The following is a 144,179-nucleotide window of genomic DNA, read 5'->3' as shown; positions in this document are numbered from 1 at the left end:
TCGAAGAACGCAGGAGTTGGTGGAGTTGGAGCGTACACATTCGCAATCGTGACCGGTTGGTCATGAATCAAGCCGTCCAGGCGGAGGAAGCGGCCCTCAGAGTCCGAGATGGAATTAAGAACTCGGAAGTGCAGATTCTTGTGAATAAGGATAGATACACCATTGTGCTTTTCCGGCGCAGCGGAATGGAAATGTAGGGGGAACCGTGGATCCCAGAACTTGGGAACGTTCGCTTTACGAAAATGAGTCTCTTGCAGAAGGACAATGTCGGCTTTGGATCTAATATAGTGTCGAATCGCCATCCTACGTTTCTGCGGAGACAGCAAGCCCTTGACGTTATGAGATATGATCTTCAGTGCAGGAGAGGCCGGAGTTGCCATAGAGACAGAAAATAAAACAAATCAGGAGAGGGGGCAAAAGAAAACAGAAGGGGGAGGGAAGAAGAGAGTAGGGAAATGGAAAGAAGAGAGATGGAAAAGAGAGAAGGGAAGAACACTGATGGGACAGACCACCAGGAGAGAGAGAAAACAATGGAAATACAATAGACAGGAACAACCACGTCTACAACAGAACACCCAGGGGGTACTAGGTGGAGAAACGGAACAGGCTCCCCCCGGCAACAACCATATAATGCAATACAAATACATCCTACAGATCCCCCGAAACTGGGGCCGATACGTAGAACCAGGAGTGCGAGAGCCGTGGCGGACAGCCCAGAGGAAATTGGAGCATTAAAAAAGTACACCATGCTTACGTGCCCACATGCCGGCCCTCTAATGGAGTGAGAGAGAGAACAGCAAGAAACAATAAAATAAATAAAAAAAAAATAAATAAAATTCTGTGTGTGGAGGAGTGTATGTGTGTGTGGAGATACAGGTCCGGACAATCAGCCAGAAGAGGGGCACGACCCCCAAAAGAGTGTACATAAATGTGTGAAGTAAGCACCAAGGGGACAACGGCCAGGAGTAGAGAGTGGCCAACCCATCACAGGTAACGTGTCAACTATCATCCCGCATGGGGGAGGCTATCGCTACCCGAGTAGCGTAAAGGGCAAGGTACACACGCTACGGCCCTAGGTGGGGAACCTCGCTGATGTGAACGAACATAAAAAAAAAAAAAAAAAAAAAAAAAAGGGAAACGTGTAGAAGTGCATGGCCAGACGACCAACGTGTAGGAGGGTACAGCCCACGAAGGCGCGCAAGTGTGGATGTATGTGATGAGTATCAAAGAGGCAACTACCTCACGTGTAGTGTGGCCCACCCAACGCAAATAGAGTAACAGCTACTAGCCCGTACGGGAAAGGCTAGCACCACAGGAGGAGCACAAAGGACAGGGCGTACAAACCACGGCCCAACCAAAAGAACTCATCATTGACAGGATAATAATAAAAAATAAAGGCTAGAGGGAGGCGCTGCAAGGGCAACAAAGATGGCAAGGCACCCGTAGTTATCGCACCCAGCAGAAAACGCGAAAGGAAAAAAAAGAAAATAAATAAATAAATAAAAATAACAAAAATAATAACCATGTGTGTGGTGTTGTGTAAGGTCGCATGATCAGTATGTGTGTGTATGTGAGGTGCGAAGCGCCAACTTACACGTGGACCCATGGGTACACCTAAATGGACCACAGAGGCGCCAATGTTTAGAGATGGGGTAAGCATATATATGAAAAGTAGGCCCCAGTGCCACACTGGCCAGCGAATAGGTAGCACACTGCCCTCATCGTTAACGGCAAACACAACAGAAATAACAGATAAAGCAGGCATAATAACAACCCACAGAGGAGCCCAATATAACCGAGGCACTTAGCTGTCCAACGGACGGAGCTCAGTCAGTGGTATGGGCAATGGTCCGCCGCACCCAAACAAGAGGGAAAACAGCATGACTCGCGGAGTCAAACGAGGGCAGGAACATCAGGCAATGTCCGGAGATGGTGCCGGGCCAGCCTCTGCTCGGGGCGATGATCTGGGAGAGTCCGGGCGGAGCGGAGATCGATCCCGTGGCTTCGCAGGATGCGGAGTCTCGCCGACCCGTGGATCCAGAGCGCGGGGAACCTGGAGACCTAAGCGCCGGAGGAAGGAAGCGGCTCCATCCAGATCATGGAGTGTGAGAAGCGAGCCCCCATCTTGGACTAGGAGTTTGAAGGGGAACCCCCAGCGGTAAGAGATCCCCTTCTCCCGAAGGAGGTCTGTCACTGGCTTCAAGGCCCGTCGCTTGCGGAGGGTAGTCGGGGCTATGTGGGCATACCAAACAGGGGTTATACCCTCCATAGTTGGGGAGGCATTACGCGTCGCACGCAGGATGGCGTCCTTGGTCGGAGAGCCCGGTGGATCCGCTCAAGATGGAGTTCGGCCTCAGGTAAGTCCGGGAGGAGTTGCCGCAGGTAGCGGTGGAAAAAAGGTTTCAGGTCGACCAGGGATTCCGGGACACCTCGGACTCTCAGGTTAGACCGGCGGGAACGGTTGTCGAGGTCTTCCACGGTCTCCTGGAGAGCAGCGCACGTGGCCTCCAGTCTCACCATGTCCACATCTCGGTCGCGTTGAGCGGAGGTAAGTTCGTCGACCGCTTGTTCCAGGTGAACCGTCCTGGTAGCCAATGCCGTGAGGTCCGCCGATATTGCGGAAAGACCTGCCTTAAGGTCTGACTGCAGCTCTTTTTTAATGGAGAGGACACATGCCTTGAGAAAGCAATGTCACTCCTCGTGCAAGGCCCCGCTTCATCTGGTCCCTCTAGGCCAGGGGCGTCCAACATGCGGCCCGCGGGCCAAATGCGGCCCGCGAGACCTCAAGGTGCGGCCCGCGTAAGATCGGCAGCCAGGGCAACCGATCTTACGCGAGCCGCATCTCAAGCCCTGCTACTTACCTGTGGGAGGGTCTTCTGGACTGCACAGAGGAAGCGGAGTTCACGTGACATCCTACTTCCTCTGTGCTTTAGCAGAGAAGGCAGAGGGAGGCCGCGCCCCCTGCTGAAGTCTGTAAGCGGCATCGAGGAGCTGCAGTGCAGGTAAGGGGGTAGGGAGGGTGTTTGAATGAGTGTGTGTGATTGAGGGAATGAATCTGTGAATGAATGATTATATGAATAAATGAGTGTGTGTGATAGCATGGATGTGTAAGTGCTGGAACCTAGGCATGATGGGACTGTGATTGCTGTTAGCAATCACACTCCTATCATGTCAAGTCAGCCAGTACATGCTAAAAACCTGGCCAGCTGCCCCCCTTGTGTATTGATGCTGCCAGCAGTATGGGGTCTGCACTTACAGCCACCCTGTACCAGCATGTACTGGCTGACTTGGCATGATAGGAGTGTGATTGCTAACAGCAATCACAGTCCCATAATGCCTAGGTTCCAGCATTTACTGGATGGATGTGTAAGTGCTGGAACCTAGGCATGATGGGACTGTGATTGCTGTTAGCAATCACACTCCTATCATGCCAAGTCAGCCAGTACATGCTGAAACCTGGCTAGCTGCCCCCCTTGTGTATTGATGCTGCCAGCAGTATGGGGTCTGCACATCACTTACAGCCACCTTGTACCAGCATGTACTGGCTGACTTGGCATGATAGGAGTGTGATGGCTAACAGCAATTACAGCGAGCACAGTCCCATCATGCCTAGGTACCAGCATTTACTGGTTGCCTGGGTTGCCAGCATTTACTGGTTGCCAAGTCATATTGCTAATTTTGTCCAGTTGTGTGTTACCTACTTTTATTAAAAATGTGAGTTTTTATTATTATTTTTAAAGGTGGGGGCCATTTTCGGTTTTGTCTAAGTGAACCCTGAATGTTTTGGTCGAGAATTTTCATTTTAGTTCATCCCTAGAATAAATCTAGGGAATCCTGAATTTGTAGTCGCAAAACTTTCTAGAAATCAGTGAGAGGAAGAGTAAAGGTTTTGTGTCATTTTACTTTATTTTAATCTGCATATTTTATTAAAGGCCATATTTTTTGTCACAGTGAAAAATGAGTGCGGCCCGCGCACGTATACAATTCTGATGAAGTGGCCCACTGCAGAAAAAACTTGGACACCCCTGCTCTAGGCCGTCGCCGCGAGTGGTATCTTTTTTCTTAAAATAGTCCGGCACCTCGGAGGTAAGGCCCGGCTTGCCGGCCCTACAGGATGACATCTCGTCAGGCACCGAAAGAGAGCCCCCAGAATGCTGGTGGAATGGCTGTGAAAGCTGGAGTTGCCAGAGGTTGAGCAGGAGCTAGCTCAAAGTGCATCCATCTTCTCCAAGCACCAGGCCACGCCCCCCGCAGCTGCAGCAACCTCGGCCAGGGAAATGGGGCTATCCAAGAGCTCCCTAGCGTCGGACGTCAAAACTTGGGTAATGAATTTTGATAGTCAACGGTGGCTGCATCCGAGTCAGAGTGGGGAGCCCCCAGGTGAGGCAGATTGCATAAGGACATATAATACTGTCTAAAGCATTCAGCTATCTTGTCTGAGTGGAAGTGAAGCTGATTGGTATGATCCCTAATGCGAGCAATGAACACTTGTGCCCTTTTTGCTCTCAAAGCCCTCGCCAAAAGCCTGCCTGGCTTATCACCAAACTCATAAAATTTTCGCCGCACCAGCAAAAAGTTGCGCTTTGTCCTAGTATCAAGAAGGGAAGCCAAACGAGCCCGAAGGGCTGTAAGCTCAAGTTGAAGGGAGGGGAGCAAGGTTAATTTATGTCTGGTCTCTAAGCGAGCTATTTGTTGCTTAAGCTCCAGGATAGTAGCAGAATTCATTTGCTTAATGGATGCACCCAACTTAATAAGGTGACCCCGTAGAACAGCCTTATGAGCCTCCCAGACTACAGGGATGGGGACATCAGGGGAAATATTATCCTCAAAGTAGCGAGTGATATGGGACGACAATTGGGAGATATGATGAGGATTACTCAGCAAATTTTCATTCAGTCTCCAATGCCAGTTGGTTTTAGGTATATCAGTGAGCTTGAGTGTCAAAAAGACTGGGGCATGGTCGCTAAGAGAAGTTATCCCTATTCTAGCCGAATGCAGGACCGACAAGTGGAAATGGGAGATGAAGAAGGTGTTAATACGAGAATATCTACAGTGACTGGGGGGAAAATATGTATAGTCCCTCCCATCTGGATTAAGAGTTCTCCATGCGTCCATTACTTGTTTCAGTTTTAAATATTTAAGTACTTTCCGTATTGCGGAGAAAGGAATGTGAGAACTCCCCGAAGAAGTATCAACCCTAGGGTCAAAAACCATATTAAACTCGCCGCCTAAAATGGTGATACCCTCCTGGAAGTCAGCCAACCTATTCAGGATAGAAATGAAAAAACGAGCGTGGTTGCTATTGGGTGCGTATATATTTGCTAGAGTGATTTTTTGGGAACCCACATACCCCTTAAGAAAAATAGCACGGCCCTCGACATCCTTCCATGTTTCCAATAGTTGAAAACGAATCAACTTATGTAAGAGGATAACTACCCCTTTTGTCTTGGAGGAAGGAGAGCTAGAGAGAAATGATTGTGTGAAGTGTCTATTTAAAAGTGGGAATTCCCTATCGGCATTGTAATGAGTTTTCTGCACGAAGGCCACCTGTGACTTAGAAGCATGTAAAAACGCAAGAAGTTTAGAGCGTTGCTGGGGTTTATTAAGGCCTCTAATATTTAAAGAGACCAATTTAAGAGTATCACTGGACACTTGGAGGCGGACGAGAACTCAGCGCACAGAACTGCAGAACCTGGGACAAATAAAATAAACAACAAACCATAACAAAACCAGCACATAGTATAGAAGGTCCCTGGCGTAGTGACCTTATGTGCGTTGAAAAAGGGATGTCATCCCGGACGATGACAAAACATCGAATAAGAGGTTGAGCAGAGGGACTGCAAGCAGGCCCCATTATCACTGTCCACTACAGGACAGGATGGCTCTGAGGGGGGACGCCAGGGGAGGCAAGTAGGAAAAGGAACCTATACGGTTCAAATACCGAAGAAAACAGGGGGTACCGCGTCCTCGTCTACGGAACAAAAAGGTAACGAACAATATGTTGACCGCGTGGGGTCTATGTAACATAAAAGCATGTAAAAGACCGCAGCAAGGGCGGCTATGTGTATATGTGAAAATAATGAAAAACAACAAACTATTGTGACGGTGTAAGGGTGCATTGCAATATATTCTCCGTTCGATTAGAGGCAAAACACTGAAATAAAACAAAAGAAAAACTGACTACCAAAGTGTCCAGCTCAATCAGCCCGAAGCACCTCGCCGACATGGATCAGGAGTCCTGGGAGTAAGGCACAAGGTGAGTACAGCACAGCCCTCACTGAAGGGAGATCCAAATGCAGCAAGCAGTAAAGTAGAACTGAGTCACAGTGCAAGGCGAGCAGCTCCCAGGAGATCGAAGGCGAAACAATAGGTAAAAGAGGAAGCCCGTCGTACCAGGACGTCAGCCGGTCTGTTCCACAGCCACGGCTGCATGACGAATCCTCTTCCTGCGGTTCTTCGGCGTCGACCACGACCTGGACGGTTCCAGCAGCGGTTTCGGAGACGGTAGCGAAAGTTCCCAGTTCGGGACCGAAATCCCAGGTAAGTCGAGGTTTGCGAGAAAAGCTTCCGGGTCGCCTTGTTGGAGAAGTGTGAAAACCCTTCGTTATCCTTGCGAGCGATTAGGACAAACGGGAAACCCCATTGATACGGGATATTTGCGCCCCGTAATGCTGCCGTAATGGGCTTAAGAGCCCGTCGTTTTTGTAGGGTTATCGGGGAGAGATCCTGGAAAAAAGATATTTGCTCACCCTCGTATATCAAGTCTCCAGCATGTCGGCAAGCCTTCAGGACAGCTTCCTTAACCGAATAGTCATGAAAACAGCAGACCACGTCCCGCGGCGGTGCAGATGGAGGACCCTTCGGGCGAAGCGCCCTGTGGGCTCTGTCGAATTGTATTACTGTGTCACTAGGCTGTTGTAATATTTTGTTGAAAAGGGAGCACAGCGTTGAGCGGATGTCAGCTGCCGTAACCACTTCACATATGCCCCTTACTCGAAGATTGTTGCGTCGGCCCCGGTTGTCTAAATCCTCTAACTGGCGCTGTAGAGATTTGCAAAGGTCCGAGTGTTCCCGCGACATGGCGGATAAGGTGTCCACTGTTTCTCACGTTTTAACCTGGTCTTCCTCCAGCGCTGCTACCCGATCGCCAATATGTTGGACCTCCTGCTTGATGGACATGAGATCCGCTCTAACCCCCTGCAAGGCCTGGTCCAGTGCGGTATCAAGCACGGTGACCAATTCAGCTTTAGTCGGTAGGTTTTTCAACGCCTCCTGCCATGAGGAGGGAGCAGCAGAGAGGTCGTGAGATGCAGAGTCCTGATCGAGAGATGCGTGACACTAGCCTGACTGGAAGGGGAAGCCTCCGAGTCGCGTGAACCGCGGAAAAAGGGTCGAACCGAGGGAGCCAGGTGTTTTTCCTGCGTGCCCGGGGCTTAGGAGTGCCCGCAGACCGGTTGGATTTCCCCATCACGCGGTTGGTGAGTAGAAAGTTTAAGAAGTTCCGAGACGGTGAACGGAGCTGCGGACTCAAGCAGCCATCTTGCCTCGCCGCTGGCCCCGCCCCCTCTGTAATTTTCACCATAGGTACACTTCAACTATGAGAGACAGAAAAGGGGGAAAGAATACAGGAAATCACATTGTAGGATTTCTAATGAATTCATTGGTAAATTCCTTGGTAAAATAAGTATTTGGTCACCTACAAACAAGCAAGATATCTGGCTCTCACAGACCTGTAACATCTTCTTTAAGAGTCTCCTCTGTCACTCATTACCTGTATTAATGGCACCTGTTTGAGCTTGTTATTAGTATAAAAGACACCTGTCCACAACCTCAAACAGTCACACTCCAAACCCCACCATGGCCAAGACCAAAGAGCTGTCGAAGGATACCAGAAACAAAATTGTAGACCTGCACCAGGCTGGGAAGCCTGAATCTGCAATAGGCAAGCAGCTTGGTGTGAAGAAATCAACTGTGGGAGCAATTATTCGAAAATGGAAGACATACAGGACCACTGATAATCTCCCTCCATCTGGGGATCCACGCAAGATCTCACCCCGTGGTGTCAAAATGACCACAAGAACGGTGAGCAAAACTCCCAGAACCACACGGGGGACCTAGTGAATGACCTGCAGAGAGCTGGGACCAAAGTAACAAAGGCTACCATCAGTAGCACACTACGCCTCCAGGGACTCAAATCATGCAGTGCCAGACGTGTCCCCCTGCTTAAGCCAGTACATGTCCGGGCCCGTCTGAAGTTTGTTAGAGAGCATTTGGATGATCCAGAAGAGGATTGGGCGAATGTCATATGGTCAGATGAAACCAAGGTAGAACTTTTTGGTAGAACTCAACTCGTGGTGTTTGGAGGAGAAAGAATGCTGAGTTGCATCCAAAGAACACCATACCTATGGTGAAGCATGGTGGAGGAAACATCATGCTTTGGGGCTGTTTTTCTGCAAATGGACCTGGAGGACTCATCCGTGTAAAGAAAAGAATGAATGGGGCCATGTATCGTGAGATTTTGAGTGAAAACCTCCTTCCATCAGCAAGGGCATTGAAGATGAAACGTGGCTGCATCTTTCAGCATGACAATGATCCCAAACACACCGCCCGGGCAACGAAGGAGTGGCTTCGTAAGAAGCATTTCAAGGTCCTGGAGTGGCCTAGCCAGTCTCCAGATCTCAACCCCATAGAAAACCTTTGGAGGGAGTTGAAAGTTTGTGTTGCCCAGCGACAGCCCCAAAACATCACTGCTCTAGAGGAGATCTGCATGGAGGAATGGTCAAAAATACCAGCAACAGTGTGTGAAAACCTTGTGAAGACTTACAGAAAACGTTTGACCTCTGTCATTGCCAACAAAGGGTATATAACAAAGTATTGATATCAACTTTTTCTATTGACCAAATACTTATTTTCCACCATAATTTGCACATAAATTCTTTAAAAATCAGACAATGTGATTTATGGACTTTGTTGTCTCATTCTGTCTCTCATAGTTGAAGTGTACCTATGGTGAAAATTACAGGCCTCTCTCATCTTTCTGAGTGGGAGAACTTGCACAATTGGTGGCTGACTAAATACTTTTTTGCCCCACTGTATGTGTGCCACATTTGAGGGCAATGATGGCAAATACCAGCTGTTTGGGGCAAAGATGGCACAGACGAGCTGCTTGTGGGCACTGGCAAGGTGTGGGCAAAAATGGGACAACTTGACAACTATTAACTGAACGCTATCTAAGGGTGTCTGTAGTCTAATAAATGTACCTTTTGCAGTTGCACGTGGGCTAGTGGGGTATACATCTCATCTTATGGTCCTGTACTGTATCTCCATAATAGCTTACTGAATAAGGGTATACTACTTGCTATCAAAGTTTTAGTTGAATGATTAGTTGAATATGTTTCAAACAATACAATATTACCCAATTTTCAGCTATGTATCACTCTCAGCCAAGTACTTTCTTTTTCACACGGCTGTATCTACAGGAGACTCATTGTTGTGACAAATATATTACACACACTATGGATTAGTGTCTGTTATCCGGCTGTGTATACTAAAAAATCTCCAATTGTCGCACAACAAATTTGTCCTATGCGGTGGAGGTGACAGTCTAGGACCAGAGGGAAGTTATACTATCCTGAAAACCAAAATAGGAAATTTGGTATTTACTGTGGTCATATACACTCACTGGCTACTTTATTAGGTACATCTTTCTATTACCAAGTTGGACCCCCTTTTGCCTTCAGAACCGCCTTCATTCTTTGTGGCATACTTTCTACAAGGTGCTGGAAACATTCCTCAGAGATTTTGGTCCATATGGACATACAGGCAACGCTTAGAAGACCACACCAAGGTACTGAGATTGGGACATCTGGATTTTTAAATCCGGCACCAGCAGCAACTACACTCATGAGCAGCCCCTGCTGCTGCTGCTATAAACAGTGGCGTCTCCAGCTTTCATTTTGAGGGGGGGGCAATTATAAAACGCTACATATACACTATATATATATATATCTATATCTATATATATATATATATATACCGTATTTGCTTGATTATAAGACGACCCTGATTATAAGATGAATATTAATTTAGGAAAAAAAGAAAAAGCCTGAATATAAGATGACCCTATAGGAAAAAAGTTTTACCAGTAAATGTTAATTCATGTAAACTATTTTTTTTAATAAAAGCTATGATTGAGAAAAATATTTTGGTTTTATTTCCTTCTGTTTTCCAACCTGCCCCCCCCAGTTATGCACATCTGCCCCAGAAATGCCTTATACTCCCCCTATATGCCACTGTGCCCCATGATATGCCTTTTGACCCCCTATGTGCCATAGAGTGGCATATAGGGAGGTTTAGGGCATTTCAGGAGGCAGAGTGGCGTATAGAGAGTTAAAAAGGCATTTCTGGAGGCAGAGTGGCATTAAGGGGGTTAAAAGGCATTTCATAGAACACTCTGCCTCCAGAAATGCCTTATGTCCCCCATTTAACCCCCCCCCCAAAACTTACCGGTGCTTCTGACTCCCCTGTCATGCAGCTGGGGCAGCGTGTAGATGTATACGCGATTCGCGTAGACAACTTATGCTGCAGCCGGAAGGGGGTGTGGCTAGCAGCGGGGGTTGTCTGCGTCCATCGCGCAGACCTTCCCTGACTGTCAGAGAGAATTCCCCGCACCAGTGCCGTTCTCTGACAGCCGGGGAAGGTCTGCGCGATGGACGCAGCTGCTAGCCACACTTCCTTCCGGCTGCAGCATAAGTTGTCTACGTGAATCGCGTAGACATCTACACACTGCCCCAGCTGCACACCGGGGACTCAGAAGCACCGGTAAGTGGGGTGGGGGTTGACAGGAGGATCCAGGTCCCCTGCAGCTGCAGGGGATCTGGATCTAAGTCGTCTTATAGTCAGACCTATTTGAGGTCTGATTATAATCGAGCAAATACGGTATATATGCATTAGACATACATTTTTAACTGCATAAAATGTACTTATCTCTTTGAAGTAAAGACCGTGATTGAAATATTATTTAAAATTAACAGATATATATTAATATTAGCCCCTGCTGCCAATATATATATTGCTCGCTGGATATTTTCTCTTTTTCAGACCATTCTTTGTAAACCCTAGAGATGGTTGTGCTTGCAAATCCCAGTAAATCAGCAGTTTCTTAAATACTCAGACCAGCCGGTCTGGCACCAACAACCATGCCATGTTCAAAGTCACTTTAATTCCCTTTCTTCCCCATTCTGATGCTTGGTTTGAATTTAGCAAGTTGTTTTGAACACATCTACATGCCTAAATGCATTGAGTTGCTGCCATGTGATTGGCGGATTAGCTGTTTGTGTTAACAAGCAATCGAATAGGTGTACCTAGTAAAATAGCCAGTGAGTGTATATGCCCCAAACTAGGGTCAATTATCTTTTTAGCCAAACTCTACTCTATCCTAGCAGAAAAGTCTGCATCTAATATTATTCCAGGTAGCCGATACGCAATTAGAGATGTCCAAGCTGACTTCCTGATTTAGTAAATTCTCTTTGCCCAGCATTTTCCAATGATGCTTGGAGGCATTCACACCTGACTGACAAACGATTTACGTTTTATTTGCATTCCTATGACTCCTTCTCCAGATTAACTTACTTCATGATTCCTGATGCTTTATTGTATAGTATTAAGGATGTACAGATAAAGGCATGATCAGTAAAGGTGTAACTAGAAACCTCAAGGCCGCTCCAAGGTTTAGCAGCTGGGGATTTTTCCTCCAAACCCTGGGCCTCCATTATAGCTCTCTTTCCTGTGGCACTAAAGGTTCCAGAAAACTCAACAATCTTATCCACATACCCTGCAACTTCACCAGCCCTTCTTTTAACTTTGCGCTCTGGAAAGCAGGTTTTGTGTGTAAAAAATTAACAGCTATACATGACCACTTCACCTCTAGTTTCCTGCACCTTTTTGCTCTAATGAAACCTGGTTTACCTTTTGTAACACTGCCTCTCTCTCCTAGGGTGGCCTCCACCTCACTCATACTCCAAGATCTGATTACAGAAAAGGTAGTGAAGCTTCTTACTTTCCCCAACTTTCACTTTTCAACCTATTCCCTATTCTTCTATTACTCTCTTTCTCTTCATTTGAGGTCAAAGCTGTCTGGCTATTTAATCCCATCTCCTCACATATTGCTATTGCATACTGTCCCATTGGCGCTGACAATATTTTTGTCATCAGGAGTAGGGGAGTTAGTATGTTGTGTGAGAGCAAAGAGGAGGTAAGGGAAAGAAATGTCAAACCCATGTGACTCAAAGGGGTCTACTGGGATGTTAAAGTCTCCAAGGAAAAGCAAATGAATCAGGGGAGAGGATGTCATGCAACTCAGTTTGTTAACTCGAACTCCTTACTTGTCCCCCTTACTAAAGTTACTAATTACTTACTCTCTGCTAAATCCAAGGGTCACTACTACATGCTAATCCTACTGGATATTTCTGCTGCTTCTGACACTGTGGACCACCCTCTCCTCCTTCAAATGGTTCACATCCATAGTCCTGTGACTCTTCTCTCTCCTGATTCACATCCTACCTTTTTAATCGTACCTTCAGTGTCTCTCTCTCTCCAGTTTAATAGGCTAAATGATCATTAGAAAACTATTGCAATTATGGTAGCACAGCTAGAAACTCCCCTAGTTAAAGCATAAGCAGTGTATGTGGCAACTAAATGCACAATATAGCACAGGGTAGCCACATAATTGTGACACAAACTGTAAGTAGTATATACATATTAGACTTGCGCATTCGTCTTCGGGCGAACATGAAAACGAGCACGAAGAGGCCGTTTTTTTGTTCGTTCCGAAGACACGCCGAAGAGAATACAGTGCCGGCAAAACGTAGGAGAAGACGAAGACTCACAACCACGAAGAATCGAAGATTCTTCGTGATCGTCTTCGTTTTTGCCGCACAGCCGCCAAAATTTCAAACAGGAGTGAGCTGATCTCGTCTGTCCAATCAGCTCACTCTTGTGACGTCACGCTAAGGGTCTCGTCCAATGCCTGTGCTGCTGTTTTTTGAATTCTGAAGGCGCCTTTATAAGACCAGAGCTTGCCTGAGAGATCCATTCATTTTTCGCTGTGACTGCTTTGGCAACACTGCTGTGCTGCATCCGAGCGTTACAGAGAGAGATTGTTCTGTTCTGTGTGAGACTGGTAAGCCTTTCTCACAGTGTACTTCATCCTCACTTCAGTGCTACTTAATATAATTAATAATAATAATTTGATTAATTTTTTTTTTTTTAATTTAATTTGTCATCAACTGTACTGTAAGTGCTGTTGAGTTGACAGTGCACCCAGTGCCTCAGTGGCACTGGGGTGCCCTTGCCCTGGGCTGGCACTAGTGCCTATTGCCTGTCCTGCTTAAATAAATTAAATAGAATTTATAAATAATAATTTAATAGAATCTATAATTTAATAGTTCATTATATATATATATATATATATTTGTCAGTCATATATATATATATATATATATACTATATATACTATAGTATACTAGTGTAGAGTGTACTGTAGACATTCAAGACATCTACTAGTGTCTAATCTAAAATCAGTAATATCAATAATTCTATAATTCTTTCTTGTCTTAATAGTTAATTAAATTGGCTATAAATAAAAGTAATAATATTAATTAATTACTACTAGCGTATAGTTCAGCTAATCTTATTAGTACTGGTGCTGCAGCTCTATAGTTTGTGCTTTGTTTTAGCAACAGTAAGAGACCAAGTCAATTTTTCTTAATTAATCTTTCATTTTATTTCATTTGTTTTGCTCACCTCAGTCCATCAGTGAAGTGAACTTGTTGGGCTAGTGAGTGCAGCCGCATAAGTGCTGTGTTTTTTTTTGATCAGCAAGCAGTGACGTTAACTGTTTTGCAAAGATTTTCTCATTTATTTTACATTTTATTTCAATTTTATTAAAAGTACCCTTAGTGTTTTGCTCACCTCAGTCCATCAGTGAAGTGAACTTGTTGGGCTAGTGAGTGCAGCAAGCAGTAAAGCTAACTGTTTTGCTGTGACATTTTATTTTATTTCTAATTCTTTTCAAGAAAAATTGACTGTGACGAGCTGTACTAAGCAAAGCTTCAAACTACTAGCTGTAGTACTAAAATAATTCTAATCTTCTTTAATCTTAATCTATAATATATTATAAATAATATATAACAATATAAATTCTAATTCATAATCTATAATATAAGTAATTCTAATTCTAAATTCTAATTCATAATCTATATTCTTCTATCTATAATACATAATATATAAGTAAATTAGTTCTAATCTATTAATATTATATAACTTAATATTAATTAATAAATCATATACTGAATCTGATTTAACCTCACTTTATCTTAGTGGGTTTGAGAGCGTCTGCCTAGAGGTAGACTTATAGTAAGGAAATATAGCTTTAGGCTAGCATAGTAGTAGGCTAAGCTCTTAGGCCTGTGCAAATTCAAATTAAAAATAAAATACTGCTAGTTATTAAATAGTTAATCTTGAGTTAATAATTTAAATAACTTTAGCACTTTGGCAGATTGCACACAGCACAGTGCAGTAGTGCATAGTTTTACATTTTGAGCAGTAGCACTGAAGAGAACTTCCTCTAATTTTTTTGTCTTTAATTCGTTTTTCCTTTTTTTTATTTTTATTTTATTTTTATTTTTTTTTATAGTTTTTTAAACACTACACTACACTACACTACACACACAACACAAAATTTGAAATGGATCCTCCTTTTGGGACTAAGGAGGGACAAGCTCCATCTACCGCCACCAACACCACCAGCACCACCACCACCACCACCAGCACCACCACCACCACCACCAGCACCACCACCAGCACCACCACCAGTTCTAAGATGCAGCCTTTGCGTCAGTCTAGTCGGCCAAGTAGGCCAAGCTCTCGCTTATCATTTGGGGAAGCATTGCTTGAAGGATCATCAAGTAAAGGAAAGGCACCAAAAGCAGGCAGTAGTAGTGCGGCTAGGCCCACAAGCTCTATGGTTTTTTACGGAAAGCCTAAAGCACCAGAAGCACGTTCAAAGTTAAAGGGTAGCACAAGTAGTACCAGCCCAGTGACTAAAAAGAAGTGCCTTTTGCCCCAAGCAGCATCTTCCCCATCCACAAGCAGCATGCAAGGTACCAAGCAGAGCCAAATTAGCAGCAAGACTCAGAGGGGTCCCAAACCAAAGCGATCTCATTCCTTTGAAGGTCAATGCCCAAACAGCAGGCCAATAAAGTAACGCGACTGATTGGTCAGTTCATTGCTGTTGGAGGGGCATCCTTCTCTATGATCGAAGGGGAGCCTTTCAAACAATTGATGGCGGCTGTGGCTCCACAATATACAGTTCCGTCACGTTCCACTTTCAGCAGGAACATTGTCCCCTCATTGTATCGGTCCTGTGTTGCAGCAGTGAAAGAGGAGCTTTCCAAGGCTGCTGGTCAGTCTGTTCATTTCACTACAGATTTGTGGAGTGCACCTAGCGGCCAGCATGCCTTTCTTTCTTTGACAGCACACTGGTGGCAGCCCGGTGTGTCTAAGGAAGCTGCTGCAGCAGGCTACCGATCTTTCCTTCTCCATGCAGAAGTGTTGGATGAAAAGCACACTTCCCAAAACATTCTGCATGCGATGAGGAAAATGTTTAGCCTTTGGGTGGGAGCAGAGGCGGGCACCAATGTTGAAGTTGGTTTTGTGGTAACTGACGGAGGTGCCAATATGGTGAAAGCGGTGCAGCCCACATCATCCATCTTGTAGTGAAGGCAGCAGTGTCAGAAGGAACTAATGTGGCAGCAGTAGTTCTGTCCCGCTGCAGAAAGATCGCTGGGCACTTTCACCATAGTGTTAAGGCTAGCCAACTTTTGAGGGAAGAGCAAGAGAGGTCAGGTCTTCCCGTACACTGCCTACGTCAGGATGTCAGTACAGGGTGGAACTCCACGTTAGACATGCTGGAGAGGATTTTGGAGCAGCAGAGGGCAATCCATAATCTTGCCTCAGAGCACAATATTGGGATTACCTCTCCATTGAATAGGGAGGATTGGACAGTGATCGCCCAGCTAGTGGCAGTCCTTAAACCATTCAGGGATGCCACAGAAAATTTAAGCTCAAACACTGCCAGTCTGGCCCAGGTAATCCCAGTGTCCAAGATGGATGTGTTCCTTGGAAACCGTGAGGCTGTTCAAGGTGGCACTCTACATCCTGACGTAGCAGCCATAGTCAGGAAGCTGAAGGATCTGCTAAAAGTACACCTTTGCAAACGAATGGAAGAGAGTCCCAAAATGATGCTAGCGTGCCTTTGCGATCCAAGAATTAAGGGAAAGCTAGCTTTGAAATTTAATGTTCTCAATAGCTACTGGGAGCAATTGGTCAACAAGGTGCGTGACTGGCAGCGTAAAATGGGAATGCTGTCCGAGGAGGGAGAGGTGCAGGAGGAGGAAGAGATGATGTGGTCTGCTACTCCTAGCAGCAGCATCAGCAGCAGTGCCATAAGCAGCACAATACAGCTGAGTGGAGCAGCTGCGTTTTGGGAAGAGGCACTTGGGAGTATAGTTGGACCATCTGACAGAGCTAGCAGCAGAAAGGAGAGTAGTGCTGCTGAAATGGTCAAACTTTACCTCTGTGAAGTTCCTTCTGCGCCTAATGTTGATCCTCTTAGCTACTGGGATGAAAAGAAGAGTGTGTGGCCTGCACTCTCATGGGTTGCGCAGCATCTACTATCATGTCCGCCAACCACTGTTCAAAGTGAGCGCGTGTTTTCTATGACTGGAAACATACTGAGTCCACAGCGCTCACGCATGGCACCTCATCTGATGGAGCAGATTGCCTTCCTTAAATTCAATCTGCCCAAGTTGGGTTACCCAGGTCTTAGCTTGGAAAGTTAATTTTTTTTCTCTGTAATGTTTAAGGTAGTTTCTCCCCCTGGTTGCACGTGTTTGCGGTGTGGCAACGTCTGCTACCTCCGCCGGTGTAGCCAATTTACGCTAGGGCCTAGTGTCTGAGTTCTGGAAGTCCGCTCCCAAACGCCATGGACTGACAGACTTTCAGGTGAGCGGGTCGTCAATTGCCCACTCATTCGCCTTTTCCAATGCTGCTGCTGCTGGTGGTGGTGCCAGCGTCTCTTCTCTGCCAGTTCGCTTCCTGGCTAGTGTCATGCCTGAAATGTCCCTAATGGAGAGGGTAGTTTCTCCCCCCTGGTTGCACTTGCTGCGGTGTGGCAACGCCTGCTACCTCCGCCGGAGTGGCCAGCTTACGCTAGGGCCTTGTGTCTGAGCTCTGGAAGTCCGCTGCCAAACGTCTAGGACTGACAGTGTTTGGGTGCTTTGCCCTGGGGTGAAACAGGTGAGTGGGTCGCCAATTGCCCACTCATTCGCCTTTCCCAATTCTGCTGCTGCTGGTGGTGGTGCCAGTGTCTCTTCGATGCCAGTTCGCTTCCTGGCTAGTGTCATGCCTCAAATGTCCCTAATGGTAAGGGCAGTTTCTCCCCCCTGGCTGCCTCTGTCTGCGGTGTGGCAACGCCTGCTACCTCCGCCGGAGTGGCCAGCTTACGCTAGGGCCTTGTGTCTGAGCTCTGGAAGTCCGCTGCCAAACGTCTAGGACTGACAGTGTTTGGGTGCTTTGCCCTGGGGTGAAACAGGTGAGTGGGTCGCCAATTGCCCACTCATTCGCCTTTCCCAATTCTGCTGCTGCTGGTGGTGGTGCCAGTGTCTCTTCGATGCCAGTTCGCTTCCTGGCTAGTGTCATGCCTCAAATGTCCCTAATGGTAAGGGCAGTTTCTCCCCCCTGGCTGCCTCTGTCTGCGGTGTGGCAACGCCTGCTACCTCCGCCGGAGTGGCCAGCTTACGCTAGGGCCTTGTGTCTGAGCTCTGGAAGTCCGCTGCCAAACGTCTAGGACTGACAGTGTTTGGGTGCTTTGCCCTGGGGTGAAACAGGTGAGTGGGTCGCCAATTGCCCACTCATTCGCCTTTCCCAATTCTGCTGCTGCTGGTGGTGGTGCCAGTGTCTCTTCGATGCCAGTTCGCTTCCTGGCTAGTGTCATGCCTCAAATGTCCCTAATGGTAAGGGCAGTTTCTCCCCCCTGGCTGCCTCTGTCTGCGGTGTGGCAACGCCTGCTACCTCCGCCGGAGTGGCCAGCTTACGCTAGGGCCTTGTGTCTGAGCTCTGGAAGTCCGCTGCCAAACGTCTAGGACTGACAGTGTTTGGGTGCTTTGCCCTGGGGTGAAACAGGTGAGTGGGTCGCCAATTGCCCACTCATTCGCCTTTCCCAATTCTGCTGCTGCTGGTGGTGGTGCCAGTGTCTCTTCGATGCCAGTTCGCTTCCTGGCTAGTGTCATGCCTCAAATGTCCCTAATGGTAAGGGCAGTTTCTCCCCCCTGGCTGCCTCTGTCTGCGGTGTGGCAACGCCTGCTACCTCCGCCGGAGTGGCCAGCTTACGCTAGGGCCTTGTGTCTGAGCTCTGGAAGTTTGCTGCCAAACGTCTAAGACTGACAGTGTTTGGGTGCTTTGCCCTGGGGTAAAACAGGTGAGTGGGTCGCCAATTGCCCACTCATTCGCCTTTCCCATTTTTCAATGCTGCTGCTGGTGGTGGTGGGTGCCAGCATCTCTTCTCTGCCAGTTCGCTTCCTGGCTAGAGTCATGCCCAAAATGTCCCTAGTGGTAAGGGCAGTTTCTCCCCCCTGGCTGCGTCTGTTTGCGGTGTGGCAACGCCTGCTACCTCCGCCGGAGTGGCCAGCTTACGCTAGGGCCTTGTGTCTGAGATCTGGAAGTCCGCTGCCAAACGTCTAGGACTGACAGTGTTTGGATGCTTTGCCCTGGGGTGAAACAGGTGAGTGGGTCGCCAATTGCCCACTCATTCCCCTTTCCCATTTTTCAATGCTGCTGCTGGTGGTGGTGGTGCCAGCATCTCTTCTGTGCCAGTTCGCTTCCTGGCTAGAGTCATGCCCAAAATGTCCCTAGTGGTAAGGGCAGTTTCTCCCCCCTGGCTGCGTCTGTTTGCGGTGTGGCAACGCCTGCTACCTCCGCCGGAGTTGCCAGCTTACGCTAGGGCCTTGTGTCTGAGCTCTGGAAGTCTGCTGCCAAACGTCTAAGACTGACAGTGTTTGGGTGCTTTGCCCTGGGGTGAAACAGGTGAGTGGGTCGCCAATTGCCCACTCATTCGCCTTTCCCATTTTTCAATGCTGCTGCTGGTGGTGGTGCCAGCATCTCTTCTGTGCCAGTTCGCTTCCTGGCTAGAATCATGCCCAAAATGTCCCTAGTGGTAAGGGCAGTTTCTCCCCCCTGGCTGCGTCTGTTTGCGGTGTGGCAACGCCTGCTACCTCCGCCAGAGTGGCCAGCTTACGCTAGGGCCTTGTGTCTGAATTCTGGAAGTCCGCTACCAAACGTCTAGGACTGACAGTGTTTGGATGCTTTGCTCTGGGGTGAAATAGGTGAGTGGGTCGCCAATTGCCCACTCATTCGCCTTTTCCATTTCCATTTCATTATTTTCCTTCTGATACACAACCAACCAACCAAACATAACACACACAATAACACAAATAACACAGTGACAGAACACATAACACACATAACACATATAACACAGTGACAAGTGACAACACACATAACACATACACGTACAATGCACAAATCACAAGGACCTTTCCTCTTGTTATTTGTCCTGGCCTTCATTTCTACACTCACTAGCATTAACGCTATAACTCACACTTCATACTATAACATTTTTCCATCCACATACCTGCCAACAGACCCAACTTTTTCAGGGACAGTCCTGCTTTTTTCCAGTCCTGTCCCATCTAATTTAGCTAAACTAGGTATGCAAATACACGTTGGTAGTTATAGCTCGGTAGGTAGCCCTAGTATAAACATTAAATAAATATAATAAAGTACTAAATAATAAATCTAACTTTAAAATACATTTAAATAAACCCCTAATTTTTTTTTAAAACCCATTAAAATTAAAATTAAATTATTATTTAGACAGAATACATCTTTAACCAAAGCAGTGCACTGCTACTAATCTTAAACATAACCGTACATTAACCCTAAGCTATTTTTTAGTTCTTGTCCAACATTTTTCCATCCGCAAACCTGCCAACACACCCAAGATTTTGGTGGACAGTCCTGCTTTTTTCCAGTCCTGTCCAGTAAAAGTTGGGTTGTTGCAAAGTATGCCATTGTAAATAGGTAGCAAATGTTAGGCATGTATTACAAGTGGTCCAAAATCAATTTAAAAATGTAAAATAATCCCTATTCTTTTATTAAACATCTATGGATGTGTGATTGTGTATGATAAACGGAGGCCAAGTTCCTTGGAGCATTTGTCTCTAGGTCATTTTGTGTACAGTACACCTCAGTACGTGTGTGCAACTCTATTGGTCGTTTCGGCAGGGGGCTGGCCTGCCATCAACGAATGAAGTGCGTTCTGCAATTCACTAGTTGATGCCAGACCAGCCCCCTGCCGAAACGACCAATAGAGTTGCACACACGTTCCTTCACGGCAGCTGCTGCTGCTCCGATGTGTTGTTAACCCCGTATTAACCCCTGCTAGGCAACCGGGAAGGAAACGAAGATTAAACGAGCACGAAGAATGTCCTCGAATATTCGCCCGAAGAGAAGACAGGAACGGGCGAATATTCGCGGAATACGAAGGTTTTTTTTCCCCCGAAGACGAGCACGAAGACGAACACGAACAGCCCCCTGGTGCCCAAGTCTAATACATATGCCTTAAGCCTTATCACTTCTCGGAGCCCGAGGCGTCTTATTCAAGTCCCCAGAGTATTCCTGATTCGCCTTCACAACCTTGCACAAATTGTTGTCGAAGAGCACTAATGGCCCGCTACACAGCACCTTTTTTCACTCCTTGACCCTTATGGGCTTGTGTGTGCAAATACATTTTTTTGAATCCGGCCACAATGGTATGGCTAGGCACTATTTAATTATTTAATGCCCTCACGATTTGCACTAACTTAAGGGCACGTGTGACAATGAGTTTTGTTTTCTTCTGATTTCACGGCTTATTTTGAAAATGGTGAGAACACACTGACTTTTTTGGACACGGATTTGGTTTTTATGTTTGAGCACTGCACCGCAGTGGTGCTGGACTCAGGTTTTTGTTTTTGTTGGGAGAGGGGTTTGCATTTGAGGTGATAAATCTCGGAATCTATTTTTACTTTTTCCTTCACTTTGGTCAGAAGTAGGTAGTCTGCATACTTTGGGAAGAAGAGGGCCTAGGGCCAGTGGGGTCTGCTTATCTCTAATTCAGGAGCTCTGCCAGAACCGTAGACGATTGGAAAGCTATCCAGCATGCCCAAACCCCTGGACCCGGAAGTCATGTTCCAACAAGTATAGCTGGGAGTTCCCACAGTATAATATATGTGTAAGCTTCCATCCTATCAGAGGACAAGTGAACCAGCTCTTCCATCTCCCTCGTTTCCTCCACCTGGAATACCAAGTGACGAAAGATGGGGCCTCAGTATGTTTCCAGTATAAAGGAATTTGTAACGTTTCACCATGCGCTGGCTGGACTTGTTTATACTTTGCGTTATTCATTTCATGTTTCCAGCCACTAGTGGCCGCCCTTGCCACTCAGAACCACTCTGACTCATTATCAGGTCCACGGTTTCCTGCCGTGTGCCCCGCAAGTGGGCTTCCTGCCGTGTGCCCCGCAAGTGGGCTTCCTGCCGTGTGCCCCGCAAGTGGGCTTCCTGCCATGTGCCCCGCAAGTGGGCTTCCTGTCGAGTGACTTTCTTTGTAAATATTGTTGTACCACCATATACAATACAACTCTTAATCCTGATCTTCTGTCTGTGGTTTATTCCTGCGCCTGTCTGTAACAACCCCCAGGCCATCATGCATCGTGGGGTACAGACAGAGCCCCTCGTATCCCCTGCACCTGGGCTCCTAATAGACCTGCTCCCCCGGTTCGTGACAGAATTAGACAACAAGCAGCATTAAGCAGCGTTTTATAGACATCAAAGAGTGAAGAAGGAGGCCAAAACTCCGGGAAGGTGAGATGGTCTCTCCAGTCACCTCTTCTATACTGCAAAAAACTCCCATCCAAAAAGGCTGGAGCCAGCTGCAACTCCACCAGTATGAGCCAATTTCCTCAACACACCTCCAACAGGTCAGATCACTCCCAGGAAAAATCCTGTGAACAGCCACAGGCGTCTTATACCACATGCATAATACCTTGTAGGCCTCCTCCCAAGACCCCATAAATAATGGGAGAACAGAAGATGCATCCACCAATAGCATGCGGTAAGTAGGAGAAATCCCACCTCGAGCCATCTTCTCCTGTGGGGTAAGCTGCTCAAAAGCCCTTGTTAAATTATGTTTACCCAGAAGCGATGAAATGTAACTCACAAGTAGGGGAATGAATCCCTAACCGCCTGTGCATCGCTCGGGGATAAAGAGACGTCCAGGACCTCAGATTTATTGGTATTGATCTTGAAGTTAGGCCGCACCTTGAGTATGCTGTGCAATTTTGGGCACCTTTTCTAAAGAAGGATAAAGAAGGATAAAGAAGGATATCATAGCACTAGAAAGGGTGCAGAGGCGGGCAACAAAATTAATAAAAGGAATGGAGCACTATAGTTATGAAGAAAGGTTAACTAATTTAAATCTGTTTAGTTTAGAAAAACGTCACCTCAGAGGGGATATGATAACGTTATATAAATATATTCGGGGCCAATACAAACCATTGTGTGGAAATCTGTTCATAAACAGGACTATGCATAGGACACGTGGTCATGCATTTAGACTGGAAGAAAGGAGATTTAGACTAAAGCAGAGGAAAGGGTTTTTTACAGTAAGGACAATAAGGATGTGGAATTCTCTGCCTGCAGAGGTAGTTTTATCAGAGTCTGTACAGACGTTTAAACTGCAACTGGATGGATACCTGGAAAAACATAATATTCGGGGATATAATCTTTAATTATGGGGAAACAGCTTATTGATCCAAGGAGAAATCTGACTGCCATTTTGGGGTCAAGAAGGAATTTTTTTCCCTGGTTAGTGCAAAATTGGAAAGAGCGAAGCCGGGGTTTTTTGCCTTCTTTTGGATCAAACAGCAATAAATTAACAGATATAGGAAAGGCTGAACTTGATGGACGCATGTCTTTTTTCAGCCTATGTAACTATGTAACTATGTAACTATGAAGTTAGAGAGGGAGCCATAAATACGCAACTCTTCATGAATATGTGGTAGAGAGATGATGGGCTGTCATACCGCAAAGAGTAAATCATCCGCATATGCGGAGACTTTAAGTGAGCATTCAGAGCAAGCCAGTCCGTAGATGCTGTGGTTATCCCTGACAGTCTGCAGGAAAAGTTCGAGTGAAAGGGCAAACAGAAGGGGACATAGGGGACAACCCTGTCGCATACCATTTCGAATCGGAAAGGATTCTGTGAGAGCTCTGTTCAGACAAACGCTCACAGAAAGGGCGTTATAGAATATAGGGAGGAGATCCAGTGGAGCCAGAAATGACCAAAGCCCATTGTCCGGAGGGTCTGGAAGATGAAGTCCCATGCAACCCTATCGAACACCTTCTCTGCATCAGTCGTCTGGGCGAGATGTATGGTGTGCAAAGCTCTGTACCTCCCGTCTCGTCCCTCCCTCCCTGCAATAAAGCCTGACTGATCTGGGTGCACCAATGAACCCAGAACCTGTTGGAGCCTGGTTTCCAAAACTTTCGCAAAGATTTTCAGATCCGTGTTAAGGAGGGATATGGGTCTGTAACTCTGGCATAACAAAGGATCTTTGACATCTTTAGGCAGCATAGAGATCGTCGCCATCAATGAGTGAGGGTACAACTGCTCACCCTGCCTAATGGCATTGAACAGAGATGTAAAAGGTGCCTGCAAGTGCCTCCAAAAGACCCGATAATATCTAAGGGGGAGCCCATCTGGACCTGCAGCTTTCCCAGTAGCCATAGATTTCATGGTGGCCGACACGTCCTCAACCGTAATTTCACTCTCCAGATCCTCAGATTGTTTGTGATGCATATGTACATCCAAGTAGTCACTGATAAGAGAGCCCCTGAAGATTATATAATGAACTATAATATTGACAGAAGGAACCAGAAATGTCTGGGGGGCAGCAAGAAATCAGGCCTCCTGGCGTTTTAATTTTACTGGTATAGAGCGATTGTTGTTTAGCCAGCAGCACCTTCACCAGCAAGCGCCCGCTCTTGTTGCCATTCTCATAGTGCGCGTGAAAGATCGCTGTATGCCATAATTGAGCAGCGTACTCAGTCGCCGCGTCAGCGCAACTATGTCCAAGTATGTGTGTTCGTCAACGTCGTGGACCGACTCCAAGGACGCGATGCATGAGGTCCGAGAGTTCTCGGGTTCTTAGATGTTTCAAATGTGAGGCCCTACTAAGAAATCCTTGCTGTGCCAATGGAGCAGCCATCCAAAAACCCAAAACGATAATACTCCATCAAGAGGAGGTCAATTCTGGAGGATGACTTGTGAGGGGCAGAATAGCAAGTGTAATCTCTCCCTTCCGGGGGGAACGCCTTCCAACAGTCAACTAGCCTATACTTACGTAGGATAGAATTAAATCGCTTAATGTGAGAGGGTGGAGTGCTAGAGGACCCAGAAGTAGTGTCCACACGGGGGTCCGGAGGCAGGTTAAAGTCCCCTCCTAGAACTACAATTCCTTCCTGAAACTCTATAAGGGAGCGGAGGATGTGGGACAAGGCCGCACACTGCCCCTTATTGGGGAGATAAATGGAGGCGAAAGTAAACATATGGTCATGAATAGTACCCTTAACAAACGTAAATCTGCTGTCAGGATCGTCCCTAGCTGCGGTCAGAAGAAAAGGAATATGTCGTGAAAACAAAATGGCTGTCCCCCTAGATTTACAGTGAAATTGCTAGTAAATACCAGTGGAAAAGCGGAGTTACGAAAAGTTGGTGCATTAGTACCCTGAAAGTGAGTTTCTTGTAGAAGAACCATGGATGAATTAGCCTGTCAGAGTTCCCTGAACACCCGAGTTCTCTTCTCTGGAATATTAAGACCCTGGATATTGAGGCTCAAAACCCATCAGATTCGAAGGCTGAAGGGGTGAGCTGGGGCAAGGCATGGTAAGAGGAAGTAGAGGTAGGTAAAGAACAAAGAGAAAGTGAGGGGACAGGAGTGGGTGGGGCAATAAAGGGGAAGGAGAGGCAAAGCATACAGATTTGGGGGGAAAAATAAAAAATATAAAAAAAAGGGGGGTAGGAGAGCGGAGGGAGTGTCACCAAAAGAAAGGCTAGCCATGTTGGACCGAAGGGCTGGAGGAACACGGACGACACGCGTATCAGCAAAGGTCGGGATGGGCAAAAACCAATAGCTTCGATACAACACCGAAGCCAGGCACCCAGAAAAATCCAGAACTACAGGGGGATCAAATGGAAACCCTGCCACAGATGACAGCAAAACAGATGAAAAAGAACACACAAATAAAAAGGTATAAACATCAATACTCCACAGCTGCAGCCCACATTTATGAGAAAACACGACTGTGACCAAACAAGACTTTTGTCCCCAAAAGCAAACCAGTCAACCCTCCCACCAACAGCACATAAAATAAAATGCTTTTGTTATACACCCACAACACAGGAACTATCCACCCCCCCACCCCAAAATAAGCAATCCCAAAAGCTGCAAAAGATGAGGAGACAATTTAACAAATATCCCTCAGCGAGGCAACGTAAGAGTAACTTCAAGATTCAACACCACACCCCAAAATAAGCAACCACTAAATAGCAATAGAGGAAATGATAATTGTAACGGAACCTTCCATCACTGGGGCCACTGGAGAGACCCGACTGCCAGCCTCCTCCCTATTGACTATGGGCCCTGACATTGTAAAGACTTCTGTGGCTACCCCACCAGTATATCATCCCATCACTTGCTGAGTGGATTATCTCCAGCAGACAGCCCGGATCTGTAAGCAGTGAGTGACCGCCATTGTTTTAGTTTAATATCAAACCCCTCCACTCTATGATGCATTATTATGTTGCCCCCACCTTCCCCCCAGTTCCACTACTACAGACATTTACCCTGGAACTGATTTGGGCCAGTGATAGATAGTAGAGGTTGGGACCCTATTGTATTGTTAATCCCGTTACTGCTCCTGATGTCTCTGGGAGGCAGGTTAAGGGGGCGGTTTGTATCCCAATATCTTGTTTTATGTTCATGTGTGTTTTGCTGGATATATCCAGCACTGTGTGTGAGAAATAAATCAGTCTTCGTTTTGGTTTATACCCTACACTGAGTCTCGGCTAGTGCCTGGGAAACCGGGGAAATAGTATGTGTCCCAGGCTAAGAGAGCAGAAGTCAGCGAAGGTAGTCGGTCGGACTAGCCAGATCCGTGATAATAATATAACAGGCAACCTGCAGCTTAAGGTACTAGAACAAGCTCCAGTGTCCCGGTGCAGAAAAAGTTTGAGATCTACAGCCCTCGTAGCGAAGAGCTCAGGATTACAGCTGTGAATTCGACGTGAAGAAATGAGCATCTCCCTCATCCGGTGAACAAATGTAGCAGAGAAGAAAAAAGAATTATAAGTCGACTGGGAGAGCGTCTGACAAGTAAGGTGGCGTAAGATGATCGCAGAAATGCTTCCAAGAACCGACGCGGACTCCAGAGAAATGTCCACCAACAGTCCGCAGTGCCAATCCGCGTAAGGCCGTCCCAGCCGTACGCCAGGCGAAAACAAAGACGACCCAGGATAACCTAGAAGTGATGAGACAGCCATCCAGGAAGTCCAGAAGTCAGGTCCCAAGTCAGACAAGGTGGTTGGTGGAAAAAAAAGGTGTAATGTTCAAGTGAATGCGTGAGATGTGTCGGATTATGGATACCAGCTAGGGGATCAGAATTTGGCTACGGAGGAGGCATAACAAGGAGCTCAATAAGCCGTCAAGGAGGGGTCAGCCATGCACACAGCAGTCAAAACACAAAACAAAAAAAAAAAAACCAAAAAAAGGTTAAATAACAAATGTTAACCCCTTAAGGACAATACTGTTTCTTACTCGTAGTATATTGTGGGACAATGGCTCTTTTAACATTTTTCAATGTTGCTGTTTAGCTTCTCATTTTTTACTATAAAATTTACTATAAAAAATGATCAAATATGGTGATTTTTTTGTAGTTAATTTACCACTCCTGGTATATGTCCGTGTCAAACAACACCCCAATATGTGTTGTGCAACATCTCCTGAGCGCAGCGATACCCCAAATGCATGGGTTTTTTGGGTTATTGGGGAGGTAAAAAGCCACCTTTGTGAGGTGTGTATTTTTTTGCCATTTTTTTTGCCCACAAACCATATTTGGGACATCTTTGAAGCCGGCCAACAAAACTGAGCACACTGTGTTCTAAGGCTAGAATCTGTAGGTGATGAAACACACCTGTAGATAAAAGCTCTGTACTTGCCCTGCCCACATAAACAAATACAAGTTAAGGGGCTTCCGTCAGAAGAATTAGATGTGTCTCCCTTGTGTCATGCCAAAATTCACTTAAATTAGGTAATTAACTTATCTGGTTTAGGTGTGTTATTTTAAAACATTATATCGGTCTAGCACATCATCTGCGGTATTCCAAACAGTACCAATTTAGGTCACTAGATGTCAGTCTTTAACCATATATTGGTAGATACTTGGGGATTACTCTAACCTTGGTGTAGAGATAATCTAAATTTTATTAAAGACAGGAGGCGAAATATTTGCATCATCTTCTTCACTAAAACCTCCAGTAGCAAAGAAATGGCTAACATCAGAAAAAACAACCAATCAGAAACATGCAGAGCCCATAAGAAGTTCAGAAGTCTCTACTTCATCTTCTTTAATGTGCAGAACAGCAGTGGCGTCGGCAGGGGGGGCCAGAGGGGGCCATGCCCCCTACATGCTGTGCCCCACCGTGTGCCCCACCAATTTTTGCAGCCGCAAGGAAGAAGAAAGAGGGGAGCCAAGCAGTCGCTCATGAATAAGTTTTCAGCGACCGCTCGGCGCCCCTCACTCTCCTCCACGAGGCCTCTGCCTCTGTAAGGTAAGTGAACTACAAAGGGGAAAAGGGTAGATAATAAGAAGAGGGGGGTAGATAGTGAGAAAGGAGGGTAGTACGAATATTTAAATAAATAAAGAGTGAGAACGAGTATGAATTAATGTGTGTATGAATTGTGTGAATGAGTGAGAGTATAAATGAATGTGTGGATGAATTGTCTAAATGAGTGAGAGTATAAATTAATGTGTGGATGACTTTTCTGAATGAGTAAGTGTATGAATTAATGTGTGGAAGAATTGTTTGAATGAGTGAGAGAATCAATGAATTTGTGAGAATGCATTAATGAATATTTAAATGATTTGTGTGAAAAAGTGAGAGAACAAATTATTGTGCAAATGAATTATGTGAATAAAAGTATGAATTAGTGAGTGACTGTAAAAGTGTTTGTGTGTATCAAAAATGGCACAAGTAGGGTGTTTAAGCCTTGAGGACCAAGATGGCACAGGCAGGGTGTTTATGGGACAAAGATGGCACAGGTAGCGTGTTTATTGGACAAAGATGTTGTACGCTGGGCTCTTAGGGGCCAAAGTTTACTCATGCTGGGTTGTTTGGGGGTAAAGATGGCACATGATATGTGTGTAATTTGGGTGCTGGTCAGGTTCTATGTGGGCAGTGTGGATGCCAGGGCTGGCCTTTGGGGTGTGAAACCTGTGATCTTTGCCTGTAATTTCGGGAGTTTTATCTATACCTTTAATGTTGAGTTTTTATGTGAATTCCAATTGATCTACACCTTAAAAACTGGATTTTTGTGTTATTCTGCTGATCCATATCTGCTATGCTATGTGTCCATACATTATTTATGTATACTTGCAAATACAGGGTTTGTATGTCTTATTGAACTGATCAATACCTGCAATGCTGTTTCCATGTGTTGTTTATTTGACCTATACCTGAACTAGAGGGAGTAAGTAAAAGAAAGGTGTGGGTTAGTGAATGAGGGGACAAAGGGACTCTGGGGATGATTACGGGGGAGAGGACCTCTCAATGTCACGGTAGGGTCAGAACTCTTACAGTCTTCTCCTAATCTGCAGTCTGTGTGGCAGTGTGACCCTTCTTACAGTCCAGCTATTCCAGTTGTTGGGCTTCGTAATCAACGAGAAGAAATTGGAACTGACCCCAACTGAATCGGTTCAGTTCCTCGGATTCACGGTGGACCCGGTGGAGGCGGTCTAGCATCTACCTCAGGCAAAACTCTCAAAAGGGACATTCGGCGCCTCCTGCAGTGCTCATGCGTGTCTCTGCGGGATCGGCATCCATACAGGCTCTTCATTATCTGGCAGTGCAACGCCTAAAGGCCTTCTATCTCCGTCGCTCATGCTCCTACAACCAGGTAATTTAGCTGACCAACGAGGTACGTCTGGAATTGTGATGGCAGCTACACCACATGGAGGCGTGGAACGGTCGTGCCATCTTTGGGCATGCCCCAGATTTCTACCTGGAATCAGACGCCAGCCTCCTGAGGAGCAGACTGCGAGAATTCAGCCACGGGGGGCCTCTGGACAGAAGAGGAGAAGGGTTTCCACATCAATTGTTTGGAGGTAATAGCTGGGTCTTTCACCATCCGCAGCTTCACCAAAAACATGTCGTTCTGTTCCCTAATGCTCAGGATGGACAATGTGTCGGCCATCCAATACATCAATCGTCTGGGCGGATCAAGATCAAAGCTCCTGTCCGACCTGACCAAGGAGCTGTATCAATATTGCCTAGATCACCACCTCTCCATCAGGGCGGAATACATCCCGGTTGTACTAGGTTGCGGACAGGTTTTCCAGGCATTGTAGGGATACAAGCGACTGGCGCCGTGCCCTAGATCTAGCTCGGGGTCCATTGTCATTAGATCTATTAGCTTCCTGTCTCAATCGTCAGGTGAGATTTCTTCAGCTGGTTACCGGGCCCGCTGTCTCTGGCGATGGATGCATTTCTTCAGATGTGGCTAGCCTTGGGAGTGTATGCTTCTCCCCCATTTTTGGTGATACTCCGGACTTCCCATCAGGTTTGCAGACAACGGGTCACGATCCTGTTGATAGCCCCACTGTGGAGGACTCTGTTGGAGAGGTCATGTGCCGACCCACTGTTGCTGACTCCGGATTAGGATCTACTCTTGGATCCAGAGGGCAACCTATATCCGTTGATCCTGCTCGGTCAGCTGTCAATGGTGGCTTGGATGGTTTCAGGGAATCCTGGGATACGTCAGGCTTATCATCTGAGGCCCAAGACCTGCTCTGGGACTCCTGGGCTCCGGGCACTAGAAGATCCTATCTTCAGGCGTGGAATAACTGGTGAATGGAACGACGGATTGATCCCTTTACAGGAACATCGGTGATGGTACTGAATTTCCTAGCACATCGTTTTTCGTTAGGTAAGTCGTAACGTACTATTAATGTGGCCCACTCGTTTTGAATGTCGATTAAGGTTTTGTTTTGGAATGTGAGGGGAACGGGAGAACGTAAGAAGAGGGTAGCCATATTTGATCGCGTTCAGAAATATCTTCCGGCTATTATTTGTTTAGTTGAAACGCATACGATAGGAGAGACTCAGAGGAGGTTGTCAAGAAGATGGGCTCAGCTGGAATTACACTCCTCTCATTCTAATTATTCGGCTGGAGTTTCATTACTTTTCCATCGTAATATTCCATTAGAGATTAAGAACAAAAAAATTGATGGGAGAGGTAGATTCATTTTTGTACATTTGACAATATATAACCGAGAGATGATTATGGCCTTTTTTTATGTTCCTCCCCCTTTCTCCTCACAGCCAATAAATGAATTAGTTCAATTTATTCGAGATAAGGAACATCTCCCATTATTTTTGTTTGGGGATTTTAACTGTATATTGGATTCTGTGAAAGATGTGGTCCGAGTGGGTAATTCACGGAATATGAATGTAAATATCCAGACCCCATTAGCAAGATTAATCGAGGAACTAGGTTGGAATGATCCTTGGCGTTTAATGAATCCTGTTACACAAAGATTTTCATGTTTTTCTGCCTCGTATCAAACTGCATCTAGGATTGATTTAATTTTATGTAATGATTTGGGGACAAGGTTTATTCATAAGATCGTATATGACTCGAGGACAATCTCAGATCATGTACCATTAGTGGTCGATTTGTTATTGGGGGAGGGGAGGAAGAATGAAGGGAAACCTTTTAGGTTCAATCCCCATTGGCTAACACTATTGGACACTAAAGAGAGGAATATTCATACCCTAAAAGAGTTTTGGGAGATAAACAGAACATCCGCAACTTTAGGGGTGGTTTGGGACACACTAAAAGCATTCTTGCGGGGGCTGCTCCTTAGAGATGTGGTCATAAAGAAACGAAGTTTCTTCCAAAATGTGGCCCACTCGACCTTATCCGCTGCTCATGTTCCCGTTTCAGGTGTCATGAGAGATCCGACCATCTGCAGTCTTCTGCGTGGTATCCGGATTTCTAGACCTCCCTCTACAAGGTATTCTTCTTTCTGAGATGTTTCCCTTGTTCTTCGTTTTGTGGAGTCATGGCCGTCTAATGACCCTTTATCGCTTTGTTAGATTTCAGCAAAGCTGGCTGTCTTGTTCTGCTTGATTTCCTTTTGGAGAGTGTCCGATATTACGGCTTTCGGCACGGATTAATTTACCTTTTCTCCTGAAGGCGTTATTGTCTCTATTTCTCCTAGGACTAAATGCTTTTCCTTTTCGGTGTCGGAACCTTATTTTCCCGAGCACCCTAGGTTGTGTGTGGCGCGCTGTAGCCGTAGTTATCTCTCAGCCACGGGCTTGCGTTGGTTGTCTCAGGGTCCTTTATTCGTTTCCTATGTTTCTTCCTTTAAGCAGGTATCAGTCCCTACGGTGGCTAGATGGATCAAATGGATCTTTCCTTTGGCCGGTGTGGAAGGGTCTTTCGGGGCCATTCAGTTCGGGGTGCGGTGGCTTCAGCAACTCTTGATTTGGGCGGTTCCCTTTCTGATATTCTTTCCTCTGCTGATTGGTCCAGGGAATTTACTTTTTGCAAGTTTTATTATCGTGCTACTTCTGTGTTGGGTAGCTTCAAATTTGCAAATATGAATCCGCCTGTCTTGACAAGAAATTGGGGATTACTCTAACCTTGGTGGAGGCGAACATTTCCCTCCCTGGGTTTTCTCCCACCCTCTATTAATATGTCTTGGTTTTTGCAATGTATATTTTTCTTTATTGTTTTATATGAATTTATTAATTTGTGATTATGGATTCATTTGTGTTTTTAAGATGTGTTTTCTGCAGTTTACTTTCACAATGTTTTCTCTGTTTATTTGTATAGCCTGATTTTATATGGATTCCTGCTCGGATCAGATGGAAGTTCTGTCCTCCGGCTCTTGGACTGTTGCGGTTCCGGTTACTTGTTGGAGTTTTGTGCTACCTGTTCAGCAGTGGTGTCTCCAGCTTTCATATTTAGGGGGGCACATAGGGAGGACAGGAACACTACATATGTGTGTGTGTATATATATATATATATATATATATATTTTATGTCCTGTCTACCCATTGTACATGATGATAGCGCTATATAAAACAAATAATAAAAACAATATGGCCAGAGATATGCAGCAACATCATATTGTAACACCATACAATAACGTGCACATGCCAACACCATACGCATCTGTGACGGACCGACCAGGGACCTCAGGTTATCCCTCTCCGCCAAGAGACGACTTCTCCCGCTAGGATGACAAACCACCCCAATCCGTCGGCAATATCCCCAAGCAAAGTAAAGGGATATGGCTAGCCGGTACCCAAATAACCAGGCAAGACTAGTCTTTAGGTACAACAAGAGGAGAACTGATTTATTTTACACACAGAGGGCTGGATATATCCAGCAAAACACACATTAACATAAAACAAGATACTGGGATACAAATCTTCCTCTCAGAGACAACAGGGGCAATAACGGGATTAACAATACAAAAGGATACAGACGCCACCAAAATAACGAATACACATTGTCTTGATTAGAGTATCTCCCAGACTTTAGTGTGCTGTGTGTAAACAGTTAGGAAATAATAAAATACATTTTTATTAATAACACACAAAAGGGCTTCATGTCACTGGATAACATTAACTGAGGGGTAGGGTGATTCTAGGAACCGTCAGTCCCAAAATGCAGGAACCCCAGATCGGTTTCTGAGCTCCACAGTCTTTAGAGTCTCTTATGATTTGGATAACATGGCACTCCTTACCAGGGCCCATAGTCTGTAGTAAGGAGGCTGGCACTCAGTCCCTTCCAGGAGCCCATGACACGGAAGCTTCCGTGACAGCATGCATACACTCTCACTCTTACCTTGGGATGACGTGCACTTACTACTACGACCTCGTTATGTGACCTCACCGAGTACCTCAGGAATATGAGCAACTGCTAATTGGGTATAGTGCACCTTACAGTTGTCCCCTGAGTCATAGCAAAGACCAACCTTGAGAATTAGCAGAGCGAATACACAGTCTGTGATACAAAAGAGGAACTAGTGTTATAAAATAATTGCAGGTAGTGACTTTCATAAAAATGCTTTATAGTTTTATAACGGAAACATAGTAAATTCTATAGAAATAATAGAAAAATGTTATGTAATCAAAATATTGATTTAATATGGTACATGTATGTGCAAACACCATATTTTACCTGTTTTGATTGGCACTATCTGGGAATATATTTTTTAAACATGGGGATTATGGGTGGAATATTATAGTTACACATGCTAAGTAACGTATTTGACCTGTTTCTGATAAGAATATCGGTGTAATATTTTTTTACATGGGGATTATGGGTGGAATTTTATTGTTACACATGCTAAGAAACACATTTGACCTGTTTCTGATAAGAATATGTGAAAATTATTATTTTCAAATGGGGATTATGGGTGGACTATTATAGTTACACATGCTAATTAACATATTTGACCTGTTTTTGATAAGAATATGGGTATACTCATTTTTTACATGGGGATTATGGGTGGAATATCATGGTTACAGATGCCAAGGAACACATTTGACCTTTTTTGATAAGAATATAAGAATATTATTATTTTTACATTGGGATTATGGGTGGAATATTATAGTTACACATGCTAAGGAATACATTTGACCTGTTTCTGATAAGAATATGGGTATAATATATTTTTTACATGGGGATTATGGGTGGAATATTGTAATTACACATGCTAAGGAACATATTTGACTTGTTTCTGATAAGAATATGTGTATAATCATTTTTTACAATGGGATTTTGGGTGGAATATTATAGTTACACATGCTGAGGAACACATTTGACCTGTTTCTGATAAGAATATGGCTATAAATAATTTTTATATATGGTGATTATGGGTGTAATATCAAGGTTACACATGCCAAGGAACATAATTGACCTCTTTCTGATAAGAATACGAGTAAAATCATTTTTCTACATGGGGATTATGGGTGGAATATTATGGTTACACATGCCTAGTAATGTATTTCACTTGTTTCTGATAAGAAAATGGGTATGATTAAATGTTTTCATAGATATTATGGATAGAATGATATGACTGCACGTGCCATGTAACATATTTGATCTATTTCTGTTAAGAAAAAGGGTTATAAATGCTTTTCTACATGGGGATTATGGGTGAAATGTCTTGTTATACACCCCTAGTATTCCACCCATAATCGCAATGTAAAAATAATAATATTCCTATATTTTTATCAGAAACAGGTCAAATATGTTACTTAGCATGTGTAACTATAATATTCCACCCATAATCCCCATGTAAAAAAAATAATATTCCCATATTATTATCAGAAACAGATCAAATGTGTTCCTTAGCATGTGTAACTATAATATTCCTCCCATAATCCCATGTAAAAATAATAATATTCCCATATTCTTATCAGAAAAAGGTCAAATGTGTTCCTTAGTATGTGTAATTATAATATTCCACCCATAACCCCCATGTAAAAAAAATAATATTCCCATATTCTTATCAGAAACAGGTCAAATGTGTTCCTTAAAATCTGTAACAATGATATTCCACCCATAATCCCCATGCAAAAAAAAATATTATACCCATATTCTTATCAGAAACATGTCAAATATGTTAGTTAGCATGTGTAACTATAATATTCCACCCATAATCCCCATGCAAAAAAAGAGTATACCCAAATTCTTATCAGAAATGGGTCAAATGTGTTCCTTGGCATCTGTAACCATGATATTCCACCCATAATCCCCATGCAAAAAAAAATATTATACCCATATTATTATCAGAAACAGGTCAAATATGTGTAACTATAATATTCCACCCATAATCCCCATGTAAAGATAATAATACTCTCATATTCTTATCAGAAACAGGTCAAATGTATTACTTAGCATGTGAAACTATAATATTTCACCCATAATCCCCATGTAAAAAAAATATTTATAGCCATGTTCTTATCAGAAACATGTCAAATATGTTATTTAGCATGTGTAACTATAATATTCCTCCCATAATCCCCATGTACAAAATATTATACCCATATTCTTATCAGAAACAGGTCAAATGTGTTCCTTAGCATGTGTAACTATAATATTCCTCCCATAATCCCCATGTAAAAATAATAATATTCCCATATTCTTATCAGAAAAAAAAAGGTCAAATATGTTACTTAGCATGTGTAACTATAATATTCCACCCATAATCCCCATGTAAAAATAATCAAATTCCCATATTCTTATCAGAAACATGTGTTCTTTGGCATCTGTAACCATGATATTCCACCCATAATCCCCATGCAAAAAAACATATTTATAGCCATATTCTTATCAGAAATAGATCAAATACGTTACTTAGCATGTGTAACCATAATATTCCACCCATAATCCCCATGTTTAAAAAATATATTCCCATATTGTGCCAATCAAAACAGGTAAAATATGGTGTTTGCACATACATGTACCATATTAAATCGATATTTTGATTACATAACATTTTTCTATTATTTCTATAGAATTTACTGATTCCGTTATAAAACTGTATATATTTCAGCAAGTAAACATTTGCCGCTTCTTTTTGCAATGTATTCGTTGCAACTCAGTATCAAGAACTACCTAAAAGAACATACTTTAACCCCTTAATGACAATTGCCGGTCCTGGCACGGCACGGAAAAGCACGTGCTTTACGACAATTGACGTGCCAGGACCGGCACGTCTTTAAACGGGTGCAGAAAGCGATCTACTATCGCTTTCTGCACCCAAAAAGCGTTGCTGAATGCCTCGACCTCGAGGCATTCAGCAACGCCGCGATCGGCACGAAGGGGCCATCTCTGGCCCCTCCACGGGGCGTCAACATCCGCCATACTTTGTATGGCGGCGGACGCCCGTTTTAAAAGCGTTTAGGAGGCGATCGACGATCGCCTCCTAAACTTAAACCTTTTTTTAAACCTCCAAACACTAACCTTTTGATGGGGTGTGACCGCTCCGGAGAGCGGTCACAGCCGCAGCTGCCGGCAATCTTCGCCATCAAGGAAGATGGCCGCCGTCCTCTAACAGGAACCACAAATTTTAAAAGTTCGCTAGATGGTCCAGACCATCTAGAGAACTTTGGCTCCACTTGCAGGTTGAATATAGGTACTGCATTCACCATGCAAGTCAATGGAGCCCAGCTTTCTAATCACAGTGTGATTAGTAAAAATAAATTAAAAAATAAAATAAAATTAATAATAATTAGAAAAAAATAGTAAAAAAACAGTAAAATGTAAAAATCATTTCCCACTGATGTCACTATCAGGGGAACCTCCAAGTTGAAAAAAAATGTTAAATTTTTTTTTAAAAAAAATAATAATAAAAAAAAAATATATATATAAAAAATATATTTTTGTGAGCAAGTCCTAAAATTAGCATATTAGCTTAAAACAATTCTCGCATGGAAAGAGTTAAAATACTGGCATATTAAATGCCCGTGGGGTGTCTACTTTTAAAAAATGTATGATTTGATGGGGTAAATTGAATGGGCCAGGTTCAACAACGTCCCAATTAACACGGGGGGGAAGGATGGCCACACATCTAATTTCCAAATAGAAAAATGCACACGTACCAAATGTGGCCTTTTAGTTCCCCCAAAAAATGACACACCCATGCATGTGGGGTATCACTGCACTCAGGAGATGTTGCTGAACACATTATGGGGTGTCGTGTGACAGCGGCATATACCAGGAGCTGTAAATTCATACATAAAGTAGGTGTGTGTGGGAAAAATACACACACAAAAATATTACTGCAAACTTTGAAAAAATGCTGGTGGTAAAATGTGTGCATGCAAAGAGTTAAAATACCAGCATTTAAAATACCCTGTGGTGTCTAGTTTTGAAAAATATATGGTTTTGTTGGGCACACTGAAATGGCCCGGCTCAAAGATGTACCAAATAGGGCATGGGCAGTGGATCCCAAATGCCAAAGTTCAACATTGAAAAAAGCGCATGCCCCAAATGTGGCCCTTTTGCCCCAAAACAGCCAGGCAAAATCATTCATGTGAGGTATCGCTGTACTCAGGAGATGTTGCTGAACACATATTGGGGTGTTTTGTGATAGTGACATATACGAGAACATTTTAATTCATACCTGAATTAAAATGTGTGTGGAAAACCAAATGCAAAAAAATGACTACCACAAAGTTTGACAAAGACTGGTGGTAGATATGGTGCATGGAAAGAGTTAAAATACTAGCATTTGAAATACCCTGGGGTGTCTAGTTTTCCAAAATATATGGGTTTATTGGGCACACTGAAATGGCCCGGCTCAAAGATGTACCAAATAGGGCATGGGCAGTGGATCCCCAAATGCCAAAGTTCAACATTGAAAAATGCGCATGCCCCAAATGTGGCCCTTTTGCCCCCAAACAGCCAGGCAAAATCATTCATGTGGGGTATCGCTGCGCTCAGGAGATGTTGCTGAACACATATTGGGGTGTTTTGTGATAGTGACATAAACAAGAACATTTTAATTCATACCTGAAGTAAAATGTGTATGACAAAACAAATGCAAAAAAATGACTACCATAAAGTTTGACAAAGACTGGTGGTAGATATGGTGCATGGAAAGAGTTAAAATACTAGCATTTGGAATACCCTGGGCTGTCTAGTTTTCAAAAATATATGACTTGATGGGGTAAATTGCATTGGCCGGGTTCAAAGATACCCGAAATGGCACAAGGGGGGAAGAATTACCAGATTTGGAAAAAATGGCTTTGAAATAGCAAAACGCTACCTGTACTTATTGCCCCATAATGGGTAGAAAAAAGCAAAAAAACATAAAAACATTGGGTATTTCTAAACTCAGGACAAATAGTAGAATCTATTTAGCAGGTTTTTTCATTACCTTTTATAGATGAGTAAAAGATTTTTCAACTAAAAGTTAGAAAGTCATTTTTTTCTAAATTTTTCACCATATTTTATAATTTTTTTAATAGTAAATAATATGATACAATCAAAACAATGTCATCTAAAGAAAGCCCTTCTTGTCCTGAAAAAAACAATATCTAATGTGTGTGGGTTCAGTAAACGGGAAAGAAGAAAATTACAGCTAAACACAAGCAGCGCAGAAATGTTAAAAAGGCCATTGTCACAAAGGGTACAAAAAGTAAAATCAGCCTTTGTCTCGAAGGGGTTAATTTACCATGAGTGTAAAAAATGTACTGACGCCAAGTGAAAGTGTTGAGCATTGCAGCCCATCAGCCCAATATGCTGTTTAGTACGTCCCCACATCATTTTGGATTAACATATATACAATTCCGTATAAATAATGATTCATCAGAATAACCTCGGATCAGGTAAATAAATAGGTTATTTATCAACAACATCAACACACTCTTATGGATAACAGGTAAACCCTAATAACGAAATTCTAAACCTGAGAACGGCGGCAACCATTTTAGTTGGGGAAACGCCGGCCATTTTGTGTCTTTCGTTTAATACACGGGCTGTGAGAAGCAGCAAACGGCTGGAAGCGAATGGAAAATAAGGCAGAGTAAGGCGGCCTAAGAGGGAGGAAGCACCGGTAGTTACTAACGCCAAAACTAAGGGCGTAACCAAGGAGCAAGAAAACGGGTTTAATAGGGGTTAGGAGCATAGAAAAGAGACGATATTTTGTTTTCTATATCATCTGGATGTGATATCCATCCATAGCGTTTTTACCACTATTTGACGCATTCTAGTGTTTACCTTTGATTTACTGATCCTTAAATATATAATTTATATTGTTAGAAGCTCTTTCAAATACCGATATTGTTTGTATTCTTTTATAATTGTAGGAATACTCAGAACACAACAGGACCGTGGAAAGCTTCCTGTGTATTGCCCTTTCCTCTGATGTGATATGAATTCCTGGATGTAAAATATAACTCGGCTGCGGGAGATTCTTGTGATCGCGATAGGCGATTGGTATTTTTATACATCAGAAGCTTCTTCCTGTTTGTGCCAACACCCTCTTCTCCAAACGTCCCGCTCTGTTTATAGCACATTAGAGCCTGATCCTGAATTCTAAGAAGCGGACTGCTAGGTGTTTATTGCTGCAGACTATTGCACACGTCTTAGATTGAAACATGTCCCTGTTACAGTGCCCCAAGAGCAACCTTTAACCATCTGAGCGCCGGAAAGACCAGACAGTGGACTGTTCTACCCTATGATTACCGGTATTTGTGTGGTCAATTAAAACACATCCTAATCAACCTAAGGGTGAGACCACAAATACCAGATATACTAATATACATATCCTGCTGTTTTGAGGTTTACTTGGCTACTTGCAGTTTGGCGCTATGTTCATGCGTGGGTTATAGACCCCATTTACGCAATTTAAGTCGAAAACAAAACCTACCCAAGCCTGTTTAGGCGTGTTCTAGCAAATGTCTACCGGCTAAATGTGCCAAGAGGAAATAATCCTAAACATGTTTATGTAGATTTGGTTATAGCGATATGGCTGACACTGCCAAAAAAAAAAAAAAAAGCATTAGTGAAACCCTCTCTTTTAACCTGGAATGTATTTCCATTAACTGTACTGTGTATTCGTCTAAGGTATGCCATTTGAAAAAAATACATTGATTTACGCAGGTGGTCTTGGAGAAAAGATTACACGAAAATGTAACTATATTATTTGATTATTAAAAAAACGTTACAGGGACAGTCCAGTCATCAGACGCCGTTTAACCCTTTAGGTTCCCTTCTAGGGGCTGCGCCAACGTTCAAAGTTTTGCTATACTTCGATTTATGTGATAATCCTGTAAACATGTTATTACTATACTCTTGCATCCCTCTCTTCAGTTATTTTGGAACATGTATTTCCTATTGTTTGGGAGCTTTACTGGAATGGTATAACCTGACACCAATTCAGTTTTAAAGTACGTGTCTGGTGGCTCTAAACTGTTATACGTGTGGTGCATTTTTTTAGTGTAATTAGTGACATATCCCGCCTAGGACGACTGGACAAGGGTGGTGGCCGTCCTCATGGTACACAAAAACGGGAGCCTGAACAATAATAACCACGCTCTCGGTGAGCTAAACCCCCCTCCTCTCTGTCCTGAAGCAACATGGGTTAGCTGCAAGGGAGCTCTTCCCAGCCGGGCTTTGTACGCCAGTTTACTAGGTGCTGAGCCCCATTGCACGGCGGCATACGGTCTCATATCCTGGTGCTCGGTTTCTTAAATGCTTACGTTGCCTTTTGTTGTACCCGGGACGCTGACCAGAGGCAGGGGCCTGTGGTGGCAAACATACTTTCTTATGAACATATCAAGCACCTTCAGAATTTAATATGCCCTCCATGACATGTTTGCAAAAATGGTATTGGTCATCTCAAAAGAAGGTCATTTAAAACAAAAAACACAAGCACCGAATGATGGGAACAGCTCTATTTGTTTAAATATTTCATTATGTTTGCTAATTTGGACAGTCGTTATTTTATATATAATATAAAACACCTTAAGGTTTTTTTTCAACTTTTTATGTAACACATGGATCTCATCTTTTCCTCCGTAAGAGAAAAGTGAGGCGGTCCTGTGGGAGGGGCCAATTGCTTATATAAAGAAGGTGACTAAACTGCTTACGGCTAACTCATCGATAGCCGGCTGAGGTGGAGGAAGCGGGGCGGCGGAAACATATATTACTGCGCTTGTGAGCTGTGGTAGCTATAACAAAGCACACCGAAAGAAGGTACTTCTGTGCGACATTATTGTAGTTTAAACCGGGATGAGATTAACATGGACACTAATAACATGTGACGCTTGTCCACGATCAAATTATTTTTTAACATAATGTATTTTATTTATTCGTAGACATGACACAAGACACTGCTCTCGATATGAAGGATGTCGAGCTGAATGAGCTCGACCAGGAGAAGGTCCCAATGGCCGCTGGGGCAGGAGATCTGATTTCTGCAGGGGGAGAGAAGAATGGGGTAGTCAAAGTGAAACTGGAGGCTGATGGTGATCTGGGCACCGACAATAGCCAGAAATTCACAGGCCTCTCTAAAGAGGAACTTCTGAAAGTGGCTGGCACTCCTGGTTGGGTGAGGGTCCGTTGGATCCTTCTCATATTGTTCTGGGTGGGCTGGATTGGGATGTTGGCAGGAGCCGTGGTCATTATTGTTCAGGCTCCCCGGTGCCGACCCTTGCCGGAGATGCAGTGGTGGAACAAAGGCCCTCTTTACCTGATCGGGAACCCCGAGACCTTCCAAGACTCCAACGAGGATGCAGTCGGCGACATTAAAGGTGAGCAATGGAAATGGGGCTGTTTACCAGGATGAGGTCAGATGTAGATATTTTGCGTGGCAAAATAGACTGGAAACTGAGTGGATACTTACTCAGGAGAATGTTACTGACAGGGACAATTCCCACTGTCCACCAGTAGCAGAATTAACGTTGCTGGTTCAGACCATCTCCAAGCACTGCTTACGAGACTAGACCCTGCTGGCTGCTCACGAGCGTGACACAGCAAGACAGGATTGCATCAGACGTTGCATCACACACAGGAAGCTATATCGGTCTGAACATGTCTAAAGTTTAAAAACTTAAGTCGACTTTTGACCGAGGGCACTTTTTTCTGTAGTTTTGAGCAGCGTCATGCATTGAAGTGTTACAGAAATCTTGTCAACTAGATAATGAATGTATATGTATTGAATATGTATTAAGTACGAATTTGATATGATTAATATCTTGGATTACCTTGTCTCTGAAAGCCAGCTTTTTTTTATTGGGTTTTTTTTAATGGTATGTACAATGCTAAACCAGAAAGCTTATTTAGTGTATCTGTTTTGAAGGTTTGTATATGAACCATGGTGTTGGCAATAATATTTCTCTATTTCCAGGAATTGAGCAGCGTCTAGATTCTCTTAGCTCTCTCAAGGTAAAGGGTCTCGTTGTTGGTCCTTTACACGTCACCAAAGAAGACAGTCTTGCAGACACTCATCTTACTGAAATTGATCCCAAGTATGGGACCGAAGAACACTTCCGCCAACTACTTGAAGCGGCCCACAAGAAAAGTGAGTATAGCGTGACTCCACCGATCACTTTCATGCAGCCTTTGTTAAAAAGTCTGACAGCTATTTGTTTGCAATCTCCAGCCTTCTCCCAAACCCAAAGTTTGAATGAAGGATATAAATTGTATTCTTAAATGAGCTGGGCCACGATTGCTGAATGGTTTGGTTGATTGAAAGTCACGTTGTCATTCACTAGGTGGGCAGTATGGTAGAAGATTAAACCTCATTTCCTTTCAGGTATTGAGATCATTTTAGATCTCACACCGAACTACCAGGGTGACAATGTTTGGTTTAGTCAGGCTGGAAGTGCTACAGATGGGGACCTCCAGAAAAAAGTCAAGGTAAAGCAAGATTTAATTTGTAATGTTAACCAGTTTTGCAATGTGACAGTTGTTATTGAACTATAAAATGTGGTTATTCCCTGTGTAAATCTGAACACCCACAAACAGCAGTACATGGATATTTGAGCTAATTATTCAAAGCGAATGTAAAAGCATAACTACTACTGCCTCTTTGCTTGTAGGAAGCTATGGATTTTTGGCTGGAACAGGGTGCTGCTGGCATATATTTAAGTGGCATTGAAAAACTAGAAAATGTAAGTAATGTGTCTGCCACTTGACAACTGCCATTTAACTTGGTTTTCATTTGTGGTCATTTTAAAAACCCTTTCTCTTATTTCGTAGCCTACCGATCTTCTTGCTGAATTCAAAAACATTACTGCTAATCACAGCAAACAAGGGAAAGCCAGGTAAATACATCTAGCTGGTTATCATACAACCTCTTTAATGTTTTCAGTTCCTCTGACGCCTGTATTTAGGCCTGTTATAGCTCATGTCTAAACTTTCTGCCAGTACGCCTTGTGATGGTCATCTGACTACATGCCCAAAATGGGTACTCGCAGCCCATGTTGTGGACTAGTGTAAATATTGGCTTCTGTTCACTAAAACATGGAGTGGTTAAAGGAACGTTGTATTTTAACTTCTTGATGTTACTAGACCTTCATGAACATCCAACCTCCGAGCTTCTGCTGCAGGGAGTGCTTGATTTGGCCTGTCCCAGTTGTATTTCTTTATAGCCTCCTCACGCATTGCATTATGTGCGGCCAGTCCTTTATACTAGAGAAATTTGCTAGGGATTGCCATTCGTAATAAGTAGTGATGCAAGGGAATTAAAACTGCACCTATCCTGCAAACACTCCTGGTAATGCCCTCTTCTGCCCATGCCTCTGTGCTCGGAAATTAGTAGCAATTCCCTTATGTGTTCTCTAGGGTTTTGCTGGCATCCACAGATGAGCCCAACTACAACAGTGTGTTGAACCTCTTCAATGAGACAGCAGTGGGCTTGCTCTCTTCTCGCTACTTTGTTGAAGCAAACACTAGCCAAGGCTCTCTGGGAGATCGTATCAACCAATATATGATGAATGCAGACGATCAGTGGAATAGTTGGGCGGTAAGGATCCCCAATATGTAGTTGATGAGTGACCTATAATTAAGTTTGCATTTGGTTTGACCTGCATTCTCTTATTGGAGATTATTTTGAATGTTGTCATTACATTTTGCTGCATTAACAAAAGTACACTAAAATATCGGGGGGGGGGACACAAATCCTAGAGACTAGATATGAGTTTTTGTCTAGGACAAGGGAAGCCAACATCTTTCTGGCTGTGACTGAACCAAAGCTCACAATTTTCTGCAAGTCAATAGCAAGTTTATGGAGGCTGTAAGAATTCATATAATTTTTTTTTATTTTTTTTAAATCATTTTATTTCAGATTGGTGGGCCACGAGTGGGTCACATGGCCTCTCTGATACAAGAAAAGTTGCTGCATGTATACCAGCTTCTGTTGTTTACATTAAAGGGGACCCCAGTCACCCAGTATGGGGATGAAATTGGACTCAAAGATCTTCCTGGACAGGTAACTGTCTACTGTTGATTCTATTATGCATATCAAATTTTTTTTATTATTATGAATTCCAAAATTGGCCTATGTGCTGTGCAGTGTTTGAGGTTTGTTTTGATTTTTTTTTTTAACCAGCCTGCCCATTCTCAGGGCCCTTATATGCAATGGGATGATTCTACAAATTATGGATTCTCCAGTCATCCACTCGCACGACTGTCCATTATAAACATGAATGTGACCTTTAAGGTAAGCATTGAAAGTTCCCCCATCCAAAAGTCAGTGGTAATATAAAGTGATTTAGATCTATGAGTTGGGTCCCATCATAACCTAGCGGAAGGCATGCCATGGCAAGAGATGTATTTTCTTTTAGACACACTGGGGCAGAACAGAGTTACTTTGAGAAATATCTATTTACATTTAAATATTGGAGGGGCGTAAAATCCTAAATCTGCGTAACATTTGATCCCTATTACAGGTTGTAAGAAATACTTTCTGATAACTTGTTTTTCTACCACCAATACTAGTGTATAAGTACTCTTACACATTCTGCATGCAAGCTGATTTAATGTCTTGGACTTTAATTATTGCTGTAGTTAGAATTCCAGACTTGGGAATGCTTTTAATTCTCCTGATTTTTTTTTTTTTTTTTTTTTTTTTTTTTTTTTGTTTCAGCTGACTGGATTGTTCTAGCTTTGAGTAATCCGGTTTCAGCCAGCCTGATTAGACACAACCTTTGCCCTAGTTTGCAACATGTTTAACAAAAGTAACTGTTAGAAGTTTCCTCAATTTCTGATTGCTAAAGCATAAAATAGTATCTAGGACAACAAAAGTATTGTTGACGCAAAGGTTAAGTAACTGGCCACTAGCTAACAAGCTATGTTTGTTTTTTGCAGTGGGTTGAGAAGTCACTATGTGATGGCTGCTGCACTTTTTTTGTTTGTTTGCTACATATATTTGAAATACAATACAGGTCTTCTGACAAATGCTTGTTTTGTATATACATAGGCCCAGGAGGAAGACTCATCCTCATTGCTTAGCTGGTACAAGCGCCTGAGTGAACTACGTGGAAAAGAACGAGCACTACTTCATGGAGATTTTTACTTTCTGCACATCAGTGAGAATTCTCTGGCGTTCCTGCGTAGTTGGGACCAGAATGAAAGATTTGTGTCAGCACTGAACTTTGATCCAGACAGTGAGGTAGAGCTTATGCTGACAGTGTCTGATGTACCTGAACAGTGCTCTGTAGTACTGAGTTCAAACCCACAGAGGCAGGAAGGTAGCAATGTGTCAGTAAGAAAACTGAAGCTGGCTCCAGGTGAAGCTTTGCTCCTTAAATATCCATACAATGGTTAACCGGTATTTAAACAGGCAAAACGTGCACATTCCATATGGTGACACTACCTAGCATACAACGAGAAACATTAACTATGAATATAAAAGAATCCCTGCTACCCCCTTCTGTGTGTCTAGGTAGAAAATTGTTGAGGCAAAAATTACGTGGTTAACATTGAAACTTCCTACTAAAATAAAATTTGCACGTACAAGAATTTCTGATTTTGCTTGTTTTATTGGGGCTGAGTAACAACGCTCACCACAAAATACTGCACACAACCATGGTAACCGGCATATTTTCCCTTGCATTGGTGAAAGTTTCATGGGTACGTGGGTAGACCTGGCTGTTGTAGAAACCTTAACTTGATAGTATAAATATCTTAACTAGTGGCCTTTTTTGTTTTTAATTCCTATTTTTAAACACAGGCTCAAGTAACCCCCATCTGTCAGTTCCTGTGATAAATCTACATCAAGTCCTGTTGAGTTTTTACTCGGGTTAATATAACCTGGCTTGCACGCTCATGTTTAATGAAGGATTGGGCTGTCCACTATCTCCTATAACACGAATCGTATTTTTGAGAAGTCTTAAAACCGTTCTTTGCATTTAAGTTTATAGGTTATGTTTTACATTCAGCAAGGTGGGGAACTTGGTGCCCAAATTGATGGTCTCCTAAGCCCTTTAAAAAAAAAAAAAAAAAAAAAAAGCAGCTGTCTGCTGCCATAATATGTATGGCGGGTGTTGGCGCCCAGGAAAGAGACCACATGGGGCCCCTGCTGCAGTTATCAGTTCACGTCATCGGGGTCCTGTAGCAGCAGAGCAGCCCCAGACCATCAGACAATCACCACCATGGTTCGATGGAGTCCCAGAGTAGAGGACTGCATCGGGATGCGGGATCCGTCAAAAAACTTGCTGGTGGGGCGGTTTTTCCGGTGTTGTGGGCAGTCAGACGATGTACCTGCAGGTCCCAGTAATCCCACGAGCTCCTGCAAGGCTGCCTTCACGTTGCTCGTACACATTGTCTCTTGTCCCGCCCAGAAACCCAGCGCAGTCGTGTGAGTTTACATCGCATGACTCTACTCCGCTCCTGCTTCCCCTGGGCCGGAAAAGAGACTGGATGCTGTGTACGAGAAACGAGAAGGCAGTCTTGCAGGAGTGCGTGGGAAATCTGCAGTTCAGGTAAGGGGGTAGGGGAGTTTGTATGAACAAGTATGCGTGATTGAGGGAATGAGTATCTGCGGTAATGGTCAGAAATTCAGCAGGATTAAGAAAACAGTCCTGTGCAGGGTACTATCCCAGAGCCATAGAAATCTTTATTTTTTTTTAACCTTCCCAGACTGATGGATTTAATTATTATTTTTTATTTTTCTCCTCTATTCTTGAGATCACCGCATCTTGAGGTGGTTTTAAAGGCCCTTTAGCCTACATCACTTTGCACGACAAGCTCTATTTAATTGATGTTTAGATTCAGTTAGTGGATGATTTTGGTAATCAAGGGGGCAATTACTTTTTACCCAGGTAGGGTCGAATAGCTTTTTTTCCTCCTATAAAATCATTGTTGTATAGAAAGCTACATTTTATGTTTACTCTGATTATCTTTGTCTGATATCAAAGTTAGTTTGTTAACAATTTTCATTATTGATTAGCTGGTCGTTCAATTAGTTGGCCTGGGTACAGCATGCACTATTCTTTTTAAAGTTAAACTTACTACAGACAGATGTCTCTCTCACACACACACACACACACCTGGGAACGTGTGCCCCTTTTAGTCAAGCATTTGCAACATCAGGCACTGATGTTGGGTGAGAGGGCCTGGCTCACTTTAGGCAACCTTATGAGCCTGCCATATAGTAGACAAAGGGCAGGTGTTAGATTATCCCTGAAATAGTCTGCTATATGTGCTTGAAAATATTTGGGATTTCTGAGGGAATTAGACTTTAATTAACATTGGGTTAACCACCATAATGAACAGTACCGGACGTGAGCTTATTATGGCGCTGGCAGGAACACCTGGCCATTACAGCAACAGGGGCTTCTAAACATTAATATGTGGTTGGTCTCCCCTTTTGCAGGTAAAACAGCTTCCACGCTGCTGGGAAGGATTTTGAATTGTGTCTGTGGGAATTTTTCGCATTCGTTCAGTAGAGCATTTGTAAGGTCAGGCACTGATGTTGGATGAGAAGGCCTGACTCCAGTTCATCCCAAAGGTGGTTTGATGGGGTTGCGTTTAGGACTCTGCGGGCCAGTCAAGTTCTTCCACACCAAACTCATAACCATGTTTTTATTGATGTTGCTTTATACACTGGGGCACAGTCATGCTGGTATAGAAAAGGCCCTTCCCCAAATTGTTCCTACAAAGTTGGAAGCATAGCATTGTCCAAAATGTTTTGCACGTCCCCTTTTAGCATACGTCCCCTTCAAAGAGTTTTTTTGGTGATTGTAGAGAACTCCTTTGTTCTTTTGCTTTTAGAACTGCCTTCGTTCTTCTGGCATACTTTCTACAAGGTGCTGGAAACATTCAATAAGGACATGTCATTGCGCAGTTGCTGCAGATTTGTCAGCTGCACCTCCCGTTCCACAACATCCCAAAGGTGCTCTATTGGATTGAGATCTGGTGACTGTGGAGGCCATTGGAGTACAGTGAACTAACTCATTGTCATGTTCAAGAAACCAGTTTGAGATGATGTGAGCTTTGTGACATAGCTATTTGCAGCAGGATAATCAGAAGATGGGTACACTGTGGTCATAAAGGAATGGACATGGTCAGCAACAATACTCAGGTAGACTGCCGCGTTTAAACGATCCTCAATTGGTACTAAGGGGCCCAAAGTGTGCCAAGAAAATGTCCCCCACACCATTACACCGCCACCAGCCTGAACTGTTGATACAAGGCAGGGTGGATCCATGCTTTCATGTTGTTTACGCCAAATTCTGACCATGCCATCGGAATGTTGCAGCTGTAATCGAGACTCATCAGACTAGGCAAAGTTCTTCCAGTCTTCCATTGTCCAATTTTGGTAAAACTGTGCAAATTGTAGTCTCAGTTTTCTGTTCTTAGCTGACAGGAGTGGTCTTCTGCTGCTGTAGCCCATCTGCTTCATACGTGCTTTGTGTTCAGAGATGGTATTCTGCATACCTTGGTTATAACGAGTGGTTGTTTGAGTTACTGTTGCCTTTCTGTCATCTTGAACCAGTCTGCCCATTCTCCTCTGACATGAACAAGGCATTTTTGTCCACACAACTGGCACTCACTGGATATTTTCTCTATTTTGGACGATTCCCTGTAAACCCTAGAGATGGTTATGCATGAAAATCCCAGTAGATCAGCAGTTTCTGAAATACTCAGACCAGCCCGTCTGGTACCAACAACTAGGGCTGAAACAACTAATCGATAAAATCGATAATAATCAATAATGAAAATCGTTGTCAATGAATTTCATCATCGATTAATCGGATCGATTTTTATCGATTATAAAAAGAGGTTTTTTTCAGAGCAAATGCTCTGAAGAACACCTCTCCTTATATAATCCGACCTCAAACAGAGATTGGACTATATTACCGGAATCCAGATCCCCCGCTACGCTGCAGGGGACCTGGATTCCCCTCACTGTCGGCTGGTCTCTCCCTTCCGTCTCTCTCCGCCCTCCCATACATCACTCTGCCTCTCTACCCGGCACCGTTCCTGACAGGCACTTTCCCTGCAGCTTCATAGAAGCCTCAGTGTAAGTGAAGGTGAGTAACGGAGTCTGTCTGTGCGATGCAGACCCCCACCGGCTGACAGAGAATCATCCTCTCTGATAGCCGGTGAGGGTCTGCATCGCACAGACAGACTCCGTTACTGCCCTTCACTTACACTGTGGCTTCTATGAAGCTGCAATGAAAGTGCCTTCAGTAACGGAGCCGGGTAGAGAGGCAGAGCGGTGTATGGGAGGGGGGAGGAGTAAGAGGGGTGTATGGGAGCCACCCTCCAATACACCACTCTGGCTCCTCCCCCTCTCATACGCCACTCTGCCTCTCTACCCGACTCCCTGGTGTCTTGTCAGAAACGGAGGTTCACAGGAGGCAGAGTGGAGTATGGGAGGGGGGAGGAGGCAAAGTGATGTATGGGAGGAGGCAGAGTGGAGTATGGGAGGAGCCAGAGTGGTGTATGGGAGGAGGCAGAGTGGAGTATGGGAGGGGGAGGAGCCAAAGTGATGTATGGGAGGGGAGGAGGCAGAGTGGTATATGGGAGGGGGAGGAGGCAAAGTGATGTTTGGGAGGGGAGGATCCAAAGTGATGAATGGGCGAGGGGAGGAGGCAGAGTGGTGTATGGGAGGGGGGAGGAGGCAGAGTGGTGTATGGGAGGGGGGAGGAGGCAAAGTGATGTATGGGAGGGGAGGAGCCAAAGTGATGAATGGGCGGGGGAGGAGGCAGAGTGGTGTATGGGAGGGGGGAGGAGCCAGAGTGGTGTTTGGGAGGGGGAGGAGCCAGAGTGGTGTTTGGGAGGGGGAGGAGCCAGAATGGTGTATGGGAGGGGAGGAACCAGAGTGGTGTATGGGTGAGTTATAGTGGTGTATGGGGGGTATTATGAATTTTTAGGGCATATAGGGGGTATAAGGCATATGGATATTAGGCATATCAGGGGGGCATAAAACAAATCTGGGGGTAAAAGGTATATCAGGGGGCTCAGTTGCATATCACTGGCATATAAGGAGTATAAGGCATATCAGGGGCACAGTGGAATCTGGCATATAAGAGGTATAAGGCATATATGGGGGCAGAGTGGCAAGCTGGGGGTCAGATGTGCATAACTGGGGGCAGTTTGGTAAATAAAAAAATTTAAACAAGGCTTTTTTCTCAGTTTTTATTAAATATGAAAAATAGTTAACATATGAATTAATATTTACTAATAACTTTGTATTAAAACCTAGTTTGAGAAGCACTGTGTTTGGGTTCTTGTAGCTTTTATTATTATGTCAGTAAAATAAGAAGGTGAATAGAGAGAGGCCATTGCAATAAAGAGATGAAAGTGTAAATTGTACGTTTTTTATTGCAATTTTTCTTCAATTTAAAATAATGTATTTTTTTATCCGATTAATCGACAAAATAATCGGCCAACTAATCGATTATTAAAATAATCGTTAGTTGCAGCCCTACCAACAACCATGCCATATTCAAAGTCTCTTAAATCCCCTTTCTTTCCCATTCTGATTGAACTTCAGCAAGTTGTCTTGACTACGACTACATGCCTAAATCCATTGAGTTGCTGCCATATGATTGGCCAATTAGCTATTTAGGGGCAAGGGGCAAAAATACTACATAATAAAACCTACACTAAAACGTAAAAAATAACTTTGTCTGAGTCTCCATGCAGTATTTTAAACTGTGCTGAATACAAAAATAATTAAAAGCTCATGAACCTATTATTCAATTCCATAGAAATGAAAGAGGAAAGTAAACTCCCAATTTCTCTGATGAAGTATTGTTGAAATAAGCTTCTGGCTACATGCCAGATAACATAATTTACAGTTGTGCTCAAAAGTTTGCATGCCCTGGCAGAAATTGTGAAATGCTGGCATTGATTTAGAAAATACTACAGATCTTGCAAATTTGAGGCCTCAGAAACAACTATTACAAAAGACTGCATTCTATCACTGATGCTAAAGGGGACAATAAACAGTATTAAGAACTAAGGGTATGCAGACATTTGAGCAGGGGTCATTTCATTTTTTTCTTTGTTTGCCATGTTTCGTTTTATGATTGTGCATTTCTGTTATAACCTACAGTTGAATATGAATCCCATAAGACGTGTTTTGCCTGTTTTATTTAAAAATGGTACATATATTACCAATTCTCCAAGGGTATGCCAACTTTTGAGCACAATTGTAGCTCACCTAGGTTGTGGATAAGTGGTTTACAACACTAGCCACTCAATACAATAGTTTACTTTTATTTATCGGAATGTTTTTATTGGGAAATTTTGCCAATTTTGTGTTGCGACACAGCATGAAAGCAAGGATCAGACAGTTTTCCACTGTGTCAGTCAGTTGATCTAACTATTCCTGCTGGTAACGCGCAAGCACTTTTTTGGGAACTATTGATGGCACACTAGCAAGCAGGTAGTTTATGGTCTCTTTCTACGTAAAGTCGTCTGGAATACTCTGGCTTCTTGGAGTACTTCCGCCAAAGAGCCCTTTTCAGAAAGCGCTCTGGGAGGCCTGCATAACGGAAAAGAAAGAAGACAGAAGAACAAGAGGAGGTAAGAGAAGAAGCGGAGCTGCAGGAAAGAGTGATTGTATGAGAGAGTGAGTGTCATGACCCTGCTCGCTGGAATACTGGCTTGTTTTCATTGTTCCTGCCATGCAGCGATGCAGGGTATGGTTGTCTCTTATGAGAGTGACAGTGCAGCATTAACCCCTTCAATATGTTTTGTACAGGGCTCTGCTGCTGGTGGTCTCCCTGGAAGTCAAGGCAGACCAGCAACAGCAAAAAAGAGCCCCCACAAGCTCTTTGATCACTCCTGCTGGAGGCAGCTTCAGGAACAGGGGCCAAGGTTTCTTCGGTCTCCATGAGTGTGGAGACCAGCCCCAACCCTCCCCGCTGCCCTATCGTTCCATTAAGAGTGATCACGTAGTGTTGACCCCTTCAATGCCGCGATTGTGTATGACACGATTGCGGCATTGCAAGGGTAAATACTTGTTCCCACAAGCTTGTGGGGACTAAATATCAGTCAATACTGTGCTCCTATGGAGGATCAGAATTGAAAGAGTAAAAAAAAAAAAAAAAAAACCAGCACCGACCTTAACCCCTTAAGCTGCTCGTGTTTAGCTGTAAATTTTCTCTTCACCCATTTTGGATCATATCATCTAATTTCCTATAAAAAATTTTTTTAAAAAAAACTCACTTTTATTTGAAAAATCTTTTACTCATACAAAAAAGATAATGAAAAACCTGCAAAATAGATTCTACTATGTGTCCTGAGTTTAGAAATACCATTTTTATGGGTTTTTTTTTGCTTCTCTAATGCAAGTTATTGGGCAATAAGTACAAATAGCCCAATAGCCCAGTTTTCTTCCAAATCTGGTCGTTCTGCCCCATGTGCTATTTCGAGTATCTTTAAAGCCGGCCAACGTAAAGACACCTCAAGGTATTTCAAATGCTGGTATTTGACCCTTTCCATGCACTAATTCTACTACCACCTTTTGTCAAACTTTATTGTAGTAATTTACTTTCTGTTTTTTTTTAATCACAAAAAAATGCACTTCAGGTATGGATTTACAGCTCCTGGTGTATGTCACTGTCAAACAAGACTCCAATATGTGTTTCAGCAACATCTCCCAAGTACAGTGATACCCCACATGCATGTGTTTGTAGAGTTGTTTGGGAGGTAAAATGGGAGGAAAATTGTCAGGCGCTGGGTCCATACAGACGACTGTAAAGACCCAGAACGCCCAATGAAGGAATTGAGGAGATATTGTGCAGTAGTGTAGTTGGACAGGGCCTGGTGCAGGGCGACTGCACTCTCCCGAGTGTTGATCACCTAGGGTTGTGCGGCCACATACCCAGGGCCCTAACATGATGTCCAGAACAAAACAAAGTGATATCCTACAGGCACACTGGAGAGGGCATGAGACATAGCTCAACAGAGAAATGGTTGGGAGTAGGGAAGTTAAGTAGGGTAACAGCAGAAATATAGCAAGCATGGTTTATATATATATAATTATTTTGTCAATAGAAAGCCCTGACAGGGACTGAAAAATACTAGTCATTTGACTTATACATAGAACACTTATACATACATTGCAGTCTTTGGGTTTTGATGACATAATAGTTGAATGAATAAGGCAATAGTTGAATTATGGGAGGCAGAACTGTTTAGTTAATGGTGCATATTTAGAGCAAGGAACAGCGAGACTGAGCAAGAAACATTGCCAGACAAGACATACATGGTACAGGACACAACAAAAGGACAGGGAACAAGGCAAGGAACACAAGGGATGGAGTGAGGAGCCGAGATCCGCAGACGCTTCTCCTTTAAGCAAGCATAGGATATCTTAACTGGGACATGGAGAGAGGAACCAAGATCCTCAGATGATTCAGGGAAAAAAAGGCAAAGGTACATAATAAGACTGACACACATAAATACAGGACTAGCCTAGGACTATATGATAACAATTGGAGATTTAGTCGCATCTTATGGCCATAGTATGCTTAGCCCACCACTACGCCAAAGTACTCCAATATTCTGTGGGCCCTAGCGCTAAACCCTGCCTACTGAATTACTAATAAGCTGAAACTAAACATTGAATCTAAACACAGAATCGAGAAGGGCATACCTTTAGACTGCTGACAACCATAACAAACGGGTGGGGCACACCTTATAAAGGAAACAGAAGCTAAAGCTAAGAGCAGGACTGAAACAAAGTATCAGAAGTAAACAGCAGAGCACAGGGAAATCCAGGAATGGATTACATCAAAGGGGGAACTGTAGCAAGACAGGGGAAACTAGAGATAAGCATCTCCGCAGCCTGGATGGGGCCTGACATAAATGGTCATCTAAAGTAATAATACCCCCCCCCACAAATTATTAATAAAAAAAGACATTTATTACCTGTCGGTGACATTTTAATTCACTGAATATCCTTTTTCATTTGCACGGGTTATATATAGTTTTTATAGGTTAAAACAGTCAACATTTTTCCTTTTTTCCTAATTTCCCCCACATCGTTAGATATTTCTCATACTAAATGATGGTTTATATATATATAATTATTTTGTCAATAGAAAGCCCTGACAGGGACTGAAAAATACTAGTCATTTGACTTATACATAGAACACTTATACATACATTGCAGTCTTTGGGTTTTGATGACATAATAGTTGAATGAATAAGGCAATAGTTGAATTATGGGAGGCAGAACTGTTTAGTTAATGGTGCATATTTAGAGGAAGGACTTGTCACTAGTGGGGTACCTAAGGGATCAGTATTGAGACCTGTACTTTTTAATATTTCAGTAGGTCTTAATGGTATGCTATGTCTTTTTGCATGGGTATGCATGTTAGTGTCTGCCTGCATGAGAAATACAAATGTTATGGTGGGTAAAGGTGATGGAAAACCCTTCCACTTAAAATTAAGGGGTAGTAGAAGCATTATTAAACACTCATCTACAGAAATCTTGGTGCTGCCACAACCACAAGGGATTCTGGTTAGGGGCATGCAAATACCTTTTGTAATGGTATTTCTCATGCTCTCCCAAGCCTCAAGTAATAAGCCAGTATCATGACCTCATGCTGACGAGTCCCATTAAGGACGAAACAGCTGTCCATGAGTGGTGATCTGGCTACTGCACCTCTTTCCGAGTTTTGTCTAAAGGCTGTCTTGTATATCGGGCAATTACTTTCAAGGGTTCCATGTATAAAGTGGATATAAGGGCAAAAGGTGATTATTGTTGACCTTATTTGCATAGCCCTACCCAGAATCCCTTGTGGCAGCACCATGAGATTTCTGAGGGGAAAAAACAAGCCTTCTGGCTTGTCTGGTGTCTGTAGATGAGTGTTTAATAATGCTTCTATTACCCCCTTAATTTTAAGTGCAAGGGTTTTCCATCACCTTTAACCACCATAACTTTTGTATAGGTATGTTAATCTCTCTCTCCCAGGGCATGTATGTATGTCTGGGTATTTTAGTTTGTGTTGGCTCTGCATCTGCCCCTGGGTAAGCAGTGAATGTATGGTGATAACATCACATTTTAAAACTTTGTGGGGGTTTTCATAAATACAGAACTAATGTATTTTACCTATCTTTCCGGCATTAAATGTACTTCCTGCTTCTAGTTTATAATACTTGCCTCAGGTACTTCTGTGGTGGATTACATAAAGTAAAAATGACACAACTTTCCCATATTGCTAAATGTACCAATAATTACAGGGAAATAAAAGAAATTCCCTAGTACTGAGTAAAGAACAAAATCAGGATGGCAAGACTTATTAGTCAAATAGTATGGAAATAAGTTCCTTGTTCCCGTGGATGGTTATTGCCCAGTGGATATACAGCATCCTGGGTTTGTGGGGTTTTTTTTTGTTTTGTTTTTTTAGATCCTAAGAGATATTTAGAAGATGAGAGTAAAATATATAAAACAAATTTAACTAATTGAATGGTATACACTAGAGAGGATCTGCACTTTTTGAAGCAACGAGAATTCTAGAAATTAAAGAAAAATAGAAAAATAAAGGTTAGTATCATATTACATTGTAGATTAAGAAACACAATAATAATTACAGTTTATTAAGAGTAAGAAACTCCGGTAACTATTTTCGGAAGATATATATATCTATATATATATATATATATATATATATATATATATATATATACGCATTAGACATGCATTTTTAACTACATAATATGTACTTATCACTTTGAAGTAAAGGCCTTCATTGAAATTTGATTTCAAAATAACAGCTCAACTGGCAGTTTTCTTTCTTTAATATATATATATAAATATTAGACCCTGCTGCCAATACATTTTCTATTGAAGAAAGTGGACCCTAGGAAAGCATTTCCTGGGGCCCCGCTCAACGCTCCCTAGCATGCAATCACTCCCTCCACTGTGAGAGGTGCACTCTTCCCTCCTTCCTCCCAGACCGTGCCGTGACATTTAGAGGTCCTCTCCCCATAAACATCCCCAGAGTCCCATTGTCCCCTCATTCTCTTTTACTTACTCCCTGTAGTTCAGGTATAGATCAAATAAGCAACACATAAAACAGCACTTGCATGTATATATCAACTGAATAAGACATACAAAAACTATATTTGCAGGTATACATAAATAATGTCTGGAAACAGAGCATAACAGGTATAGATCAAGTGGAGATCAAATGTAAACTCAGCACTGAGGGTATAGATCAAATAAACAACACATGGAAACAACATTGCAAGTATTGATCAACTGAATAAGACATATAAACCCTGTATTTGCAGGTATACATAAATGATGTATGGAAACATAGCATGGCAACATGGATCAACAGAATAACATACAAACCCAGCTTTGCTGGTATAGATCAATTGGAATCCACATAAAAACTCAGCATTAAAGATATAGATAAATCCCCCTAAATTACAGGCATAGGTCACAGGTTGCACACCCCAAAGCCATTCTTCGTGTCCACAGAACCTGAGCAGCACCCAAATTACACGTAGGACTTGCCATCTTTGCCCCAAACGGCCCAACATGAGTCAATTTTGTCCCTAAACAGCCTGGCCTGTGCCATCTTTGTCCCATAAACACCCTGCTTGCGCCATCTTTCCCTTTTCACAAATTATACATCTATGATTGTAACGTTTCACCATGTGCTGGCTGGACTTGTTTATACTTTGCGTTATTCATTTCATGTTTCCAGCCACTAGTGGCCGCCCTTGCCACTCAGAACCACTCTGACTCATTATCAGGTCCAGCTGCAGTTGATTCCATGATCAAGACAGCCTTCATAAACCTGCCCAGCCCTGCAGTCTGGGCCTTGACATTAATGTTTGAGGACCACATGCTTTGCTTCCTGATTTGTTCCTGCTTTGCTTCCTGATTTGTTCCTGCTTTGCTTCCTGATTTGTTCCTGCTTTGTTTCCTGATTTATTCCTGAGTTGCGGCCAGCGCCCCACTAAGTGGACTCCCAAGTCGAGTGCCCTGCAAGTGGGCAACCTGCCGTGTGCCCTGCAAGTGGGCAACCTGCCGTGTGCCCTGCAGGTGGGCTTCCAGCCGTGTGCCCTGCAAGTGCGCTTCCAGACGTGTGCCCTGCAAGTGGGCTTCCTGCCGTGTGCCCTGCAAGTGGGCTTCCTGCCGTGTGTGCCCCAACCAGAGGGCTTCCTGTCGAGTGACTTTCTTTGTATATATTGTTGTACCACCATATACAATACAACTCTTAATCCTGATCTTCTGTCTGTGGTTTATTCCTGCGCCTGTCTGTAACAACCTCAGGCCATCATGCATCGTGGGGTACAGACAGAGCCCCTCGTATCCCCTGCACCTGGGCTCCTAATAGACCTGCTCCCCCGGTTCGTGACAATGATACACACAAACACTTTTACAGTCATTCACTAATTCACACAATCATTTATTCTCTCACTCATTTACAGAAATCATTTACATATTAACGCATCCTCACAAATTAATTCACGCTTTCACACAATTCATCCACACATTAATTCACACTCACTCATTCACACAATGCATCCACACAATGATTCATTCATTCTCTCACTCATTCATTCATTCTCTCATTCTTTATTTCAATATTCTTACTACCCCCATTTCTCGCTATCTACCCCCCCATTTCTCACTACCCCCCCATTTCTCGCCATCTATCTCCCCATTTCTCGCTATCTATCGCCCCATTTCTCGCTATCGCCCCATTTCTCGCTATCGCCCCATTTCTCGCTATCTACCCTCTTGCCCCCCCATTTCTCACTATCTACCCTCCCCCTTTGTAGTTCACTTACCTTGCAGAAGCCCTGCGGTGGGAGCGCAAGGCCTCTGTTAATTAATGTGGAATCCAGTTTTATGAGCTACTGTTTTAATTTATTTCATCTTGTACCTAAATGGTATATCTTTTTTGTAAAAAAAAAACAAAAAAAACCCTATTCATTAATAGAAATCTACCTGTGAAAATAACTTTAATAAAAAGAGTTAAAATTTAAACAGCTGTCCATAATCTGTGATCTGGCTATTATACCTCTTTCATGGGCTTTGTTTAAAGGCTAAACTAGAATAAATGTATAAGAGGTGGCCAGTGAATATATTCCCAATGGTAAAATAATAATAAACAATTTATGTGAAAATATATAAAATATATAATACATCTTGCAACAAGAGCAAATTAAGTGAAACACCAACTTCAAATAAATAAACTACAATGCATAACCTGTTCAATGATAATAACACCCAAACCAACAAAACAACCATAAAAAAGTAATAAACTTATTAATATAAAGAAAACATTAGACCAAGAAATGAAGACAAAAACGTATACAGTAAACACCTTCTCAATATTCTTCAAAGATTAACTAAAAAATAAAAATACAAACACACACAGTGTAAACTGATGGAAAATGGTTATTAAAAAATAAAGATGAAATGGCACTCACAAGAGATGCTCCAAAAACATGGAGCTACATATGCAGGTAGAATAAATGCACCTGTAACGCTGGCATTAGGTAAGGAACCCAGTATGCAGGGATCGGCAACGGGACGAGAATAACAGAACAGGTGCAACTGGAGATGCAGAGATCCACTTCAATGATCAAACTTTAATCAGCAGAGGGAATCCAATACAATAAGTAGAAACAACAGGATCGGAAATGCTGAGCTTCACTTAGTCAATCAGGCATTAATCAGAAACAAAGTCCAAATGAATAAATCAGGAACGCCAAAAAATCAGAAATGCTGAGCTTCACTTAGTTGATCAGACACTAAGCAGAAACAAAGTCCAAATGAAATTCAGGAATGTCAGAATCAGAAATGATGAGCTTCACTTAGTTGATCAGGCACTAATCAGAAGCAACTACTACAGGAGAAGTGAGCCTGACTGACACGACAACCAAGCACTGAATGAGAGTCAGTGCTTGGTTTTAAACTTGCCGCGCTCCCACGCCCCGCCCCCAACCTCTGACAACAATGGAGGTAAGTGTTGGGTAGCCGCTAGATGCGGGTACTCGGGCCAGGAGCTACGTTGGGGCCCGTAACAGCACCAAATAGGCAGCAAACGGGTGAACAAACAAAGAGCAAACTAAGAGCAAAAAACTTCTGTTGATAGATATAAACTTCTATATTAAAGCCAAAATACACCAGTCGGAAGCTCCAAAGACAGCGATGTAGGTGGAGGTAACGGATAGATGCTGCTCTACAGGCAAGAATGTAAGTCCAGAATCATTGGGGCGCACCAATTATGAAAATCGGCCACACCTCCCGAACACAATTACAAAGTCTATGGTAGCTCACAATGCTCAAACACCAAACTATTCGAGTTAGGCAGTGTGGGAGACTGAATGGGTGAATTAATAAATTAAGTAAGTGTGTTTGCACAGGCAGGCTGTTTCAGGGGCAGAGGTAGCACATGCAGGTGGCTTCAGGGGTAGAGGTGGCACAGGCAGGTTACTTCATGGGCAGAGGTGGCACAGATAAGCTGCTTCAGGGGAAGTGGTGGCACAGGCAGGCTTCTTTAGGGGCACAGGCGGCACAAGCAGTCTATTTTAGGGGCAGCAGTGGCACAGGCAGGCTGTTTTAGGGGCAGTGTCTGGCTTAGCGTATAGTGATAGGGGTTATTCTGCACTACCGTCAATGTCTGGCTCAGTTCATAGTGAAAGGAGTTATGCTGTTCCATATCTGTTTAGTAAATGTTATTTATTTAAACTTTTTCAATTAATGAATTTGTAAATTTTTTCAGATTATTTTTTTGCAGATCATATACAGTTTACAAATTTGTGAAATACCGTATTGGCTCGATTTTAGGCCGCACTTTTCCCCCCTAAGTTAAGTCTTTCAAGTGTGCGTGCAGCCTGTAATCGGGGTTTAGCGCAGGGATGCGCAATTCATATCGCCCAGGCGCTGCAGGGGACCTGGATCCTCCTCTCTGGCAGCTGGTGGACGTCTGCACGATCTGCACAGAAAACCTGCTCTGCTGGCACTTCCGCAGTGACATGATCTGCCGGCGCTCTGTCATAGAAGCCCCAACAGAGGTGCCGGGCAGCAGCAGTGGTTGTCCATGCGCATTGCGCAGACGTCCACCGGCTGCCCCTAGTAGACACCAAGTAGTATGGAGCATGGAGGTCAAGCCTCGGGATGCATTGTTAAGTCTGTGGAGGGCACAGTGGCATGTCTGGGGAGCAGAGTGGCATGTCTAGGGGCAGAATGACACATCTGTGTCATATTTGGGGGCAGAGTGGCATGTCTGGGGGCATAAAGCATACCAGGGGGCAGACAGAGGGGCATATCTAGAAGTCATTTACATTATGAATTAAAGGGGGCCTTAAAATGGCAATTGGTTCTCTAAATTTCTGTTTGTATAGAACATATCCTGTCCAAAGCAGTGTGACAGAGCAGGCCGCAGATGCTGGGACGGAGCCTGACTATTTGACACACACACACGCTCTATTACTCGATATAAATTATATACAAATAATAACTTTATTATGCAATACTTTACATAAAATAGACATCTCTGCACAGACACTGCCTTATACCGATATGTGCATAAATCCAAGCTGCTTCAAATAGTTTTAATAGTAATACATTGCTCTTATCATATATATACGACCAATTTCAGACGTGGTTTTCATTTCTTCTTTTATTTATATAACATCAACATTCATGCATTGCTTCTTATAGTATATTCAAGGGGTATGACAAAACAAGAACTGCTGCTTTCTGCTAATAGCCTTGTATTGTGACTCTGTCATTGGCCGACTGATCTGATGCTATTTGCAGTGCCCTGCCTAAAAGCTTTCAGTCAAGGGCCCTGTCCAAGGGCTATCCTGACAAGCACCCTGTCCAGGGGCCATCCTTCAATATGTCTTGTCCTTAGAACTATCCAGCTTCTGCCCATGAAGTTCATGAATTTTCACTCTTTTCTGTGAATATATATACTGGTATACTCACACTTCAAGCACCTCTTTCCCCCCGTCTTCCCTGTACAACTCACACCCAGGCACTTCCTCGTACATATTATGGCTGGAACTGCTGAATCTCTGAACGCCTTTCTACTTTTAGGTATCATGCATTGTGAGAAGAGAAGAGCTAGATGCCACACACCTACATTTTTCAGATCATCCAACTAACTGTAATATAAGACAAAGACAACACAAGTAAATACAAATGCAGCTTTTAAACGATCATTTACATTGAAGATTAAGAGTTAACCTATATCACCCATTTTAAAAAGTAATTGCCCTATAAACACAACTGGTTGTGCCCACCTTGGCAGCAACAGCTGCAATCCAACATGTGCGATAACTGGCAATTAGTCTTTTCCATGGCTGCGGAGGAATTTTGGACTGTTTATACTATGTTCTTATTGTGGAATGTTAGCTTTATGCCAGATGTAAAGAAACCCAGGTCCTTCAAAAACTTCCACTTTTGACTCTTAAGTCCACAGAATATTATTCCAAAAGTCTTGAGGGTCATCAAAACACAGTTTTTGGCAAATGTGAGACAATCCTTTGTGTTCTTTTTGGTCAGTGGTGTTTTTTTCCTTGCAACTCTCCAATGGATGCCATTTTTTGCATGGCCTTTTCTTTTTGTGGAATCATGAACACTGATCTTAACCGAGGCAAGCGAGGCCTGTAGTTCTTTACATGTTAATCTGGGTCGTTTGTGACCTCCTGGATGAGTCGTTTGTTGGCTCTCATAGTGGTTTTTTGAAGTCCTAGAGTCCTGCAAATGGCTTTATAACCCTTTCCAGACTGATTTTAATGACTTTGTTTCTTATCTGTTTTGAATACCATACATTGTGACATCATGTGCTGCTTTTTGAAACCATTTAGCCTACTACACTTTAAAAGACATGCTCTATTCAACTGATGTTTAGATTCAACAGGGCTGGCAGTAATCATGCCTGGGCGATTATCAATTAAATTATTTGTATTATTATTATTACTATATTTTTCATTTGGCGATGTTGTAGAGATAAGGTAGTTGTGTTGTAGGTTATTAAAGACATTTTACATAGTTTTTTCCTCCTTAAAAGTACAGTATCAAACGACCACAGCTGCACAGCATCATGAAGTTCAGCTAGATAATTTTCAATTGCATGATTGCAGTGATTTTAAGACGTCTGGTAGCAGTGGTGTAACAAACAGGGGAGGGCTAGAGTTGAATGACAGTGCTCTATCAAAAGTCTCTTATCAAAACTTTGCAGTTGTACAGAGATTAAGCCTAGTGTTAGTGGTCACTGCTTGTAGTATTTCTTATTATTTGCACCCCGCACACACACATACTATCATGCAAACCTGCCTTAACAACCACTCATTTTAACACCATACACTTACACATACATAACACAAAAGAATCCAACCACACTTTTCACAAATAACATAATGTTATAAATATTGTGGTATGTATAAGGATCTCATCCTCAAAACAGGGAAACTCCTGTAAACTTGTACACCTTGTAAGAAAAGAGTTCTACACAAGCCCTTATATAAAATATATTATTTTATTGTACAAAAACTTTTTAATAAAAAACATATAGAGTATTTCATCATATAGACAACAGAGGTTTTTTGGTGGAAGATAATCAGAGCATATAGAGGAAATATGGCTATGTATATATAAAGTGTCTCAAGTGCATGTAAACCATCAAAAGAATCATAAAGTGCTAGATCATTCAAGTGCTAGATTCATTCTCCTTGAAAAAGGAGAACCGAAACGGCGTAGGGGAAGTGGAGGACAATATGGGTAGGGAGCACATTGCTCTCAGGATACTGTTCTGATTATTGGAATTACCTGCATATTTATTATTGATGTCGATAGTGTTCTATATATTTGGTAAATTTAAAGGTGCACTCCACAGTGAGTAATATTAACCATGCACTTTTTGATGTTTATAAAATTGATAGGTGCACTCTATATAGAGTAAGATACAACTATACTTGAATGATCTAGCACTTTATGATTCTTTTGATGGTTTACATGCACTTTATATATACATAGCCATATTTCCTCTATATGCTCTGATTATCTTCCAAAAAACCTCTGTTGTCTATATGATGAAATACTCTATATGTTTTTTATTAAAAAGTTTTTGTACAATAAAATAATATATTTTATATAAGGGCTTGTGTAGAACTTACACATACATACTGTCTCCTACTACTAACCCTAGCCACTAACCCTGACACTCTACTACCAAACATTGACACCATAATAACATAACACACATACTCACACACCCCCTCATACCAACACCACACACTAACACAGTGACTTACTCTAATACCATATGCTCACACATACATACTCACACTAACACTTTCGACCACTGGGCTCCTTTGTTACAGGCACACCTCGTTGTCATGCACCCACCATAGCGTGCCACTGCCGTTTTAGGCAATATGGAGGACTGAGAAAAAGAAGTCAGATATGTTTTTGTTTCTCCCCTTTTTGTAAATGAGCACTTATCTCACGATGTTAAGATTGACCTTGGGTAAAACCGCACCTTTAATGTTAGCACCTTTCTAAGCATGCCCTATGTGTTTGAACCTTACGTATTAGCTTCTCAAAATGTGTATTTGCCACAGGTCTATCTGAAAGAATAAAGGGATGTAATTCATGTGGGCATAATACTATTATTCCCAAAATCATCTTTCTTGGCCATGGATAGAAGACACACAATGAACAGTATATTGATAAGTGACAGAAGCTTATCAGGGTGTTGTGACTCAATTCTATTGTGCACATCTTTTCCTGCAACACTGTGGTTGTATACCAAGCTTTTCTACCATATTAAAAAATACCACTTCAACATTTTAAATCCCTGAATAAGTAAAAATCTTAGCACATTAAGAGATAGGTGCATGGGCATATACATATCTTCACATAATACACACTGATTCCTACATACATGCAAACATTAATCCTAATGATACCGGCAGTATTTTTATGGGCAGGGGTGCCATAGGACCAACTGCTACCATATTCATGCCCCATTCATACTCATGAGCCATGCCCCATTCAGTGTCTATCACTGAGACTGGTGGTTTGGCATACTCACATCAGGCGTTTTCTGAGGGGACCTAGATTTAGGGGAGGGGGCTGGAGCTGCAACTGTGTATGACAAAGAGGAAGATGATGAGCCAGTGTGTGAGTCACTCCCTGTGTTGCACTGCTTCAGTTTGCGTCTTTTGGCAAGAGGAGCATTCTCCACGCTCTTTAAGAAAACACCTTCTCTTTTTCCACGGTTAAAAGCCTGCAAGAGTAATCAGAAAACATGTGAGTTTGTAGGTAAAAGAAAATCAAGTCTTTAACCAAACATGTCACATATGCTTAAGGGACCTAAGAGTTCTCTTCATTAGAGTCACATTTAGTTGGTCCCACCAGATTTCAGTTACAGTGTTATTCAACAGATTAATAAAATTAGCAGTGGAGAATTAAAACCTACAATTTGTCAGTTTATAAGAACATAGATCTCAAGCCATGGTAAATGTGGATGGGTCACAAATGTTTTTCTTTCAGACACAAACTAGATTTTTCAAAATGTATTTAGGTGGGGATCTGTATTTGCAGATTTTATCTATCTTTTGTGATGCCTTAAGACTGTGCAGTGGGTATAAAAGCTATAACCCATTCTACCACAGAACAAGTTTTCACAGACCAGATAAGGATGTAACAGTTTTCTGTTAGTTCAGAGACTATAAATCCATGGTGTAATCACCAGGCAACGTGTTTTTGTTTGCTTTATGTTTTACAGCATGGTTTTGTTTATACTGCCTCCTATGATCTAGGCCATTATTATTATTGTTACTGAATACACCACAATCTTGGGGCACCACTAGTGTATACCTTTTTTGCTTACACAACAGTGCTTTACACTGATAAACTATGTAACTACACTCACTGGCCACTTTAGTAGGTACACCTTGTTAGTAACGGGTTGGACACCCTTTTGCCTTCATTCTTCGTGGCATAATTTCTACAAGGTGCTGGAAACATTCCTCAGAGATTTTGATTAATATGGACGTGATGGCATCACGCAATTGCTGCAGATTTGTCAGCTGTACATCCATAATGCGAATCTCCCGTTCTACCACATCCTAAAGTTGCTCTATTGGATTAAGATCTTCTGGTGACTGTGAAGGCCTTTGGAGTACAGTGAACTCATTGTCATGTTCAGGAAACCAATTTGAGATGTGACATTTGTGACATGGTGCATTATCCTGCTGGAAGTAGCCATCAAAAGATGGGTATACTGTGGTCATAAAGGGATGGACATGGCCAGCAACAATACTCAGGTAAGTTGCCGAGTTTAAACAATGCTCAAGTGGTACTAAGTGCCCAAAGTGTGCCAAGGAAATGTGCCCCACATCTTAACACCACCAGCCTTAACCGTTGATATGAGGCAGGATGGATCCATGCTTTCATGTTGTTTATGCCAAAGTCTGACCCTGCCATCTGAATGTCGCAGCTGGAATCAAGACTCATCATCTTTCAGTCTTCCGTTGTTCAATTTTGGTGAGCCTGTTCGAATTGTAGTCTCAGTTTTCTGTTCTTTGCCGACAGGAGTCGTACCCAGTGTGGTGTTCTGCTGCTGTAGCCCGTCTGCTTTATGGTTTGACGTGTTGTGCATTCAGAGATGGTATTTTGCATACTTGAACCAGTCTGGCCATTCTCCTCTAACCTCTGACATTAACAAGGAATTTTTGCCGCACACTGGCTATTTTCGCTTTTTCAGACCATTCTCTGTAAACTAGATGGTTATGCATGAAAATCCCAGTAGATCAGCAGTTTCTGAAATACTCAGACCAGCCATGCCATATTCAAAGTCACTTAAATCTCCTTTCTTCCCCATTCTGATGCTGTGAGTCTATATTGTTGATACATGTATCACCATGGATGAATTGTATAACAGTTTTGTATGTTTTTTTCTTGTGAAAATGGATCGTCATGCGACTTTCCAAAACTAATTTTATTTTTTTTTCCTTTCTAAATATGAAGGTATTTTTTCTTGTATTTCTTCCACGCTTTTTCTTGGTTTTTCTTTTACTTGTTGGCAAAATATTGAAGCTCCATAGATCACTTGACACATAAGTGAAATCTTTCTTGTGACAATGTATATTTTTAGGGCTGCAACTAACGATTATTTTAATAATCGATTAGTTGGGCGATTATTTTTTTCGATTAATCGGATAAAAAATGCAATTTTTTTTAATTTAAAATAATGTAATAAAAAACGTACAATTTACACTTTCATCTCTTTATTGCAATGGCCTCTTGCTATTCACCTTCTTATTTTACTGACATAAAAGCTACAAGAACCCAAACACAGTGTTTCCCAAACTAGGTTTTAATACAAAGTTATTAGTAAATATTAATTCATATGTTAACTATTTTTCATATTTAATAAAAACTGAGAAAAAAGCCTTGTTTATATTTTCTTTTATTTACCAAACTGCCCCCAGTTATGCACATCTGACCCCCAGCTTGCCACTCTGCCCTATATATGCCTTATCTTATACCTCTTATATGCCAGTGATATCCAACTGAGCCCCCTGATATACCTTTTACCCCCAGATATGTCTTATGCCCCCCTGATATGCCTTATAACTTCCAATATGCCACTCGCCCCCATTTATGCCTTATATCTCCCTATATGCAACTGTGCACCCTGATATGCCACTCCGCTCCCCATAAATGCCCTGCACCACCCTGAAATTCATTATACTCCCGGATTCACCACTCTGCCTCCCCCAGATATGCCACTCTGAAATTCATTATACCCCCCATACACCACTCTACCTCCCCCTATACACCACTCTAACTCCCCCAGATTTGCCATTCTGCCTCCCTGAAATTCACTATACCCCCATACACCATTATAACTCACCCATACACCACTCTGCCCCCTCCCATACACCACTCTGCCTCCTCCCCATCCCATACTCCACTCTGCCTCCTCCCCCTCCCATACTCCACTCTGCCTCCTCCCCCTCCCATACTCCACTCTGCCTCCTCCTCCCTCCCATACTCCACCCTGCCTCCTCCCCCTCCCATAATCCACTCTGCCTCCTCCCCCCTCCCATACTCCACTCTGCCTCCTCCCCCTCCCATACTCCACTATGCCTCCTGTCAGCAACGGAGGTTCGCAAGACACAAGGGAACCGGGTAGAGAGTGTTATATTTATTATAATACATGCGATAAAGGTGTGAGGAGCATTTACTGAAGCCCATGTGACAGCTGCAGAAGTGTAGCAGACTGCCTAGGAAGCCAAGACTTTATATATGACTCTAACCTACTGAAAAATAATTATGTAATTAACCAATGACATTTAAAAGAAAAGGTATGTTCAAGAACATATTTTATTTTCACATTTTAATTTATAAACCAATTCCCTGCAGTTTCCATAAGTCCATGAGATAAATTACATTTAGGGTAAATCAATGTTTATTGAGCATTTTTTAGTAAAATCCAACAAAGGAAGGGGGGTACAGAAAAAGAAAAGGGAGGGAGGACCCGGAGGAGGGTACAGTCCAAAGCCATCACGACATATGCAGTAAGAATCAATATACAACACGAAGGGTGTACATTCGGGAACAACACATCTGGGTCAACAGCATGACAGCGGAAGCATCATGATGGACTTAGCAAAAATGGCACCCAGAGGAGTGACATCGACGTGGCCCGTGACACAACAGGATGTGGTATATGTGAAGGGCTCCGAGTGGAGCGGGGCCAACGAGCCCGGCAAATTATAGAGTCGGGGACATCCAGGAGCTAGTCCCATATGGGAGACGAAAAACGACAGACACCGGAAGGAAGTCGGGGCCTGGGTGCAACACAGCGAATGAGGCACCGCGAGCAACCAGCAAGTGGTATCGTGACGGACCGGGAAGAGGACAAGAAGACAAAGGAGCCAAGAAGGGGAAAGGAAGACAGAGGGCTGAGAATGGAAAAGGACAGGTGCGGGGAGAAGGAGGAAGAGAAAAAAAAAAAAAAATAAATAAAAAAAAATAAAAATAAATAAATAAATAAATAAAATAAATAAATAGAGAGGGGGGGTGGGGGAGGCAAGGTGGGGTTCTACGGAGCAGGAGTGGTCGCCAGGAGAGGGCGGACCTCGGGGCTCGAGAGGTACTGCACCCAATGATACCAGAGACGAAGATGTTTTTCAGACCTATCATCCGCCGAGCACATCAGTTCCTCAAGGACACGTCTCCGCTCCACCCGCAGGATCCACTCCCGAATCGAGGGCGGGGCAGGGTCACCCCAATGCAGGGGGATTATAGATTTGGCCGCCACCAGGAGATGACGGAGTATTGTAGATTTGTACCAAAAGACAGGATAGGGCATATGCAGCAATAGGAGGAACTCGGGGGTGAACGGCAGCTGTCTGTCAGAAAGGGCTTGGGCGATGGAATGGACCGTGGTCCAAAAAGAGAGCATCTGAGGGCAAGACCACCATAAGTGAAGGATCGAGCACGGGGAAGCTCCACATCTCCAGCATTCATCCCGTATGCCGGGATTGTATCGGGCTAACGTGGACGGAGGGCGGTACCAACCAGCCAAGAGCTTATAGGACATCTCCTGGTCCCGGTTATTGATGGAGCACTGGTGAGTGAGGATCGATATCTTATGCCATTGCCCCTCCGTAAGGGACAGACCCAGGGAACTCTCCCATCTCCCCACGTGGAGCGGAGCAGCGGGGTAAACAGCGGGCAGAAGAAGTCCATAGAGCAAAGACACACCATGAGCCGGGGTCTCGTCTCGCACACAAAGATTCTCGAAGACAGTAAGGTCCCGGAAGACCTCATGCTTACGGACCAGAGCCCGAAAGAAGTTGCCCAGCTGGGCATAGTGGAACCGGTCAAGAGGAGTCGGCGGATCAGCAGCCACCAGGTCCTCCAGCGGCTTCAAGCCACGGGAGGAGAGGAAGGCCCGAATCCCGGACACCCCCCCAGCCGTCACCGCAGGAAAAAGGTCTACTCCCAACCCCGGGGGAAAAGCAGGGTTGTCGCGAATCGGTGTAAGGGGGGAAGGAATGGTGGAGATGGTGGTAGCGCGGAGCAATGAGTGCCACACCCCGAGCGTTGCGGAAACAAAAGGGTGAGAAGCAGCGACGCGACGGGCACAGGCAGCGGAGAGCCAGGGCAAAGAACACGTCGGAACAGAAAGCGAAGCACTCTCAGCCCCCACCCACAGCTTTTGCCGCACCCCGCTTGACCATTCAAGGACACGCAGAAGATGACAGGCCCGATAGTATGTGCGGGGGCAGGGCAGCGCCAGACCACCCCTATCTTTCGGCAGGACGAGCACGCTATGTTTAATCCGTGGAGAGCCACGACCCCAAACGAAGCGGAGGAAGAGAGTGCGAAGTGAGGAGAAAAAAGAGGGTGGTACGCGGACGGGAAGGGTCTGAAACAGATAGAGAAGCCGGGGCATAGCATTCATTTTGATCGAGTTAATCCTACCCACCCAGGAGATAGTGAGGCGAGACCACCGAGCAAGGTCAGTGCGCAGCGCAGAAAGAATAGGCAGGAAGTTTATAGGGAACAGTTGGGAGAAATCCGCAGACAGCCAAACACCGAGATAGCGCAATTTCGCTTCGCACCAACGGAACGGGAACGCGGCCGCGAGCGAGATCCTTTCCGGCGCGGGGACATCTACCCCCAGAATTTCAGATTTTGCCATATTAATTTTGAAGTTAGAGAGGGAACCGTAGAGATCCAGTTCCTTCAAGAGGGATGGCAGAGACAACCGGGGTTTCGAGATGGAAAAAAGAAGGTCATCGGCATAGCCCAGGATCTTATGTTGGGTGGTGCCAACCGGTATACCGGAGATGTCAGGGTTCAGCCGGATAGCTTGTAGGAGAGGCTCGAGGGTGAGCACAAACAGCAACGGAGACAGGGGGCAGCCCTGTCTGGTGCCATTACGAATGGGGAAAGAGTCCGACAAGAGCCCATTGATACGAAGCCGTGCCGAAGGAGCGGAGTATAGCGAGCGGACCCAAGAGAGGTAGCCTGCGCCAAAGCCCATGTGCTCGAGAGTGGTCAACAAAAAGGTCCAGTCTACGCGATCGAACGCCTTCTCGGCGTCCGTGGAGAGGAAGGCAGAGGGTATGGAAGAGGACCTGGCCAAATGCATAAGGCTGAGGGCGCGGATAGTACAGTCCCTGGCCTCGCGGCCAGGGACAAAGCCCGACTGGTCCGGGTGTATCAAGGCAGGAAGAAAAGGCTTCAGTCTGTTCGCCAAGATTTTAGCGAACAGCTTAACATCCGCGTTAAGCAGGGAGATCGGGCGGTAGCTGCCGCAATGTTCCGGATCCTTGCCCTCCTTCGGGATAAGAGTGATGGACGCCAAAGTAGAGTGCGGGTGTATCCGGCCGCCATCCAAAATAGAATTAAAGGCGTCCACAAAATGCTGGCCAAGTTGTTCGTGGAAACGGGAATAATATTTCAAAGGGAATCCGTCAGGGCCGGGACATTTCCCAGGCCGAGAGGATTTGATGGCAAAGGAAAAGTCTGCGAGAGAGATAGGAGCATCTAGGCTCGCAGCCGCCTCAGTCGGTAGGCGCCGGGTCAGGGTGCGCGAGAGGTATTCGCGGATGCGTGGAACCCGAGAGGGTGAATTCCCCCTAGGAGTGGGGAGATTGTAGAGGTCAGTAAAATATTCGAGGAAGCCGGCCGAGATGTCGGAATGGAGGAGCCGCACTACTCCATCCGAGGAACGAATCTTGGGAATATAGGTGAGGCGGCGGGACTGCTGAAGAGCCCGCGCCAGAAATTTACCAGACTTATCCCCATGCTCATGAAAAAGCGCCCTATTCCGCAAATAGGATCTGTGGTGTCTGGCGTTCAAAAGAGAGGCCAGCTCCCTCCGAAGCAGCAATAAACGTTGCAGGTGCTCCCCAGACAGAGACTCCTTATGAGCGCGCTCCGCAGCAGCAATTTGGACACAGAGAGACGAGATCGACATGCCTGCCGCCTTTTTACGCTTTGAGCAGAGACTGATAAGGCGCCCCCTCAGAACACATTTATGGGCCTCCCATACAGTGAGGCGGGGGGTGTCCTCCGTGAGGTTATCACGGAAGTATTGGGAGATCGCGTCGGCCACGTCCGTACAGACGCTGGCGTCCGCCAGGAGGGACTCGTTGAAGCGCCAGGTGCGTTCGGATGAACGAAGGAGGGGAGAGCAAATGGAAACAGTCAGAGGGGCGTGGTCAGACCACGTAGTCAAGCCTATGCGGGCTCTGCGCAGCAGGGCAGCGTGTTGGTACGGGAGGAAAAAATAGTCGATTCGGGAGTAGGAGCCATGAGGCGCGGAGAAGAACGTGTAGTCCCGGTCGGTCGGGTGGAGGGCCCTCCAACAATCAACGAGACGATACCGGGAGAGGAGGGAGTGGATCTTGCGCAGCACATGTGTAGGGGAACGCGAGGTGCCAGTGGAGGTGTCAAAAGATGGGTGAAGGGCGATATTGAAATCGCCGCCCAGCACCAAGACACCGTCGCTAAAGTCGTGGAGGCGACCGAGGGCGGTCCGCAGGGCATCGTGTTGGCCCCGATTGGGCAGGTAGAGGTTAGCGAAGGTATAAGTCTGGGTAGCAATGAGGCACTTAAGAAACAGAAAGCGGCCACCGGGGTCCGCCAACACGGCCACCTCCCGGAAGGGGACAGTTTTCGATAGCAGGATGGCGGCACCTTTCGTTTTGGAGCCCGAGGTATTGCTAAAGTAGCCTGTAGGGTAATAATGGTTAGACAGGCGGGGCGCCGAACCCTCTCGAAAGTGTGTCTCCTGGATGAAGGCCACATCAACCCGCTCCCGTCGCAAGTCACAGAGCAAATGGGAACGCTTCTCTGGGATATTTAGGCCCCGGGCATTAAGAGAGAGAAACGTGAGCGGGCTCTCTCGGGCGGGGGAAGGCATAGCGGGCAGAGGAGACAAAGGGAGGGGGAGAAAAAAAAAAAAAAAAAAAAAAAAGGGGAGGGGGAGGCGAGGAGGAACAGACACAAAGGAAAAAGGAAGGGAGTAGAAGAGAGAAGGACAAGAGGGAAGGGGGAAGAAGGGGAGACAAGGAAGAACGAAGGGGGGGGGGAAGGGCACTAAGTGCGCCGGGAAGGGTGAAAGAAAAAAACAAACCTCACTGCGCCTTGGCGAGCAAGGGATCACCCAGCCCTTACAAAAGAGGGCGCAAAGTGACAGGGCCTGCACAGCCCCAGGGGAGAAACAACAGCGCAAGGAGTTAGCAAAACGTAACAATAACTACAGCGAAGGCATCCGCCATCGCCCAGCAGCTGTGAGAGCAATAGGGGAACACGTGAAGGTGCAACTGCGATAGCTAATAAAGGGTCCGGACATAGTACTAGAGGAGGTAGGGGCGTGCGTGGAGCGAAAAATCATGTTGTGTCAACGGTACACGGCCAATCGGTGCAGATAACCATAAAAAGGAGAACAGCCGGATAGGCAGTATAATACAGATCAAATACAATGAAATAACAACAGTCTCATAAGGCACAGTAAAGTGGTAAACAAGCCGCCACAGCGGGCGAAAGCACCGACGTAATCATGAGTGATGAACAGTGCAGCAAAACCGCAACACGGGGAGTACCCCAGAGCAAGTGGGCAACAACATAAGGCAAGGACGGCCCAATGGTATAACGAGAAAAAAAAAAAAAAAAAAAAAAGAAAAGAAAGGGGGGGGGTGCACGAGAAACCCGCCTAAGGAGGCAGGAAGGTGAGGTCAGCCGGACACGGGAGGCCTAGGGATGCTACATAATACAGAGCAAGGTATCGAAATAGCCGGACCGTAAGGCAGGTGGTAAAGAAGAAACTACAGTAGGTCAGGGCCCCGACAAAACGTGTTGCGTAAAGTAGTTATTCAACATTGCCATATTGCCATATGAAGACATCCAACACGCCAGTAAGTAAATAATAATGCCATACAAAAATTCAGGGACCAAATATTAGAAACTCGGCCATCAAGCAAGTACCCAGAGTACAGTAAATAGCACTAAAGCATGAGAAAGAAATGCCGAGTAATAGTACAGAGACGAATGACGCGAAAAACCCTGACTTCACGGACATGGAGGATAATATGTTTGTTGAAGGCACAGGTGTAATTGAGGGTGTCAGGCATGGCCGATGGGTCCACATGGCTAAAGAATGTTAGGTGTCGCAATAGACATCATTCTGGTGAGTGTCCGTGCACGTGTGTTGTAAAGACCACAGTGCCAAAAAAAAAAAAAAAAAAAAGAAATAAAATAAAAAAAAAAAAAAAAAAAAAAAAAAATAATAATAATAATTAAAATAAAATAAAGAACCATAAGGCAGGAACAGGCGGCATAAAAGCAACTACAGCAGGTCATGGCACCGACAAAACCTGCTTATGAAAGAAGTTATCCAATATTGCCATACGATGTCAGCCAGTGAGACTGGAAGTTATAATTCCATACAAAAAGTCGGGGACCATATGTGAGAGACAAGGGGGATAAGATGTTTGTTCAATCACCGGGTAACCTTGATTGTAAGTCATGGCCGAGGGAGTTATAAGGCAAAACAGTGTAAGTTAACACAGTAAAAATCGTGCTGGCGAGTCGGTGCCACCTTACTTCCCTCCCGTCCCTTAGAGACTACAGCGCTGATAAATAATAATAATAACTATAAAAAAAAAAAAAAAAAAAAAAAAAAAAAAAACCCAGGAGGGCGTGCGGAGCCGGATACATGAGTGCGAGATATCAGAGCATTGGGTGCGAACGGAAGCCGTAGAATGGCCATAACCCGCTCCATCGCCCGCCTGTCATGAGAAGTAGGTATGCGGCACACAGGGAAGACGGCCAATCGCCGCCAACCAAATCGCGGCGCCCCCCCCACTGAGGAGTAGCACGGGGCGCCCATAGTACAACAGAACCGTCACGGCACGGGGACGGCAACCATGTGTGATGAGCGGTAACATGTGCAATAACATACCGGAGAAAATAAAGATATATACAGAGTAATAATAAAAAAAAAAAAAAAAAAAAAAAAAAAAAGAGATAGAGTTCACGGCGCAGGTCCCACCAGTGTCGAAGCGGACAAAGGGCAGGACAAATAAATTAACAAAACAAAGAGGCCAACAGATCGAAATGCAGTAACCGGGCAACCCCTGGCACACACAGGCATACAGGGGGGGCACACAGTAATGAGGATACCAAAAGCTCCACGCAGCAGGAAAAACACGTCCTCTTATTCTTCGGCATCCCGAGGCAGCGGTGGTGGACGCTGAGAGGGAGCAGCCGCTGCGCGGTCAGGGAGCCGACGGGGGCGTTCAGAGCGCCTGGGCTGACGGGGTGGCATCGGTCTGGAGGGTTCCGCATCAGGGACGAGGCCCAGTAGGGACCAGTCCGGTATGGTGAGGTCCGAAAGTCCCAGGGCGGCTAAGACCGCAGGGAGGTCACGGTAGAAGCGCACATGGTGGGAGGTAGCTCCATGTCGGATAGTGAGCATAAAGGGGTGACCCCAGTGATACGGGATGCGCAGCCTGCTCAGCTCCGACGTAAGAGGGCGTAGAATCCGCCGCGCCTGGAGAGTGAGATCCGAGAGATCTTGATAGAAGGTGACAGTACAGCCCTGGTAGGGCCAGGAGCCAACCTCACGCGCCCTCGCCATAATGGCTTCTTTCATGGAGAAATCCACGAAGTGGCAAATAATATCCCGGGGCGGGCTGGTCGTGTTACCTCGGGGCCGGAGGGCCCGATGCGCCCTGTCCACCTCCCGCGATGAATCCACTCGGCGGCCCATGAGGTCGGTGAAGAGGGACGTGAGCAGGTCGGGTAAGCCCTCCGCAGATTCGCCCTCAGGCACTCCGCGTATGCGGATGTTGTGGCGGCGACCCCTGTTCTCGAGGTCCTCGAGGCGGCGTCGGAGGGAGATCAAGAGCCGGTGATGGTGGTCAGCAGTACGCTGGGTAAGTAGAGCGGCCTGATGTTGCGAGGTCGTAGTATCCTCCAGGGTCGTCACCCGGCGCTCCAGCACGGAGAGGTCGGTGCGTAAGGCCGCCACTTCATCGCGGACGACCTGTCTCAGCTCCACGATGAGATTCGAGAAGTCCGTCCGCCACGGAGCAGAGGAGAAAATTTGCAGCGCCTCAGACGTGGGAGGAGGGCGAGGCAGTGGAGGAGCAGGCTGAGAATCGTCGGCGGAAGACATACTGGCAGGGGAACCTGCCTCGTGGTCCTCAGAGGCCTGAGAGGCCAAGTCCGCCGGGGTGTGGAAATAGTCTCGCAAGGAGGCAGAGACCGGCCGAGACCGACCACCCGGGGTGGAAGGGTCCGAGGTAGGTTTCTTATTTCGACCCATAGCAGCACGTGGAGTCGGATTCTGCAAAAAACTGGCGAGCGACGGCGGAGCCAGTCAGTTAAGCAGCCATCTTCCCTGAAGGTCGGGCACGCCCCTCCGAGATAAATTACATTTAAACAAGATGTTAAAGAAGTATATTTATCAAAACAAATACCAAATAGCACAATACATCTGACATGTATCATGAATAAATAGAAATAAAATAATAATGCCACATCTAAAACTTTGCCCAAATGTTTTATTTTCACATTTTGTGAAAGTTTTTGAATTACTGAAAAAAGGTGAAAATATAACACAAAAAGTAGCATATACATGTATAAACCAAAAATGAATGACATTTTCTATTTAAAGGAGATTCATAAAAATAATGTCTACCAGAGGTACAGAAACTTGAAAATATATACACACATTGATACATACAGAACAGCTTAATCTTCTTAAGAAAGGGAAAAGACATAACATAACCACTAAAGAAAAATGCATTATTAAAAAACAGCAGAAAGGAGGTACACTTGAATATACGCATAAAATACACACCAAAATTTGTAGTATCAGGGCAGGAGTATATTTATGCCAAAGCCTTAAAAATAAAATACCGTATTTTCTCAATTATAAGACTAGTTTTTTCAGAAAAAAATCATCTTGGAAAAAACCCAACATTGTTTTATAATCCAGGTCTTCTTTTAGTCAGATCTCAGATCCACTGAATCAGCACTTCTGCTGACTACTGGATAGTTTGGGGAGTCATCTTATAATCAAGCAAATACGGTATATACCTGTTGTCTATAGCAGTCTCTCTGCTTTGGAACATTGTCATGCTACATTACAGTGGGAGGACCCTGAATCTGTTTCACAACAACAGATCCATCACACCATCAGTGGAAATTTCCACGCATCTGTTGTGTGTTGATGTTTAGATGTCAGCAGGCACCAGTGGACATGAAGCCAGCAAAGATTTTGGACAGGAAGTCGCTGTTCCATCCCCCCCTTTAACACAGCTCACTGTAACAGCAAAAATGCAAACATTTAGGCAAAGCTAATGATATACTGTTTCATCACACTATATATATATATATATATATATATATATATATATATATATATATATATATATATATATATAGTGTGATGAAACAGTATATCATTAGCTTTGCCTAAATGTTTTTGGACAGGAAGTCGCTGTTCCATCCCCCCCCCCCCTTTAACACAGCTCACTGTAACAGCAAAAATGCAAACTTTGCAAAATCAAGGCATTTTTCTAGCAAATACGATATATATATATATATATATATATATATATATATATCGTATTTGCTAGAAAAATGCTCTGAAAAAGACCCCTATAAAGTCTTATAATCGGGGTCGTCTTATAATCAGACCTCAAATAGGTCTGACTATGAGACTGCAGGGGACCTGGATCCTCCTGTCTTATGCCCCCCCCAGCAACTTACCGGTGCGGGAAATTCTCTCTGACAGCCGGGGAAGGTCTGCGCGATGGACGCAGAAACCCCCGCTGCTAACTGCACCTCCTTCCGGCTGCAGCAGAAGTTGCCTACGCGAATCTCGTAGACGTCTACACTATAATAATAATTGGTAGTTGCAGCCCTAACAGTGGGACACTGGTACATCTGGCCAGAAGTGGTCTTCACTGTGGCCAACCACCTCTGACGTGAAAACATGGCAAAATGACTCAACTATTCAGGAAAACACAGGAAATCGGGTGCAGAAAAATGACAGCAGAATGAATGGTTTCTTCAATGCTGAGAAGTACAGGCAGATACTTATTTACCATACATTACCATCAAGGAGGCACTCACAAATGTCTTCTGCAGCATGAGAACGACCCCAAACATGCAGAATTATCTTCAGGGTAAAGCATTACAAGGAGAACCCTGAGCTCATCATCATCAAGTCTGTCTGTGATTACATGAAGAGAGAGAAGCAACCGGGGCTGCCCAAATCCACAGAAGTATTGTGGTTAGTTCTCCAAGATGTTTGGAACAAGCTACCTACCAAACTGTGTGCAAGTGTGCCTAGAAGTGATGCTGTTTTGAAGGCAAATGGTAGTCACATGAAATACTGATTTCATTTAGATTTACCTTCTGTTCACTCAATTTGAATTTTGTTAAATGATAAAAATAATGTTTATAGTAATTTGACGAAATATAAAGTCATCACTTACCGGGCAACAAACACACATTTTCTTGAAAATAACTTTTGGCTTTGAAGATGCTAAACGTTAAAAAAAAAAAAAAAAAAAAAAAAAAAGAAATGGGATATTTTTTTCCTTTCATAAGTCATGTCTTACTGTATAAATAGCAGTGTATCCATATTTGCGACAATACTATGGGTTCCATTGCTTATGACCCCAGTTCCAACTAAGTACTGGCCCCAAGTGTCTATTGTCCAACTGGACTGCATTTGGACTGCATTTAAATCACACTGGAAACCAGAAAGTAGGGGATCCATTAGGAAATATATCCAGGTTTTCTTCAGTGTATTCCCCATGATCTGGCAACCTCCTGGAATTTGGAAGACAAAGTGATGACGGAAACTGCTCATTGATGAAAAGGGAGCAAATTGAGGCCTTATTTTCTGCAGTATGTGGCTTCACAGAAGGAAAGCCTGACAACTGAGTTCCATGGTCCAGCTGAAGGATATGGCATGGAGCCCTGTACCCATATTGGAAACAAGGAAATCTATGCTCACTAGCTAGGCCTGTGGGAGGCTGGGCCAATTTTTGTTTTTGTGCTATAGTTCCGTTGCAAGTTTTAATACTGATAGATACCTAATTCCAACCCAGAGTCAAAGTAACTAAAACTAAATAAGTGTCTGCTCTCCCATATGCAATATGGGAGAGCAGGCCTAATATATACTGCCTAACTCTCGTGGTGGTGATATTGATAAGAACAATCCAAACACAGGTAAGGTATAAACAGTTGCACGTATGTTTAAATAGAATATTACCAATTAATAAATAACCTATGTGTGATATGTCATCAGAAATTAACCTCATTGAACAAGCAGTGGTCTGTTTTTTGACCAAATTAGATTGGTCACTCTTTGCATAAACCACAGGAACTTTACTCGTCCCAACATGATGGTTGTAATGTAAATATGGTCATTAAATTATGTTAAAATAAAGAGCATGGAGATAAAAGCTAGAGTGTTATGGAACAATTACAATTCATTTTAAGGGAAATGAACTAATAACAAATATGATGCAACTTATCAAACTTGTTCGCATAAATTTGCAATCTTGATTAATGGCTGGGGTCCCTAGAGTACTGCTTGCCACTCACCAGGGACCCTCAAGGACCCTCTGCCAGAGCCAATATGCATGACACCTTGATCATCACTGACACCCCTACTAGCCCTGCCATTTCTAAGTTTGCCTGTAACGTGTAACTAATACCACTTTTTTAAAACGGCAATGCCTCTGTCAGTTAAAAAAAATGACTAAACAGAGATGCAGGATAGAGTGACAAAACAAAAGACCTGACATAAAAAATATTTAATATTTAATAAGAAACACAATGAGGAAAAATCTCAATATATGGACCCAAATACACTAGTGTGTTCCACTAGCCTGATCAAGATTATGAAGCAAAAAATGAGGATCACTCTCAAAATCAGGTATGAAATAATAGCACCTGGCATATATGACTGCCAAATAACACCCTATGTGTTCAGCAATATCTGCTGATACCACCCATACATAGGTTTTCTGGGTTTTTTTAGGTTAAAAGGCCACAGTTAGGAAGTATGCATTTTTCAACTTAGAATTTTGAAACCTTTCCTATTTAGGACATCTTTGAAGCTGGCAATTCAATTTACCCCCATCGAACTATATTTTTTCGAAAACTAGACACCCCGGGTATTTTATATGCTGGTGTTTAAACACTTTCCATGCGCTAATTCTACCACTAGCCTTTGAAACTTTGTGGTAGTAATTACAGCAATGTCTCACATACAGAGGTTTTGGAGAAGGTATGGGGCCAAAGATAAAACACTCCGCAGGTACTTCCCCCGGGGCTTCTATGGTGGAGCACCGGAAGGTCATGTTGGCAACGATTTTCATTATCGATTATTATCGATTTTATTGATTAGTTGTTGCAGCCCTACACTAATGTCTGCTAAATTTTGTAGGAAGTTTACTTTTCTCATTTTTTATTACTCATACATTTCAATGTTACTTTGAATTTCTTGCACAGCACATGTGCAATTGCAGAAAAACCTAACAATGTGTGTTCAGCATCATTTCCCAAGGCTCACATGCATAGTTCAGGCAAGTTGCTGGGAAGCTATGGGGCCAAAGCTGGAACATCCACATTAAAGTTTTCAAATGTGGAATTTTCCAAAATTGGTTTGCTGGGTAGACAACCCAAAAAATAGATTAATTTATAACATTAACCAAAAATGATAAAGAATCAGAAAGAAAATCAAAATGATAATACAATTAAATTAAATGGTTCAGAACGAATTATACATATATATCAGTATTCATGTATTCACAGTTCCATTACTGTTGTTACACGAGCTCAGGCACCTCTCAGTTAAGATAATATCATTCATCATCATTCTGTTGTGGAATTGTCAACACGTCTCGTGGTCTATACTTTTGCAATATGTATTACTATAATGAACTATGTAGTCCACTTACCATAAAAGTGGCTTGGACACATGTCTTGGTAGTCTGTCCACTTGATTCCAGAACATCAGGTGTCATGAGTGGAGTCGAGGAGAGTGGATGTCCCTTTCGCAACCAATCATTCTCATGGAGATCACTCAGATTCAGCCGGCTGCAGGGGTCTACAGTCAGTAAACCTATGAAAAGTATGAAAGATGGGACTCACGGTGTAAAAGAGAATTGGAAGCCAAGAATAAATACACTGATCAGCCATAACATTATGACCGCTAATAGGTAAAGTGAATAAGACTGATAATCTTGTTATTATGGCTCTTATTAGTGGGTGTGATATATTGGACAGCAATGTAACATTGTTTTCTCAAAGTTGATGTTTTAGAAGCAGGAAAAAGTGTAATGATCTGAGCGACTTTGACAAGGGGCAAATTGCGATGGCAAGGGGCAGAGCATCTCCAAAACTGCAGGAAAAAGTGTAATGATCTGAGCGACTTTGACAAGGGGCAAATTGCGATGGCAAGGGGCAGAGCATCTCCAAAACTGCAGCTCTTGTGGGGTGTCAGTACTTATCAAAAGTGGTCCAAGGAAGGAAAAGTGGTGAACCAGCGGCAAAGTCATGGGCGGCCAAGGCTCATTGATGTACATGGGGAGTGTGGCCCGTGTGGTCTAATCTGACGAGCTACTATAGCTCAAATTGCTGAAAAGGTTAATGCTTGTTCTGATAGAAAGGTGTCAAAACACACAGTGCATCACAGTTTGTTGTGTATGGGGCTGCATAGCTCCAGGGTGCCCATGCTGACCCCTATCCATTGCTGAAAGCGCCTACAATGGACACGCAAGCCTAAGAACTGGACCACAAAGAAATGGAAGAAGGTGGCTTGGTCTGATGAATTATGATTTCTTTTACATTACATGGATGGCCGGGTGCGTGCGCGTCACTTACCTAACACATGGCACCAGGATGCATCTATGGAGGCCACACCTCTCAACTTACAGGACTTAAAGGATATGCTGCTAACATCTTGGTGCCAGATGCCACAGCACACCTTCAGAGGTCTTGTGGAGTCCATGCCTTGACGTATCAGGGGTGTTCTGGTGGCAAAAGGGGGACCTACGCAATATTAAGCAGGTAGTCATAATGTTATGGCTGATCAGTGTATATAAAAATTTTCTGTATCCAACAGAAACCCATGAGTATTCTTTGAGAACACTATTTTCAAAATGATGGCAGCTATTTCAGTTTCTCAGTTAGGTAAGTGACGCGCACGCACCCGGCCATCCAGGTGGCAATAAATGGCAAAAAAAAGGCATTTAAGCTACTAAAACAGGAAGGCAGTGAGGAAGCACTAAGAAGCTATCGGGAAAAAAATAAAATATGTAAAAATCAGATAAAAGCAGCAAAAGTGGCGACAGAAAGACTCATTGCCAAAGAGAGTAAAACAAACCCCAAAATGTTCTTTAACTATATAAATAGTAAAAAGGTTAAAAATGAAAGCGTCGGCCCCTTAAAAAGTAATGAGGGAGACGTTATAGACGGGGATCAGGAAAAAGCGAATCTATTAAATATATTCTTCTCTGCTGTATTCACAGAGGAAAATGAAATGCCAGGTAATATACAGCAGGATGAGATAAATGCCCCAGTACATGTCGCCTGTCTAACCCAGGAAGAAGTGCAGTGCCGCCTAAAAAAAATCAAAATAGACAAATCACCAGGTCCAGATGGCATTCACCCCCGCGTTCTAAGGGAGTTAAGTAATGTAATAGACAGACCCCTATTTCTAATATTCAAGGACTCTATAGTGACCGGGTCTGTTCCCCAGGACTGGCGCATTGCAAATGTTGTGCCAATATTCAAAAAGGGGACAAAAAGTGACCCGGGGAATTATAGGCCTGTTAGTTTAACTTCTGTTGTATGTAAACTGTTTGAGGGTTTCCTAAGAGATGCTATTTTGGAGTATCTCAATGAAAATAAATGTATGACTCCATATCAGCATGGGTTTACAAGGGATCGGTCCTGTCAAACTAACCTGATCAGCTTTTATGAGGAGGTGAGCTCAAGACTGGATCGGGGAGAATCGCTGGATGTCGTATATCTTGATTTTTCCAAAGCATTTGATACGGTGCCACATAAAAGGCTGGTACATAAAATGAGAATGCTTGGGCTGGGGGAGAATGTGTGTATGTGGGTAAGTAACTGGCTCAGTGATAGGAAACAGAGGGTGGTTATTAATGGTACATACTCTGAGTGGGTGACTGTTACTAGTGGGGTACCACAGGGGTCAGTTTTGGGTCCTATTCTTTTTAATATATTTATTAATGACCTTGTAGAGGGATTGTATAGTAAAGTATCAATCTTTGCAGACGATACTAAGCTCTGTAGCGTGGTTAACACAATAGAGGACAGTGCACGATTACAAATGGATCTGCATAGGTTGGAGGCTTGGGCTGGGATGTGGCAGATGAGGTTCAACACGGATAAATGTAAGGTTATGCACATGGGGAAGAAAAATCCAGGCTGGGAATATGTATTAAATGGGAAAACACTGGGGACGACTGACATGGAAAAGGACTTAGGAGTCTTGGTTAACAGTAAATTTACCTGTAGCGACCAGTGTCGGGCAGCTGCTGCTAAGGCAAATAAAATCATGGGGTGCATCAAAAGGGGCATGGATGCCCATGACAAGGAAATAATTCTACCATTGTACAAGTCACTAGTCAGACCACACATGGAATACTGTGTACAGTACTGGGCACCAGTGTACAAGAAAGATATAGTGGAACTGGAGAGGGTTCAAAGACGGGCAACCAGAGTAATAAGGGGAATGGAAGGACTGCAGTACCCAGAAAGATTATCAGAATTAGGGTTATTTAGTTTGGAGAAAAGACGGCTTAGGGGGGACTTAATAACTATGTATAAATATATAAGGAGGCAGTACAGAGATCACTCCCAGGACCTATTTATACCCAGGACTGTATCTATAACAAGGGGACATCCTCTACGGCTGGAGGAAAGAAGGTTTCTACACCAGCACAGACGGGGGTTCTTTACAGTAAGAGCGGTGAGACTATGGAACTCTCTGCCAGAGGAAGTGGTAATGGTAAACTCAATAAAAGAGTTTAAAAGGAGCCTGGACGTGTTTCTTGAAAGCAATAATATCACAAGTTATGGATAGTAGATTAATAGGGACAGAACGTTGATCCAGGGATTTATTCTGATTGCCATATTTGGAGTCGGGAAGGAATTTTCCCCCTGGTATGGGGCAATTGGCATCTGCTTCATAAGGGTTTTTTGCCTTCCTCTGGATCAACACGGTAGGGACACAATATGTATATAGGTTGAACTTGATGGACTTTGGTCTTTTTTCAACCTTATGAACTATGAATATGTTTATGTCTTAACTTACAAGTTTGTACAGTGTGTCAATGGCTATTACCTTTCACAAGCTCCTTGGCATTGTTGCTTACATGTTCCCAATTCTCCCCTTCCATACTGAAGTCACCTTCCTTAATCTTACGGATGATGTCAGCAGCATGACTCTGTGGACACCCACCTTTTTCTGCCTGAAATGGTACTTGACCAGACAGCATGGTGTACTGCAAGACAGAAAGAGAGCTTAAAACATGGTGTACAACAAGACAGAACATTAAGCCACAGCATTTTCTATAAAAAGAACAAAATGGATACCTGTTCCTTATGCAAATAGACTAATTTATTCAGCAGAAAAAATAAAATGGTAACAACTCAGAGATTTATAACATTTTCTAAACTATGTTTATTACAAAAAAAACCCGGATTCCCAAATGAAAATCTTCCAAAATCTTTTTTTTTTTTTTTTAAAGATTTTATATATATTTTTTTAAATATTAAGGGCTTCATTGATCACCCTGGAAGAGCTCTTAAAAAGGTAAGTGATCCTTTTTTCTTAGTAACCGACTGGATGGATCTCAACCTCCCCCTACCAGGAGGACTCAGGGATAAGTAAGGTTTCTACTTTTTTCATTTAATGTCTGTCCCCTTCAAAGGGGGATTTTATTTATTCAGAATGGAGAAGGAGAATGATTAGAGAGACTGCATGGACTGCAATATAATTTCTAAATCGTAATAAAAATATAATTTAAAACATTCTATAAGCTTTTATAGTATAAACGACAATACCAGTGATAATGCCCTTACAAACACAGTCAGGCACAGTAACAGAGTGTACAGTAATACTACATTAACTCCTTCCTTACCATGGCTTTTAGTGCCATAAGTACCATTTTACCATATGTGGGTTTCCCAATTTCCATGTTTGAGGTATCCACACAAATTATACATCGATTTTTTTAAAAGAGACAATGGGCTTTCATTATAAACCATAGAAACATGCAAGTATGTAAAAAAAATCATACTTGTTTTGCAATTTTGCTTAGAATTTATTCTACGCAGTAGGTGCCACTGATGAACAAAGACCCAATTTATGTTTGACAGCATCCCCAAATACACCACACCTGTCACGACACAGCGTAGGAAGGAGACACCGAAGTCAGGTAGGACTGGTAAGGGATAGTCCAGGAAGCCGAGGTCAGGGAGCCAGAGATCAGGAACGTCGAAATACAAGCCAAGGTCAGGATACCGGAGAACAGGAACGTCGTGGGATACGGAAAGGACCGATGAAGCGAGGCGAAAGCTTCATAGAGGGTACCCTGAGCCGCAGGTATTTGGTCGATAACCACACCCTGTCGCCAGGAGTGTAAGCAGGATTACCAGAACGCCTCTTATTAGCTTGGAGTTCCTGTCTCCCACCAGCCAGCTCCAAGGCCCTTTGCACAGAAGTCCAGGTGAACCGGATAGTAGCCAGCCTCTCCTCCAGAGCCGGATCAGAAGAATTCGGAAAAGCACCAGGGAAGGTTTGCGGATGAAGACCGTAAACACAGTAGAATGAGGAAACTCCCGTAGACTCCTGCACAGCATTATTACGGGCGAATTCCGCTAAGGGTAACAAGTCAACCCAATCGTCCTGATGGTGGTTGCTAAAGATGCGCAGGTACTGTTCAAGATGTTGGTGGGCTCTCTCTGCTGCTCCGTTAGACTGTGGGTTATATGCAGAGGAGAACGCCAAGGAGACCCCCAAGGCCTTAGAAAACTCGCGCCAGAAGCGTGCTATGAATTGGGTACCACGATCAGAGCCAATCTCAGTAGGAACTCCATGAAGACTGACAAGTTCCCGCAGGAATATGTCTGCCAACACAGAAGCCGTAGGAAGTCTCTTCAGAGGAACCATGTGGGCCATTTTCGAGAAACAATAAATGATCATCAGGATTACGCTATGTCCTTTGGAGTTGGGTAAATCCACAATAAAATCCAGGGTGTCGAGGGACGAGGCAAAGGACGAAGCAACCCAGCGGGGGGTCTCCTGGAGGTTTTGTTGGCAGCACACTTGGCACAGGAGCGAACGAACAAGGCAGTGTCCTTAGTCCAGTCTGGCCACCAAAAAGTTCTGGACACGAGATCCTTAGTGCGAGCTAACCCCAGGTGTCCCGCCGTTCTGGAACCATGAGACAGACGGAGAACACGGGTTCTAAAGTGCGCGGGAACAAATAGCTTACCAGCCGGCAGGGAGGCTGGAGCTCGAGCTTGTAGTCCAGAAATGAGTTCCAATAAGGGGGTCTGGCAGTGGAGATGCAGAGCACCTAGGACCTTCGTAGCTGGCACAATAGGTTCAGGGGCACGAGTCTCCTCCTCTAGGCATGTATGCATTCGGGAGAGGGCATCCGCCTTGACGTTCTTGGAACCTGGACGATACGTTAAAATGAAGGGAAATCGGGAAAGAAATAAAGCCCATCTGGCCTGTCGAGGGTTAAGGCACTTGGCGGTTTCAATATACCGCAGGTTCTTGTGGTCTGTCAGAATCAATGTGGGAATCTGTACGCCCTCCAGAAGGTGACACCATTCCTCCAGTGCAAGGATGACAGCCAGAAGTTCCTTGTTCCCGATGTCATAGTTTCTTTTTCCGCCGGGGAGAATCTCCTGGAGAAATAGCCGCAGGGATGGAGTGGTCCACTGTAGGAAGCCCTTTGAGACAGAACAGCGCCAACCCCGGATTCAGAAGCGTCGACCTCTAGAACGTTTATCGTTTATAAATTCTTGGAAAACCGCTGGGGCACTGCACAGCCCGAACGGCATCACCGTATATTCATAATGACCGGGAAGGGGTGTTGAAGGCGGTCTTCCATTCTTCTTCGGCTCGGATGCGGACAAGGTTGCATGCTCCCCGGAGATCCAATTTGGTATAAATAGTGGCCCCGCGTAACCTGTCAAAAAGTTCAGAAATAAGTGGAATGGGGTACGTGTTGTGCCTCGTAATCTTGTTGAGACCTCTATAATCAATGCATGGACCCCGTTCTTCTTTTTAATGAAGAAGAATCCTGCACCAGCGGGCGATATCCACCGGCGAATAAATCCTCGGCGAAGGTTCTCCTCAATGTATGACTCCATAGCCTGGGTCTCCGGAATGGAGAGTGGATAAACCCGGCCTCTGGTTGGCATGGCCCCAGGCATCAATCGGACAGTCGTAAGGCCTGTGGGGCGATAGTTTCTCTGCCTCCTTCTTATCGAAGACATCAGAAAACTGTCGGTAAGGCTCAGGCAGAAGAGAGGTAATGTTCGAAGGTACAGTTACCGCGGCATTTCTCAAAGGAGTGAGACAATGACCCCTGCAGGAAGTACTCCAAGCGGTGATCTGAGTACTACTCGAGTCAATGGTAGGATTGTGGTCCCGTAGACAAGGAAATCCCGAAATGATGGGAATGGCGGGTGAGCGGATAACGAGCAGCTATAGGCGTTCGCTGTGGACGATGCCCACGGTGAGGTTGAGTAGAGCGGTGGAGAGGGTAATCCGATCCGGAAGAAGCGGTCTATCATCGATGGCCTCCACAGACAATGGGACGGACAAGGAAAGGGTGGGAATGCGTTGCTGGACACAGAAAACAGAGTCACTGAAGTTGCCGGCAGCGCCGGAATCCAGAAAGGCCTCCGTATCAATGAAACCAGTGGACCAAGCCAGACGAACCGGAACTGTCATACGGGTGGTGAAGAGGTTAGGGGAATGGTTCACTATACCTATGGTAGGTTCCCCTGGCCTACCTAGGTACTGGCGTTTCCCGGCCTGCTGGGACAGTGTCTGATGAGGTGACCAGAGAGACCACAGTAAAAACATAGTCCTTCCTGTCTCCTTCTGTTCCTCTCATGTTCAGACACTCGAGCTGCTCCCAACTGCATCAGATCCTCAGGAGGGTCAGAGGATGTAGCCGCAGGAGAAAAAAAAGTTGAGTGGAGCCTCCTCCCCTTTCGCGTAGTCTTAGACTCTCACGTTGTACTTGTCTTTTGCGGAGACGAAGATCAATTTGAGATATGTACGAAATCACAGAGTCCAGTTCAGTAGGTAAATCTCTGGCAGCAGTCTCATCCTTGAGGGTCTCGGATAGTCCATTAAGAAAGGACGGATGGTAAATAAGGAAGTTGACGCAGTGGTTCCTCTCCCAGGAACGTCAAATACGACTCGTAGACGTGACACAAATTCCGAATAGGAGCGGACCATAGAAGCGTCTCTCTCCCAGAGCGGCGAAGCCCATGTCAAGGCTTTATCAGTGAGGAGCGAAATTATGTACCCCATTGGTAACAGGACCTTACTCAGAGATAAACCCATGTTGTTTTTTTATCTTGAAACCCATGTGACTTTAGATGTTCAACAATCCTATCCTTTAACATTGTTTTCATTAATTTCCCCACTACTAATGTACGATTCACAGGCCTATTATGTTAATACAATAATACCGTATTTGCCCGAATATAGGCTGCACTCCCCCCCCCACTTTAAGTCTTCAAAATGGGGGTGTGGCCTATATTCAGGGTTTAGCGCAGGAATGCTCAATTCGTATCGCCCGATGCCCGGGACATGCAGTTTCAGGCGCCAGCAGGGTTAGGATACAGATCCCCCGCAGCGCTGCAGGAGACCTGCAGCATACTCTCTGATACGCTCAGACAGCCTCCCCTTTCCACGAGGGGAGTGCCGGCACGGGAGATTGTCTAAACGCATCGCGCAGACGTTCACCGGCTGCGGCGATGCGCGTAAACAACCTCCGCTGCCGGCACGTCTGCTCGATGTGCTTTAACAATCTCCCTTGCCGAGAATTCCCACGGGGGGAGTCCCGGCAAGGGAGATTGTTAAAGCACATGGTGCAGACGTGCCGGCAGCGGAGGTTGTTTACACCCGCATCGCCGCAGCCGGTGAACGTCTGCGCGATGCGCTTTAACAATCTTCCTTGCCGACGGAAGCGTCGGCACCAGAAGTTGTATACGCGTATTGCGTAGATGTCCCCCGTCGGGAGTCTGCACTGGTAAATCTAGGGGGGGCACATCTTGGGGGCAGAGTGGCAGCATATCTCGGGGGGGACAGAGTGGCAGCATATCTCGGGGGGGACAGAGTGGCAGCATATCTCGGGGACGGGACAGAGTGGCAGCATATCTCGGGGGAGGGCAGAGTGGCAGCATATCTATTACACTTAGAATTAAAATTTTTCTTTAAAAAAGCACCTAACTTTTAGGGTGCGGCCTATACTCTGGTGCGGCCTATAATTGAGCCAATACGGTAATAATGCATCATACTTATTTAATATATCAGCAGGTTAGAGTTATTTTAAGTATTATTTAAATATGGGTATATAAATAGCTTGAACTATGAAATGCAAGGGGGTTTTACTGTAGCAAAGTAGTTGGTTTCCAGCTAATGCGTGGAGCTCAGAACCACTGGTGCTAGGTGTAAGGACTTACCTGCCTCTCCGGTCCCGCTCCATGGCTGCTCCCGCAACGCTTCCTCCTCAGACGGCTTCCCGGGCTGCGAGTACCACCGCTACCTGGTCGGCGTCTTCACCGCATGGCCGACCACGCGGCAAACAGGTACCACGTTACATTTGTAACATGCCCTTTTAACCTCGGGTGACCTCTTCATGCAGGACACGCCTCTTCCTCTCCCTATTTAAACCCGAACTTCCTCTTCTGGATCACCCTTGGTTGGTGTATTTTTGCTACTTGCTTGCGCATTAGATTGTGACTGACTGCTCTGGGTTGACTTGGCTTGTTGACCTCGTTCCTGTCTCCTGATTCGGCTACTGATTCCTGCTCGTCTGGTATTGATTTGGCTTGTTGACCTCGTCTGTGGATTCTGATTTGGCTTATCCTGATTACCTGTCTGACCCGGTTGGTTCTCTGACTTTCTTTCTGGTTCCTGTTTGGCCTGGCCCACTCCGCCATCCGGTGTCCTACCTCACCATACCATTACACTAGGGTATTTACACGGATTTTAACATTTTAAATTGGATATACAACTCCCTGGACCACATCTACATTTAAATATTGTCAGTGTTTTTAAGGTGTTTTGGCAGTAATTAAAATGGAATGGAAAATTGTTTAGCTACAAATGGGTAACATCCTTTTCAAATCATGGCAAATATAAGATGTTATGCCTTCTGCTTACAACAAACAATCCAAAACCACCAAAATGCTACTTGCTCCAGGGCAAATCCCTCAACCGCTGCAACATCCAATTCATTTGCATCCCACAAAACATGAGTTAATGAAGCAATGCAAATGTACAGAACACTTACCAGAATAACACCAAGACTCCAGAGGTCACATGACTCATCATAACCTTGGTGAGAAAGTAACTCTGGGGCTGCATAGTGCAACGAAAAGCAGGGAGTGTGCAGAGGACGTATTCCTGGTGGACAAAGCCTTGCAAATCCAAAATCTATTACTTTCAGAACTGCATCATCCGCGGAAGACGAAAGGAGTAGATTCTAAGTGTGAGAGAAAAACTATAATTTTGTATTATTTTAACCCCCTCCTAAGCCTTTAAAATTACAATTGTCTTTGCTTACCTCTGGTTTGAGGTCTCTGTGCACCACTCCAGCCTCGTGCATGTGAGTAACAGCGCTCACCAGACTGCGCATAAGACTACTTGCCTCTACTTCACTAAAACATGACTGTTTTTTTATGCAATCCAGCAATTCACCGCCATCCAAAAGTTCCATAACAATATAAGAGTGGTACTGAAGTAGTAAGAACAGTAAAAATAAAAAGGTAAAAAGAAAAAAATAGTCAAATAGTAATAGTGATGGATACACAATAGAAAAAAGTTACACAATAGAAAAAAAAATATCATTTTATGACGCTCTATATATACCCACCATCTCCAAAAGTTGCCCTTGCACTGGTGAGCATCTTTGGAGGAAATCCAATTTACACAAGGTCTTCTTGCACATTTTAGGCTCCTTTCTGTTAACTCTGCTCTCAACTCACCTATTCAACCTCTTTTTACTGGCATTTTTTCATTCTTGTTTAAGCATGCCCTCATTTCTCCCATTTTTAAAAAACTTACAATATATCCTATATTAATATTTAAATATAGTCTCCCTTCTCCCCCTGGCCTCTATACTAATACAAAGTAACGTCTATACAGGGGCGTACCTAGAGTATTTGGCACCTGGGGCGGATCCTGCATGTGGCACCCCCCCACACACACACTTGCATAGCTTCTATCGTTAGGCAAACATTGACGGTGGTACAGCATAACACCTATCACTATATACTGTAGCACACATTGACTGGGGTGCAGCATAACACCTATTACTATATAGTGAGGCAGACATTGACGGTGTTACAGCATAACTGCTATCATTATATACTGAGGCAAACATTGACGGTGGTGCAGCATAACTGCTATCATTATATACTGAGGCAAACATTGACGGTGGTACAGCATAACTGCTATCATTATATACTGAGGAAAACATTGACGGTGGTAGAGCATAACTATGATTATATACCGAGGCAAACATTGACGGTGGTAGAGCATAACTATCATTATATACCGAGGCAAACATTGACGGTGGTAGAGTATAACTATCATTATATACCAAGGCAAACATTGACGGTGGTACAGCATAACACCTACCTATCACTATACATTAAGCCAAACATTGACAATAATCCAGCATAACCCCTATCACTATATACTAAGCCAAACATTGATGTATTGTAGGCCTACCACTTCAGTGTCTGGCTTAGTATATAGGGATGCACCAAAAGGAAAATTCTGGACCGAAACCTAAAATTCAGCATTCACTTGACCGAAACCGAAAATGATCCCCCCCACCTTTAAAAATAAAAACACTTTTATAAAAAGTAAGTTACACAACAAAATTAGCCAACAAAAACAATAACAATATCGATATATAAATATATATAGAGAGAGAGATTGTTAACAGCAATCACACTCCTATCAAGCCCAGGTTCTAGCATGTACTGGTTGCCTAGGCATGATAGGAGTGTGATTGCTGTTGGCAATTAATATTGTTATTTAATTTTTCTGTCCAATTTTGGAGTGTTACTTACCTTTAATAAAAGTGTGGTTAACACACCAAAATCGGACACAAAACATAAACAACAATATTTTATAAATACTCCTATCATGCCCAGGCAGCCAGTACATGCTGGAACCTGGGCATGATAGGAATGTGATTACACCCTCCCTATGCCATGCTATCCCCCCACTTACATTTCCATGCTATCACACATACTCATTCACAAACATTCAGCATAAACTACAGCATAACACCCACCACTCGCACACACTTACTGATCCCCTCTCACTGAATGTTTTCCTACCTTTCCTCTGTCACTGTCACTTTTCCTCCTCCTCTTCATTCTTCCTCTTGGCTCTTCTTCCTCCTCTTGGCTCTTCTTCCTCTGTGTCCCTCTCACCACCTGCGGCTTTCTTCTACTGTTGTTACCTCTTTCCACTCCCATATTCAGGATTTCACCCGCGCCGCTCCCCTCCTGTGGAATTCCCTTCCCCGTTCCGTCACACTTTCTGCCTCGTACGCGACTTTCAAAACCTCTCTGAAAACTCACTTGTTCAGGGAAGCGTACAACATTCCTTTACAGTGCTCCCAACCATCATCCTAATCAAAGCCATCAGAACAAACTACTTCAACACATCACCGCAACCAGATCAACTCATCCCCATCCAAGCAGTCCTCTCCTATTGTCTCCGACTGGATTGTAAGCTCGCAAGAGCAGGGCCCTCTTCTCCTTTGCACTAGTTTGTTATTGTATGTGTTTATAAAGTGTTCTAATGAATGTAACAGCGCTGCGGAATCAGCCGACGCTTTATAAATAAATAGAATCTAATGTAACGTTCTGTTCTTCCGGTGCAGTAAGTGCGGAAGGCGGTGGCGCGGCTTATGTGTTGTGCGCCAGGATGTGACATCAAATCCCGACGTACAGGATCAGTTGCGACGCGCATTGCAAGGTAGCAGGATCGGAGGTCCTGCATTAACAGACCTCCCGCTCCCTTGATTGTCTTTAAGCCGGTTAGAGGGAGATCCTTGATTTCCCCAACCAAGCCTGCTCCTCTAGCGGTGGACATTACTGTCCGTCTCTGGAGGGTGCCGGCGTGATGGCACCCCCTAATGAGCGGCACCAGGGGTGGACTGCCCCCCCTTGGTACGCTACTGTGTCTATAGTTATCTTACCCACTTTCTTGCCTCAAATTATCTTCTAGACACTCTACTATCTATCCCACAATTACTAATGACCTCCTTACCGCTAAAACAAATTTTTCTTACTCATCCTGTTGGACTCACTCATAAAAAAAACAAGAAGCATGCAACCTATTCTAGTTGTACCCTCAACCTACACTCACTTGCCACTTTATTAGGTACACCTTGCTAGTACCGGGTAGGACCCCCTTTTGCCTTCAGACCTGCCTTCATTCTTCATATTATACTTTCTACAAGGTGCTGGAAACATTCCTCAGAGATATTGGTCCATATGGACATGATGTCTTCACGCATTTGCTGCAGATTTGTCGGCAGCACATCCTTGATGCAAATTTCCCGTTCCACCACATCCCAAAGGATTGAGATCTGGTGACTGTGGAGGTCATTGGAGTACGGTGAATTTACCAGGAAACCAGTTTAGGATTATGTGAGCTTTGTGACATGGTGCATTATCCTGCTGGAAGTAGCCATGAGAAGATGGATCCATTGTGGTCATAAAGGGGTGGACATGGTTAGCAACAATACTCCGATAGGCGGTCACATTTAAGTAATGCTCAATTGGTACTAAGGGGCCCAAAGTGTGCCAATAAAATGTCCTTTACACCACCACCAGCCTGAACATGAAAGTCTGACCCTGCCACCTGAATATCACAGTCAGACCAGGCAATGTTCTTTCAGTCTTCCATTGTCCACTTTTGGCGAGCCTGTGCAAACTGTAGCCTCAGTTTCCTGTTCTTAGCTGACAGTAGTGGCACCCGGTGTGGTCTTTCTGCTTCAAGTATTGTGCGTGAGATGGTATTCTGCATACCTTGGTTGTAACGAGTTGTGCCTTTCTGTCATCTTGAACCAGTCTGCCATTCTCCTCTGACATCAACAAGGCATTTTCGTCCACACAACTGTCGCTCACTGGATATTTTCTCTTTTTTTGGACCATTCTCTATAAACCCTATAGAGATGGTTGTGCATGAAAATCCCAGTAGATTATTATTATTACTTTTATTTATATAGCGCCAACAGTTTATGCAGTGCTTAGTAGATCAGCAGTTTCTGAAATACTCAGACCAGCCTGTCTGGCACCAGCAACCATGCCATGCTCAAAGTCGCTTACATCCCCTTTCTTCCCCATTCCGATGCTCGGTTTGAACAGCAAGTTGTCTTGACCTAAATGCCTAAATGCATTGTGTTGCTGACATGTGGTTGGCTGATTTGTGTTAACAAGCAAGTGAACAGGTGTACCTAATAAAGTGATTGCATATTCTGACAGAAACCATCTATTCTCTGACCTTCGAGATCTCCAGACACCGACTTTTCCTCATACTTATTCATTCCTTACTACAATTAAATCATCTTCAACCACACAGTCCCTCACCTTTTGCCTCATTCCTATTCAACATCATAATAGACTGTCAGCTTGCAAGAGCAGGGTCCTCTTCTTCTCTTGTACCATTATGTTTTACTGTGTTGATGTAATTATTCATTTTGTATATTGTCAATTTGTATTCTCCCCATTGTAATAGTGATACAGACTCTACTGATAAATAATAGGGAACTTGCGTGTTTATATAAACATGAAGTTATTGGAAAAGAGACTTAAATGAGAGCAAAATGTATCTACTGCCGATCTACTAAACGATCCAAAGAGAAAAAGATTGGAGTTGCGGTGTTTTTTTTTTTGTTTAAGTAAAATGCTACTTTTATTAAATATGATCTAATAAAATAAAGCAAAATGAAAAAAGAACTCATATTTTTAAAAACATTGATCTTAGCTGCAAAGTATCAGCAATAATGTCTCTAGTAAATCATGTAAGAGACTGCTGCCGCCAAAGTAAGAAAGCACCTAACTCCCATTGATACATTTCTGAATGGCTATGCTCAATGTCAGAGAAACGCTAGTGATAGAACCATCCTAGTGATTATAATTGTCTAAAAGCTATGCATGACTGTGTGTTATCTCCCTATCCAACCCACCACAGACGGGTGGCTTTATCAGGGGTCATTCAGTTAACTTTAGTATTAAACCTACCCTGCCATGGATGTCTGTCTCATCTGTGCAGGGCTACTAATATTGCTCAATTGTTTTTCGAGGGCTGTCCTACAAAACATGGGTCATTACATGGGGGATTAAAGGAACAATCAAGCCATTTTTAGTGACTGTTCCTGTATGTTAGTGCTCGTTACATCATACATGGTAGTTTATTCAGTTTATTTAAAAAACAATGCTAACTTCACAGAGAATCAAAGCAAGGGAGTAGCTTGATCTTCCCCTTAATAATATTTTCCAATATTATACCATGGAGTAGTTAGCGAGCAGTCAGGTAGACAGAGAGGGTTCATACCTGATCGTGTAGAACTTCATGTAAAGTCACAATGTTGGGGTGTCCTTGACACAACTTCAGTGCTGTCACTTCCCGCTGAGTGTTAACTTCCATCCTGTCAGGAACAGAAATAAGATGGGGTAATTAAGTGAAAATGGAATAAAGCAATCAGTTATCAGCAACTGGAAGAAATTATTGAGGTGAGGGAATACGAAAAAAGACCTGAGAGAGGGAAGGCCCTTGGTGACAGAGGCATTCATATAAGATACTACCTAGGGAAGAGCTGGAAATACGAGTGAAAGACATATGAAGAATATTGTCACTCTTGGGGTTTCTCCTAGGCTCTTTTTGCGGGAGCATTGTATTTCTTGGCCTTGCATTATTGTGGATCCTGATTGTTTGGTTTATGTATTTTCTTTGGTTTTGACCACATGCCTCAAACTCAGGGTTCAATCCTGTTTTTGCCTTCTTGTACCCTAAATGTTTATTGTCATGGTAACCCCCTAAGGCTGAGGACACATGGGGGTATGTTTGAGTTTGGGAGGGGGGCACTGGTGGATTCCTGGGGATGCTTCTTACCTGCCTGTCTGCCCAGTCCCCTCTTATGTCTATGTAACCATGTGCTCATTGGGGACACAGGGTGAATGGGAAACCCTGTCTGGTGTGCCCTAACCAGACCCCCATGAACTAGCTGGCTATGGAGCCTCTACAAGCCAGGAAACACTTGATGTGCCTGACCATGACCTTGCCACAATTTCCGCCTGTCCTGAACCCATCAAACGATGTACGATAGAAACTGCGTCCTTGGCTGCACCCCACCCCCAAATTTCTATCTTTTTTAAAGATTGTCTTAAAAAGGGTAGAACTCCTGTCTTAGTGTATGTAAGAAGGCATTTTTTTGTCTACAGGTTTGTACCCTGCAAGATTATCAAGAAAAAACAGAGATGATTAAGAAAGGAAAACAAGGAAAGGGATGACAAGAAGCTGCTGATTTTTATGTCTGTTAAAACAATCGAACCATTAAAATAACATTAAATGAACAAGTAATTTGGTGGAGAGATATATATACACAATGCCAAAAAGCGTGGCATATGAATGTATGTATGGCTGAGCAAAACCAACTGAGGGAACAGGAATGGCAGACGTATAAACAAGTATATTAGAAAAAGAAAATTATGGACAAATACAATGCAGGCATTCAAGAAAAGACTGGATGTTTTTCTGAGGAAATTGAAGAAAATGATTTAAGGGAGAAGCTGTCCTATGCCATGTGTAGGATTGATACAAGCTGTGCTACATACTTTAGTGTAAGTGGTAGGGTCAACTTAGACAACCTTTTGCTCAGGATTTTCACAGCATACTCCTTCCTGGTCTGTCGATGTCGACATTTTCGGCAGACAGAAAAACTGCCAGAACCCAGGGCTAAGGCTTGCAGATCCATATCATACTGCTGGAAGAATGCAGAATCCTGAGGGCAAGTCCAATTAATTAGACAGAGGTTAATAGCCCAGCAGAAATGTAGAATTTAACTCTTTAAATGACACAGATCCAGACAAATATTTTCACCCTGGAAGGTCAGGAACATTTATTATGTAGTTTTATTTAGTTATATAACAACCCTATAAACTTAAAAAGGAAGTTCACCTATGAATGAAGCAAAACTATTTATTTTGCCCTGGTTTAAGGTAAACAGTGTGGAGGTAGCATTCAGACTATGCTAGGCACCTTAGGGAGCATGATAAAATATTTATGTTAAAAATATATCTTATGGTCATTATAGGTGTAAAAGGAGCTAAAGTGATCTGACCTAACAAAACAACATTTGGCCAGTTGATTTCACATGCTCACAAAAAACACAGGTGGAGACTTTTATTTAAGTACAAGGCAAATGTGCAAAGGTAAATAGTGTATTGCATTGTTTGTGAAAGCAGTTGTGTAAATAATACGTGAGGGGATCTGTAAAAAGAATGAAGCGTTTTGTTTTTTGTTAGGATGAGGTTTGTGGAGCTCTGTAAAGGTGATGTCATTGTCCCTATAAGAATTGTGTGTCTCCTCAATACTGCATTACATTATTTTTACATTCTTGTAGCAGTTAGTTATATCTATGCTAAAATAAATCTTTATTACCAATGTAATCCTGTGTGTGTTGGCCTTTCCACAATATTAAACCATCCATTTTCTTACCAATAAAGCATTTTTTTGTGATTATTCTCTCTACATGGAATTAAACTGTTTACCCCTAGATGGCTCCTATGTAAGCAGGAGATTGCAAAGAGGAGTTTATCCCAGTGACTAATGAGTTAACCCCTGGTCCCATTAACACAGGTGCCCCAGGTTTAAATCTGCACTGTGGGGTGGGGGAAACAGCCTCTCTCTCTGACTGAGAACATCCCACTGTATATTTTCCAACGTGCTAGAAGTTTACTCTCTGCTGTGGGGACCAACACCATTACTCTGTCTCCTTGTTGAAATCCCCTCATTGCAGCAGTCTGGTCATAAAGTAACTTCTGAGCCCCCTGCTTTTCCATGTATTGGCGAACAAGGGGAACAACGCTAGTGATACGCTTCTGTATCTGTTCTACATACTAGGGCTGCAACTAACGATTATTTTAATAATCGATTAGTTGGCCGATTATTTTTTCGATTAATCGGATAAAAAAATACATTTTAAATTGAAGAAAAATTGCAATAAAAAATGTACAATTTACACTTTCATCTCTTTATTGCAATGGCCTCTCTATTCACCTTCTTATTTTACTGACATAATAATAAAAGCTACAAGAACCCAAACACAGTGTTTCTCAAACTAGGTTTTAATACAAAGTTATTAGTAAATATTAATTCATATGTTAACTATTTTTCATATTTAATAAAAACTGAGAAAAAAGCCTTGTTTAAATTGTTTTTATTTACCAAACTGCCCCCAGTTATGCACATCTGACCCCCAGCTTGCCACTCTGCCCCCATATATGCCTTATACCTCTTATATGCCAGATTCCACTGTGCCCCCTGATATGCCACTGTGCCCCTAATATGCCACTGTGCCCCTGATATGCCTTGTACTCCTTATATGCCAGTGATATGCAACTGAGCCCCCTGATATACCTTTTACCCCCTGATATGCCTAATATCGATATGCCTTATACCCCCTATATGCCCTGAAATTCATAATACCCCCCATACACCAATATAACTCACCCATACACCACTCTGGCTCCTCCCTCTCCCATACACCACTCTGCCTCCTCCCCCTCCCATACACCACTCTGCCTCCCCCCTCCCATACAGCACTCTGGCTCCTCCCCCTCCCATACACCACTCTGGCTCCTCCCCCTCTCATACTCCACTCTGCCTCCTCCCCCTCCCATACACCACTCTGCCTCCTCCCATACATCACTTTGGCTCCTCCCCCTCCCATACATCACTTTGCCTCCTCCCCCTCCCATATACCACTCTGCCTCCTCCCCCTCCCATACTCCACTCTGCCTCCTCCCCCTCCCATACTCCACTCTGCCTCCTCCCCTCCCATACATCACTTTGGCCCCTCCCCCTCCCATACTCCACTCTGCCTCCTCCCATACACCACTCTGGCTCCTCCCCCCCACACACCACTCTGGCTCCTCCCATACTCCACTCTGCCTCCTCCCCCTCCCATACATCACTTTGGCTCCTCCCCCTCCCATACATCACTTTGCCTCCTGCCCCCTCCCATACTCCACTCTGCCTCCTCCCCCCTCCCATACACTGCTCTGCCTCTCTTCCTGGCTCCGTTACTGAGAGGCACTTTCACTGCAGCTTCATAGAAGCCTCAGTGTAAGTGAAGGGCAGTAACGGAGTCTGTCTGTGCGATGCAGACCCTCACCGGCTGACAGAGAGGATGATTCAATAATCAATAATCAATAATGAAAATCGATTAGTTGTTTCAGCCCTACTACATACTGTACAACACTAGTTTCTGGTACCCCATTGCCCTTCCCAATCATCTTTGAGTACATCCAACATCCATATCTACCATATAGGAGCTCAAACGGAAAAACATTTAAACTCTTGTATCGCAAATAATAGGTAAGTAGCATATCCCAGTGTTTTCCATCTCTACTAACCACTTTCCTTAACATCCCCTTGAGAGCACGATTAAACCTTGTTGGTTGAATTAATGGCCGAATTCTCCTCAGAAAAAGTTTTTTCTTTATTTAGATTATGCGCATAATCGAGACAAGGCACACAACACACAAAAGTCGAAGCGTTGTCTAATTACATATTTGGATTACATGGTTTATATAACTTCTTATACTTCTTATCTGCTTCTAATTGCATGCATCATTCTGATTGGTTACTTTTTAAGCAGGTTACGCCTCTTAGTAGATATGTTGGCGCAACTCGTGATATATCATAGACTAGACATTTTCTACTGTCTTTGTCAGCAATAATATTTATGATAACATAAGCATTTTTCTAACAAACCTTTCGACGAGTCTGTCCATCTGAGGGTGATACATGCCTTGAAAACCTTAGTGTATTTTAAACAGGTGACACAATTCCCTCATGAGTTGAGAAACAAAAGGGGTACCTTGATCAGCGAGTATCTCCTTTGGTATGACTACTCATGAAAATGCATGCACCAGTTCTTTAGCAATGTTTTTAGAGGTAGCCTGTCAGGACCGCGGACTGCCACCTACCTCGCGGGGACGATCGCCGTCGCGGCGGGACGGGTTCTGAGCGCCGCTTTCCTTGTGGCACGATCGCTTGTCCGCGGGGAAGGCCATATCCCTGGCCTCGATTTTGCCGCATGCCGCGCTTGGCAAAAGCGCGTGCTTTCCTCGTGGCAGGGGGCCGTGGCTTCATTCGAGAAGATGGAGGGAGGCAGGAGGGAACTGCCAGAATCCATTACCCCTATCCTTCTCATGCCAAGGAGAGGGCAAGAGGTGTGTGGAGAAGGGGAACAGGTGTGCAGAGGAGGTAATCAGGTATGAAGGGGAGGAGACCTCTAATCAATAATTATATTGGAACTGTGACTTCGGTTATGAACCTACGCTGCCTGCCTTTGACCTTGGAACTGTTTGATTAACTATGCTGCCGTTTTACCTTTTGTTGGGACTGTATGCTTATTATTTGTTGCTCATTAAAACCTTGCTTATTCAACCTGCACTACGCTAACCGGGAGTGAAATAAGGGGAGCCCTCAGCTAGGATCTCGGGGATGACAATTGGTATTCCAGGCAGGAAGCACAATATCTTTTTACTGCCTCTTGTACCCCTGGCCAAAAGAATCTCTGTAGGATCCTCTCCTGATTTTTCTCTACCCTTAGGTGTGTGTGGGCAAAATCTAGAACCTTTCTAGTATGATTAGAAGGAACCAATAACAGTTCAACCTCCTGCCTCTCTTTAATGGTTACTCTATACAGGAGATCTTTCTTAATAATAAAATATGGATATGTACTGGTTCGACTCTACAGGTACGCCATTTACTTCTATTACTCTACTGCATGCATTGGCCTGGTCTCGTCCAAAATTGCCACCAGAAAAGTCACAAGGAGCAGAACTGTTTTCTTAAGATTCACCCTCCTGGTTAAGATGTACCTATATAAAGCCACAACTAACTCACAGAGCTTGCTCACTTGAGTTGCTTCTGCACAGAGATAGTCTCTTTTGAAGTAGGCTATTTTAAGTAGGAGTTAAAAAGAAAACAGGAGTTTAAAAGACAAAATGAGATTAGACAAGCTACCGTTATATACCTATTTGGACTGTTGTTGTTTAACTTTTAGTTTTGTACTTTTTAACCGTTTTTGTTTTTCTTCTGGGTATATTTGTTTAACTGTTTATTTTTTAGATTGCCCGTTATTAATATATTTCTTCCTGTACTTGATAATTCTGTGTGTGGTTATGGGAGTTTGATGGTCTTATGCACATCTTGCTCCATGTATGCATGCCTGGATAAATCCGTCCAGGGTCCATACATCTGTGGCAGGTGTGAGCAAGTGGCTTCTCTGGAAGCTCATATTGGAGATCTGGAGAAGCAAATTGCAACTTTGAGACAGATTGACAATCTTGAAAGGAGTCTACTGCTTACTGAGTGTAGTGGGGGCAGGTAGTGAAGAGGGAGGAGACAAGTCAGCTGGGGAACAGGCACATAGCTGGGTGACCGTTACACATGATAGCAGAGGGGGAGGGAAGAGGAAAGGTTTAGCTAGCCCTGACCTTGTGCGGCCTAACAGATTTGCCCGCTTAAGTGAAGATGTTGGGTGTATCAGCTAAGGAGTAGCTGTACTGGAGGAAGTTCCTTCTTACAGCCGAGGGAACAGCCCCTCTAGTGCGGGTGGGGCTGAGTGTGTAAGAAAGGCTAGACAGGATGTGGTGGTAGGAGACTCTATTATTAAGAGAGTAGATAGGGTAATCTGCCTCTCTGATCGGCTCAACCGGACAGTTTGCTGTCTCCCGGGTGCTCAGGTCCGGCAGGTTTTGTCTTTTTAGAGCACTGGGCTGATTTTGTGCTTGGGTACAATCTTTATAGCCGCGATGGATTGCACCTAAATGGAAGAGGGTCTGCTGTGCTGGGGGACAGGATGGCTAGAAGGCTGGAGGGATTTTAAACTAGTTGAAGGGGAGGGGCAAAGAAATCTAGAAAAGGTAGATAGCACAGAAAGGAGAGGGGCTTTAGATTAGAACAAAGGGGGCAGGGGCAAGATCAGAACAGAGGAGGTATGTAATAATAAAAAAGCACATAAAACACAAGAGACTCGTGATAAATGTATGCTTACTAATGCAAGGAGTCTAAATAACAAAATGGTGGAACTAGAGGCAATAGCATACACTAAGCAATATGACATAATAGGCATTACGGAAACATGGTGGGATGAGACGCACGACTGGGCAGTTAACATAAATGGGTACACGTTATTTAGGAAAAATAGAAATAAACAGGAAGGGAGGTGGAGTATGTTTGTATGTTAGCAATGAGCTAAAATATAATATTAAGCAACTTGAATGTGACAAGGAAAATGTGGAAACTTTATGGGTAGATATCAGCTTGTGGCACAAAAAGGAAATCAACTACTGGTTGGGATATGTTATAAACCACCTAATGTTAATGCCAATGAGGAAGAACAGCTGTTAGAGCAATTTGAGAAAGCTGCACATTTGGGATAGAGGGACTAGTAGTTCTGCAATGGGAGTCAGGTTTTTGAGCCTGTTAAATGACACCTTCATGTCACAACTGGTACAAGCTCCAACTAGAAAGGATTCTTGTCTGGATCTTGTTATAGCAAACAATGTTGATCTACTGTCAAACATTCAAGTGGGGGAGCACTTGGGTAATAGTGATGACAATATGGTGTCTTTTGAAATAAACTCAAAAAAGGAATTGCACATGGGGAATACTAAAACATACAATTTTAAAAAGGACAATTTTAATAAGATAAGGGCAGCTTTACAACATATTGACTGGCATAAACACCGAGGGACAAATGGTAAAGAGGAAAATATTAGAAAGGTACACTTCTCAGTATGTACCATTGGATAATATATATAAAAGAAACAGATTGAAACTAATGTGGCTGAGTGGGAAAGTAAACCAAGAAATTAAAAGTAAGAAAAGGGCTTTTAAAGCATTTAAATCAGACAAATCAGAGGCATCCTATATAACATATAAATAAGCCAATATTACATGAAAAAAATTATATGATTAGATGGGCTAAACTAGAAAATGAGAGAGGGATAGCCAAAGAGAGCAAAACCAACCCCAAAAAGTTATTTAAGTACATAAATTCTTAAAAAAACAAAAAAGGAAAGTGTACACTAGAAACAGAGATGAGAGTGTTAGACTTGCTTTTGGGACTTGTACGACCCCATGAAGAGAACTTAGAGTGAACTGGGGTGTATTTCGACAAATCTTTAGCGGACTGGTATCTTTCCACTTGTGCCACCATGGAGTCATACGTGGTGGGATTCCCTTGGCCAACCCATTTTCTTAGGCCACGCCAGAATTCCCGTAGTAATCTATCAAGTACCAGAGTCTCCACAATCTGTGCAGGGGTTTGAGCCTCTAGTCTGAGCCACTTCCTTGCTAGATTAATAAAATCAAACAACTGTGATCTAGGTGCTTTTTCCTCATGGAACCGCCAAGCCCAGAGGCGCTGGGCTCTTACTGTTACCGTCACCCCCATCCTTGCCAGAATTTCTGCTTTAACCGAGTGTAATCAGCACCCTCTTCTTTCAGGTCCAGGTCTCCCAGCAAAAAGGGAGCAACAATTCCTGCCCACTGATCATGGGGCCAGGCATCCCAGGTCGCTATGCCTCCACATCATCCTCAGAAGTCATTTTCTGGAGACAACTGCTTGCCCTTATCTGAGAAACACTGCTACCTTGTGCAGGTATTCCCCGGACGGCAAGATGTTGTTATACCTCTAAGTATAGCATGGTCCGCGTTTTGCGCTTCAACCAGGATCCCAATTTGTGCTGCCAAAACACTGTTGTGTTGCTACCGAGGCCACAGCTTGGCGATTAGTCTCTTGTTGCACTGTTGTAGCCTGAAGCAGGGCCCGTACAACATCCTTTTAGCCTTTAACTGTAGTAAGGTTAGGAACATGGCATCCCACATGTAGTAAGGTACCTGCTAGGACACTTCTAGTGCAGCCCACCTTGTAGCACACTGGAACTTAACCCTGGGGCACCTGTGTTAATGGGACCAGCAGTTAACCCATTAGTCACTGGGAAACTGCTTTTTCCAATCTGCTGCTTACATAGAAGCCATCTTTCATCCCGTCACAACACATTTCACATGAAGACCATGCAGTTAACAGTCCGCAATATATTTCAGGGTAAACATTCCTAAGATAAGGTAAAATGGCATAGTAGTAAAGAAACACAACATGTGGACAAACTATACATTTCTATAAGTCTAACATGCCTTTTGAACCTCTGGTATACTTTAGTGTAATAAAACTCCCATAACCCTTATCATAATTCTGGCGGTTACAAAAGTTATATTTCACAAACCATACCTGCATCTTTAAATTAACAAAATTATAAAATATTATTGGATTATTGGAATATATTTGCGTACTTTTTAAAGAGAATATTTACGGGGGTTGACAGGTTTTGGGTGCCTCCTTTATACATTGATTCCCGATTTTAAGCCGGGACCATATACCAAACAAAAGGCTATTAATTGCTCAGTAACTGATTGGAAGCCTTCTGTGCAACATTTTGTATATTTATATCCAGTGTCCACATGGTTAGCCATGTATCTCATGTAGTTGCTACTAATAGGGCTAAACATAACAATCGGGAAACCAGGGCATATAACCAATGGAGTTCACTAAGGAGGGCAACAAGGAATACCATAGGAACTTGGAAGTGCTACTATACTGGTCTATTGTGTTCTCCAAGTACCATCTCCACAATTCAATTGTTCTTTTTCTCAATTTTCTCTATTGTCAATAGAATTTTTATCTCCTTCCAGTCACCCGCACCACCATACTATATCTGTATCTTGCTCATTATTTTCTTTCCCCCTTCTATCATCAAAGGTACTTTTTACTGTCACCAGCTCCCTCTCCCCCTCCTAACATTTTCTTTGTTCCCAAGTCCTATTTCCACCTTCTCTCACTCTCTCTTCTTCTACTTTTAGCAGCTGGGCATATCTCCCCAAATCCCGGTTCTCTCTTATTGCTTCCTTTCCTTTTCACTGCCACTCAAGGTTCCAGAAACCTCTATAATCTCATCCATACTCCTTGCCCCTTTTACTATTGCTCTATTGAATGCACGTTCTGTGTATAACAAACTAACAGCAATACATGACTACTTTTAGTTCCCTGCACCTCCTCGTTTTAACTGAAACCTGGCTAACCACTTGAAACACGATCTATCCTGCGGCTCTCTCCTATGGAGGCCTCCAACTCACTCACACTTCCAGAACTGACAAGAAGGGTGGTGATGTAGGCTTCTCACTCTTCCCAACTTGCACTTTTCAACCTATCCCTTATGTTTCATCACTATATTTCTCCTCATTTGAGGTCCAGCTATTTAATTCCATCTCTTTACACATTGCTATTGTGTACTGTTCCCCTGGCCCTGCTAATATCTTGCTTGACCACTTCTATCCCGCTTCCTCTCCTTTGATGTCTCTTTTGTTATCCTTGGAGACTTCAGCATCACAGTAGACTCCCATTTAAGTCCAGTGGCTTCAAAATTTCTTTCCATTATCATCTCCTTTGATCTCATACAGCATGCTAACTCCCCTACTCAAGATGATAGTCGCACCCTGTCCGTGATTTTTTCTAGCATGTGCTCTCTCACTAACTTCTAATTCCCCTTTGCTCCCAGTCCTTCGATTTTCTTCCAACAATCTTGTCTAACCAGAGACATTAGCTCTCAATCTTCAGAAATCCCCATCCAATTTACTCCCTGCTACCTCTTTTTCTTAACTCCACTCCATCTGCTCATGAGAATATAGCCCAAACTATTATTCACTCTTCACAATGCTCAGGTTTCCAACCCTGGCACACAACAGTAACCCAACACCTTCGATATTGCTCCAGCACTGCTGAACATAGCTGGTGGAAGTCTCATTCTATGTATTACTTCCTACACAATAAATTCATGTTTCGTTCCTACTACTCTGCTCATACTCTTGCTAAGGAAACCTACTTTACCTTCCTTATCTTCCTTATCTCACAACCCTAAACAGTGGCGTCGCTACAGGGGGGCAAGGGGGGGCAATTGCCCCCCCAGGTTATTCCTTGCCCCCCCTGTTGCCCCCCCGCCGAATTTGTAACCCCTTGACTGCTAACGACGGCATGGTGGCGCCGCTAGCAGTCCCAGTCAGGTGCTAACGATGGCACCATGCCGTCACTAGCACTACCTTACCTTGATGGAAGTCTGTGGACCTCCATCACCACCTACCCCGGCGATCTGCCCCTCAAACTGAAGGGCATCACCAGGGCCACCCGATCTGCCCGGTGACTTCTCGCGCAATGACGCGATGACGTCACCGCGCAACTTTATTAACAACTGACAATTGTCAGTTAAAGAGGTATGGGGGCATGCTGCTTAGATGCCTGTTTCTCAGGCATCTAAGCAGCTACATACCCCCAACATATACCGTTGGAAAGGTAATCACCTCGCCTTTCCAACGGTATATAGATTGTAAAAAAATAATAAAAAATATTAAGTTAAAATAAAAATGTGAAAAAAATGATTTGGGGGTCAGATAAAAAAGATCAAAATTGCCTAGAGACCCCCAAATTAAATTATTTAAACAAAGTAGTTTAACTTTAAAAAAAAAAAAAAAAAGTTTAAGTATTCTAGCTAAATGATCACTGTGGTAGCCAATGTTACCACAGCGATCATATAGCTATAAAAAGTCGCATTCCCTTTTAAAAAATGGCCGATACTAATTTTTAATCCTATGATCCCTTTGATCATGGGGTTAAATTTAGCCAACGGTAGAGGGAGGCAATTTTTGAAATCCTGATGAACTGCAAATATTATTAAAATCAGCCATTTAGCCTGTGCGGTACGTGAGTAACCATCTCATCCCTGGAGCGCCTTGCATTTTTACTGCAAAACTTATTTTTGCTGTAAAAGTGATTTTTTTTCTCCCTTTACCATCATTTCTTTGGGATTGTAAGGGGAAAGAATGGTGTGTGCTTCTGTGAGTGAATGTATTTAAAGTATGGTGTGTGTGCTTCTGCGATTGAATGGAGATATGAAAGGCATGTGAATGGTCAGTAATTAGGGTTGAAGCCTTGACGTGGCATTACTGCTCACGTAGGAAGTTAAATTATGGCACAAAAAGTACACATTTGCAAAGAAGACATCCCTTGGCGCATCAAATGAGGGGCTGTATGTGTTTCTAGTACAAACCTGGAGTGCGCAAGACACAAATGAACATGTCGCTATGGTTAGAAAAAACATATTTTCTAGCCAAAGCGACATATTCCATCATTATTTGTGCACTCAACTTTTGTCCTAGAAATACATGTAGCCCCTCATTTGAAGCTCCAAGGGGTGTAGTTTCTTAAAATGGATGAATTGTCTGAGTGAGGGAGAGCATGAGTTAATATGTGGATGAATTGTCTGAATGAGGGAGAGCATGAGTTAATATGTGGATGAATTGTCTGAATAAGGGAGAGCATGAGTTAATATGTGGATGAATTGTCTGAATGAGGAAGAGCATGCGTTCATATGTGGATGATTTGTCTGAATGAGGGAGAGCATGAGTTAATGTGATTGTGCGTATCATAGATGTATAATTGTGGAAGGGCAAAGATGGCACTAGCAGGACGTTTGAGCCTTGGGGACCAAGATGGCACAGGCAGGGTGTATATGGGACAAAGATGGCAAATTGTATGTGTGTTATCTGGGTGTGCAACCTGTGATCTATCCCTGTAATTTAGGGGGTTTTAAATATACCATTAATGCCGTGTTTTTATGTGAATTCCAATTGATCTATACCTGCAAAGCTGGGTTTGTGTGTTCTTCTGTAGATCCATATCTGCTATGCTATGTTTCCATACATTATTTATGTATACCTGCAAATACAGGGTTTGTATGTCTTGTTCAGTTGATTAATACCTGCAATGCTGTTTCCAAGTATTAATTTGATCTATACCTGCGATGCTACGTTTCATATATTATTATTGTATACCTGCAAATACAGGATTTGTATGTCTCATTCTGTTTATTTGATATATACCTTCAGTGCTGAGATCATGCAAAGCTGATACATGCAAAGCTGGGTTTGTGTGTTAATGTGTTGATCTATACCTGCTATCGGCAGCAGGGTCTAATATTTATATATATATTTATATATATATCGGCAGCAGGGACTAATATTAATATATATATCGGCAACTGGGGCTAATAGTAATATATTTGGGCAGCAGGGGCTAATATATATATATCAGCAGCAGGATCTAATATTAGGCCCTGAAATCATTTAGTGCAAAAGTTAAGGTATTGTGTTGTTTAAAGGATTTCAAGGATTAGTCGTACTAAATTGTGGCTTCAGGCTTCCCATGTTGAATGATCAAGTATTGTATTGTCCAATAAGAAAAGTATCATTCCATAGCACATTACTTTTGGCAATATATATATATATATATATATATATATATATATATATATATATATATATATATATGTGTGTGTTTTTTCAGTGGTATGATTTAATGGTGGAAATTATTAATGCCCCCCCAGTTTGACTGTGGTATCTTGTGTGCCACCCCTATATATTGTTTCTAGAGTCGCCACTGACCCTAAACACCTCTTCAGTTCTTCCAATTCCCTTCTTCACATTATCATAACTACCCCCTTTGACTAACCTTACTTTGGCACATACTTTAATAGTAAAACTGAAACTGTCAGATGTGATACATCTGAACAGTCCCCCTCTAGCCCTTGCCCTCTCTTTGACTCTGCTTCCTCATCTACATTAAACTGTCTATCTCTTGTCACTGAAGATGAGGTTCATGCTCTCCTTCTTCCCTCTTGTCCAACCACATGCCCCTTTGATTCAGTCCCTTCTCATCTTACCAAATCTCTCTCATGTAGCTTATAGCTTCAACTTCTCTCTCTTTACTGGATCCACCCCATCCTTCTTCAATCATTATACCATAACTCCTATCTTGAAAAACCCCTCCCTGGACACAACTGATCTGTCCAACTAATGTCCCCTCTTCCCAACTTCCTCTCACCTCCAAACTTCTTGAAAGAATTGTTTACACTTAACGAAGTTTCTTGACTCGAACTCCTTACTTGACCCTTTTCAATCTGGATTCTGCTCTCAACTCTACTAAGACTGCCTTTACTAAAGGTTACTAATGATCTCCTCACTGCTAAATTCAAGAACAACTCAGTGCTAATCCTACTTGACCTTTCTGCTGCTTTTAACACAGGACCACCCTCTTCTCCTAAAAACTCTTTGAAATCTTGGTCTCCATAACACTGCTCTCTTCTGGTTTACATCCTACCTTCCTGGACATACCTTTGCCTCTCCCGCTCCAGAAACACTTCCCCCCTCTCCATTAGGGTACCCCAAGGCTCAGTTCTAGGACCCCTTCTATCCTCACTTTCCATTACCTCACTTGGAAAACAAATCTCAACCCTTGGCTTTCAATACCACCAACAGTGGCAGTTTCACCTCTTGCGTAATACACCATAACTCCCTCTAGATTGCAAACTGGTTTGAGCGGGGCCTCTCTCACCTGCTGTTTCTGTAACTCAAATTGTTATGTTATATATTACTTATGTTCTGTTTACCCATTGTACATTGCTGTGTAATAATGTAAAAATCTATAATAATAATATGCCTAATGTTAAAATTTGTTTAAATTACCTTCATAGCAGCACTTAGAGCCAATGTAAGGCTACCAGGTTTGTCATCTGATGGAGCAGGTGTATCTGTCATTATTGCATTCAAGCTGAACAGAACCGAAGGTGCAACAAAGGAGTAACCCTGGGCCACAGGAGACAAAAATACATTGGTTAAGAAGTTTGAGAAAGCAGAAAGATTAGTATAGCCAAATAAAATATCAGCCATTTGTAGACACAGAAGGGAAACAACGTAGTACGGACCAGAAGGTCTAGGATAAAAAATATAAAAGGTAACAGAGACCTGGAACACATGAGCACCAGATGGTGGAGTGTCAGCTGGGGAGTATACAGGATCAAGGCTGGTAAATTCATCAGAGAAATTGCTGACATCTGTCTCACTTCGAAGAGTGGGTCGAAAGGGGGGAGAGACCTTGCGTTGGGCTAGTGCATCCCAATCTAGTCCCTACAATGAAGAAACAAAACAGCCGATCCATAATTGGGCCAAAAAGCGCTGTGGTAGAGGAGACCATGCCATTTTGGCAAACATGGCACAATTATTAAGATTAATTAAAGGGAAGTAACACAAGAAAGTAAGAACAGTACACACCATCAAGATTTTCAATAAACAGACACTAATTATACAGAAGAACAAAATCCTCACTTTGAAAAAGGGATGATCCTTAATTGGGCAGGCACCTGTGGCTCCAAGGCGTTTTTTAGGGTCCTTCAACAGCAACTTTTGCAAAAGGTCCCGAGCTTCTGCACTCAACGTTGATGGATATGATGGATCCATCTTTAGGATCCGCCTGTTGGCAAAACCAGTACTCATTACACACCTCCACTCCCATTTTTTTGTTTTAAAGTAAGATAAACTTTACCTTTCTGTTAATTTTGGCTCTTTGTTCTAACTTGACAAACTCTTACCTTGAAACATCGCTTTGTGTGTTCTTTTCTCCTTCCAGAGTGAAGGGAGATGCTCCTGTTAGAAGTTCATATATTAGGATTCCCAAACTCCACCAGTCCACGGACTGTTTAATGAGACAACACCCCCAAAATCATCATAAAGTTCTTCGCGCCTCACAAAAAATCTATTGTTTGATCTCAGTCTCTTCTCTTTTGTATCAAAGCACTTACCTTGCCATGACCACCCTGTCCACATATAATTTCTGGTGCCATATACTCTGTAGTCCCACAAAATGAATAGGTGCGATCAATCTTTAGAAGACATGTCCAAAGAAAGAGAAAGCAAAAGAGAAAAAGTGTGAAGTGTACAAAAAAATCGGTAGGTAAAGTCGGTACAGAGTAGGTAATTAGAAAGTAGAAATTATTACACCCCCACCAAGTCTCACCAGTGATATATACACTTAGGAGTTAAAGGAAAACAATCACCTGAAAGTCAAGGTCCTACCTCACATGAAGGAAGGTGTCTGAAAGCACTGGATTTGTTTTCAAGTGGATTTGGCAGCTGCCTGGAGGATCATTTTACAGGGATACTATGGGAGGCATTTGGGTATGACTAAATGGTAGCCCCTTTCAGATTCTAACAGGGACAGAGGGAACATATTATGTATGGAAATAAAGTCTGAATTCTTAATGAGAGTATGCTTTCTGTGTAGTTCATTATTTTTTCAATTACTCGATTAATCGGATAAAAAAATAAATGTACATTTTTCATTTAATTAAAATAATTTAATAAACAAACAGGATGTTTAAAAACAAACAGCAGAATAAAAAAAAGTTTGAGAAAAATGTATTTCTTGTTTTTATTTCTTAGTCTGCTCCCCCAGGTATGCACATTTGAGCCCAGGCTTGCCACACTGCCTCCCAGATATGCCTCTCTGCCCCCCAGATATGCCACTCTGTCCCACCAGATATGCCTTATACCTCCTATATACCACTGTGCCCTTGAAATGAGGATGTGCGTAGACAACCTCTGCTTCTGACTGGCACTTTCGATGGAGGTTCTATGACTGAGCACTGGAAGGTCATGTGACACCGGTGCTCCATCATAGAAGCCCCAGTGGAAGTGCGGCAGTAGCAGAGGATGTCCGAGGGTCTTCCGAGGGTCAGCTGGAGTGATGTAAAGCAAACAGCCACTGGACTCTGAAGTAAAATGTGTGGAAACTTGTTCTCTAGAGCGGTGAATCACAATTCACTGTTAAGGAAAGCTTGATGGATAAATCTGGGTTTGGCAGATGCCAAGAAAAACGCATAATGCCTAGTGTAAAGTTCCAGCATGACTGTGTGTCTGTGCACAAAAGGAGGTCAATAAAAACATGGTTTAGTGTGGGCGGAACCCACACAATCTGCACACGGCCCTAACCCTTAACCTCACTGAATTCCCTTGGTATAAATTGTATGCCCATATTCGTTTGGTCATATAGTGCACGTTATAACTTAAAAATGGCTCCCTTTAAGCCAGGGCATCTCTTTCAAGTAACTAATCAGCTGTGCTCAAGAAAAAAAAAATGTTCTCTTAGGTAGCAATCAGATTTATATGTTGTTACATCCAACGCTTTACTACCATAAGAAGAACATCTCAATAAGATGATCACTCATTGATGTACTGCAGTTCTGCAGAGAAAGCCTGCCTTTTTTCCACCTCTGGGATACGGACGAATGCTAAGGCTAACAAACCCTTTTTGCCAAAATCACATTTCCAAGATATGGTCAAGCTTGCTTTGAGTATCGTCTGCCTGTTTTTGAAGGCAACTCATAAAGAACCTTAGCAGCGCCAAATTATTTTATGGCATATTATCTTCTTTTAAAAACGCTGAAAATCTCTTTCCCATCACAGTGTAGCTAAAACATAACCTTTATTATTTAAATTTGGAAATAAAAGTAAAAACACCTTGATGAAAACGGCCTGTCAAAGCGCACAGGCCTTTCTTTCTGTGATACTTTTTTTGTATGGTTAATGCAGATTAGCTCAGTAGCTCAGGGTTATGATACACTGCTCTTAGAATTTCATCTTAGACCTCATAGAAGATGATAACATCTCTCAGAAGATTTTGCTGTAGTCATTTGAGTTTTAGTACCTAATAAACCTTGTTCAGGAAGATTTCTAAAGTACCCATATATATAACTGAAATTACAAGCCTTTTTTTACTAGTAGTAACCTAGAACTCTCACCTCTTGAGACAAGAATTCCTTGCTCAGGCCAAAGTCTGTCAGCACCACATGACCATCACTGTCTAGTAAGATGTTCTCCAGCTTGATGTCCCGATATACGATGCCCAACTGGAGACAAGAGTTTTACAATCAGTAGAGCCCCTATTCCCATGCCTAATTCGTTGAACAATGAAGAGGAGGAGTCACATGATCTGTGGGTAGGGATTCCTTTGTATAAAATGAGGTGTGTAGTTCTCACCTTGTGCAGGTGCTCCAGTGCCAGAATAATTTCTCCAGAATAAAACCGCACAGCATCTTCAGAGAAGTTGTCCCGCTGAAAGAGGTGCGTGAAAAGCTCCCCACCGCTAACATAGTCTAATGGATGCAGAGTCAGCCATATAAAATGTAAACTAAATGGACTGTAAAAAAGTAATCTACACTTCAAGTGACACACATTAAAGAGTTAACTATTTTTGCTGCATGAGGGACAAAATGTGTTTTGGTATCTGTCCAAGCAGAAGATCAAAAGATAAAGGCAGACAAGTGCTATAAGTCTGTCCCCTTGTGCCAAAATTACACAATGCCATGTGTACAAAAATGTTTGTAACTACAGCGTCCTAGAAAAAATAAGTATGAGCCTGTTCCTAATACTAACCAATACACAGAGCACACTCACCTAATATAAGGTGGAGTTTGGCTTCTGTCTGGAAAGCATAATGAAGGGTCACGAGGAAAGGGCTTTGTCTTACATGTTCCAACACAGTTCGCTCTGTCCGTGTGTGCTCAGCAGTTTTCTCCTTCTGAACAAGAGATGCTTTGCGCAATACCTTCATAGCATAAAGATTCTTAGCATCTGGGCCAGTCACTTTACGTACAAGAAAGACTTTTCCATATGCTGCAGTAGTATAAGCAGAAAAAATGGTATCGAGGGAGTAAAAGCAAACATCCTTAGTGAAAGAATAAACTAAGAAGGAAGGTTGGATTGAGGAGATGTCTTACCCCCAGTTCCCAGGATTTTCAACAGCTCAAAGTCTTCCATTCCAACTTTATCTTCATGTCCAGTTTCATTTACTGATGGATGAGAGATGTTAACAGGATTAAAAACAAAACACAGGTCTACGTGCATCACACTAATTTCATGAAAAAACTCCATTAAAGCAAATATGACAAAATAAACAAAACACCTTAAGCAAAATATTTATCTTTTTCAGTTTTTTCTTGCATTACTCTATCCACAATTCCTTAATTATTCAACCTCCCTTTTCTTACTCATTGGTCTCTTCTTTAACCTTTTTCTCACTAATATTCCATTCTCTTTGTCCTCGTCATCATTGTCTCCATACACTTCCTTTATTGTCCCATTTAAGGCTACAACCAAATCTTCTGGAGTCTCTGCAAAAAGGTCAGTAAACTCCCATGGTACATTTTATTTTCAATGCATTGCTTGCAAATGTACGTAATGTAACACATTGGTTCTCTAACAGTTTATGTTTGAGAGAACATCTAAAGACAGATGTTTGCCTGATTTCTAAAACTGAACTTATTTTCTTCACTGTTGCCATTACTTTGACAGCCTCTCTCAATTTCAGTTGCAACTAATGTTTTCGTTTCCAAAAATGAAAACATTGTTCAGTCACCCTCTTTCTAAAATAAGACAACTAAAAAACTTGTTCATGCAGTTGCCTTTTTTCCAGATTGACTATTGCAACTCTTTGCTGGTCTCCCTTGTATCTGACATTACCCTCTTAAAGTTGACTATGAATTCTGCTGCCAGGTGTATCTTTCCTAACCATCACTCTACTAATAAACATTCACAAAACAAAAACTTTTTTAAAAAAATGAACCAACTAACTGATTAACTCCAATCCTCTCACCTAAACTACTACACTTTTTCTTGTCTCAGTCTTACTCTTTAGTCAGTAGGGTATTAATGTAATTTATTAAAACAACGTTTACCCTGGGAGGGAAGAGTAAACTGGTATGTGTTCCAAAATAATAAAATAAACAGTTTAGTAGTCTCACCAAAATTGAATTTAAAAGAAAAAACCTGTGACAGGTTTAGGCTACTGACATTGATCAGTGAGACTGATCAATAATCAGTGAACTAAAGCGTCCCTAAAAATTGATCAGCTACCGGAGCAGATTTCAGGAGGGCAGCATGTTAATGTCCAGCAAGCCGCATTTGGTACATGGGCTGCATGTTGCACTCCCACGCAATAACAAATATCAATCTTAACTAAAATCTATAAAGGTCTAGTTAGATATTAGACTAGGTATCTAACATTGTAATATGTGTAGCATATTGTGTGTATAACAGAAGGCATCCCTTCCTCTTCCAAATTGATGATATCATCATTGGCACCTACAAGATATGATAGCCCCAAGAGCAAAATCAAAACTTGCCCCAGTACCATTTTCCCCACCATAAGAGGTAGACTTATTAAATTATTGCGCCAAATAAAACATATAGTACTACAGGACATTATTACTGTAATCAGGGAAAGTTACCAAAAATAAATTTGGTTATTGTTCAGCAATGGTACTTACTATGGAATATCATTAAAAATGTTTTTATTAGATAAAAGCACTAACAATTATATTTTGTGTGTTTTCATGGCTTCAAAAGAGGGCCCAATGGATGGGTACATCAAACATGGAAAAGGGGAATTATGGTAAAAATAGCAAAAATGCTCCAGTATTTAGGGTATGTAAAAAAAAACCAAAAAAAACCCATACACACAAATTAATTAAAAAAATGTAAGACATAATTATAACCTAATAATTTTAGGTCACTAATTATTGATCGGCCTCCCTGATCAATGTCACTGGCCTAAATTTGTCACTTAGAAGTGATCTTATAGTGATCTATTCTTATGTTTGCTTTTGCAATACATATTTAACCTAATAAAATCCATATCACTAACACTACACAGTACTGTAACCTAACCCTAAAATCTAGCCTTACCTATAACTATCCACTAGCAGGACCCTGGTGTTACCCCTTATGCTGTTTGCCAACCCCTAACACCTAGGGTATTTTCAGCTGTTATGTTATTTGCGTGGTAGTTGGTTCTGAGACACATTTGGAAAAATTAAGAAAAACACAAAATCTTTAGGAGAGAAACAAAAAAGCCATTCCAAAAAAAAGTCCCAAAACCCATGGAACAAGGAGACACCAATAAACCCTGCCATGTGGAAATCCTGATATTCATCTACATACGTGCAACAAATATTATTAAAAGGTAGAAGAAAAAACCTCAATCAGTTCCTGTTAGATTTGAGGTAGTGTCTCCCCGCATAGAAAGTTAAGGGGGAGACTTTGAGGTCATTGGGCTTTGTGCTTTCAGGGAACATATAGTCTATGAGATTATTTTTGTTCTTAGTAGCTGTGCATGAGGTTTAGCGGTTTAAACCTGGTTAAGCTGTTTAAACCTCTTTGCAATCATGATTTGGTGGTCTCTTGTGACAGTGTACTGTAAGGGCCGCTCTAAGGCAGGCCCCATTCAGGCTGCGGTGCTGCTCATCTCTGGTTTCCACGTCTTACTTTATTTCAGGTTACCCAATGTGAAGCATCTATCCCAAAATGTGCATGGCATATGAAAAGGTAGAACAAAAACCTCACCCCCCCCGTTCAATTTGTGGTTGCTGTGGGCCACCTAGAAATCTAAGTACAGTGTCTTTGAAATCTTTAAAGGGTGTGCTTCGAGGAAATATTTATATTCCCTCAAAGGGTTTAATTGATATTTGGGACCTCTAATGTGTCTCAAATGAGACATGGGCCAAGTAAAGTGAGCTGTCAAAATTCCAGACCCCACAATGTCTGAGAAACATGACTTATCCATGCTTGTGGGGTATTGCTGTACTTGAGGCTTGTTATTGAATACAAATCAACAACCGTTTTTGTTCTCACATATCCACATTGCAAAGTAGATGTGACAATGCTTTTTTTTGGTTTCACCAACTTGGAAAGGTGCTGGTATGCAATAGGATAGGCCAATATGCCCAGAGAAAAAGCGAGGTGCAACTGCAAAGTGGATGTCAAAAATATTCCAACTTTGGTAGGTGCTGGTATGGAATCAGCCACGTTGGACTAGTCAACATGCACCTAATCAGATTACCTGCACTGTCTAGTTTTTGAAAATATATAGATTTATTGGGTGACATTGAAATATGGGACCGCTACTGTGTCTCAAGTGAGACATGGACCTAGCAAACCAATCTGTCAAAAATCCATTTTTTAAAACTATGTTTCAATTTTGAATATTTAGAGAACAAAAGTGACTTAACTGGAAGATTGTTCTAGGCACAAAAATATCCGCCTTAGAGGCATTACAGAATCAATTCAACACAACCAGATGGAAATATATATGAAGAGGGATCACAATACATTGAAAGTTTTCATAGATTACAAAGACCAACGGGGGTGGATAAAAATTATTATTGTCCAAACCTCTAGGAAAAGAATAACTCTTAGAAGAAATGAAATTAGATACAGATGGACATTTTCAACTGCAATCCTAAAAGGAAAAGATTACATCATGGGATCTATTTTTTTTGCACTTTATTCATTATAGTTACATCTTATCATATATTGTTAATAATGCACTTAATTTACATATTAGCTATTTATGCATTTAATATTAAAACAACACATGATTAGCATAATTTCATGAAATTACACGATTAATATATGAATTGTAATTTATATTAGATTTTACTAATTAGTAAAACTACTGACTTAAGCATTTTATATTATATGGGTTAAATTATCATATTTTATATAATCAGATATTGAATAAAATGTATTATGTAAATTTAGGTTTGCGAAACTAAATGATTGGAGCACCAGAGTTTATTAGTGGAAATTCACTAAATATTCTGAAATATGTTTTTGGGTCAAAAGAAAAGAGGAGCTGCATTACTATTTTTGAGTAAACTAAAATTGCAACTAATACATGCGTTAGCTCACTCAAATGTAAGATACCAAATTGTAACTATAAAACTGAATGATGTACAGTACACATTTTTAAATATATATGCTCCAAATCAGTCACCTAATAGATTTATAAAAGAAATATTTACTAAATTGGAGAATTTCTCAATTAGTATTCTCATTTGTGGAGGTGACTTCAATTGTGTGACTGACCCCAAAATCAATAAAAAGTTATAGGCAGTAAAGGGAACCAGATTCACATCTTCAAGACACTTCCTCTGCCCTACAAAAAATATCACAATATGTACTATATGACTGCTGGAGGGTCTTTCACCCAACTGAAAGAGACTATTCATTTTATTCAAATGTACACCAAACATATTCCCCATAGATACACTACTAATGAGACCACCGATATTAAATAAAGTTATTAAGATAAATATAGGCCTGATTACTTGGTCTGATCATGCTTCTGTTATCCTTGAATTAAAAAATAACGATGAATATAAATGACGGACAAATTGGAGGCTCAATGAAAGTAGCTTGAATATTCAAACTTACTTAGATTATTTTCTTACTGAGGCAGAACATGGGATGTTGTGGTATACTTTTAAATGCTATCTGAGAGGTTTCATAATAAAGTTAGGGGCTGAACAAAAGAAAAAGAATAACCCAACTATAAATGAACTCCACATTATGTTTTCTAAACTAGAGAGGATAAACAAAGTACAATTTTATAAAAAAATGTCCAGAGAACATTCTTAAAATTAGAGCAGAAATACAGATTTAAACCTATGAGAAAATCAATATAGCGATTACTAAACTGAAACAATGAAGGGTACTATGGAAATAGGACTGGTAAATTGTCAAACATAAAATTAAAATAAAAAAACAAACAAACAAACAAAAAAAAAAAGTCGTCGACAAACAATATCTAGATCCAAAGAGCATTGCAAAAGCCTTTGGTGAATTCTATAGTGCATTATACAAGTGCAGATACTAAATGTGATAGTTCAAAGGATATTGTGGAATTCTTAGATGGCCTATTACTGCCTAAATTATCTGAATTTGATAAGACAATATATATATATATCAAATCTCGGCATACTGATCAGGCCAGTATTGTTCCTGGAAGAAATACGGTGGATAATACTCGTAGAATGTTAAATATAATTCATAAAAGTAAGATACATCAAATTGGATCAGTACTGATGGCGATCGATGCTGAAAGAGCATTTGACCGCGTCAGATGGGCCTTTCTTGATAAAAGTACTAGATAAATATGGAATAGTGGGTAATGTTAAAAATAATATCATGAACCTCTCTACTAATCCAAATACCAGGGCTCTCGGCTCGTTATTTCAATCTGAATATTTTCAAATAAATATCATTATTTATTTGAAAATATTCAGATTGAAATAACGAGCCGAGAGCCCTGGTATTTGGATTAGTATCATTAGTATCATTACTTGCCAGGGATGTCCTTTGGCTACATTATTGTACATATTGACAATCGAACGATTAGCTATCATGATTAGACAAAATAATGATATTATGGGTATATCAATATCACATTATACACTGATGACATTCTCCTGTCATTAACAAAGCCGTCCTCTTCGATTCCAGCTTTATTACATACAATTGAAATCTATAGTAGATATACCAAAATATATCGACTAACTGGTGACAAAAACCCCTATGGGAATCCCATCGCCACTGACTAGACCTAAGCCCCTGGGAAACAAATGAAGAATTAATGTGGTAATTTAGTAAATGAATACTATACGATATGATTTTCTCTTTTGGTAGAATTATCCAATTCATGAAATTATACGTATGATATGATATGCAACAATGAAACATCATTGGTATTTTATGGTACGATAAACAATATATTTATGGAAATATGTATATTTTGATGGATATAAATGAAATGAAGACGTTAATCATAACAATTTATAATAAAATATATCTGTTAAAATTAGGCAATTGGAGAAGATAGCAAATATGAAGATTATTAGATAATCAACGTAATCATAAGAGTAAAAATCTGGTCCACAATGTCAAAAGCCTTAAATCAATTTTTTTGTTTAAGCATAAATTTTTAACCCCTTAAGGACCGGGCTCGTTTTTTCTTTTAGTACCCTGTGGGACCGAGGCTGTATTATCACTTTTTTGGTGCATGTGTTCAGCTGTAATTTTCTCCTCACCCATTTAGTGTACCCACATAAGTTATATATTGTTTTTTCAGGGCAAGATGGGCTTTCTTCAGATACCATTATTTTGATCGTATCATCTTATTTACTATAAAAAAAATTAAAATTGAAAAAAAAACATTTTTTATTTGAAAAATCTTTAACTCACCTAAAAAAGCAAGTAAAAAAACTAGCTAAATAGATTCTACTACTTGTCCTGAGTTTAGAAATACCCAATGTTTTTATGTTTTTTTTGCTGTTTTTTGTAAGTTATAGGGCAATAAGCACAAGCAGCGTTTTATGATTTCCAAACCTTTTTTAACAAATCTGGTCAGTCTGCCTCCATCTCCTCTTTTGAACATCTTTGAAGCCGGTTAACTCAATTTAACGCATTCAAACCATATATTTTTGAAAACTAGACACCCCAGGGTATTTCAAATGCTGTTATTTTAACCCTTTCCATGCAACAGTTATACAACCACACTTTGTCAAAATTTGTAATAGTAATTTTTTAAATTTTTTTCCCACACAAATTGTACTTTAGTTATAGATATACAGGTTCTGGTATATGTCACTGTCAAACAACACCCCAATGTGTGTTCAGGAACATCTCCTGAGTACAGCGATGCCCCACATGCATGGGTTTGTCAGATTGTTTGGCTGGTAAAAGGCTACTTTTGGGGCATGCGTAATTTAGGTGGTCATTTGGTCATTCTGCCTCCATCTCCTCTTTGGAAGATCTTTGAAGCCAGTTAACTCAATTTAACCCCGTCAAACCATATATTTTTGAAAACTAGACACCCCAGGGTATTCCAAATGCTGTTATTTTAACCCTTTCCATGCACCAATTATACAACTACACTTTGTCAAACTTTGTAATAGTAATTCTTTTTATTTTTTTTTTCACACAAATTGTACTTTAGTTATAGATATACAGGTTCTGGTATATGTCACTGTCAAACAACACCCCAATGTGTGTTCAGGAACATCTCCTGAGTGCAGTGATACCCGACATGCATGGGTTTGTCATGTTGTTTGAGATTTAAAATGCCACATTTGGGAAGTGAGCTTTTTTTCTCCATTTTGGCCAGTCTGTACCTATGCCCTATCTTTGAGCTCAGGCACTCAAATTTACCCCATCAGCCATTTTTTTTTATATATTAGACACCCCTTGGGTATTTGAAGTGCTTTTATTTTAACTCTCTGTTGAGATTTTTGAAAAATTTTAGCACTTGCTCAAAATAATAAACTTTAATTTAATTTTATTTTTTTAATATTTTTTTTATATTTTTTTCACACATTTTGCTGGTACTGGATGGTTTATCTAGTCACATCACTGCATAATTATTTTTAAATGTTAGCACATTTTTTTTTATTATTATTATTATTTGAATATTTTACTAATCACATTGTGATTAGAAAGCTGGGCTCCATTGACTTGCATGGTTGAATGCAGTACCTGTATTCAACCTGCAAGTGGAGCCAGAGTTCTCTAGAGCAAACTCTTTCATCTTTATTGTTTTTTTTCCCGGACCGCCACCATCTTGCTGATGGCGAAGATCACCGGCAGTCCATCCTCAGGTAAGTGTTTGGTGTCGCTGGATGCCTCCTGATTGAGGCATTCCAGCGACACCATTTAAGTTTAGGAGGCGATCGTTGATCGCCTCCTAAACGCTTTTAAAACGGGCGTCCGCCGCCATACAATGTATGGCGGCTGTTGACGCCCCGGGGAGGGGCCAGACATGGCCCCCGATGCCGATCTCGGCCTTGCTGTAATGCCTCGACATCGAGGCATTACAGCAACGCCGTTTAAGCGAAGAAAGTGATCGTTGATCACTTTCTAAGCTTATTTAATATTTTGACGGTTCAGGACCGTCAAAGGTCATTAAGTGACCATTTTTCCATGACGGTCCTGAACCGGCAAAAGTCGTTAAGGGGTTAAAGACCATAATCTCCACCTATTGATTAAAAACTCCAATCAGAATTATGGATATCACTTATTGTAATTAGAAACTTTATAGCATATTTACACAATTTTATTTCCATTATTCACTGCTGAGAGACACTCCAATCTAAGGAATAATTTTAAGAAACCACCTGCTGTTTATCCTTGACCAGATACCTGCTTACCTGTAGTAGAGAATACAAGGGGAGGGAGGAGAGAGAAATATTTATATGGATTAAAAGCAAATAAGATGGCTCTGACTCCATTTTGTGTTTGTGTGGGTGTAATATGATAAAATATAATACACTTACTTTCCAGCCTAAAATATCTGACAGAACTGAGTTTATTGGGAACAGCACAGATATTTAAACACACAGCAATGCCCACACAGAGTCACTTTTTCGGTGCAATACAGAGGGTGTGGCGTAAATCCCTGGGTCCCAATGGATAGCTCAGGGCCCAATGTTATGTTTCAATATGTGACTTGATCCGTTGTCGGGAACCTGAGCCACAGCGCTGGAAGCGTCCCCGGGAATAGTCTGCACAATAGCCGGGCCAGAGTTCCAAAGCCATGACTAGGTAAACCTCAGTTCCGAACATAGGTAATAAAAACAGGTTTCCCAAATAAGCTTCCTCTTCGTAACCACCTGCAATTGTGGCCCACCAGGAACACAGGAGTTTTTCTGCTCAACATTTTTGTATATCAGGCATTCTTTGGTATATATGCTACACGCTGGGCTGCCTGGAAAAAGAAAACACAAATTTAATCTTCCGCTTCTATTTAACACACAGATAACACATATGTGTGGTATGTCAGTGTTACGCAGTCAGAGGAAGCCCTCAAATCATGAGAAATTTGCACAATGAACATAAGATGTGTACCTCATGATTTTGATAACTACCCCAATACACCAAAATAAACCAAACTAATTATTCCTTAAATCAACCCACCAGGATTTCAAAGACACCTCACATACTTCTGTTGGTGGCTCACTGCAACCATAAATCTAACAGGAATTTTACTTTTTTACTCTACTTTTCCACATGCCAGGCATGTTTTGGTATGGATGCAACAAGCTTGGCTACCTGAAACAAGAAAAAAAACAATTAAACGCCCATTTCTCCTGAACGGTTGAACCAGCAAGGTGCACTACATGGTTTGGAGGAGGAGGTAAAAACTACCTTTACACACCAAAATAACCCTCACAAATTATACTTTCTGAAACTACAATCTATGAAGATTCCAAAGACATCCTACTTACCTTTCTAGGAGGTCCACAGGAAATTTTAATACATAATAGTTACTCCAGAATCAATTTTTATTTTTGTGAATAAGTTTACATTGTGGGATGTGCAGAATTCTGCAATTGGCCATATCACGTGGTTAGATCACAAGCCAATTTCCATCACCCTCTATGAGATTATGGCAGTTAGAGGGTATGGTGTTTGGAGACTAAATGAGGCACTGCTAAATAACTCTTAACCCCTTAAGGACCGGGCTCATTTTTCGTTTTCTACCCTGTGGGACCGAGGCTGTTTTGACACTTTTGTGGTGCTTGTGTTCAGGTGTAATTTTCTCCTCACCCATTTAGTGTACCCACATAAGTTATATATTGTTTTTTTCAGGACAAGATGGGCTTTCTTCAGATACCATTATTTTGATCGTATCATCTTATTTACTATAAAAAAAAATAAAAAAAACATGGTGAAAAATTGAAAAAAAAAGACATTTTATGACTTTTATTTGAAAAATCTTTTACTCACCTAAAAAAGCAAGTAAAAAAACTAGCTAAATAGATTCTACTACTTGTCCTGAGTTTAGAGATACCCAATGTTTTTATGTTTTTTTGCTGTTTTTTGTACGTTATAGGGCAATAAGTACAAGCAGCGTTTTATGATTTCCAAATCTTTTTTAACAAATCTGGTCAGTCTGCCTACATCTCCTCTTTGGAACATCTTTGAAGCCGGTTAACTCAATTTAACCCATTCAAACCATATATTTTTGAAAACTAGACACCCCAGGGTATTCCAAATGCTGTTATTTTAACCCTTTCCATACACCAATTATACAACTACACTTTGTCAAACTTTGTAATAGTAATTTTTTTTATTTTTTTTTCCACACAAATTGCACTTTAGTTATAGATATACAGGTTCTGGTATATGTCACTATCAAACAACACCCCAATGTGTGTTCAGGAACATCTCCTGAGTACAGCGATACCCCACATGCATGGGTTTGTCAGATTGTTTGGCTGGTAAAAGGCTACTTTTGGGGCATGCGTAATTCAGGTGGTCATTTGGTCATTCTGCCTCCATCTCCTCTTTGGAATATCTTTGAAGCCGGTTAACTCAATTTAACCCATTCAAACCATATATTTTGGAAAACTAGACACCCCAGGGTATTCCGAATGCTGTTATTTTAACCCTTTCCATGCACCAATTATAGAACTACACTTTGTCAAACTTTGTAATAGTAATTTTTTTCACACAAATTGTACTTTAGTTATAGATATACAGGTTCTGGTATATGTCACTGTCAAACAACCCCCCAATATGTGTTCAGGAACATCTCCTGAGTGCAGTGATACCCGACATGCATGGGTTTGTCGGGTTGTTTCAGATTTAAAATGCCACATTTGGGAAGTGCGCTTTTTTTCTCCATTTTGGTCAGTCTGTACCTATGCCCTATCTGTGAGCTAGGCCACTCCAATTTACCCCATCAGCCATTTTTTTTATATATTAGACACTCCTTGGGTATTTGAAGTGCTTTTATTTTAACTCTTTGAGATTTTTGAGAAATTTTAGCACTTGCTCAAAATAATAAACTTTATTTTTTTATTTTTTTTTATTTTTTTAATACTTTTTTTATATTTTTTTTACACATTTTGCTGGTACTGGATGGTTCATCTAGTGACATCACTGCATAATTATTTTTAAATGTTAGCACATTTTTTTTAAAAAAATTTTTCCATTTTTTTTTTTTATTTTTTTTTGAATATTTTACTAATCACATAGTGATTAGAAAGCTGGGCTCCATTGACTTGCATGGTTGAATGCAGTACCTGTATTCAACCAGCAAGTGGAGCCAGTTCTCTAGAGGGTCTGGAGACCATCTAGCAAACTTTTTCTTGTTTGTTTTTTTACAGAGCGGCGGCCATCTTACTTGATGGCGAAGATCACCGGCAGCTGCGGCTGTGACCGCTCTCCGGAGCGGTCACAGCCCACCTAAAGGTAAGTGTTTGGTGTCGCTGGATGCCTCCTGATCGAGGCATTCCAGCGACACCATTTAAGTTTAGGAGGCGATCGTTGATCGCCTCCTAAACGCTTTTAAAACGGGCGTCCGCCGCCATACAATGTATGGCGGCTGTTGACGCCCCGGGGAGGGGCCAGACATGGCCCCCGATGCCGATCTCGGCCTTGCTGAATGCCTCGACATCGAGGCATTGCAGCAAGGCCATTTAAGCGAAGAAAGTGATCCTTGATCACTTTCTAAGCTTATTTAACTTTTTGACGGTTCAGGACCGTCAAAGGTCATTTAGTGACCTTCTTGTCATGACGGTCCTGAACCGGCAAAGGTCGCGAAGGGGTTAAGAAAGCAAAGCAGAATGCATATTTTAACTTTTAGGCTGAATGGGTAAGTAAAATATTGCCATCACTAATACCCCCAGATCAAGTGGTGTTTGTACCAGGATGTTAAGTTAATAGCTAATTCATGAAGATGTGTCAGTCTTTTTTCAAGTGCACAGTAAAGAGAGACAACACTGTTACTATTATCACCTAAAAAGACTTTCTATTTTTAGCCTCTAGTGTAGACACCCACGCGGGACTGTTTTCTTAATCCCTCTCCGGCTGAATTTTTGACCATTACCACCCGCTCCCGCAACATGCATCCAATCCCGTCCGCTCCGACAATGGGTGTCCAATCCCACCCACTTCTGCAAACATTCTGTCACAGATAGTTAAGAGTTCACACAAATGTTAGGGCTATGCTAAACGTTCAAAATAACAGACATAAAACATTGCATTCCATTAAACGGACCATAAGATAAATGAGGCTGAATATTAAAGTGAGGTTAGGACTAGAGGACTGCATTGGGATCTGTGAGACGCTGTGAGGGAGCAACTCGAAGGCAGCCTTGCGGGACTGCACGGGAAATCTAAAGTTCAGGTAAGGAGGTGGACGTGATTGGCCACATTTGTGGCGGGAGCAGAACACACACATTGCTGGAGCGGATGGGACTGGACAAAAAAAAAAAAATCAGCGGGATTAAAAAAGCAGTCCCAAGCAAGTTTTTTTTACAGGTTTTTTAGAGGACTGATGTAGTCCTCTACTCTAGTGTGTCAGTTATGTATATCATAGATGGTTGGTAAAGTGTGCATCCACAACTAGCTATCAATGTCTGACAGTGTCAATTCTTCTCCTTTCCAGCACAATTAGTCTCTTAGCCACTTCAAAACACTGCCCTTCACACAGCAGGAAAGGGTGAGAGCAATCAAGCAGTGTTAACCTCTACAATGCCATGATTGCATCAATGCTGCGTTATGCAGTTCAGAGGCTGCGACCGTGGGTGTCTTTGGTCGCAGCAGCATTTAAATAGTTAAGAAAAACAATTAAATCTTCCTCAACCCACATACATACATATATATATATATACCGTATTGGCTCGGATATAGGCCGCACCCGAATATAGGCCGCAGCCTAAAAGTTAGGTGCTTTTCTAAGGAAAAAAATTTCTTAGTTAAAAAAAAACGTAGAATAGATCTGCTGCCATTCTGCCCTCCACCCGATATATACTGCCACTCTGACCGACCCCCCCGAGTTACGCTGCCACTCTGCCCCCAACCCCTCCCCCCCGACTTACCAAAGAAGACTCCCATGTGTCTTGCGTGGCCGGCAGGGGACTCCTACGCAATACGCGTAGACAACTTCCGGTGCCGGCACTTCCGCCGGCATGGGAGATTGTCTCAGCGCATCGTGTAGACGTTCACCGGCTGCGGCGATGCGCGTAAACGACCTCCGCTGCCGGCACGTCTGCACGATGTGCTTTAACAATCTCCCTTGCCGTGACTCCCCCCCGTGGGAATTCCTGGCAAGGGAGATTGTTAAAGCACACCGAGCAGATGTGCCAGCAGCGGAGGTCGTTCACGCGCATTACCGCTGCCGGTGAACGTCTACACGATGCGCTTAGACAGCCTCCCCTGCCGGCACTTTCCACGGGGGGAGTGCCGGCAGGGGAGGCTGTCAGAGCAGAGAGTAGGATGCAGGTCCCCTGCACCACTACGGGAATCTGTATCCTAACCCTGCTGCCTGCCCGGCGCCCGGAACTGCAGGTCCCGGGCGTCGGGCGCTAGACCCCGAATATAGGCTGCACCCCCACTTTAAAGATTTAAAGTGAGGGAAAAAAGTGCGGCCTATATACGGGCCAATAAGGTATATATATATCCAGTAGAACTTAATAACAACATGGTAACGTGTTTTCCTCTCTTAGGGTTTGTGGATATCAATACTAGAGCCCAAAGACAGATTTAGATTCTGAATATTTTAACAAAAAGACAAAGATTACACAGTGCCACAATTACAAAAAAACAAGACATACAGAAGAAAAATAAAACAGCAAACCGTTCTTAAAACCAATGGGACCCTCACTCACGAGTTTCTCCAATAAGTAGGCCTGTGGGAACTCCTTAAGTCGAGACGGTTTCTTATTATGTTGTTCCGATCAGAGTATATTATGGAGTTCTGCTTTGAGGTGGCTGCATTGCCCCTAAATCAGACTATTTTGCAAGAAAACACCCCTCTGACCACATGGCCAATTATATGACACCTTCCCCAAGAATTGGTTCCCATCTTTGATCTGCCAATAGGTTATGGTGGGGTAAAGGTGATGGAAAACCCCTCCACTTAAGATAGGAATGGAATTCCTATAACTAAGGGTCCTTATCAGTTAGGCCATGAATCACCACAGGGGTCCTGGGAAGGTGACACCTCTTGCCAGAACAGATACAGAGGGCATGCACAAAGAAATACATTTAAATTAACCTCAGGTTAACTCATTGAATGCTTAAACAAAGAAACTAACCTCTGCTGGGTTACCCTTCCATGCATCCACTACATTATATGAGTTAATCATGACACCTTCCACTAGTGACAGCTGTCAGAGAGGATCATCCAGGTCATAAAGGTAAAACAATAAGAAATACACATTTTAATATTTTTTATGTATTATTAATCTTATCACTGATTAGTAACGTTTAAGGTCACTGATTATCGATTGAACTCACTGATGAATAGCCAGTGACCTAATCTAATTATCACCAGTATAATTAACACTATACACCAACTCTAACATCTACCACTACTAGAGTGGCAATGGACAAATAGCCCAGACACTGAGGCTGCACATGCGTGACTGTAAGCTACTTTTTTCTGCTCCTATAGCTTGCGGCCGGGAATATCCAGTGCATGTAGTGATGTCAGCCAAGCAACCAATCAGGCATGCCAGATGGCAAATCAGGGCCTAGTATCCATTAAAAGCACCTCAATACTACCCATTATACTATTCACTAGAGCAATAGCTTAATATAAATCACTAAATGCTTTCTTAATGGTTTGTATTCTAGTTAGAACACCAAAAAGGGCATTTAAAAATGGCATTTAGACCCATGTATGCCAGAAAACGTAGGGGCTCCAGCATGAAACACTGATCCTGAAATATACATAAAATGTGAAAAGGAGAAGGGGAAAAAAAAATCAAAATCCTGTGTTAGATTTGTGGTTGCCGAGGTCCACTTAGAGAGGGAAGTTGGGTGTCCCTGAAGACATAGATTGTGGGGGTTAAGCGGTAGTTCCTTCCTCTCCAAAAATATGAAGTGTGTAGTCCAGGCTTAACTGTAAAAAGCTGAAACTTTGCATACATATGATCATGAGGGTCCCTTGTGACTGAGTTACATTGACATACCACATATATGTGGTATCCATGTTCTCAGGACTAGCAGGAGATTTATTTGTAATTTCTTTTTTGTAGCTAAATAAGGATCATCATCACAAAATGTACGACCCGTTTTGGAAGTTTTATCAAATAAAAAGTACAAAAATGAAAAGATGAATTTCTGAAAATGTCCCAAAGGGAAAAATCTGTCCATACATATGGCACGCAAAGGGTTAAATATGGTCAAGACCTTAAACATATATACAAAAATTCCAGATCATTTCCTTAAGGTAACCCTTACGTTAGAGTCCAAGTTGCATGCTATTCCAATGGGACATGACAAGGCTCCTTGTCCTACTAAATTTTTGTATCGGCTCTTAAACCTTTAGCCAAGGTCCAAGGATACTATTATTCAACCACTTACACACAGCAAAAGTATAGAGCCTAAAACTGTCCTTTTTTAACATGGATGGTCTTTTGGCGTTTTATTGCCACTATAAATACAGCTGCAGGAATATGAGGAAAATATATATGTATACATTATAAAAATAACCAAACTAAATCCGCACAGCTTCCAGTACAGATGTAGTTCCGTGTAAACACAACTATCTAGATTAATATATTCTAATAAGTAAAAATTGCAAGGCATAATTCAGTACCATGCCTAGGCACTCAACAGAATAAAGGACCACATTAGGAAGAGTAAGAAATGCACAGATTAGTTCAATTTTTGCCTAGGGGTAGCAAACAATTCACTCACCAGCTGATTTGCTTAACCAGTACAAAGCAAGCAAGTGGGAGGCAAACAAGCATTGGACAGCCTTCACTTGCTCTCAGTGGTTCGCACTTTTTATGGATTTTGGAGAAAAAGGTTTCTCATGTGTTGCTATAGTGGCCACATGCAACAACGTTTAATAAAATGAGCTTGGTATATTTAGCCTAGGGTTACTAGGCCTATGTCAGAAAATCAGGTAGCAGCATCCTGCTGCAACCAGTATCCCCAGTGCTGTATAACTACAACAACAAGGTAAATGCAAGGGGATGCTTATCATTTGTATATAAAAAAAAAATTAGATTCTTAGTATTTAATAGTGGTAAGTGTTGCTGCATGACAAGCATTATATATAATTTCAAATATTTAGTAATGTGATTACATATACTGACTGTTCCCTATATAGTATATTTATATATCTTAAGTTTGTATATCATCTCTATATGCTTTACGGAAATGGAGACAATATATTTGTATACCTAGGTACACATACACTGTGTAAATATAATTCTAAACCGTATATAATGGGCGTGCTAGATAAAATTATACATAATTCCTTATAGCACACACCACACATTTACAAGATACCTTAACAGATGGCAGTTACGCAATCCTAGGCACAGGGCAGACAGACTCGCATAAAAGAAACAAATCATAGCATTAACACAAACCCTGCACATTGACACACAGACTCCGGGATTCATAACGCTGATGTGCGAGCCGCTGAGCATTTTTACAGCAGTACGTTTCTTTTTTGCTACTGTGTACTGAGCGTATATGTGGTTTTCGTGGACCTGGGTGGTTTATTCAGGGCGCCCTGACTATATCGCTGTATCTACTACCTTGGATCGATTTGTCGGTGTCGGTCCTATCCGGATTCCCCATGTCCGGCGCAGATCCCTGTTAGAATTGGCCGCTTCCTCGGATTTATAATATGATTTATATGGTACAAAGCAAAGAAAGAGGAACTTCCTGTGTGTGAGCGCGCTCTGTCAGCTATTAATGCGATACAGAGGCTCTCCCCTGTCGTTGGGTGTGTCAGAATGCATGCCAGTGCTACAGAAAGGGTGCAGTCGTGTTTCTAGGTGTACTCTGCATACACACGGGTTAAACTGAGTATGCGTTAAATGATAGAACGCATTATGCGCCCCGCACAATATCCATATGTCAAAAAGAGAAAAGAAGTCCAATATGCCGGAGGAATGACGGAATTTAAATTTGGATGTATGCCTCATTATGTAAAGAGAAATTCCCAGCAAAATGCATTATTAGTTTTTGGCAAAGACAAACGTTTTTGCTTACTGTTACATTTTTTTTCCAATCATTTTTAGTCATTTCTATGTGCTACTAATACAAAGCTTTTTCAATGGCCGATGTTATTTTTTGTACCCTTTGTTTTAACATTTCTCCGGTGCTTGTGTTTAGCTGTAATTTTCTTCTTTCCCATTTACTGAACCCACGCAAGTTATGTATTGTTTTTTCAGGACAAAAGGGGGTTTCTTTAGATGCCATTATTTTGATGGTATCATCTAATTTACTATTAAAAAAAGTATAAAATATGGAGAAATATTGAGAAAAAAGTTGACTTTTTCCTGCTAAATTTATTCTAATATTGGTCCTGAATTTAGAAATACTCAATGTTTTTGTTTTTTCCCATGTTATAGGGCAATTAGTACAAGTAGCATATTGCTATTTCAAAGCTTTTTTTTCTCTTCAAATATGGTCATACTACCCATGTTCTATTTGGGACACCTTTGAAGCTGGCCACTTCAATTTACCCCATCAAACCATATATGTTTGAAAACTAGACACCCCAGGGTATTTCAAATTCTAGTATTTTAATGCTTTCCATGCACTAATTCTACCACCAGCATTTTGTGGTAGTAAAATGTTATAGGGTTCTTTCCCACACACATTTTACTTCTGGTATGAATTTACACCACCTGGTATATGTCACTGCCAAGCAACACTAATATGTGTTCAACAAAATCGCCTCAGTACTAGTGATGTCCGGATCATGAACGAATCGTTCATTTGATCCGAATCTTTTCAGTGATCCGGTAGACTCAGTTCAGTTCAATCATGCAGTTGTAACCTGATCCTAGAGCGAGTCATCTGCAGAGCACTCAGACACAGACTCTGGGTTCAGGTTACAGCTTATTAATTCACAGAGGAACGATGACTCATAGAGTCAGAGAGTCGTTCAATGATTCATGTGATTCATATGATTCAAATGAGTCATATGATTCAATGATTCGAATCTTACAAGGATCCGGATCTTACAGGGATCCGAATCTTACAGGGATTCGAATCATTCAGAGAATATCACCATACTTTTATAAATAAATACATGAATAATTACTGCCCCCAGGATTTACATTCCCCTTTACCTCTAACTGCATCTTAAGTTAACTTTATTAAATTAAATTAACCCATAACACCCCATCAACCATGACTGCCCCTAAAATTAACCCTTAACACCCCATTAAGTATAACTGCCCCTAAATTAACCCTAAACACCCCGTTAAGCATAACTGCCCCTAAATTAACCCTAAACACCCCATCAACCATAACTGCCCCTAAATTAACCCTAAACACCCCATTAACCATAACTGCCCCCAAATTTACACTAAAGACCCCATCAACCATACCAATGTATTAGGTAATTTATTATTATTATTATTATTATCCTTTATTTATATAGCGCCAACAGTTTACGCAGCGCTTAATACAATACATAAATTCAAGGGATATGACAAGACAAGAATTGACAGACTAAGACAAACCGATACATTTGGTGGAGAGAGCCCTGCTCGCAAGCTTACAATCTAGAGGGAAATGGGGTGACAAACATAAGGCATAGAGAAAGGGTGAGAGGTATTGTGGTGGTTGTATCGATGACAAGGAAGTTCTAGCAGCTAAGATGGTATGCTTCTCTGAAGAAGTGGGTTTTTAGATGTTTCTTGAATGTTGGGAGGGAGGGTGAATGCTGAAGGTTCCTTGGGAGTAGATTCCAGAGATATGGGGCAGCTCGAGTGAAATCTTGTAGACGGGAAAAGGAAGAGGTGATGAGTGAGGAGGAGAGCCTTAGCCCATGGGAGGAACGTAGGGATCGAGTAGGAGAGTATTTGCTAATGAGGTCAGAAATGTACGGAGGAGCAGTATTATGGATGGCCTTATACGTCAGTACCAGGATCTTAAATTTAATTCTAAAGGTAATTGGGAGCCAGTGGAGGGTTTCACAGAGGGGGGAAGCAGAAGAGGAGCGACGTGCAAGGAAGATGAGCCTAGCAGCGGCATTTAGGATAGACTGTAGAGGAGAGAGTCGAGACAGTGGAGTGCCAACCAGAAGAGTATTGCAGTAGTCAAGACGGGAAATGATAAGGGAATGAACCAGGGTTTTTGTTCTTGGGTGAGGAATGGGCGGATACGAGAGATGTTTTTTAGGTGCAAGCGGCAGGATCTGGCGAGAGACTGAATGTGAGGGATGAAGGAGAGGTTTGAGTCAAGGATGACCCCAAGGCATCGGGCCTGGTTAGTAGGAGAGATAGTCGTGTTGTTAATGGTGATAGAGAATTCAGGTAGTGGAGTGGAGATGGAGGGAGGGAAGATAATGAGTTCAGTTTTAGAAAGATTAAGTTTCAGGTAGTGTTGTGACATCCATGAAGAAATAGCAGACAAGCAATTGGTAATACAGGACAGGAGAGATGGAGAGAGATCAGGAGAAGACAGGTAGATTTGGGTATCATCTGCATATAGGTGATACTGGAAGCCAAATGAGTTGATTAGTTTGCCAAGAGAGGAAGTATAAAGAGAGAACAGCAGATGGCCAAGGACTGAACCTTGGGGGACACCAACGGAAAGTGGAAGGGGTGATGATGTCTTGCCAGAGAAGTTGACAGAGAAGGAACGGTTAGACAGATATGAGGAGATCCAGGAGAGAGCTGTATCTCGAATGCCTATAGAAGCAAGTGAGTCTAGAAGAAGGTGGTGATCAACAGTATCGAAAGCAGCAGAGAGATCCAGTAGAATTAGAATAGAGTAGTGACCTTTTGCTTTGGCAGAGAGCAAGTCATTGGAGACTTTTGTTAGAGCTGTTTCAGTAGAGTGAAGGGGTTTGAAACCAGACTGTAGAGGGTCAAGGAGGGAATTAGAGGAGAGGAAGTTAGTGAGGCGATTGTACACAATCCGTTCAAGGAGCTTAGAGGTAAAAGGAAGCAGAGAGATAGGACGGTAGTTAGTCAAACAGACGGGATCTGAGGAAGGATTCTTTAGAATGGGTGTGATTAGCCCATGCTTGAAGGCAGATGGTACAGTTCCAGATGATAGAGAAAGATTAAATAGGTGGGATAATAAGTGATGGACCAAGGGATGGACATAGAGACTTTGTGAGGTGTATCTGGAGTACATGCAATTAGTTTAGGGGCAGTTGTGGTTAATGGGGTATTTAGGGTTAATTTAGGGGCAGTTATGGTTGATGGGGTGTTTAGGGTTAATTTAGGGGCAGTTATGCTTAACGGGGTGTTTAGGGTTAATTTAGGGGCAGTTATGCTTAATGGGGTGTTAAGGGTTAATTTTAGGGGCAGTCATGGTTGATGGGGTGTTAAGGGTTAATTTAATGCTAAGGGCTAATTTAATTAATTTAATAAAGTTAACTTAAGGTGCAGTTCGAGGTAAAGGGGAATGTAAATCCTGGGGGCAGTGATTATTAATGTATTTATTTATAAAAGTATGGTGATATTCTCTGAATGTTTCAAATCCCAATGAAGGCAGAGAGTCGTTCAAAGATTCGGATCTTATAGTGATCCGGATCTTACAGTGATCCAGATCACTGTAAGATTCAGATCCCTGTAAGATCCGAATCTTTGAACGACTCTCTGCCTTCATTGACATCACTCGAGTAGGCAGGCAGAAGGGTTCATTGACTAATGAAAGGGGCGGGGCCAATCGTTAGTGTGCCTGCACGGAGGGACTGGGAAACAGTAACTTTGTGAGTCACACTGAGTGTGAGATTTGGATCATGAATCAGATCATTTCAGTGAACGAGGCGAAATGATCCGATTCACTTTAACGATCCGAACTTCCCATCACTACTCACTACAGTGATACCACCCATGCATGGATTTGTCAGGTTGCTTGGATGGTAAACTGCCACATTTGGGAAGTGTGCATTTTTCAATTTGGAATTTTGACAGGTGGTTATCCCCCCCATGTGTTATTTGGGACATCTGTGAAGCCAGCCAATTCAAATTACCCCATTAAATCATATATTTATGAAAACAAGACACCCCAGGGTATTTCATATGCTGCTATTTTAACTCTTTCCATGCAATACTTTTTGTGAAGATAGAGTGCTAATTTTAGGACATACTAAAAAAAACGTATGTACTGTATATATATACATATACTCAATGGCCACTTTATGAGGTACACCTTGCTAGTACCAGGTACACTGTGCTCATAAAGGGATAGACATTGTCAGCAACAATACTCAGGTAGGCTGCTGCATTTAAATGATGCTCAGTTGGTACTAAGGGGCCCAAAGTGTGTCCCCCACACCATTACACCACTACCCCCAGCCTGAACTGTTGACACAAGGCAGGATGGATTCATGCTTTCATGTTGTTTACACCAAAGTCTGACCCTGTCATCTTAATGTTGTGCGTTCAGAGATGGTATTCTGTATAACTAGGTTGTGCCATTCCTGTCAGCTAAGAGGAAACTGAGGCTACAATTCCCATGTATGTTACTGTATGTGCCTGTATGTTACTGTGTGTGCGAATATATGAGTAAGTATGTTGCTGTGTGTGTGTCTTTGCTACGCGTGTATTTTACAGTGTGAGTATGTCCAACAGGGGCGTAACTAGACGCCTCAGGGCCCGGGTGCGAGAATCTGTTAACTTACACATCCATCCAGTAAATGCTGGAACCTAGGCATTATGGGACTGTGATTGCTGTTAGCAATCACACTCCTATCATGCCAAGTCAGCCAGTACATGCTGGTACAGGGTGGCTGTAAGTGCAGACCCCATACTGCTGGCAGCATCACTACACAAGGGGGGCAGCTGGCCAGGTTTCAGCATGTACTGGCTGACTTGGCATGATAGGAGTGTGATTGCTAACAGCAATCACAGTCCCATCATGCCTAGGTTCCAGCACTTACACATCCATGCTATCACACACACACACACACTCATTTATTCATATAATCATTCACTCACAGATTCATTCCCTCAATCACACACACTCATTCAAACACCCTCCCCACCCCCTTACCTGCACTGCAGCTCCTCGATGCCGCTCACAGACTTCAGCAGGGGGCGCGGCCTCCCTCTGCCTTCTCTGCTAAAGCACAGAGGAAGTAGGATGTCACGTGAACTCCACTTCCTCTGTGCAGTCCAGAAGACCCTCCCACAAGTAAGTAGCAGGGCTTGAGGTGCACCTCGAGGTCTCGCGGGCCGCATTTGGCCCGCGGGCCGCATGTTGGACGCCCCTGCCCGATTTCGGGGCGGCCCCTTGGCTTGGGCCCCCCTGCCCCCCTGCGACCCCGGTAGTTCCGCCACTGATGTCCAAGTATGTTACTGTGTGTGTACGTTACTATGTGTATGACAGTATGTGTACATACGTACATTATGTGTGTGTGCATGTGTGTAAGTAAAGTTAGTAAGTGTTTACATATGTCACTAGACTTCCACCGCCTGTGCCAACAAAGATAGAGGTGTGTGTGTTTCTGTGGTTTTACTTTTTTGTTTGTTATAGTTATTACGGATGATTGTGATGAATGTAGTAAATTTCTCATTATAGTTGGGTATCATTATGAGGAAAACAAATCATTATGTTTATATTAATTTTTATTGTATACTTAAGTATTCAATTCTGGGATTTATTGAGTTAATATACAATTACTTTCATCTGTGTGGCTATTAGCTCTGCCGCTATACTGGATTGGCTGACATGAAGGTAGTACCTCTGCCTCTGTGACAACCGCCTCTGTTTGGGGCCTGTAGGTTGTTAGTATGTGGCTATTTAATACTTTGTGTGGGAGTTAACCATACTCATTTAAAACCCCTGCTTAAGCAATGTTTACAGCAACACTGTTCAAACCAATTCTGAGAGACTCTGTCAAGTTTGTGTGCCCACCATTTGGTTTCTTGGAACTGCCCCTGGTAGGTGTCTGGGGAGATAGCATACTAGACAAGCAACTGTCCCCTGTATAGTCACTGCTCCATTTACCAGAATGCCTCTGTACGTCTCTCCTCCTCACTCAAATAGTTTCCTGGCTACAATGGTGAACCACACCTGGCTATCAATTCTGTATAACCTACACATCATTTCAAAGTCTTGTCATGAGTGATGGGCCAACTTTATGAATCTGACTTAAGATTGACTTCCTACAAATAAACCTCTATCAACAGAATATGCAAATGATAACCTCAGGCTCAACTCAGCCATCTTATCCTTGGACACCACCTTGTTCACCTCAGTGACTATTTCAGATGTAGGATTGGCTCCCTGTAGTTGCCTTCTGGAGATCCTAGTAACATAATCATCAAATTTAGGGCTTTCTTGTTTTGCTAGGAGGACTCGGGTCCCCAAATGACTCAGGGTATCATATGGGTCCTCACTGCTATTATCTTGACTGGAGCCATACCTCTCAAAAGACACAATTATCAGATATTGTCCCAGGGATCTGATGCAGTGTAGGATGTTCTAAAGCTCACATTTCAGCCATCCTCAAATAAAGAGAACTGTCTAGGATCCCACATTTACTTCTTTATGTGGCTGTTTATGCTGGGCTGATGACTTATGTTAGTCTACTGTTTATTCTGCAGAAAAAAGACAGAGTGACACTGGGCAACCAAAATATTCTTTTTTTTTTTTTTTTTGTGTAAATATATGTTTATTGTTTTATCATAACAACAGAACAGGAGATAAGTGGGAAGGGAAGACAAAAAAAAAAGGGGGGGGGAGAGGGGTCCATAAGTCCACAGAATACAGGCAGATGTAAAGCCCAACGCAGTGGGCCATCGTCGAACACAGGGCACATACAGCGGCAAGAATAATGCAGGAAATATAACACATTGACATACCAAAAGTAAGGCAACAAAAATCGTGTCAGCATATATCCGCCCAGGCATAAACAGTAGGCCGAATAGGGGGCCTCAGGGGCCGATCAAAATAGGACAAGATGGGGGTAAGTGTGGAGGCGCAGAGATGTAACATCCCTGACATAACAAGGGAAGGACACGGGGAAGGATGGCACACAAGAGGGAGACGAGAAGACAAACAGGAAGGAGAGAGAGAAGAAAGAAAGAGAGAGAAAAAAAAACAGCACAGCGCCCCACCCCGGAAACGACCCCTCACACCTGCAACAGGGCCCGAACGTCGGAGCTCCCAACATATTCCATCCAATAATACCACGTCTTCCGATACCTCTCACTTTGATCATCAGAGGACATGGCCAACTCCTCCAGAGACCTGATATGTTCCACTTTCAGGATCCACTCCCGAAACGAAGGTGGCAGAGGATCCTTCTAGTGAAGCGGGATTAAGGCTTTCGCTGCGTTTAGAAGGTGAGGCACTATCGACTTCCTATAGCTAGAGACCAATTGGTCAGTATGATGCAAAAGGAAAAAAGCAGGCGAAAACGGTACCTGACGGTCCGTGAACCGGGGCAAGAACGAATGGATCTGACGCCAGAATGGAACAATCCTCGGGCACTCCCACCATAAATTAAAAATTGTCCCTACCGCGGAGCCACACCTCCAACACGTATCTGGCACATCCGGGAAGGCAGCATGGAGAACATCAGGGGACCTATACCAGCGGGTCAGGAGTTTGTACGAGGTTTCTTGCAACTTAGTACTACGTGAGCTTTTATGGGTGAGGAGAAAAATTTTGTCCCAGTCTTTCGAGCTTAGAGAGACTTGCAGTAGCTGCTCCCAGAAGCCTTGAAAGCGCAACGGGACAGTGAGTTGCGTCCGTAAAAGAAGTTGATATAATAGCGAAACACCATGCGGAGGGAGGGATGGGCCAGTGCATAAGAGCTCAAAATTAGTAAGAGCACGCGTCATGGTATGTTTGCGAGCCGATTTAGTGAAGAAACTCAGCAATTGACAGTAGTGAAATTTATCGAGAATGGTGGGCAACCTGCCCGGTATAATCTTATCTAATGGTCTCAACCTGCCATCAAGTAAGAAGTCGGAAATAGGAGCCCTGTCCGTCAACGTGGTAGACAAAAAAGGGCCAGCAGCCTGTCCCTGCGGGAAGTCAGGATTATTTCTAATGGGCGTCAGGGATGAGGGATACGTCGTCAGAGAGTGCGATAAATGCAGCGAGTGCAGCGTGAGAAGCGTAGCCTTCACAAACGGGTGGGTGCGGGCGAAAGCTCGGGAGTGGTGGCGCGGCAACCACAAGAGATGGTGCAGGGGCACAGAATTCGCCTGGGCCTCAATGCCAACCCACAATTTGTGTACAGGACGGTGGAACCACTCCAGGGCTCGCAAGAGGTGGCAAGCCTGAAAGTACAGGCGGGGGTCCGGCAGACCCGCGCCTCCACATTATTTAGGCCTGCATAAGGTCGCAAACTGGATTCGGGGGCGCCCGCGAGACCATATGAAACGCAAAAACATGGAACGTACCGAAGTGAAAAAGGCCCGGGGGATCTCTATCGGGAGAGACTGGAACAAAAATAAAACCTTGGGCAGGATAGTCATTTTGAGCGTGTTAATTTTCCCAAACCATGAAATATGTTGAGGGGACCACGCGTTGAGGTCCTTCTGAATAGTAGACAACAAGGGAGGGAAATTACGGCGGTAAAGCTCCGACAGGTCTCGCGTAAGCCAGACCCCTAAATACCTCAGCTTCTCCCCACACCATTTGAAGGGGAAGCTAGAACGCAAATGCAGAGCGTCAAGCGTAGCCACATTAAGGTTCAGGATCTCAGATTTTGAAGTATTAATTTTGAGATTAGCCAAGTCCCCGTATTCTCTGAACTCACGGAGGATGACCGGGAGCGTCAGCCGGGGTTGCGTGATAACAAATAGTAAGTCGTCGGCATAACCCAGGACCTTGTGCATGACGTTACCAACTAATAGGCCCCGAATGTCCCCGTTCTGCCGGATGGACTCCATGAAAGGCTCCAAAGAAAGAATAAACAGTAAGGGGGAGAGCGGACAGCCCTGTCTGGTCCCATTCGTGATAGAGAAGGAGTCAGTTAACACTCCATTAACGCGCACCCGGGCCGAGGGGCGGGAATAAAGGGAGGAGACCCAGCGCTGCATATTGGGACCAAAACCCATATGATCCAAGACCGCAAACATAAAGGACCAATCCAACCTGTCAAAGGCTTTTTCAGCTGTTGACAGGAGGATGGTTTCAGTCTTGGAGGAGATCGCGTAATGCATTAAATTCACCGCCCTAAGTGTACTATCTCGGGATTCGCGTCCCGGCGTGAAACCTGTCTGATCAGGATGTACCAGGCACGGGATAAACCGTTGCATACGCGTGGCTAAAATTTTGGAAAACAATTTGAGGTCTGCGTTAAGCAGGGAAATGGGGCGGAAACTACTCCATTGCTCCAAATCCTTGCCCTCTTTGGGGATCAGGGAGATGTTAGCCATCAAGGTGTGTGGGTGAATATCCCTCCCCTCCAAAATAGAATTAAATGAGCACACCATCTGTGGCCCCAGGAGATATAACAGCTTCCGGTAATAAAGCAAAGGGAGCCCGCCTGGGCCAGGACACTTCCCAAGCTTGGACGCCTTAACCGCCACCCCCAGTTCAGCTATAGTGATAGGGGCCTCTATACTATCCGCCTGCTCCACCGACAACTTCCTCCTCAGCGTTCTAGAAAGATAAGCACGTATCGTAGCAGACCGGGCAGCCTGATCAGTGGACGAATGGGCACCCGACAGATTATAGAGATTAGAATAATAGTCCTTAAAGGCAGACATAATCTCATTGGGAAGCCTGCGGTGGGAACATAACATGGCCGGCAGCGAGTTTTCAGGGCTCTAGCCAAATATTTACCTGGTTTATCCCAGTGTTCATAATAAAGGGCCCTCAGCTTCAGAAAAGAGCGGCGTGCTTTAGAGACCAACAACGAAGAGAGGTCCCTACGCAAAAGAACCAATTGCTGGAAGGCCTCATCAGTAAGAGAATCTTTATGGGCCTGCTCTAACGTCGCAATGTCGTGATAGAGCTTCCCCAGGGGCGACGCAGCAACTTTCTTGCGCTCAGATCCGACCTTTATGAAATGACCGCGAACCACGCATTTATGAGCCTCCCACACAGTAAGAGGGGATACGTCCGGGGTAGCGTTATCTGCGAAATAGTCAGTCAGGAGGGAATGTGTGTCAGTCTGAACTATCGGGTCCGTAAAAAGTGATTTGTTAAGACGCCACGTCGTCGCCGCAGGTCGGGTCAGCGTTGAGGACAGAGACAATATCAACGGTGCATGATCAGACCAGGTAATCAGACCATAACGGGCAGACAGTAATTTGGGGAGATGGTAGTACGGCAGGAAGAGATAATCAAGTCTAGTATAAAGTCTCCTGGCCGTGGAAAAAAAACTGTAGTCCCTATCGCAGGGGTGAAGCGCTCTCCAGCAATCTACTAGCTGAAGATCATGAAGTAGAGCTTTCATTTTTTGGGAGACATGCGGGGGAGTTCAGGAGTGCCCTTCGGAAGTATCCAATCTGGGTTCAAGAGCCACATTGAAATCGCCGCCTAGGATCAAGAGACCCTCTTGGAAGGAGCGTAAAAATAGCAGAATCCTGGAAAGGCAACGGTGTTGCTGCCTATTAAGGAGATACACATTAGCAAAAGTATAAACAGAAACCGCGATAGTGCCCTTGACAAAAAGAAACCGACCATTAGGGTCAGACATATGAGCCTTCTCGAGAAATGGCGTATGTTTATCAAAAAGAACCGCCACGCCTCTTTTGACCTCTCGTTATTACTGAAAAACCCCATCGGATAATGGGCATTAAGTAAGGTAGGTGCATTGGGCGACCAAAAGTGAGTCTCCTGAAGATAGACAACAGAAGCCCTATGGTATTTCAGATCCCGCAACAAATGCGAGCGTTTTTCTGGAACGTTAAGGCCCTTCACGTTATAGGAGACAACAGTAAGGGCACGACGTACACAAGGGGGGCGCTGCGCCTGCACAGGAGCCATAAAAAAGCCAAGAGGAGGGAAATATAAAATAGAGAGAGAGTAGCGGGAAGAAGAGAGAGAGAAAGAAAGAAAAGGGGGAAAAAAAGGGGGGGGAGGACGAAGATTACAAGGAGAGGGGAGGGGAGAAACGGGGAAAAGGAATAGACAACACTTGGAGTGAGTACCGGGAAGGAAACGGGCCACCCCACAGAATGGAGGACAGCAACCGCGACCACCCCAATAGTATGGGACACTCCCGATGCAGGGGGGAAGTACCAACCGTCCAAAGGTCTATCCGAAGGAGTCAAAGGAACAATGAGCAGGGGGATCCCGCCGCCACCCATAACCTGCAGAGCGATAAGCAGATCCCGCATAGGGAGATTAAGAAACAAAAAGGAACACAATGTGAACATAACATGACACAGTAGTATTTACTGGCAAGAGATAGGACACAACACAGGTAACAAGGTAAATGAGCACGGCAACATAGAAACAGGAGGCGAGGCCTCTTGGCAAATCACATAACCGACCAAACGGATGACCAGAGAATTGCAACCCAGGAGCAGAGAGAGAGGGAGGAGAGGAAGCTAAGGGGAGAGGAAAAAAAAAAAAAGGGAAGAAAAAGGGGGGGGCAATAATCACATAATGCACTCTCCCCTGTCCCTCTCATCGCCACAGGAGGAAAGAGGCAACCACACATGTGGTGTATAAGTAGGAGCACATGGCCCCTATCAAGCAAAGGCGACCAAAGGTCCCATATACATGAAGAAAGAAAAGAAACCTCCCCCCCAAACAACCCCCCCAACCCACCAATAAAATGTGTAAACATGAGTGCGTGAACGTAGGGCCAGCAAGGCAGAACAGGCCATCGTGGGGCAGAAGAAAATAATAAAAATGTGTGTAGGCGTTTGACAAAATGTATGTGTGCTGGCAGGGGTGTAAGGTAATGATCAAATGATCAGTAAGACCAAACGCAGCCTAATATCAAGCCGGCCCCACAACCAGCAGAAAATGTATAGCGCGACAGTGGTACCCCGGCCAGAGGGGGTCGCGATAGCAAACGAGGAAGACAAATGTAGTGTTAAACCCCCCAACCACCCCAAAACAAACCCCCCCGCCCCAAAACCACCCGTACCCCCCGCCCCCTCCCGGACTGCCCACAACACTTGTGTACATATCAGGCAGTAATGAGTGTGAAGTGCAAAAAGCCCTAAAGCGGGCCGTGACAATGAGCCAAAACGGCAAGAGCCGTGGCGTACGTAAGGCGACCACAGCAGGGACATGGCGCGAAATGCAGCACCACCACGAGGCCCACAGCGGGTCCCACCGTGGGGAGACCCAGGAACGCATAGGAACATGTGTACATAAAAATAAATTAAAATCAAAAAACATATATCGCAACATGTATCGTGGGATGCCTAAAAAAAAAAAAAAAGTAAAAGAAAAAAGGCGATTATTGTCCCGAAATGTCAAACTTCATGGCGACTGACCACAACCGCAGAATGTGAAGCAAAAATATAAAACCGTAGGGCCCAAAAAAGAAAAAAACAATAAACGGGGCCAAAGTCACTGTCACAAGGGTGTACTCACGGCACCGGAGGGGCAGAGGACAGGTCTCGTTGTCCCGGAGGGCCTCGAAGTCTGGAAGACTCACGGCGACGTCGACGAGGCAGACGCTCCGAGGGACGGCCAGGTAAGTACAGGTCCCGCAGCCCCCAATCGTCGACATGGAGATCCTCCAGGCCAAGCTCCTCCAAGAACTCGGGGAGCTCATGGTGGTAATGCAGCGTCGCAACTCCATTGTTGGTCCGGACATTCAGGCTGAAAGGGTAGCCCCAGCTGTAACGGATCCCGCGTCGTTGGAGCTCACTCGTAAGTGGGCGAAGGATACGCCGAGTGCGCAGGGTTAGGTCGGAGAGATCGTGATAGAAGGATACGGTATGGCCTTCGAACTGCCAGGTGCCCACCTCCCGCGCCTTCCGCATGATGGCCTCCTTCAGCCTGTAGTCCACCACGTGGCAAATAACATCTCGCGGCGGGGCCGATGCCGGGCCACGAGGGCGCAAAGCCCTGTGAGCCCTATCCATAAGGATCGCGGTGTCGTGGGGCCGATCAAGCAGCGAATTGAAGAGGGTAGTGAGCACATGAAACACATCTTCCTCCATCTGGGGGCCTACCTCAGGGAGGCCCGCGAACTCTGATGTCGCCGGCCTCTGTTATCCAGGTCCTCCAGGCGCCTCTGATAATCCGCCAGATAGAGGGTGTGTTGCGTCGCTATCCTCGCCACTTGGGAAAGGTTGGTAGATAAGCGGGTGGTCTCACGTTCCTGGAATCGATCCTCTTCTCCAGGCCAAGTAGGTCAGCCTTGAGCGATGCAACCTCCTCCTTCACCGTAAGCTTCAGCTCCGTAATGAGAGTGGCAAAATCCGCCTTCCAGGGGGCCGATGAAAATAAACGGA

The 144,179-nt window shown here is 43.1% G+C and overlaps 2 protein-coding genes across 2 annotated transcripts; one reads left to right on the top strand and one right to left on the bottom strand.

The window, feature by feature from the left end:
- Nucleotides 1-41,349: 41,349 nt before the first annotated feature.
- Nucleotides 41,350-45,997, top strand: SLC3A2 (solute carrier family 3 member 2). The gene is made up of 9 exons (XM_053448801.1): nt 41,350-41,784; nt 42,381-42,554; nt 42,789-42,892; nt 43,075-43,146; nt 43,235-43,299; nt 43,820-44,000; nt 44,322-44,465; nt 44,586-44,696; nt 45,456-45,997. The coding sequence occupies exons 1-9, from the start codon at nt 41,352-41,354 to the stop codon at nt 45,801-45,803; spliced, it is 1,632 nt and encodes a 543-aa protein (XP_053304776.1). The 5' UTR covers nt 41,350-41,351; the 3' UTR covers nt 45,804-45,997.
- Nucleotides 45,998-64,472: 18,475 nt separating this feature from the next.
- LOC128467232 (ribosomal protein S6 kinase alpha-5-like) lies at nt 64,473-130,653 on the bottom strand. Its single transcript, XM_053448799.1, has 17 exons — nt 130,404-130,653; nt 113,781-113,852; nt 113,458-113,676; nt 113,041-113,156; nt 112,803-112,910; nt 110,805-110,885; nt 110,595-110,698; nt 110,332-110,476; nt 109,972-110,133; nt 109,693-109,812; nt 96,690-96,823; nt 95,377-95,470; nt 90,356-90,526; nt 90,083-90,274; nt 83,872-84,031; nt 80,456-80,619; nt 64,473-64,716 (listed from the first exon to the last, which is right to left on the bottom strand). The coding sequence occupies exons 1-17, from the start codon at nt 130,444-130,446 to the stop codon at nt 64,492-64,494; spliced, it is 2,310 nt and encodes a 769-aa protein (XP_053304774.1). The 5' UTR covers nt 130,447-130,653; the 3' UTR covers nt 64,473-64,491.
- Between the last annotated feature and the right edge of the window lie 13,526 nt (nt 130,654-144,179).

The sequence above is a fragment of the Spea bombifrons genome, chromosome 10 (genome assembly GCF_027358695.1).
Source record: "Spea bombifrons isolate aSpeBom1 chromosome 10, aSpeBom1.2.pri, whole genome shotgun sequence".
Taxonomy (NCBI): domain Eukaryota; kingdom Metazoa; phylum Chordata; class Amphibia; order Anura; family Pelobatidae; genus Spea; species Spea bombifrons.
This window is presented reverse-complemented; position numbering and strand designations above follow the sequence as displayed.

Bases quoted from the DNA above. Each gene is read 5' to 3' on its own strand.
- SLC3A2 (XM_053448801.1), top strand. From the start codon at position 41,352: ATGACACAAGACACTGCTCTCGATATGAAGGATGTCGAGCTGAATGAG. The intron at 42,555-42,788 runs GTGAGTATAGCG...ATTTCCTTTCAG, and splicing joins TGAAGCGGCCCACAAGAAAA to GTATTGAGATCATTTTAGAT. The intron at 44,001-44,321 runs GTAAGGATCCCC...ATTTTATTTCAG, and splicing joins ATCAGTGGAATAGTTGGGCG to ATTGGTGGGCCACGAGTGGG.
- LOC128467232 (XM_053448799.1), bottom strand. From the start codon at position 130,446: ATGGGGAATCCGGATAGGACCGACACCGACAAATCGATCCAAG. The intron at 110,477-110,594 runs GTAAGAGTTTGT...TTTTGCCAACAG, and splicing joins ACACAAAGCGATGTTTCAAG to GCGGATCCTAAAGATGGATC. The intron at 109,813-109,971 runs GTCTCTGTTACC...CCTGTGGCCCAG, and splicing joins CTGGTGCTCATGTGTTCCAG to GGTTACTCCTTTGTTGCACC.